General features: G+C 39.6%; 6 protein-coding genes across 7 annotated transcripts; 3 read left to right on the plus strand and 3 right to left on the minus strand.

Annotated features, from left to right (window-relative positions):
- The first annotated feature begins 19380 nt into the window (after positions 1–19380).
- LOC110697482 (ribonuclease H2 subunit A-like) lies at positions 19381–39180 on the plus strand. Its single transcript, XM_021874853.1, has 9 exons — positions 19381–19465; positions 19584–19655; positions 29845–29968; positions 30176–30263; positions 31567–31704; positions 31784–31871; positions 31941–32061; positions 37424–37615; positions 38373–39180. The coding sequence occupies exons 1-8, from the start codon at positions 19381–19383 to the stop codon at positions 37602–37604; spliced, it is 897 nt and encodes a 298-aa protein (XP_021730545.1). The 3' UTR covers positions 37605–37615; positions 38373–39180.
- Positions 39181–39283: 103 nt separating this feature from the next.
- On the minus strand, positions 39284–47737 carry LOC110697481. Of its 2 annotated transcripts, none has more exons than XM_021874852.1 (4): positions 46969–47737; positions 44483–44637; positions 44031–44281; positions 39284–40318 (listed from the first exon to the last, which is right to left on the minus strand). In XM_021874852.1, exons 1-4 carry the CDS (start codon positions 47573–47575, stop codon positions 40315–40317), a joined length of 1017 nt encoding a protein of 338 aa, XP_021730544.1. In that variant the 5' UTR covers positions 47576–47737; the 3' UTR covers positions 39284–40314. The 2 variants fall into 2 exon arrangements, with proteins under 2 accessions (XP_021730544.1, XP_021730542.1); XM_021874850.1 differs by lacking the exon at positions 39284–40318 and adding an exon at positions 42965–43387.
- Positions 47738–71125: 23388 nt separating this feature from the next.
- On the plus strand, positions 71126–71644 carry LOC110697460 (uncharacterized mitochondrial protein AtMg00860-like). The gene has a single exon (XM_021874827.1). It carries the CDS (start codon positions 71126–71128, stop codon positions 71642–71644), a length of 519 nt encoding a protein of 172 aa, XP_021730519.1.
- A 5582-nt stretch (positions 71645–77226) lies between these two features.
- LOC110697462 lies at positions 77227–77535 on the minus strand. The gene has a single exon (XM_021874828.1). The coding sequence runs from the start codon at positions 77533–77535 to the stop codon at positions 77227–77229; it is 309 nt and encodes a 102-aa protein (XP_021730520.1).
- Positions 77536–93647: 16112 nt separating this feature from the next.
- On the plus strand, positions 93648–94622 carry LOC110697463. Its single transcript, XM_021874829.1, has one exon. It carries the CDS (start codon positions 93648–93650, stop codon positions 94620–94622), a length of 975 nt encoding a protein of 324 aa, XP_021730521.1.
- Positions 94623–101812: 7190 nt separating this feature from the next.
- Positions 101813–106282, minus strand: LOC110697483 (vesicle-associated membrane protein 727-like). The gene is made up of 6 exons (XM_021874854.1): positions 106109–106282; positions 105453–105667; positions 105161–105362; positions 104928–105048; positions 102361–102423; positions 101813–102273 (listed from the first exon to the last, which is right to left on the minus strand). Exons 2-6 carry the CDS (start codon positions 105640–105642, stop codon positions 102130–102132), a joined length of 720 nt encoding a protein of 239 aa, XP_021730546.1. The 5' UTR covers positions 105643–105667; positions 106109–106282; the 3' UTR covers positions 101813–102129.
- Positions 106283–136565: the final 30283 nt, after the last annotated feature.

The raw sequence follows: 136565 nt of genomic DNA on the forward strand, positions 1-136565 counted from the left end.
AGCACCGCTATTTATCTCCTAATGTTAATCTAATTCGATCAAGAAGTGTGGTGGGTAAAGTAATGACTAAAGGGGATAGAACAACAATTAAAATAGGTACTAGGGGGAAGGATCAAACATGCTTTGATTTCAACGAAGTTAGGCATCGGAAAATAGGTTTACATGTAACCCAAGCGACTCATACAAGGCAATATCAAGAATAATCTCTAATCACCTATCGGGATTAAGAGCCTTCCTAGCTAACATACGCTCACACTATCGTCGTAAGGCATACAAGCTAAGGTCATGCAATAATCAATCACCTAATGACTATTCCTAAATCGCACTATCGTCACGATTTAGTTCACGTCATTCAACCACAACATGCATATGGCCATAAACATGGAGTGACTAATAAGTATAAGCACAAGGAAGATTTAATCACAAATATTCCAAATTAACCTAGCCTAACATACATCAAACTCAAAGTATATCTTCACCAAACCCCTAGCAACAAGAAACTACTCACTAGTCATAACTACAACTACAATCATGCTAAGCAACATTATAACCAATGAAATGGTAAGAAAGACAAAGTTTTTATCAACTAAATTAACAAGAGTAGAAGCTTTAATCATAAAAGCAAGAGACAATAGAGAAATATACCAAAACCTTCATTGAAATCCAAATAAAGAGCCACACATCATTCAATCTTCAATCTCCAAGCAAAACCTTCATTGAAATCCAAATAAAGAGCCACACATCATTCAATCTTCAATCTCCAAGCTTGACCATACATCAATGTTGCAAAATTACTTCTTCAAAAACTAAAAGTAAAACTAATGTTGATAGACAATGAGAATTACACTAAAAGCTATATGATTGTTCAATACAAAATTTTTCTAAAACAAAGACCTAGAAATTGATATTTTTGAGCTCTCTCCTTGGGTTTCTATGCTAGTTTTTTTTTTATCTTTTCCTACCCTCCTAGCCGTTTTTGCTTTTTTTTCTTTTAACTTGGGCTGAAATCGGGATTTGAATCAGCAGCAGAGAGGCGCGCCCGCGCCCAACAGTGGCGCGCCCGCGCGTTAAATGATGGCGCGGCCGCTCCTAGAAATGCGCGCCCGCTCCAAAGAGGGTATTTAATGGTTGATCCCGCTCATCAGCGCGCCCGCGCTCTATAGATGCGCGCCCGCTCCTTTGGTTGCGCGCCCGCGCCATTCGTCTGGTTTGGATTTCTTCCTGTTTTGCCCTTATCCCTTCCATCTCTGAATCAACAGCATACGCCTGCAATCATGGAACAGGAAGGCAAGGCGTGATACAACGAAAGGGGAGGGGAGTATAGACTACCTAAACCACATGAATACACATTACGCGCCACAAAGGTAGAATACTCGAAATAGGAGGATCATAGCAAAAACATACTAAAATGAACTGAATTATTACTAAAACTACTAGAAAAGACTATCCTAAGAGCGACATAAATGTCACTCATCAGCTGCTATGTGCTCCTGGTGCGCCTAGTGCTTGCGATAGGCTGCCAGGTGCTCCTGGTGCGCCTAGTGCTTGCGATAGGGCAGCGATGGTGCGCCTAGCACACCTAGTGTGCTTAGGCTTGCGCCTAGTCATGCTAGGTGCATGCTAGCTCGAACTAGCCTAGCATCCACATGGTTAGACCATTGTGGTGCTACGGCTACGCTCGTACTTGTCGCTTGTGATTTTGCGACGCTCGGCCTCGACGCCCTAGGCTCGATATCCAACGTTTGTATTCGTAAAACTCTTTCGACTCATTAAATCCTTTCGGATTAATTCGTCGTCTCAGATCGGTGATTCAATTGGGTTCGACCCGAAGGGTTCAGTTAAGATTAAGCTGTAATATCAATTGTACCTTGATATTACTGATCGGAAGCGGCCTCCACCTTAGCATTCCGATCACTTGATCTTACTGAAGAATTGATTCTGTAATAATTCTGAACCCTCTATCGGAAGAATACAATTGTTGGAAGGACACCATTCCTTTCAATCTCCCACTTGTCCTTCCGGACAAGTGTGCATACAGTGTATAGCCCATTTCCTATGTCTCTTAATGTTTCTTCGTGAACTATAAGGTAAGATTCATCGTCATCCTTATTACGTTCAGAAGTGTTTCTCGATCTCCGAGTTCGACTGTCAATAAGCAGATGTAATACTCCGTATTTTTATGTATTTTATAAATTATTTAATGAATTATAATATATATTTTTAAAGGTTAAAGTATTTTAAATTATTGAGTTTTATAAAATTATAATTTATTTTGGGCTAAACATTTATTAATTGTTGGGCTCGTTTAAAAAATAGTATGTAAACAATCCTTACATACTCCTTGTGGACCAACCCATTTCATTTAAGTAAGCCCAATTCTTTTATTTGAACCCTTGTGGGTCAAATACTTCATAACTAAAGCCTACCTATTTATTAAGCCCAAACCCAATACCTACTTTCTTCTCTATAAATATCCCCCAAAACCCCCAAATTTTCCCACACAAGAGATCAAAAATCAGATTTTGGGGGATAAGTAACTTTTCTTTTCCCCTTATTTTTCTTTTTCTTTTTTTTTCCTCTTTTTCTTTTTCCTTATTATTTTTTTCTTCCGTTTCTTTCATGCGTGCAACTCACCATCACCACACGCCACCTTGCTGCCGCCACGCCACCCAGCCGTCAGCGACCCGTCGGCCACCACCACGGTGGTTCTCTTTCTTCCTCCTCTTGTTTTAATTATTATTCCTATAATTATATACTATGGATTTTTTATTTTAATTATTCTTGAATATGATTAGTATATTTTATAATTGTGTTTTGACAACTAAAGAGTATAAATTTCTGATTTTGTATGGTTTTAAATTATGATTTTTATAAAGTATTAAAAATTAGGGTTTTAACTATTAAAGTGTTAATTTTTAGGGTTCTAATAATCAATTAAATTAGGGATTTCATTCCTATTGAATTTATAAAGATTAATTAAACATAAAAACTGATTTTCGGTAATCAAATTCCGATCTCCGTTCTTAATTATTTTTAATCACGTTTTAATCCCGCTGAGATTATAACTCGTCCGATTTTTACAAAAAAATAGTGTTTTTCGTGGTAAACAATGTTCTAATCATAACTCACTACCTTTGATAGTGAGCACCATCTTCTCGTGGCCAAATTCAGCCTCTAAATAGGGTTTTTGGACAGCTTTTGATTTTCGACGAAGGTTTAATGTTTTAAAAATAATTTTCAGATTTATTTGAGGGATTTAAATCTTAATAAGTGTGGTGGAATTTTTATATAAACACCATGAATGAGTTTTTATGTTGTGGTTTTAATTACCCACTTAAAGAAAGAGTTTTAAAGGGTTTTAACCAAAATTTCAGCTTATTAGAGAAGGTTTACAGTGTTTAAAAGTTGCTAGAAATTTGTGTGATCAAGGAAGTAATTGAGTTTATGTATTTGGTATTGTAGGAGAGTTTGAGTGGAGTAATTTCTAGCATTGTGGCTAGCTGGAAAGATGATTTAATTAAGGTACGTATAAGAATACGAGAAAAGTTGATTTTAGGAGCATGTTTAGGGACTTGGAAAAACCTAGATTCATGCTAGGGAACTTGTGGATTGGTTGACATTGTTTGGTAATGAGTTGATTGATGATAAATGTGATGATTGGTTTAATTTATGTATGAGAAAAATTTGCATTGATTTTCCTTATGAGCATTATTTATGCAATAATTTGCAAAGTGAGCTTAGAGGCAAAAATACAAGGATATATGGAATGAATTATTTTAATTACTTATTCATTTGTATTGAAATGGAATGAGTAAAGGTAGAGTTAAAGTCTTATAAGACAAGATTGTGGATACGAGGTGCCCTATGCATTTAAGGTGTTTATACACCAAGGAAGTTAAAGGATTCAATAATGAATGTTGTTTGTCACTAATAAATTAAGAATTGAATTGGAAACTTGAATGATTTGTATGATTGATGTATGATTGGTTGTGTTGATTGCATGCGAGTCATCACCTAATCTAAAATGGTAAATCGCGTAAAGTGCAAGAAGGATGAGCAATAAAACTTTGGATTTGTGCACATCTAGAGTAATGACAAACATGGGTTGGGGTTCACGGGGTATTAGCCGTGTACTTTTCAGAGGTCGTCTGATCTACGAGTCTCTTGTTTAAATTCTTTTAAAAATTATAATGAGTTAGATGAGATCTCATACTAGCTATGGCCACAGAGTCGCGCCCGTCTGCCATTGGATGTTTATTAATGTCTTCCGAAAGGAGGCATAGGGTTTTCTTATTTATTGTTCCGGAATGGAGCACAGGGGGTCAACCTGGTCTATTTCTTAATCCAATTAAAGTAATGAAGTGATCAATATTATTTAGAGAAACTTTGTAATAAGTAACAATTGAATCATGTGTTCGAGTCAATGATTATATTGTGAGTGTATGGAATGCTTGATAGTATCATGCTAAGACTCTTTATTATATTTTGTAGCTTGTATGTACTCAGCGTTGCTGATGACGTGCTTTTGTGTGTTTCTCTTGGTCATGGCCTTCGTCTTCAATGACCCTGTAATGATCCAATTCTTACACTTGTAAAATTGGGGAGCAGACTAATCACAGGTTTCTGCATAAAATGAACTTGCATCAGGGTGATGGGATTTGAGTGGAGCGTTGATTAATCATTTAGCTTATTTCATTTCATAAATTGATGTTATTTTGACTCTAATTCTGCTCGCTTCCTATTTAACTGGGGTTTGAATAAGGGCCATTATGGTTCCAACTTGTAAGACTAAATTGAGTCTTGACTTTTTGGTTTTGAAACTTATATTTTTTTTTTAAAACTAAGTTAGTTTTCTGCTGCTGATTTCTGAAACTAGCCTTAACGTTTTAACACGTGGCTGTAGCACACCAGTAATTCTCTCACAGGTTATTAAAAGTATTTACAAGTTAATACAGGTTTTAAAGAGAGAATTATTGGGGTGTTACAGCAGATGATTTCTAAAATCCATCTGAGCACGGCCATGCATTTTCATAGCTCGCTCTTCGAGCGGCCTTGTAAACAACAAAACATTTTCCCTATTGTTAATAGGGGGACAATCCCAGTCTTGCATTGTAAGTTCCTCTTACTAAGAGGAATTAGTCTCCCGAGTGTTCCCGTTATGATCCCCAGTTACGGCAGACGTTAGGAAACATCAAAGAGTCTAGTACTCAAACAAGAAAACTTCACAATACTCATGGTCGGAGGAAACAGGTTCCGATAGTCATAATGAGAAATGTACTTATGACAATTTTGAAATTTCTTAAAGTACTCTCATAGGTCTTATCCAATACAGTTCCAAACTGTACCTGTGTAAATTATTTATGACTGTCACGTCCTCGCAGCACAAGAAACGGTGCTGTAAATCATACTACACACTAATCTATGGCGGTCATCAATCGTCCATCTGTTAGTTGACCTTGATTAGGGACAATTTTTGATTTAAATATTCAATGTTCACTTAACAGGTGTTTCTTTATCCAAGACATGGTCTTGATACCCTGTTTTGAATATTTCCGTAAATCGAATGGACTCATTATTTAATTCTAAGCCACAATTAAATAGTAATGGAGTGAATGATAATTTTGCACAAAAATTAATTACTCCATAAATGAATGGTTTCATTACAGTGTCTTACATTAAACATCATATTTAATTAAAACACATGTACAGGAAATTTCAAAGCCAGTCTCCAACATGCTTGATTCCCATTGCCTCAATGTGCTTGTTGTGTTTCACCTGAGGCAGCAGTTTAGTCAAAGGATCGGCCACATTATCATTTGTGCCAATCTTACAAATTCTGATTTCACCTTCGGATTTCCATTCCCTTATCATGTGAAATCGCCTTTGCACGTGTTTGACCTTCTGGTGTTCTCTCGGCTCCCTTGCCTGAGCGATAGCTCCATTGTTATCACAATAGAGGTCTATCGGCCCCTTGATGGAGAGTATAACACCAAGTTCGCTGATGAACTTGCGAATCCAAACAGCTTCCTTGGCAGCTTCTGAAGCGGCCAAGTACTCAGCTTCAGTTGTAGAGTTTGTAGTTGTGCTCTGCTTGGCACTCTTCCAGCTAAATGCTCCTCCATTTAGGCAAAATATGTACCCTGACTGTGACTTGAAGTCGTCTCTGTCAGTCTGGAAGCTAGCGTCGGTGTAACCTTCAACAACCAGTTCTTTGTGGCCTCCATACACTAGGAATTTATCCTTGTTCCTTTTTAAGTACTTTAGGATATTCTTGGCCGCAGTCCAATGCGCCTCTCCTGGGTTCGATTGGTAGCGGCTCGTTGCACTCAGGGCATACGATACATCTGGCCTTGTACATATCATGGCAAACATGATCGATCCGATCAGCGAAGCATATGGGATCTGATTCATTCTTTCTCGCTCAACCGGTGCTGTGGACACTGTTTCTTGCTGAGAGTTATGCCATGGGACATGGGTAAATGCCCTCTCTTGGCATTCTCCATGTTGAATCGAGCTAGTACCTTATTAATGTAAGTACTCTGGCTTAATCCAATCATCCTTTTAGATCTAACTCTGTAGATCTTGATTCCCAATATCTACTGTGCCTCTCTTAAGTCCTTCATTGAAAAACACTTTCCCAACCAGCCCTTTACGGACTCCAGTAATTTTGTGTTGTTTCCAATGAGAAATATGTCATCGACAAACAAGACTAGGAATGCAATATCACTCCCACTGACCTTCTTGTATACACAAGATTCATCTGGATTCTTGATAAAACCAAACTTGCTAATGGCTTCATCATATCGCAGATTCCAAGTTCTGCTGGCTTGCTTCAGTCATAAATGGACTTCTTCAGCTTGCAAACCTTTCCAGCGTTGCCTGGATCAACAAAACCTTATGGTTGTGTCATGTACACAGTTTCTTCCAAAATTCCATTTAGGAAGGCGGTTTTGACATCCATCTGCCATATTTCATAATCGTAATATGCAGCAATCGCTAGGATGATCCGGACGGATTTTAGTGTAGGGTTTCGTAGTGACCCAACACTACGCGGAAGGAAACCCACCAAGACCCGCCCCTTAATTAAAGCAATTAAACAAGCATAATAAACTTAATCAAACAAGATTAAGGACAAGAATTATACATTTGACGTGTGCTTCGCTCCCAAAGAGCTCTTACTTCAAAATCCCGAAAAGACGAGATCTCCGACGGATCGTACCCTCGACCCGACCCGAGCGTCCTAAGTCTTGGAGGTTAGTCAAGACCCAGACAAAATAACTATGAGTTTTATGAATCAAAGGTTTACTCTTTTCAAGAGTTGCCTTTTTAATTCCACTCAAGGTTGTTTCAAATCCCAATACCAAGCTTGGTATTTATAGGGAAATGATCCCTTGATTTTTCATCCTCCACCAATGTGGGAGAATGTATTTTTTCTAATTAATTTATTTCTAAAATAAATTATTAAACAAAACTAATCACAATGCAACAAGTGTCAAATAGAGAGAGAAGGTTAGGTGTGGACCATGAATGGGTGGGGGGGACCATTTCCTTGCTCCTCAAGGCCTTGCCCAAGCTTGGTCCCCACCCTTCACCTAAACCGCCACTTCATGGAGTGCTGGGCTGCTGCCAGCTAGTATGGTGCTGGCCAGCCCAGCCAGCTAGCATGGTGCTTCCCAGCAGCCTCGCATGCTTGGTGCTAGGTCATGCTAGGCGCTGGTGCTGGCCAGTGCTAGGCGCTGCTGCTGCTGGCAGCCTAGCACTGCCTATCACACCACGCATCTCTCTCTTGCATCGCATCGCTAGCACAGCCAGTGTTAGCTAGGCATCGCTGGCGCTGGCCCTCGCATGCCACGCATTGGCTGGTCGCACATGCATCACGCACCAGCCATGCGCCACGCACCTACGCACACACATCTCTAGCCCACACGCATCATGCACACAGTCACACTACCCAGTGCCTAGCACTGCTTGTGCTTAGGTGCGAGGCATGCACACACGCACACGCACATGCATGCGTGGTGCTGCTGCCTAGCAACCCAGTCAGCCATTGCACGCACACACACCAGCCCACACGCATTAGTGCGGCTGCTGTGCGAGGCTAGTGTGCGAGGCTGCGAGGCACACACGCACACACACGCATGCCCCTGGCATTGCGACGGTGCCTGTGCGTGGTGCCAGGCCTTCTGATGGTGCCTAGCAAGGGCTGTGCACTGCAATAGGGCACCATATGCACCCAGGCACCACGCTAGCATGCTTGCTAGCTGCTATGGGCTGCCTGGTGCCTGTGTGGCTTGCGATAGCTGCCATGCGCACCTAGGCGCCCATGCTAGCATGCTGCTAGCTTGCGATGGGCTGTTAGGGTGCGCCTAGGCTGCGATGGTGCCTAGCACACCATGGTGCGCCTAGCACACACATGGTGCACCTAGGTATGCTATGAGCTAGCCTAGCCTAGCTACGGCTATGCTCATACTTGTTGCTTGTGATTTTGCGACGCTCGATATCGACGCCCTAGGCTCGATTTCCGACGTCTGTATTCGTGAAACTCTATCGACTCATTAAATCCTTTCGGATTAATTCGACGTCTTGGATCGGAGATTCGATTGGGTTCGACCCGAAGGGTTCAGTTAAGATTAAGCTGTAATATCAATTGTACCTCGATATTACTGATCGGAAGCGGCCTCCACCTAGGCATTCCGATCACTTGACCTTACTGAAGAATTAGCTCTGTAATAATTATGAACCCTCTACCGGAATAATACACTTGTTGGAAGGACACCATTCCTTTCATTTAGCATTGCAACTGGTGAAAAAGTTTCATCATAGTCAATCTCGTGGACTTGTCTATAACCTTTTGCCACCAGTCTAGCTTTGTAAATTGATACATTTCCATCCTTGTCTGTCTTCACTTTGAAGATCCATTTGCAACCAATGGGTGTATAACCCTCGGGAAAATTCACCAAGTCCCAGACTTGATTTTTTGACATGGAGTCCATCTCGAATTTCATGGCCTCTTGCCATTTTGCAGAGTCGGGGCTCGTCATAGCTTGCTTGTATGTCGCCGGCTCATCACCATCCATGACTAGGATGTCCTGATCATCGGTTAAGACGATACCGAGGTATCTGTCTGGTTGAGATCTTTGTCGTTGCGACCTACGTAGGGTAATCGGTTGAGCATTTGCATTGTCTGTTTGATTCTGTCCAATCTTCTTAGATGCTTCCAGAGTATCTAGATTGTCAGTTTTGTCAGGTTGACATTGTTGCTCGTCCTCTCGAACTTCATCGAGTTCGATTTTCCTCCCACTTGTCATTTTGGAAAGGTGATCCTTCTCCAAAAATACACCATCACGAGCAACAAAAACTTTGTTCTCGGATTTATTGTAGAAGTAATACCCTTTGGTTTCTTTTGGATATCCCACAAAGAAACACTTATCCAATTTGGGGGTGAAGTTTGTCCGAAATTAATCGCTTGACATATGCTTCACATCCCCAAATCTTGAGAAAAGACAACCTAGGAGGTTTCTTAGTCCATAATTCATATGGAGTCTTTTCAACAGCTTTTGACGGAGCTCTATTCTGTGTTAGTGCTGCAGTTTGTAGCGCATGTCCCCAGAAAGAGATAAGGAGTTCACTTAGACCCATCATTGATCGAACCATGTCTAACAAGGTTCGATTCCTCCGATCGGAAACTCCGTTCCATTGAGGAGTTCCGGGAGGTGTCAACTCTGAAAGAATGCCATTTTCTTTCAAGCGATCGTCGAATTCATGGCTCAAATATTCGCCACCTCGATCCAATCGAAGTGCTTTGATTTTCTTGCCAAGTTGATTTTCAACTTCTTTCTGAAATTCTTTGAATTTCTCAAAGGATTCAGATTTATTCGACATTAAGTAGACATAGAAATATCTACTATAATCGTCGGTGAAAGTGATGAAATATCGGTAACCTTGTATTGCGGGTGTGCTCATTGGTCCACATACATCCGCGTGTATTAGACCTAATAAGTCACTTGCCCTTTCTCCCAACTTGGAGAATGGCTGTTTTATCATCTTGCCTAATAAGCATCCTTTGCAATTTTCAAACGACTCTAAGTCGAATGAGTCAAGAACACCTTCTTGAAGAAGTTTCTTGATGCGTTTGATGTTAATATGGCCAAGACGACAATGCCACAAGTAGGTTTGATTCGACTCGACAATGGTGCACAAGCCTAAATTATCCAAAAAATTTTATTTTTGAACAAAATTAGGTCTTACTTTATGCTTAAAATAAAATGAGCTATGTCCATAATTAATCTTGCCAATATGCAAATTAATAATGGATTTGACAAAAGGGAGTGGGAAAAATAAATTAACCATCCAATGATAAAATTTTCCAACTTTCATACTTGTGTAAAATAACGAGATTACATCTCCCAATATGAAGATTAATCAAAATTTTACTCACAAGTATTTGAACTTCATGGATTTTAATCAACCAAAACGAAAAATCCAAACTTTGTTCAATATGGAATTTAGGGTTAGGGTTCCAATCATTTAAACCTTTAAAGATTAGAACTTTAACATTTTAGGAACTTAAAATTACAAGATCACAACAAGCTTTCACATTTTATTGCAATTTATTTGCAAAATTTGTGAAAAACAAGTTTATGTGAAAAATGGTATATCAACTTAAGCATTAATAAAAACTCCATTATTATGCTTAAGGATATTTTTAAAACCAGTAGGTTAGTGATGCAAATGTGCATTTAATCTAACCTTGTAATGCTTGCATTAATCAAGGCTTAAAAAGAATTAAAATTTTCGTTGAAAAACGAAAACCCCCAGAAAAAATGGGTTTCTGGTTCGAATTTGGCTTCTGGACAGTACTCAAAGAGGGTTGAATCTATTCCATAATGTAGATTCCACCCAAAAATCACTATTTTTTAGCCAAAATCTGGGTTCGACAGCCAAATCGAGAATAAAACCGAGTTTTAAAATTAATTAAAACGAGCATCTAATCTAATTAGAAGAACATGAACCAGAAAAATAAATTCTTTTAAAACACCTTAATTAATAAGTAATTGCAAAAATTAAAAGGAGCGTGGCTCCGATACCGCTGTAGGGTTTCGTAGTGACCCGACACTACGCAGAAGGAAACCCCCCAAGACCCGCCCCTTAATTAAAGCAATTAACAAGCATAGTAAACTTAATCAAGCAAGACTAAGAACAAGAATTATACCTTTGTCGCGTGCTTCGCTCCGAAGAGCTCTTACTTCAAAATCCCGAAACTACGAGATCTCCGACGGATCGTACCCTCGACCCGACCCAAGCGTCCCAAGTCTTGAAGGTTAGTCAAGACCCGAACAAAACAAAACTATGAGTTTTACGAATCAAAGGTTTACTCTAATTACAAGAGTTGCCTTTTTAATTCCACTCAAGGTTGTGTCTTCCCAATACCCATGCCTTTGGTATTTATAGGGAAAAGCACCCTTGATTTCCAATCTCCCATCAATGTGGGAGAGTAGGTAAAATCATCAATTTATTTAAGTCCAAATTAAATAAATAATCAACTTAATCATATTGCGACAAGTGGCACAATCACATGCTTGAGTGATGGCCAAGGCTAGGTGGGGGGGGGGGACCATTTGCCTTGCTCCCCAAGGCCCTTGATTTGGTCCCCACAAGCAAGCACAAAACCGGGTCAAGGAGGGCTGGCTAGCTGCCAGCTAGCACTGCCTTGCTGCCCAGCATCCCATCTAGCCAGTGCGTGCTGGTGCTAGGCTGTGCTGGTGCTGGCCCCAGCAGCCCACGCACTTGCTAGCAATGCACATCCCACGCACCACACGCATCTGCCTCGCTGCACCTCTCGCACACGCACATGCCTCGCACCATACGTACCTGCCTCGCACCACACACTAGCCTCGCACCACGCATCAGCCTCGCACACACTCACCAGCCTCACACCACACATCCCCTAGCAGGCTGAATGCGTAGCGATGCTGGGTTGTTGTGCGTGGCCTAGCAATATGCTGACGCCCAGGCCCTCGCACACACATGGTGTGCTGCTTGGTGCTGCCATGCGAAGGCTAGCACGCAATCCAGCACGCATGCTGCTCCGATGCTAGGTAAGCACCCATGCTAGGCACGCACGCACGCCAGCACCTAGTGCCAGCGATGGTGCGCCTGGTGCTTGCGATGGGCTTCCAGGTGTTCCTGGTGCGCCTAGTGCTTGCGATAGGCTGCTATGTTGTAACACCCCAATAATTCTCTTTAAAAGAAAACCTGTAAAAACCTGTGATAACCTGTAAAGCCTGTATAACCTGTAAGACCTGTATAACCTGTAAGAGAATTATTGGAGTGCTACCGCTACGTGTTCAAACGTTAAGGCTAGTTTCAGAAATCAGCAGTGGAAAACTAACTTAGTTTTAAAAAGAATATAAGTTTCAAAACTGGAAGTCAAAACTCAGTCTTACAAGTTGGAACCATAACGGCCCTTATTCAAAATCAAGTAAAATAGGAAGTAATGGAACCAACACCAAAATAAAATTCAATCTGTGTTATGAAATAAGCTAACTGGTTAACCAACTCTCTACTCAAATCCCATCACCCTGATGCAAGACAGTTTATGCAAAAACCTGTGACGAATCTGCTCCCCAATATTACAAGTGTAATAATTGGATCATTACAGGGTCATTGAAGGCGAAGGCCATGACCAAAGAAAACACACAAAAGCACGCAATCAGCAACGCTGAGTACATACAAGCTACGAAATATAGTAAAAAGTCCTAGCATGATTCTAACAAGCATTCCATACACTCACAATATTATCATTGACTCGAACACATGACTCAATAGTTACTCATTACTAAGTTTTAATTTAAATAGCATTGATCACTTCATTAATTGATTGGATTAAGAAATAGACCGGGTTGTCCCCCTGTGCTCCATTCCGGAACAATAAATAAGAAAACCTTATGCCTCCTTTCGGAAGACATTAATTAAACATCCACTGGCAGACGGGCGCGACTCCGTGGCCATAGCTAGTATGAGATCTCATCTAACTCATTATAATTTTAAAAGAATTTAAAACAAGAGACTCGTAGATCAGACGACCTCTGAAAAAAGTGCACGGCTAATACCCCGTGAACCCCAACCCATGTTTGTCATTACTCTAGATGTGCACAAATCCAGAGTTTTATTGCTCATCCTTCTTGCACTTTACGTGATTTACCAGTTTAAAAAATTTGGTGATAACTCATATGCAAACAACTCAACCAATCATACATCAATCAATCAAATCATTCAAGTTTCCAATTAAATTCTCAATTTATCAGTGACAAACAACATTTATTATTGCATCCTTTAACTACCTCGGTGTATAAACACCTTAACTGCATAAGGCACCACAAATTCCCAACTTTGTCTTATAAGACTTTAATTCTTCCTTTACTCATTCCATTTCAATATAAACGAACAAGTAATCAAAATAATTCATTATATCTTTGCCTCTAAGCTCACTTTGAACATTATTGCATAAATACTGCTCATAAGGAAAAATCAATGCACATTCTCAAGCATGAATTAAACTAACCATCACATTCATCATCAAACAACTCATTACCAAACAATTCCACCCAATCCACAAGTTCCCTAGCATGATTCTAGGTTTTTTCCAAGTCCCTAAACATGCTCCTAAAATCAAGGTTCCTCGTATTCTTGTACGTACCTTGAGTAAACAAATTGATTGGCCACCTTAAGGCTAGAAGTCACCTTCTACGAAGTCCTCTCCTAAACAAAACAATAGTAGTTCAATCAATCACCCAAGCAATATATTTTATAGCAATACCAACTACTTTAAAATCCTTTAAATCATTGAAATAATGCTCTTAAATTATTCCCAATAGCGAAAGTTAATAATTAGTACTTGAATTATGAGTTCATATGCTAAAATCATAAAAGTATAGCTTATAGCATAAAATTTCAGCACTTTAAAGTAACATTATAAATCTGAAAAATTAGTTTAAAATTATAAAACAACCGCATAAACGTTTTCATTTGAAATAATCGTTATATAGTACGTTAGTATGTTGAGAACTTGAAAACCCATCATAAAACCATGACTGAAAGCTATTTAAAGTTAAGATTAAAATCTGAAATTTTAGTTTAATAGTAGAATATAGGACTACAACAATCTAAACTTGAAATATATAATTATAATTTAATTAGTTTCATGAAAACTCAATTAAACCTTCGATAAAAATCAAAAACTGCACGAAAATCATACTTAGAAGCTGAATTTGGCCACGAGAGGGTGGTGCTCACTACAAAAGTAGTGAGTTATGATTAGAACGTCATTTACACACGAAAAACACTATTTTTTTGCGAAAATCAGACGAGTTATAGTCAAAATACGATTAAAACGTGATTAAGAAATTTTACGAACGGAAATTCAGAAATTAGTTACGAAAAATTAAGAACTTGCTGTTGAATTAAACATTATCATAGTCATAGCAAAATCACAATAAAATCATGCTCAAATTAAATAACTTTAGCAACACGTTACTAAGCCCTAAAACCATGGAAATCAGGTTTTAAACCTTAATCTCACAAATTATGAAATCTGAAAATTAATTATATGCTTAACATATCATAAACTCGATAAATTTGCAATCTTTCACAACTCAAAAACATAATCAAACTATAATAATTGTTAATCAATGAAAAATTCATGTAAAGATTAAAGCTTTGAAGAATTTAAACAAGAAAAGAGAGGAAGATAGAAGAGAAGGGAGATGAGAGGAACCGGCTATGGTGGTACGGGGCTGCAGCGAGGTCGCCGGTGGTGGTTTCCGGTTGAGGCAGCAGCGAAGGGGAAGAAGCAGCGATTTTTTTTTTTTTTTTTTTTTTTTTTTTTGTGTGTTTCGTTAATGAGGCAGCAAGGAAGAGGGAGTCATAAGGGGAAGCAGTAAAGGAGGGTTTTTGAAAAAAAAGTTTACTTAATTAGAAAATGAGGGTTTGAGAGGTTTGGGCTTCTTTTATTTTTTTGTAAAGTTAGAATGGTAATCATAGCCCAACGTGAGTAAAATGCTATTGAAGTATAAGTTTTTGTTGTTTTTTTTTTTTTTGAAATCTTCCCAAAGTATATTTGTATAATTATAAAATTAATAAAAAATATTCGTATACACAAAAATATATAACTGTTATTTACTAAGGAAAAATATGGGGGATTACATATGTGCTCCTGGTGCGCCTAGTGCTTGCGATAGGCTGCCAGGTGCTCCTGGTCCGCCTAGTGCTTGTGATAGGGCAGCGATGGTGCGCCTAGCACACCTAGTGTGCTTAGGCTTGCGCCTAGTCATGCTAGGTGCATGCTAGCTCGAACTAGCCTAGCATCCACATGGTTAGACCATTGTGGTGCTACGGCTACGCTCGTACTTGTCGCTTGTGATTTTGCGATGCTCGGCCTCGACGCCCTAGGCTCGATTTCCGACGTTTGTATTCGTAAAACTCTGTCGACTCATTAAATCCTTTCGGATTAATTCGTCGTCTCGGATCGGTGATTCGATTGGGTTCGACCCGAAGGGTTCAGTTAAGATTAAGCTGTAATATCAATTGTACCTTGATATTACTGATCGGAAGCGGCCTCTACCTAGGCATTCCGATCACTTGATCTTACTGAAGAATTGACTCTGTAATAATTCTGAACCCTCTATCGGAAGAATACACTTGTTGGAAGGACACCATTCCTTTCACTCTCCGGTATTTTGGGGAGGGCGCATTTCTTTCCCAATAGAGCCGGGTGCTTATTGTAACGGCACAGCCGGTAGTTCACAGCCGGAGAAGGGGAAGAGACCATGTAAAATTTGCTCTTCCAGCTGGTCCACTTGGACGGCTTCTCCAAAGTCATCATGTACTCCGGATGCGTGGTCAATGTGTACCACGCATTCCAGCCGCTTGGGGCACGGATAAGATAGTGCATATGTGCAAACGCCTCCCAGCTAGGCATCACATCCTGCATTTCACAGGCGGTTATGTACCCCAAAATGTTCACCCAAGAGTTAAGTGTGAGCTGCCCGACGCCAAGGTCGTAACCCCTTAGAATGGCTTTGATTGTGTTGTGGAGAGGGAACCGGAGACCGGCTTTGAATGCCGCTTCATAGCAGCCGAAGTAATTATCGCCGTGATCTAGGTTGTCATCCCAAACAACGGCTGCGTCCACAGGCGGAACGACGACCTCCCATCCGGCCCCTACCGGGCGCTTCTCCAAAAATGTCGGGAGGGTTGCATTTAAAGTGACAACATCCCGGGCGCTCATGTGTGCCTCTGTTGGGTTATTTATCGAAGGCCAATTGTATGACTCCTCATCCTCTTGAGGGGCATCCGGCTCCATCGTTGACTTAGTGGAGTCAGATTGCTGGACGGTCTCTTCACCGTCTGAGCTCCCGGATTCCTCAAGAATCTCATCTCCGGGCGTGCTAGGTACGCTCGGTTGGTCAAAAGGAGTATCATCAACCGGAGTTCCGGCTGAATCATCTGACTGGTATTCGGGGTCAACAACCGTTTTCCTTGTCCGAGCCATTCTGTCTTGCACATGAACAGAGACGGTCGGATTCTTAGAAGAGTAAGGGTGGTCCAAACACCCCCTGACGGCATCCCTAGTCTTAGATTTAGCCGTATCCGGTGAACGGTTAACAACTGCCCTAGGTTGTGCCATGTGTGTGTTGGGAGAGTCCATTATTCTCTAACAACCTATACAGCTGGGAAAAACTCAAAAAGTTGCAAGGGGTAGAGACGGTACCTTTAAGTTGTGAAAAAACTTGGGAGGAGATTGACTCCTTTAAGCTAGCAGGCGGATCTTTGGTTTGTTGCTTGAAGATACCCCAGAAGGTGCCCGGATGTACCCCTTTGAAGAGCAACTGAAACTTGAAGATGATCCAACCGTTTTCTTGAAATGTGGCATGAAGATACCACAGGCGGAAGAGACCGGCTGTGTGTGTTTTGAAATCTAGACAAAAAAAAAAAAAAAAAAAAGAGAAAAAAAACGAATGGTCAGACGTTTTTGAAGAAGATTGTTTAAAGATGCCCCAGGCGGTATAAAACTGGTTGTGGGTCTATTGAATGCAATTTATGAAGGAAATTGCTTAAAAATGCCCCAAGCGGTATAAAACCGGCTGTGGGTCTATTGAATGAAATTTATGAAGGAAATTGCTTAAAGATGCCCCCGGTGGTATAAGACCGGTTGTGGGTCTATTGAATGAAGTTTTTGAAGATTGCTTAAAGATTCCCTAGGCGGTATAAGACTGGCTGTGGTTCTATTGAAATCAAGAAGAGAAAATTGACTAAGTCAAACGGTACCTTAGTGAGTTGATCAAAGAAGCACTCAACCGGCATCCGGACGTGTCTGAATCGAAGAAGCTGGTTGAACGCAAGAGCAGCCGGTGTTAGAGCTTTTTTCTCTCAAGGAAGTTTTTTTTTTTTTTTTTTTTTTTTTTTTTGTGAAAATTTGCAAAGAATGGAATGAGAGAAGGAAGCCTCCCATTTATAGGAGGGGGGCAGAAGGTGAATCGTCACCTCCCCCTCCAATTCAAATTCGAAATTCGAATTAAAAAAAATGGAGGGAAGGAGACGAACCGTCACCTTCCCAGAATGTGACACGTGTCACAGGTGCCACGTGGCAAGCCACGTCACACCTGTGAGGGGCAAAGGTTTGGGGTAAAATTACCCTATGCTATGTGGCCCAATAGCAAGCTGACACGTGTCAACCCCGCAGAGAGGCCCAATGGGATCCAATCGGATGCTGACACGTGGCACTGTAACCTTAATAGGGGAAAACACTCATAGATACAAACACAAAAACCGAGCAATATTAATTGTAGAATTCTCTCAGAATCAGAGAGAAAATAAATCCATTTACTTTCCACACTTTTATATATCCGGAGACGTTCTAACTTGATCGTCGGAGGTGGAACTCCACCCAACCGGAGTTTTGTGGTTTTGTAGGTACAGACGGTCGGCACGCATTCCCAGAATTGTGTAGCTCTCCCGACAGACTCCAAAAACCCCCAAATAGTAACTTGTCAATGATGGCCACAACTTGCATTTGTTCATCCACAGTGATACGTTCGGATTGAATATTGTGGACATATTTTTGAAGCTCTTCTGCCACAGACTTGTTATCCTCCATTTTGAAATTGAAGAACTTGCTACAAGCAAAATTCTTGGCCCCGACTTCTTTGGTATCATATTTTTGTTGGAGAGCTTTTCATATCTTTCTTGCATTGGTGTAGAAATTAGAGTAGTAGTCATAAAGTTCATCGGACAAACAATTGAGTAGATAATTTCTACAATCTTTTTCATTGCTCTTCTACTTCTCAACTTCCTTATTGTGCTTCTCTAGCTCTTCGGGTTTCATTCCGGTGGTAGCTTATTTAGTAGGATTTTTGGTGTCCAAAATCCACACTACCTTCATGAGTTTCGAGTAAAACAACACCTTCTTGGACCAACGCTTGAAAAACTCACCGGAAAATTTAAAAGGATTGTTAAAATCATTAGGATTAGAAGTGGTTGGTGAAAGGTCCATAGTTCGTCTTAAGATTGTTGGAAATAATACATGAAACAAAAAAGTAAAATATAAAATGGAAAACTAATATGGAAATTTAGTTGGTTGAGTCGCGGATAACTTTCAGCTGTCCTCAAGACGATTCACGCCCTCCAATACAAATCGCAGGGAGTAAACGGCGCATCGTCCCCAGGATAAAACCCCAACTTATTCACTCCTTAATCTACTATTAAGGAGTAGAAGTTTATATAATAACCAAAATACCCGACTTTGTATATTATCTAAGTATGTAGGGGAATGTTTTTTTTTTTTTTTTTTTTTGTAAATTAGAAAAACGCAAGTATCAAACCAATACTACAAATACAATTTTATACACCGCCAATTCAAAATAGCCGTTGCAAAAAAAAATCAGTTAGCAAAATAACCTTTAAAAACCTTTAACAGCTACCGTTAAAGCTCAAATTTACAATTCTGATTGCTAAGTTAAGTTTGTATTCCACTAACTGTTGTAATGTAAATCCAAACGTCCAATTGCATGAAAGTTGAATATCCAAATATTCAATGAGTAATATAGTTGTTTATAGCTTTTGAAAAAGTAGCGGTTTCTCGCTGAATCGAAAAATTTTATTTTTCCTCACTTGGTGATTTGGACAGTACATTTGAGAATTTTTGAAAAAGTAGTTGTTTACTTAGAATTGCGACTCTTCGTAGCCTTATTTAGAGAAAGCGTCATTATATTTTTGCTTACGCTTGCTTATACTAGTACAACACTCTAGTTTAGCCTCCTCCCGAGTCGTGGTTTCTGGCGGGAAACACAACAACAGAGAGAGAAAGAGAAAAAGAAAAAGATGGAATCAGATGGAGCACTACCCAAATGGGCATTAGAGCCTTGTATGATGGGCATCGATGAAGCTGGTAGAGGCCCTGTACTAGGTTTGTTTTTCCCTTTTTTTCTTCTATTTTACAATAATTTTTCATATTTCATCCGATATCTAATTTCTTTTTTCGATAATTTTCAATTTGCTAATTAAAATGCTTTTTCTGGGTTCAGGTCCAATGGTGTATGGATGCTTGTACTGTGCTGTTTCTTTTCAGAAGACTCTTGCTTCATTGGAATTTGCAGGTTTTCTCCCTTTTTATTTTTTTGAAAATTTCAATTTAATTTTGCTCTAATATTTGGAGTTTTATTGATTTGTTAATTAATTGTTTTTTTAAGCTAATTTGCTCTAATATCTGGGGATTTATTGATTTGTTGATAGATTGGTTTTATAAATTGATTAAACAATTACTGCTAATGCTTGATTTTGCTGTTAATACAAAGCTGGTAAAGTTTTCCTTTCATTAATTGGAATGTAAAATAATTGGAATTGGCTCATATCGGTTGTGGAGGATGCCCCAGTTTTCCCACCGTTTGGTATGTGGGATGGGGATTTAAGGGTGGGTTCAGGTTAGGGAATTGATTAGCAGGACAAGGATAGAATAATGTCCATCAGTTATTTGGTATGTATTGAAATTAAGTTGGGAATGTAGATAAATTATGTATACTAAAATGGTGGAACTTTTTTTCCTATTTTGTTTGCAGTGAGCCAATGATAAACAAATCATTTATGGCCTAAGGAAATACTCTTCAAAATTTAAGAAATGGGTAAAGAAAGCTCTTTTGTTGAGGAGATAAATTTCTTTTATTTATTTTAAGAAGAGGAGATAAAGTTCTGTTTGGATTTATCCATTTAAAGGATCCTTAGTTTTAACAGTTTTGCATTCAAACCAAAATTGTTTCAAACCAATTGTGGTATGCGTGTCTCATCGTCATTTCATTGTTGTTAAATGTATTTTATAGGCTTTAAAGGCATGGATTTATATGTGTCTGGTATGTGTGCCTAAATAATTTGTGCGAGCCATGCTTGGTTCCAGTTTTTCATGCTTTACCTAGAATATACATGTAGATTGTAGAACCTCATTTTCTTGAGTTGCTAATCCATTCTTTGACAGATTTTATTCATTTTTTGTATGCTTTTGGTCCATTGATTCTCCCTCTATAAAGAGCCACTATTCTTAGTACAAATTTGACTGTAGCTCATTATATAAAGCTCTTGAACTTGGAGGATTATTACTACTCCATATATCTTAATTCAATATCCTTATATTAGAACCCAAACCTGTCTGAAATATATGATGGCTGCTAACATGCACACAGACATATGTTTGAGATAAGCTGCTCATCTAGAAACTATAGAGGTACAGTTGACAAAATTCCTACTAGTCTTCTACGTGCTTGAATAACAAGGTGTTGTTAGCCATGTTTCCAGTTTATGCTTTTGCAAGTTACTAAAAGTCCACCCAAGAACATAGTTTTTGCTTCTTTTTGATGAAGTAGTTTATGAACTTACCCTGTTTCATTTTGGATTTCAATGCTCTCTTTTTGTGCTTTTAGAATTGGACTTGTCTTAAGTATTAGTCAAATCTTGAAAATTAATAGCTCCCTAACTTCGGAAGTGACTGGGTTAAGTCTGATAACGGTATGCTTGTGGGTAGAGCTGGTAATTAAGCAATGCATAATTCCAGAAGCAAAATGAATACCCTCATCATCCACTTGGATGTACCTAATAATATATCTTCTAATAGTATATCTTATTTTGTAGAAATTTTCTACATTCAATTTCATTGAAATTTACTCAAAACCTATATCACATGAAATTGAGACATTTACTAGGGATAGAGTTCATTATTTTCCTAACTGTATCTGATGGTTTTGTTGCATCTATAAAATCCATTCTGCCTACTCTAGAAGTATAACCCAAAAAGCGTATGGTGAGATTGAGATCATCTAAGATTTTTTTATTTTTTATTTTATTTTATTTTATTTTTTTTTACCTTAGATTTCTAATAGATATAACCAAAATCGTTTGAAGGAGTTGTGTGACCCATCCGCTCACTTGTAGCTGTTTTTTTAAAGCACTAATTTGGCAAAGATGCATTATAAGATGATGCATGAATAAGATAAGATAAGATCGATCTGTAAAGAAGCATGTAGGATGCTCTTGAATTTTAACTAAGATCTGATCCATATAAAAAGATTTGCTGAAAAGAATTTAGTAGAGAAGATTGGCCTGGATGCCTGGTCGAACGGGACATGTTCCTAACATTGTATCTTTAAGGGGGTCTATTTATAGGAAGCTATCCTGATAAAATTATTTTGGAAGGGAGATTTAATTTATCTCCTTCTGTCTATAGATTTCTAAATTCCAATTGGGCAAAGAATCCGGAGTTACCATCCACCTTCTCGCATAGTCATCATACACAGGGTAAAGGCCACGACCTTAATTCCTCTTAAGGTAATCAAAACGACCCTCAATGTATAGTCTAAAATGCAAATTATAGTCTCTACGTTCGTTAGACAACTCTATACGATCAAAGAAATGCATGATTTGGTCCATATCAAATGAAACATAAATGGGTGGAACTGTCCTTAAATACAACAAATGGACATAGCGTGGTGGGCAGGTGGGGGAAGTGGATCCTCGGGATTCTCACTTCCCCCGGGTTGAGATATGAAACCCTCCTCGGTTAAAACCTAGTGTGAATCAAGGGAAGAGTAAATCGAGGGTTATCTCGCACCTTCCAATAAATTCTATTAGGTTGGAAATTTCTCGTAGGGCAACTAATCCATCCTAATTCACTTAAATACAACAAGTCAATTTGGGTATTACCTAATTTAGCCTTTTTTACATTATCATCTTATCATAACCAATATGTGGTGCACATGCAATGTGAGTGATCAAGGTAAATTGGTGTTCGATTTTGGGAATTTCTTGTTTAAGCTAAATGTGAGGGGGTTGCCCTAATATAATTTTTCACTTCTTTGATGATATAAGTAGGATGTGTAAGGATTTTGCTTTTTTCAAGTGTGTTTATGTTAGACGGGCGAGAAATACAGTAGCTCACTTAGCGGCTAGGTGGGATACGAGTAGTAGCAATGAACGTATTTGTATGAATTTTCCCCCAAAGTTTCATTTCTTTGGCGGACCTCGATTTAATGAATTAATTTCCTGCGTTTTGTCTTAAAAAAAAATTATCGGTATCCTCACTATTTTGGTACAAATAGCAATCGAGGATTTCAAGCTCGGTGCTCCTAACGTTATGGGGCTCATTTCTACCACAAATGGTTAAATTCATAAATTGTTGCCATAATTTGTTAATGAAGTGATAAATTGTAGTTTCATGCAAATACAAGAGGGACATAACTACCTCTTCGTTTAATTTCATCCACAAATCATTCACATTGTAAGGTCCGTTAACCGATGGTCGGGATTCAAACTATCATCTAGAGAAAACAAAAGTGCAAAATCCCTAAGATTCATACGATGGTCCTGATCAATCAATCTAAGGTAGTTTATAGTAATTACTTTACGTTTTTTCGAGACTTCAATGGAACTTAAAAATTCATATGTTAGATGTTTAAATGTAAAATGACACGTAGTAATGAATGAACCTATACCAACACCTGTAAAAACTCGTTTAAGTCACTCTTTAACTCCAACAACACTTAAAGAATTATCATGAATAACTCTAGTTGGAATTAAAGGTGTTGAAACTTATCTCGTTGTTGTTGGGTTGCAAAAACAACCTTCGAGTAGTCATCGTTTCTAGAATTCTTCTGTTCCATTGGAATTTGTTGTTGTTGCTCCTTTGCCCTCGAATTTTCTTCCCTTTGCCTCTTTGAAGCTACCTTAGGTGCCATTGATTGATTGTAGCTTTCTCTCTCTAACTCAAATAATGGGTACCTTGAAAAATGAAAAAAAATGAAAATTTCTAGTTAGAGGATGTAGAATGGAAAAGGATCACAATGATATAAGTAGAAAATCTAAAGAAAATTAGTATTTTAGTTGTTGTTTAGAGAGAGAAAGTGAGAGAATAAGAGAGTGTGAATGAAAATAAGAAAGGAGGAAGAAAGAAAAAGGAAAGAAATCAAAGCTATAAATTGAATCTGATTTAATTTATAAAGTTGAATTAGTCTCTTCATTCCTGCAAGCTTCTTATCCATATTGTGCTCTTTGATTTCCAAAAAAGCTTTGTGCTTCAACTCTACCTGAAGATGACAAAGGTTTCGTATGTTAGCCCAAAAGTGTCTTAAATGCAGTCTTGTAAGCCCAAAGTGTGTTGTAGAGCTTCATGCTCCAATTTTCCTAGACTTGCAACCACTTTCTCTAAAATAGATTTTATCTCTCGATTAAAGACCTCAACACCACCACCACAACACCAGTTGTTTGAGGGCAGTATGCAAGTCAAATTATGTGATAAACTCCATACATCTATAGAAAGGCGTTCAATTGTCGTTCTTGGAAGTACGAACCTCTAATAGCTTGGGAAACCTTGATATCATTATTTGGTGAATCAACGGCCTCCATCCATTTCGACTCACAATCAACAGCCACAAGTATGTAACAATTCTCATTTGAAGTGGGGAAAGGTCTCATATAGTCAATACCCCAAACATCAATAAAATTTACTTCAAGAATACTAGTTTAGGGCATGTTGTGCCGCCTCAAAATGTCACAAGTCCTTTGGCAAGAATCAAACGAAAAGACTGCATCTTTGAACATAGTAGGCCAAAAGAAACTTGACTTGTTGAGCTCCACGACAATCTTTGAAGGGCTATAATGTCCACGATATGATTAGTTGTGACAACGATGTAGGATTCTGTTCACTTCCCATCGGGTACACATGTGCGAAAAGTCCATCAAAACTCGGCCAATGCCGAGACAACCATTCGGGTACACTAGATTTATCCATTATATCTTAAAACAGATTTTTACAAGATGGGTTCATTCTTTACAATGCGTCATCTTACTTGTAAAACATATGAATTTCTAAGTTCCATTGAAGTCTTGAAAAAACGTAAAGTAATTACTTCAATTTACTTTAGATTGATTAATCGTGACCATCGTATGATCTTAGGATTTTGCACTTTTGTTTGGTTTAGATAGTAGTTTGAATCCTAACCCTACCTTATAATGTGAATGAATTGTGGATGAAATTTAATGTAGAGGTAGTTTTGCCCTTTAACATTTGCATGAAACTACAATTCATCACCTCATTCACAAATTATGGCAAATCACCTCATTCACAAATTATGGCAACGATCATGAGTTTAACAATTTTTGGTAGAAATGAGCCCGATAATGTTAGGAGTACCGAGCTTGAAACCATGTGCACCGAAGTAATGAGGATGTCGATAAAATTAATATTGCATATCATCTTGCATTACATATAGCTAAATGGGACACCAATTTACCTAGGAGGCTTGCTCACTCACATTGCATGTGCACCACATATTGGTTTTGATAATGATGACATGTTGCATTTAAGCAAATTACGATGGATTGGTTGCCCTACTAATAAGATTTATTTCCCTTGATTCACAGTAGGTTTCAACTGGGGAGAGTTTCATATCTCTACCCCGCGGTGAGTGAGATTCTCTAGGATCCACTTCCCCCACCCGACCCACCATGCTATGTCCAAAGGACAGTTCCATCCGTTTATGTTTGATTTGATATGGACCAAATCATGCATTTCTTTGCTCGTATAGAGTTGTCTAACGAATGCAGAGACTATAATTTGCATTCTACGCTATACGACATTGTGGGTCTTCTTGATTACCTTAAGAGGAATTAGGTCATGGCTTTTACCTTTTGTATGATGACTATGCTAGGAGGGGAATGGTACCAATACCCTTCTCAAGGATATCGAACTCGGGAGTCATCGGTGGGTATACTGATTATACCTTCTAAGGGATGGTCGGGGAAAGCGGTGTAGGGAACCCTTACTCTAATGTTGGTCTTGAATATTCAAATGTTGGTGCACATCTTAGCTTATGTATTTGATGATGTTGGTGTGGGCTGAGATGACGATGGTGGAGTGGATGTTGATGATGATGCGGTGTATTATGATGATAATGCTATGAATGATTATGATGATGATGATTAGGCGGGATGTCTACTAACTACTCTCTAAGCCGATGAGGGCATTGTCCGTTTTAGCTTTTCGGGAGAGTGATTTCTTGTATGGTTTTGGTATTGTTCTTACTTTCTCTTTTGTTTGTTTTGGTGTGCTTAGTTTAGATTTTATTTCGTATTTTTTTATTAGATTAGATTTTATTGCTTTATTAAAAAAAAAAAAATAGCATTAAAATGTTGAAAAATTCCAAATTGAGATTAATGGAATAAAAAGAGCAAAAAGATAAAAAAAAAAATTTCAATGTTTAAGCATTGCTATTTAATTTGTTCCAAAAAAAAGGGAAAAGAAAAGAAAAGAAGAAAAATCAAAGTTTGTTTGCATTCAAGTTCTTCGATGTTTATTATTATGAGTGATAATGTAAGTGTTGAAATATTGTGAAAATTGGATTGGTTTGTTTGGTGAATATTTGTAAAGTTTTGGGAGAGTATATGGCCATAATTTTAATATTTACCGGGATTTATTTGGATTTTTAGCTTCTCGATTAAGTTTTTCTCTCATTTTTTCCAAATATTTCCTACCCTTTTACCTAAGCCCTTACATTATTTTAGCTTTGAAAACCTTTTAACCTTTGTGCATAAAGTTCTATAAATGTGTTAGTTGTTCATCAATGCAAATAATGATTTGATATATTCCGAGTGTATGTATTTTTAAACACACGAGTGTGTGAGTTTTGGGAGGGCATTGTTCACATATAAAGGGTTGGGTGGAAAGCGATTGATTACATCTTTTATTCGCTACATAAATGAGTGAAAAGTACGTGAGCACTAGTCATCCATATGCTCTTGTGGTTTGCTTTATTTGATAACACCAAATTTTTACATGCTAAAGTCGTATCACTTTTTCAAAAATAACCTAAAATCCAGTTACAAACAAGGCAAGCAAAAAATGTTCTTTTAGTCCTAATTAATTATTATAGTATAAATTATCAAGATACGAGTAATCTGTTTGTGATTAAACTAAACTTATAATTTAACCTAAAAGAAAATATCAATAATAAAAGCGTAGAGCATAGGTTCATCAATGAATAATATTTCTAAATAAAACAAACAACTAACAATCAATGTTGTAATTGATCATATTAACATGCTCTCTCGAATCGATATTAAGATTAAAAAATAACAGGCTCTCGTAATTTATTAGATCTAATTTTACCTATGGAAACTAGCCTTAATATCAAAATTATATCTCTTAATCATAAAATCAATATTTTCACACTATGACAATTAAATCCAGCCTAGTCTAATTGCATAGAATGAAAATAGTCAATAGGATATTAACATGCAACATCAATAATTATTGAGAACAAATTATCCTTTCATATTAATTAATAGATCCCTAAAATGCTAGAATTAAACTACTCACACATATTTAGATCTAATCTTAACAAACCAATTAATTCGAACATATTGAAAACAATATTTAAGACTAAGCAATAAGAGAAAATACAAGTTCATCACCTTGTTGTCTATCACGGTGGCAAATTTGTAAATAAATACCAAAAATAAAACATTGTTCATGGAAGAGCCGCTAATTGTGTTAGCGGTTTTACGATGAACAGTGTTTTTTTTGCACTATTCATGGTAGAATCGTTAACACTGTTAGAGGTTCTATGATGAACAATGCCAAAAAAAACACTATTCATGGTAGAACCAGTGTTAGCGGTTTTACCATGAACAATGGTTTTTTTTTTTTTTTTTTTTTTTCATTTATTTACAAATATGCCATTTAATAACATGTTTATCAAGGTTACAAACCGGGCAAGCCAGAAACAATACTCAACTTCATGTACTAGTAAATATGAAAACTTTAATCCAACAATAATAGATGAAAAGTGCTTTTAATACTAAAATTCTCTCTAAAAACTAAAGCTGAAAGTAATTAATTAAAAATGTGCTTAAGAATTTTACAACAAAATTCAAATACTTCTTTTAAAAAAGATTACAAAAGAAAGCTAAGACTAGCCTAGAAAATACACGCGCCCAATTGGGCTAATGCTCGCCTAATCGCTTTGACAATTTTTGGCTTACGATTCGGACGTGAAGTCGATGCTTATCTCCATGCTTTAAATAAAATTTCATACATAATGCGGTCCAACTCTAGTATCTCGTAGCGGTCCATTTGCCTTAAAAATCACCGAAAATTCCTACAAAATTCATACTAAGGCCCTATTCAGTTCGCCTTAAAAAATTAATATTCAATAAAAATAATGTCAGTTCAGTAAAATTAATAAAAAAATCAGTAACCTTAAAGAAGAAAATAATAGAGAATCAGTAAAATTAATTTCAGTTCAGTAAAAACAATTTAAGTTCAATAAAAATAATTTCATTTCAATTAAAATAATTTTAATTTAGCAAAAATAATGTGAAGTGAATTGGGCCTAACTTTACAAACACTTGAAAACGCATATTAGTAATAAATATAGTTTCATAGAGCTCAAATAAGCATTAATATGACCTCGAGATTGGAAAAATTAACAAAAATAATCCAAACTATTGGCTCTTTTCTCATTTTAATCCCAACTATGCTTTAAATAAGAATAATCCCAACTATAGGGGGTCCTTTCTCAAATTAGTTTATCTTACCTATAACTTGTGATACCGGTTAATTTTTTTTTTTTTTTTTTTGAGGATTAAATTCTTGTTCATTTATTTAATTTATTATTGTCACCCCCACCATTCACCTACACCTCAGCCTCTTCCATAGCCACAACCACCACCCACAAAACTCAAGAACACTAACAACTAACCCCCTCCACCACCTCATTAGTCATCATCACACCTCTTGGAAATTTCAACATCTAAACTTAGTCGGAGCTTTCATACCATAATCATATCATACACTAGACCACCATCATTTCTTCATATCAAAGAGTTGTCCTTTTTGGTTCATTCCATCACACACTCCCTATCTGTCTTTTCCCTCAAACCACCTTGGACCCACCACCTCCTCACTGCCACACCACCACCACCACAACCCCCTCCACCACTTCATTATCACCCACCTGCGGCGTCCCTCCCCACCTATACCTCGTTTCGCTACCCGACCATCAACCGCATCTCGCGTCCACCTTCGACACCTCCCACTTCATCTCCTCCTTCTTCGACCCCCGTTCCTCTCTCCTCTCCCCTCTCCCCTCTCCCAAATCACCTCCATTCTCAGTCCTCTATGTTGTGATGTGATTATTGTCGGTGGTTGTGATTCACGGCTGGCATGGCCGAAAGGGTGGTTTAATTAGGTGGATGGGCTTGGTTGGCAAGATACTTTGGGTGGATGTAAAGGTGGTTTTAGTGGTTGGGTAGGTGGTGAGTCAGAAGGTGGTGGTACCGTGGGAGTTTAGGTTTAAAATCAGGTGGTTTTTTTAATTTTTAATTTTATTTATGTTATTTTTTTTTTTATAATAATGTTATTAATCAAACCAATAGTATGTTGACACGTTGCTCATTTTACCTGATTAACAAGTTAACAAAAGTTTGAGACTAATTTGAGAAGAGACCCCTTATAGTTGGGATTATTTTGAATTAAATCATAGTTGAGATTTAAAATAAGAAGGGAACTAATAGTTTGGATTTTTTTTTGTTAATTTTTCCCCTTGAGATGGGAAAAAAAAAACCATATATAAAATACATAAATCAAATGCCAATGAGAAGTATGTGGTGGTAGGTCTTTAAATTAACTGTAGAATTAAATTTATTTTTCCATATAAATAATAATTCTAGTTGAAATAAAAGGATCAATATTACTTGAGTCATGGTATCTTCAAGTACTGGGGATGCTGATAGGAACCTTTTTTTGCTAATTAGTGTTGTTAAACTAGTCCACAGGTTTCCCATTGCACCACATTAACGAAATATATATTCTAGAATGCAAATCATGTGGGTAGGAGGTGGAGAGGGGTGAAATGGTTTAGTTGTGGAGATGCTTTAACATTCACTACTTTATACTTTAAAAGGTGTACACTATTTTGATATGTAAGCAATTGCAACTCTTAATTTCTTGCTTGAATAGAGCAATGAGTTCTATTCCCTACCGGTTTTATTTGCTTGTAAGGATTACCCTAGAAGCTTTTTAAATCAGCTTCTGGCAATTTTAAGAAAATTTGTCATACTACCCGCTAATGTGATTCAGTTTTGTAAATAGTGTCAAATTATAAAATCTGTATGCTGTCATAGAGTAACACCACAACAACATTCTCACCTTATTTTATGCAAATGTGTAAGCTTGTTAGCTTGAATAAATGTTGTTTTCTACCACTGAGACGTGACTACCTTTTCTACCCCCCCCTAAATACATATCAGATTCAAAAACTCTCAAGGAAGAGAAAAGGGAGGAATTGTTCGAGTCATTGAAGGCTAATGAGTCTATTGGATGGAGTGTTGATGTAATAGATCCCCGAGAATTGTCGGCCAAAATGTTAAAGAAGTAAGCAAATATTCAATGTATATATATGTATATACTACATATTTTTTTTCCAATTGGGAGGTTTTATGAACCTTTAGTTTGACTTTCTCTCTCTATAGTTCCAACAGGAGTAAGATAAATCTTAATGAATATATTTTTTTTCTGTTTCTAATTAGGAGGTTTGATTAACCTTTAATTTGACTATCTCTCTCTCTATTGTTCTAACAGGAGTAAGATAAATCTTAATGAAATATCACATGAATCGGCAATGGGCCTTGTCACACGAGTGCTTAATATGGGGGTGCTTCTGACGCAGGTAAAGAATTTATGTTAAAAAACACAAGAAACATGTTTACAATTGACTATGATATTCTAGATGCTGATGCTGAAATTGTTTGTGTTAAATGAAAGTCCTATTACTAGATTGTTCAGCATGTAGAATCTGGTGCATTAGTCATATAGATATACCTATATAATGACAGCATACACCAAGTCACAAATTTGATTTGGTATAACCTTATACTCCCGCTGTTTCGTAATAATCTCAACACTTTCCTTTTATGTCCGCTTCATAATAATTGCATCACTTCCTTATTTGGTAAGGACCCACTATTATTTAATTAATAATCTCTCCTACTACCTTCACTTTTACAAATATTTTATTATTTCTCTCTCCTATCAACCCCACTTACACTACTTTTTTTATTATTTTTCTCTCATACTAACTATACTTTATATTATTAAATATTTCCCACTTGCATTATTTTATTTAAGCCTACAAGCCTACTCTATATTTCTCTTAAATTTTGTGCACTCTTTACTGTTATTATTACAAAACGGAGGGAGTAATGTATAAAGGGTAGACGAGTAGTACTCAGATGGGTGTTCAGATTAAAGGCTGAAGGTAATATTCCCCAATCAATGTACAAAGTTCATAGTAAAAGGGTTAGTTAGAAGAAAGGAATTCAGTTAAGTTGTGCAAGGAAAATATTGTCATTTGGAGTCTTGTTAACTATATAATTTTTTTTTTTTTTTCCCTTCATGTATATCTTTTTTTTTTTAACTTTTATTGTTACATAACTTTAGGTATTTAAGGCTTAAATTGTGCTTAGGGATGCATTATCCTCCCCCATACTGCAATATTGAATGAACAGATGAACTATTGCTTTTACTTTGATAGAGTATTAAAAACAATATTAGTAAACCCATCTGTGAGCATTTTCCTACACGCTCTTCTTGTCCTGCCTTATCTTTTCACATTTTCTTCTACAAATATGTGATTTAAGTGTGTGGGTGAGCATTGAAGTGCTGAGTAAGGTTTCCATACTCTTGTTGGTGTGCCTAGTGTCCTACAACTCTACAAGAACTTGGGGGTAGTTAAAAGAAAATGATAGTTAAGGCCTTAGCATTGGTCATACAGATAAAATATAGGGTCACTGGTTTTTTTTTTTTTTCAATTTATTTTATTTATTTTTATATTAATTCATCTTTACTCACAAGTTCACCTTTACTTTCAACATTGTAAATATCTAAAGGCTTAACAAGGCTGACACATATTTGCACTTATATGTTTTTTTTTTTCCTGAAGCAGCATAGCTAACAGTGATATCCTATTATAGGTCTTTGTGGATACAGTTGGAGACGCTGACAAGTACTGTACGAAGTTGTCTGAAAGATTTCCATCAATTAAATTTGTTGTTGCCAAGAAAGCTGACAGTCTTTACCCTGTTGTCAGTGGAGCCAGCATAGTTGCAAAGGTATCTGTGTTTTCTTTCAATTCTCTATTGCTGAAATGATATAAGATGATTCTCATACAATATTTGTTTGGACAATTAGGTTACTAGAGATCGGGCTTTGCGTAATTGGACCTTTGATGAATCAGCAGAAAACATGCACAGGAACTTTGGGTCTGGCTACCCTGGAGGTTTGCAGCTAGACTTTATTGTATAAGAAGTTTTATCTTTAGGCAATCTTATCATGCCCTATAATGCAGATCCTGAGACTAAGGCCTGGCTGGAACATCACAAACACTCTATTTTTGGATTCCCTACATTGGTACGCTTCAGCTGGGGCACTTGCACTACCTACTTCAAAGACGGCGCTGAAGTATTATGGTGAGACAGTCTACACTTTTATACTCTTGCTAATATTGCATGAGAATGGGTCCATATATATAAAACTGCTTAATACCTCTTTGATTTGCATACATGGTTGGACACTAGAATGAAATCTATGGATTACTGCAATGTGATATGGTGATGTAAACTTGTAAAGTGCTTAAAATATGTAGCAGTTTGTTCATTTGGTTGATAGTCTTTTGTTTTATCAACCCCCACCGACCCCCCCCCCCCCCAAAAAAAAAAAACAAAAAAAAAAAAAAAAACAAAAAACGGTCTTTTATAAATGGTTAACAAGAACTGCTTTTATCCCCAATGATGGAGTCAGCTACTTTAAGCAGGATGTCATCTCTAGTTATCTTCAACTATGATCCTCTCCTTTTATTTCATAACCACTTTCTTTCTCTACTAATGCCTTGAACTTCTTGAAATTTCAAAAGCTTCAGATTTATTTTTTAAGTAATAAGCCCATGTCTTCCTGCTATAATCGTCAATGAAAAGCATAAAGTATGAACTGTTATCGAGTGATGAGGGTTTGATAGATCCACATAAATCTGAATGCACTAACTCAGTGGCTTTTGAGCTCTTGAATTAGTTTGTTTTGGAAAGGGCTTCCTTGAATGTTGCAAACATTGCTTCACAAAGTTGATTCGGATGATCAACATGGGGTAATCCTTGTACCGTTTTCTTGTGACCTAGTTCCTTTAGTCCTTCAAAATTAAGGTGACCAAATCTCATGTGCCACTTCCAAGATAGATCTTCAATACACGTCTTCAAACACATAGGTCCAATTGTTTGTAAGTTTATAAGAACATTTTGTTCTTTGTCATAGAGACTATGGCTATAAGCTTAGAGTATCTATCATGTAGCCACAACTTTTGTCCCTCCATTATTATTTTACATCCATTGGTCTCCAAGAGTTGACCTACACTTAAGATATTACTTCTTAATTTACGAATATGTTAAACATCCGGAATTAATTTGTGACTAGAATCCTTTAATTAAATCATTATTGTACCTTTCCCTTAATCTTTACTTTGAGCCATCGCCAAAAGTAACATTCCCAATCACAATTCTATCAAGATCAACAAATTTGTTTTTTTCTCCTGTCATATGATTATTGGCTCCATTATCAAGATACCATGTGCAATTTTCATCTCTTTTGTCTTCTATTTTGAGTGTTAATAGCATGGTTGAATCTTCTACTTCTTTATTTTCAATATGGTTTATTTTTTCCTACACCTTTTTTGAATAACATTCGCATGCAAAATGGCCATATTTATCACAATTGTAACATTGAATATTAGCTTTGTTATTGTTTCTTTGAAACTGGTTTGTTCCTCTACCTCTTCCTCGGCCTCGACCTCTAGCAGAAGTTTCACCTCTATAAAAATTATTGGTGTTTTGGTCTCCTCTCCCGATTTCCTTGGCCACGTCCATGTCCTCGTGGACCGCCTCTACCACGTGATTGAAATCTTTGTTTATCACGTGTATCTCCTTTATTATTAAAAGAAATTTTTGCTTGTAACACTTGTTGCTCATCTTCCTTTTTACCTTTTTTTAACTATTCTTTGTTCAGAGGCTCTAAGAGACCCATTTAATTCATCAATCATCATGGAATCCAAGTCCTTATTGGCCTCTTCGATAGCAACCACTACATGGTTGAAATTAGAAGTAATAAAACGTAGTATTTTTTCAACTACACGAGAGTCTGGCATTGACTCACCAAGCGTCTTCATTTGATTCATAACGTATAAAACTCTTCCAAGGTGTTCAAACTCTCCTCTTAGAGTTTGAAGGCGAACCTTTTTTACTCTACTTACTCCTTCAAACGAATTTTGAAGAGTATCCCATGCTTGTTTGGAGTTGGTTGCATTAGCAACTTTCTCAAACATATCATCATCCAATCCTTGATGCATGACCGTAAGTGCATTTTGATCCTTTTTCCTCTCGGTTTCCAAAGCTTGTTTATCTGCCTCATTTAATTTTGAGTTATCATTTGGTTGTATAAAACCTTTCTCAACAATCTCCCAAACTCCTTTGCGCTAAGAATAGTTTTCATTCGTAGAGACCACTTATCATAATTTTCTTTTGTGAGTTTGGGGTATTGAAAAGCTACACATTATTTTTTGTTGCCATGTCTTTTATATAACGTGTCTCTGATACCACTTTGTTGGAATCATGGTGGACACACAAATATATTTCAAACAGTAATATAGAGAAGAAAACAAATGCACCAAACAATATCTCTTATATCTCTCATGAAATGTGTGTCTTACAAAAACTCAAATACACAATGCGTTTATATAGTAGTTGGGAGTTATAATTAATTGTTCACTCATATATTTCTCTTTTTCTCTAATAGAATAGCGTACCCCTTAATTTACTCATTGGCTTTCATTAAATTAAAGCTATGAAATCATTTGTCAAGTTTAGCTAATTTTAACAAGGTGATCCCGGCTTGTAAGGATTTAAATAATACTTGTACATAATTTACAGAAGCGCACTTGATTCTATGATGATTCAATTAAATCCCTCCCTTGGTTATGTATCTTGTAGCAGAAAAACACACTAAGGTTTTTTCTCTACTGATGGGATATATTTGAGGGTCTATTGTATGTACTAGTAGAGACCATAACTCTAATAGACTCCTTTCCTAATTCCCCCATCTTGTATTAGAAAAGGCTTGACGGTTTCTGCACATAAAAGACTAAACACACACTTTAAAAGATGTTTTCTAGCCCAATTATTATTTAATTGAATAACTTTTTCTTTTTTTTGTGGGGCCAAACCATATGATAGCAGTTATCTTGTATTATACACGCATATAATTGTATTTAGGTCCATATTTCTTGCAATTTCCCTCTTGGACCAAATACAATTAAATATGTGTGATACTGATATTTTCATTATACTTCATAGCCTTAGGAGCTCAAAGATACCATCACAAATTTTAAACGTCTTTAAGTAATTTGGTCCATCAATAATATTAACATAGAATCAAAGCGATCTACAATTAAAATAACTACATCCATCAATGGTCACAATGTTAACATGATTCACGACATGAATCACATATAGGTGTGTAGTATGGAAATATCATACAAATGTGATCCTGTGCTTACTTCTAACTGGTCTTCTTTAAACTTTAGTAAGATCAAGATTATGAACTAATAGAAGAGTAAACAAAACTGAAAGTTTTAATGCTGCAGAAAATACTTTTACCATCATAATTACAAACTCCAACTGAAACTAGATATCCTTAGGTGGTATGACACCCATACGAGCAGTAAGCTCATGAAATACTTTGGGAGGTGAACCTTTAGTAAGTAGATCTGCTACCATAGAGTTTGTGCTGACATGCTCTAAAGACAATTGTCTACTCCACTCTTTCCTTTAAAGCTCGAAACTTCACATCAATGTACTTTGACTTTGTTTGGCACTTGTTATTGTTTGGGAACCTGTTACCGTCCAAAGTTACTACATCCCTGCAAGAGGTAATTTTTATGAGTGATGAGATGACTATTACATATGTCTTTGTAGTGATAAATCACATTTAAATATGTGATGACGTATGTGATATGGCTATCTTATATTCACCCATTTAATATTAGTAAATGGCAAATTTTAGACATGGATTATCCATGTTTTCTTGGTGAGAAATGTTTCATTATCTCAATATTGAAATCAGATCAGATCAGATTTTGGCTAGAGGACTAAATGTTACGTTTTGATCCTGATGTTAGTGTGCATCAGCTGCAACTTTTTTGTGTTCTATCCTTATGAGCCATTTGGAAGTGAAACGAAAATTTTAAACTCCATATAAATAAGAAAAAATTGTTAGAAAAAACCTTTTAAAACAACTTTTTTGTCCAGAAAGACCTTTTAAAAATTTCTTGGCAATATGCAACTTGTTTGTAAAATTTTTTTGTTGAAGACAACCAAACCTCGTTTTCCGGCATTGACTGACCATTTTCCGGCGTTGACCCCCCTCATGTGCTCTTTTATTTACTATTCCCACCCCCTTTCTTTTATTTCCCCTCTAATTCCCTCCTTAACCCCTCTAATTAAAACCCTTCTCTCTCTCTCTCTCTTAACTTGGCCATTGTCAAAGTTCATTCAATTTGAAGAAGGTAGCTGCTTTTGTTGCAATTGAAGGTTTTCCCAATTAATTTTGACCAAGGTAATTGCTTTAGTTATACTTAATTTATCACTCTTTCATACTTTTTAAAAGTTGCACTAATTACAAAGACAACTATGGTTTGGGGCAATAAATACAATGACTTATATATTGAAGGGGATGATCCCTTCTCTTTGCTACTGATCAGTAAGAGCTCAATTCATCATCCCTTGACTAGTATCTTCATTGAGGGAGAAATGACATATAATCCAATATTGGGATTTAGCAGCAGATGAGCATATTGTTTACCGCCAGCTGCCAACAAATTTCATTATTTGGCTGACTAGTGTTATTGGTCGTTATAGTTTTTATGAGCTCTTCTCTCTCTCTCTCTCTCTCTCTCTCTCTTCTTGAGAGATCAATGCGTACATAGATTGAGATATTTCCCTTGCGTCAAATGCATCTGTAATAGACTAGCAATTTACAGTATTTAATTGAACAAGATAGAAGATATATGGGGAGAAGATTGGCTACTGTTTGATTGAATTGTTGTCAAAATGTTACAAGGGTTAGTATCTTGAGGCTACAAGTCTCCTAAGCAACTTGAGGCTGCTAATCTCTCAAGAGTTCAGTCACAATTTTCTGGATACCCTACAAAATGATCTCTCCTTTATATAGTACAAACATTCTACTCAAAAGCATGCTAATAATTAATGATTGTTGTCTTCTACTCCTAACAGAGAATCAGCTCTTCTTTCACTTGTTGCCCCATCACAAAGTGCTTCATTAATCATTTTTTTGTCTTCTTCTTCACAAGGGTATGCGAGTATTTTGTCTTGATGTGCTTGGTTACCTGCTTTAATTTGCATCCCATCATTGGACTTGGCTTGTTGCTTTTCACCGTTGACTTCCCTTCTAGCATATACCCGGATTGGTGGTTGTTGACCTGGATCCATCACAGCATCTCAGAGTTTTTAGATGTGTTTTAATTCTGAGCTTGGGAGAAGACCCTGTGGATGGTGCTCAAAAACATTTGTGATATTTATTTTCAAACATTTAACAATTATGACATTTCCAGATGTTTTGACATTTTGCTACCCTGAGACACCACACACACACACACACACACACACACACACATCTGCCTGATTTTTTGAGGTTGCTTTACGATAAATAAATTCATGGGATCTCTAATTGTGTGATAATCATTGTTTTTCTTTTGTCCATTATCTTCGGTAGGGAAGCAGATGGTGCCTTGGATGAGGAAGGTACAGCTAACAAGAATGGCAAGCGACAGCTCAAGCTAAGCAATCTAGGTTTCACAGGAGGCAAGAGAAACAGCGAGGAGATTGAGTCCAGTAGTAAAGGTCGTTGCAAGTTTTTCCAGAGTCGCAAACTCGAACAGCTTGTACAATTTTAAGTTATTTCAAGGTACAAAATTATTGCAAAATTTGGGATCTTTTTACAAGTGAGGTTAACTGTGGAGTCTACTCATACAGGTACATAATTTGTACAAGAGTAGATATCATATACAAAGTATCGAATTGCTAATCTTTCAAAGAATTCAGATTCAATAAGTTCTCTGACATTTAGTAGTTACGTTATGTGAACCTGGTATATACATTAGCAAACGATGCATATATTAAAATCTGCTAATTTCCCATTATTTAGTTTTATAGGTAGCTAGTTAGTTGGTTAGTTAAACTCATTTCGCTTTGTATTGTATGATGCGACATCTAATTTCTGATGAAAATGACGGCTTACATGCATTGCTTGAAAGATGATCCTTTTGCTGAACAAATAGGCATGCATTTATTTTAGGATGTTAGAAAAAATTGAACTTCCCAAAATTGTAAATGATTAAATCTATTAATATTCAATATATGCATTTACTCTAGAATACTTAATAATTTTGTTGTAGTCTTTAGTATGCGAGGTTAGGATAATGTGATTATTATTTTCAGACAGAAAGAGTGCGGAAAGTAGGATAATCTAGTCTTCATGTCCAATAATATACTTGTAGTTAAGTGTGGTTAAGGAATTTTTCAGAAGTTCTGTAAATTGGATCTATTCTCTGAGATTTTAGGCCAAGTCTTTGTCAAAAAACATTTGTGTTCCCTGATCCTTGTCACTTACTGCATTTCCATCCTTATGTTCATTTAATCAAGTGCTTTTACTTCTGAAACAGGCGTATCGAACACATTGCTGTACAAAGTATGTGGATGTGGCTAGGGGTGAAAGGCCAACCAAGATCGTGTGCAAAGCAACCTGCACTTCAATGCCTTATGATGTTATTTACTGTTTCCATGGAACCAGAATGGAAGCACTGAAGCATCTTGATATGTTTGTTCATATTCACATACTTTGTCTGCCTTGCTTACAAATGTAAGTGCTTGCTATGACCGACTGTAAAATGAGGAACTGAGATCTGAGACTCTGAGGGTTCTCTGTAACGTTGTGGTTTTAATACTGCGAATTTTCTTTTATCTTATTCATCATTGCATGTAAGATTAAGAAGTTTATACCAAAAATATTATTACAAAAGTTTAAGAATATGTCTTTTCAAAAAAGAAAAAAGTAGTTTATAGCATTGACATATTTAAAACGTAAATTTTCCAAGATAATAGGCTTGGTTAACCAGTTAACACTAGTAAGGTTGGAAGATTCCTTTGGATTTTTCTTTTTTTTTTTTTTTTTTTTATTTTATTTTATTTTATTTTATTTTATTTTTTTGTGTCACAATTATGTACTAAGTATATAACAAACCAAACCAAACCAAATTTAAAACTGATACAGATCAACTGTAATATCCAATAGTGTTAATTAAGCATGAAAGCATTCAGGATTCAGGAATGATCGCTTCGATATTCATATAATTCGAGTAGAAAAACTGATTACAGGCCTTGTATGTCAAAGCTCCTATTAATTATCAAGCTGATCGATTTCGTGACAAAAAACTGACATAATATAAACAGTAGTAGTTCTTAAACCCGTCATTCTATTAGCCAGGACTTGACTAAATTATATTAAACCCGTCATTCTATTAGCCAGTAATCTTTCCTTAGAGAGAAGGTTACAATATACCAGTAGTTGACTAAATTAATTTATTAAGTCGCAAATTTGTTTCAATATATCTGTAAACTAAACACTTCAATGAAATAATATATCTGGAGACAATGTTTAAGTCTACACGAGCAAAAACAATCAACACAGGGGTGCGAACTGGGATAACACAGAGTCTCTTTGATAGCTACAGGGCACCAATCGCATACTGAAGTAATGACCTCGATGTGTCAATGTCCCAAGCCAAAGTAAGCTCTAAGAATGACCTCAATGCGTAGACCACCATAGTTGCGAAACTATCAGGCCCTTGGTGCCTCTAAATTGCCTACAGCAACTACTAATTATTCTAGGCCATCTTTACCAATTGCAAGGACAGAAGCCGACAGATAATTTAATCTAATTATCTGATTGCCTGAGGACAGAGGCAAAATAACAATGGAAACTCGGGCATTCATACAATAAATCATGATCCAACAGGAAAGCTACTCTATTTCGTTATTTTTAACTAATGTAAGCTCAATTTAATTCATTTTTGCCAATTAGTCTTGTTATATTATACTTGGCTCTGTGATTTAAAAAGTCTGTTTAAACACGTATAGTTAGCTTAATTAGTATTATCCTCAGATTCTTGCTTATTGTTAATGTCTCGAATTGGATGGATTGAGCTTTAAGTTCGGTCCAAGGGGAGTTGGAAACCTATACATTCACTGCCTTGCCAAATGCTAAATTACAGAAGTCGAAGTTTTTAAGAATCAACCTGCCAATGGAACGCCTTTTCTTTGTTTACAGCCGAGCATTAATGTTTATTTCAAGCTCACAATAAACATAATAAAACCTGAGAAAGACTGATGAACACTATTAGCATGCTGAAGTTGCAGTTGGAAGTGTGGACACCTGCTCCATGGCGTTGGTGATTACGACTATTGACATTACCAGCTCCATTGAGCGGTCTTCCCTGTTGTACATCCCCTGCACTGCCTCCACGACCACTACCTCCTTCACCACTGCCATGGCCTGTTCTTATGTTCTGCACAAATCCATTCTCTGTATGGTTTTTTTCCTGCAGTTCAGCTACAAACACACAACAATCATCTGTTATCTAATGCGTTATGCATTATTTATGCATGTGCATAAGTGAAGATTGATTGGATTTTCCGCGGTTTTATAGGACTTTTCCTTCCCAATATTCTTAAATCAGGTTCATTGTTAGTTACTACGCCATATCTGCAAGCTCTGGAATACATAAACATAAGGTACAAGATTTTACTTCAGAGTTTCACTTCATAGTTCACTAAACCTGCCTTCTGCATCCCCATCCTTGTGTTTCGAGACATGTTTATTGACAAAATTTAATCTCCAAGGAGATGAATAATATACAAGCATAAATTAGATGTATTAATTGTAGGCTTACTGATTATTCTCATTTCTGACTATTCATGTAAGTTTTCATACCTACTGGTATATGGGATCAGCTATTTTAACACTGAACTTCACTTATTATACTGTATAAGGTAACGAATTGATCACAAAAAAGTTTAAGAAGCCATGAATGTGTTTGGTGGGAAACCAGTATTGCTGTCAATGTTCTAGTTTAAGAAGTATTACATTGAACATCCAAATAGAAAGAAAAGTGAAGTATGCTAGATATGTTTAATGCTTTTGTAGAGCAAAAACTTCATTACAACAAAATGACAAATAAAGATGAAATAGTTGGAAATACCAGAACTGAAGCTTGTATGAGAGGGAGACGATGCTGTCGAAAGCACAAGATATAAGTACAACATCAAGGAGAACAAAGCCACAGTCCTCATCCCAATTTTATTATTTTTTTTTTTTTTATATTTTCAAGTTATATTTTCGTTTCATCTGCTATATATGGAGTTATATAATGGATGACTTGATGACCTTTACAATGATGTTAGCCATAATTTTGTTACCATTAGTTCAAAGAGCAAAATAAAATAAGTAGAAAGGAACAATTGGTTATCCACTTATTCCATAAAGCAACGGAAACAGAAGTGGGTAGAGTATGAAACTAATCATAAAACAAAATTATACCTTATTATTCTTTTTGTCTATGTTTTCCCTTTTATGGGTGGAAAGCTAAACTCTCTTGGGATGCTATGGGCGGTCGGGCCACCAGTAAAAGGCGATTCTATCTGTTGGCTACTTTGGATGGATGATTATTTCGCCGTATCTTTGATGATAAAACAACTATTAGCTAATGTATTTGGAACAAGTGATTTTGAAAGTCCATGCATAAATTGTTGTAAACTACATTATTTTGGAACAACTGCTTGGCCATTCTGATATAGATAATTCCCACCATATTTTCAATAAATCTAATCGCGTAGTAGATTATGTTTCAGCTTTGAGTCACTATATGCAAACTCATTAAGATATAGACTCTTTTGTAAACTGTAAATTTTCTTATTTTATTTCTTCTAATGCTAAGTTAGGTTTCAATCTTAAGTTAACTTTTGTGTTTCTTCCTTTTAAAAAATGGTCTTGGACTCTTTAACTTAGAAAAATCTACATGACACCTTAATGTTTATAAAGTACTTCATCCATTTCCGTGTATATTCTTGTTTTTAGGAATGGTGGATAATCCTTTCTTACTTGCTTTCCGTTACTAGTTGACAGAGTGGCTCCAAGTGACAATGACTGAGGTCACACAACTAAGACGCGAGGGGACTTGTAATGGATGGTTACCACATTCACGTCTGTCTATTCTGTGCTTCATGTCCAAGTTTTCCAGTGGTTTGAATGGTATGGGTTTTGAGCCTAGGAAGGGGATCGAGTATTAATTGTAGAACCATTCCTATATCAGTAAGTAGGAGAAAAGCATGGTTTCGGTTTTCATCCTAGTTCTCATTCGAAGCTAAATCATCTAGTTTTTTCTGATGACTTAATGCAAGAAGGCAGGTGTGTGGGCTAAGCCAAGCCTGATTCGGTTACGACAGCAAGGGGGGCATACAACTATCAATAGATAGGGAAAACAGCACCGGTGCTGCACCAAGCACGCTAAGGTATAAGTTCAGGAACTTTAAGGCTTACTTCGGAAGAGGAGTTCACTACTAAAGAAGTGGTAATTAGGGAGGCATATAACTATCATTTGAAGCTAAAGTATTGACTTGGGTAGATGTAAGGTGATCAACTTTTAATTGATCACCTATATTTACTTACTAGTTGTATAATAAGGAAATGTTCATGGCAAGGATAACATTTGGACATTTTTTAGTACCAAAAGGACAAGTATAGATAGTGAAATGCGAGGATAAAAATTAAAAAATTTAAAAGCATACAAGTCCCAATAAACAAACCATAAAGAGCAATTTTATACTACTCCCTTCATTATCAAAAGCAGGTTATGTTCAATGATTTTTCACATTTAACTTTGAAAATAGGAATATTTGTTTTGAAAGTTTGGAAGTAGGTAAATATTTTGTAAACAGGAATAGTTGCATTAATAATTTGTAATTATTTTGATAAATGAGGATAGTTGCATGGAAAATATGTATGTATAAGAAAATTTTTTTTCTTAAAAAAAATAATTATTCTAATTTAAGAAATAATTGAATCATAACCATTTAAGGGAAACATCAAAAAGAACAAATGTAATCCTCTTTTAGAAACAGAGGGGTCTTTTTTTTTTTTTTTTGAGGAAAAGAAACAGAGGGGTATTATACATAAGAAATGCATGAAACTTTCTCCAAATATAAAAGTAGGAACCCTCGTATGGCTAACAAATTAACAATGTTTCGAACATAACAGTTCTGTATAACAACACACTGTAAAACTTTACAATCCAATTGAACTGGCAGAGATTAAAAATATTCTTCATAAACAGAAATACATCCTTTTCTTTTCCATATAAACTGAAAAGGGTCACTTAAGTTTCCTAGAAAATGTCGTTCTATATATTTACACTCAGAAAGCCATGTTAATGCTGAAAATAGCTAATCTGATCTTCAAGGTCTCCCATTCACTTTGTACTTCATTGACAAAGCCAATGCGAATCGTACATACCCCGGTAAAGATGTTCCCTAGCTTTGTATATGAAATGAAAGTGCACATTGGTGCTGTCCTATCTGTATTGAGAGTTGTCGGAAAGCCTTAATCTCTTCTTTTAAAATCTAGCTGAAGGGAATGAAAAAAAGCATATCAAGCAGTGGAGTAGCTTGATAAAGGCAACATTTAATTGCTATATTTCAAAGTAATATATTGAACAAGGAAATCTGGAACTAACTCTGGAAGTGCTTTTAGAAACATCAGCTTGTAACATCAAATTTCGAATCAGATTAAACGAATTAATGCCAACTAACAAGTATTTTTGTGTTTATATAGTTTCTTTCGAGGATGTGGTGGGACGGGAGGGGATAGTCAGGCTTATTTGCGGAAATAGGTCACAGGATATGGACAGAGAACCACTGCTACGAGTGCTAGCACTCGCGTCTTGTTTATTTTGCTTCAAATACCAACTATGCAAGTAACTCTGCACACAGGCTTATTTAGTTATTTATGAATAGATAGTGTTGATTTCCATTACCAAGGCCAAGGTCCTAATTTATAGTGGCTAAAAAGGTCCATGCTGATAAGCTCCTTAGTTTCTAAGAGCTAGAATGCTACGAAGGACACATGCTTATAAAAAAGAAGTTCAAAATGAAAAGACCCAAATCATTTGGAAGCATTTGGAGTAAGGAGTTCATCCATTCTAAAGAGTTTTTCTCATGAAATGAGTGATTAGTGACATTGTTTGAAATATTAGAATAGGTCAACTTACTCAACAAGTACACTTAGCATGGAGGCTGTTGTTTCCTCGTCAGTGCAGCTCATCACCAAATCCAAGTACTCCATCGCTTCATGAGGAAGTAATCCATCGATAAAAAAGCGGAATAAGTGAGAATGAGTCCCTTGCATCACACTAATACTCTGTTCAACAATTTTTCTTTGTCGATGCTTGGTCAAATCAGCTGCCTCCATCAGTGGTAACAGATTTTTCTCTTCTTCATTAAAATGTTGGCTACAGTTCTCCTGTTATGGCCAAAATGATTAATAACCCAAAACCAGAAAGCTAATTCCTCAAATAGTATGAAGCACATCATGAAAATTCATGCTGTGTCAAATTTATCAAGGACTCGTTCATAAAGCTCCAAAACAAATGAAATAGATTCGATAAAATAAAAAATCTGAGTTGATTCAAAACTCAATGATAGTGTTGCATACAAAAAATACCTGCAATGTTTGCAGTCGAGCAGTAAGGCTACACAAGGCCTCCCTATGGATAGAAGTACCAACATTCAGAACTCCCACGGATTTGATATCTTCTTTTATTCCATTCATTACAGGCAGGTCCCTTGCATGTTCCTCAGTCACACATCTACATACCCCTGCATTGTTTATCTATATACATTATTTTCATAATCTGGAACATATAGTTTACAGCCATAATGTTCAGCACTTAAATCAAAGTACCATAATCTATTAACTATTACTAAAACAAAATGTTGCTGACATCAGCACCGTCCACATGTCACTCACATAATAAATTTTTTCCTGCCTAAATGCAAGCTAGGATGATGTCATTTTTTTTTTTTTGAGCTACCATATTTAACAATTTTGAAATTTGAATATTAGAAACTTCTACATTACAACTACAACCTATCAATTTATCTTTCAAAAATAAAACAATTGTAAATAACACACTAATAAATGGACTCCTACATTAAAATATGTATTAAACGACGTTGAACAGGTATTATATCATAATTTTGATGAAAATCTAAAACTATAAAATTACAAATATTTTTGTACAAGGAACATAATTCTTATTTATATTTATCCATTTTTTAAAAAATGTACAAATTATAAAAATAGATTTTATATACCGTGCATCGCATGGGTTCTAACCTAGTTTTCAACTAACCCCCTGGATCATCAAATGATAGCAACACAAAAGGATTGGGCATAAAAAATCATTTTGCATAGAAAATCTTAGTACACTATCATAGTTGCAGGCTGCTTGCAGACTCAGATCAAAGAACTAATACGCAATAGTTTTAGCACTTGCATAAACCCCACATTAAGAGTAATAATTGTAGAGACAACGGCTACAAAAGCAGCTGGAATTCATATGTCATGGAAAATGAATAAAAAACCACTCAGGAGGCAAACCATCAAAAGGTAAACTAGCACTGGTGGTAGCATATTAGCCCACAATTCAATATTACACCAGATGAAAGACTAAATTGTGTTTCCGGTTTAATACCTAGTTTTCTATGGTTCTGGTGTCACTTGGTACAATGTTAACAGGTTCAGTATTGGAGCTATTTGAGTTGTGGTTCAAAAGAGGCAGGTAAGCCTATAAAGGTAAGATTAGTAAGACTCATGTTTGATCCTAAGATCTTACCCATAATCAAGCTAAAAGCCAAGGTCACAAAATATCCAATGGAGTACAGAACCATCAACGCCACACCAAACCAATACTCGAAGCACTAATTAGATATTCTAACTTCATTCAAACCCAAAGAAATTGAAATAAAAACTAGGAAATTTATTGGAAATTTGGAAGCACCGTACAATGTATAGTGGTTATAGTTAAATGTATTGGCTGAGAACCAATCTCCACCCCCAGTCTTTCTCAGTTATTCCTTACATAAACTGAAATCCTCCATATACTTGATTATATCTATGCAATTCCAAGATGCGAGTACCCTTAAAATACAACTCTAGCTTTGAATCTTGGTAATGCGAAAGGTTCATGATTAGAACAGCAATGAGCATAGTAGGTTATAGCTTCAACTCAATGCGCTGCCTCCTATTGAATAGCTCAAAGTTTAAGTTATTAGGCTTTCAAAGGCTCACATAACAAACACGTATGTCTCCTATATCATTCTTAATCTCCCCCTCCTAATACAATTCTTCCTTGTACCTGTTATTCTAATGGGAATTTTTCCCTGTACTAATACTCTGAACTTTACACTTACCGTACCATAAGTCCCACAATTCATTTTACTGATCCCGCTTAGCTCGATAGCAATAAAGCCCATCCTAAAACTAAGAATCTAAACCATCTCATTGCAGGATCACACGGTTGAATCCAACTTACAAATTCTTAGTAATTCTTAATAAAATTGTTTCACATTAATTAAATGAGTAAAAATAAGTTAAGTGTGGATGTATCATGTGCATGATTCAATATAGTTGTGTATTAGTGTATAGCACTACCTTAAAATTGTGCAACGATAACTTTCTCAATTTACATACAAGTATCACATTTTCACACTACATTTTTGTGAGTTATACTAGAAATATTGTTTTCCCATGAGTAAGTTACTCTTAAGAGTGCACCAAGAAACATTTCAACTACATTAAAATTTACTACAGTAAAACATCATTTTTTCATAAATATAAATTTGTGGTGATCACTCTTTCCTCTCCCCCCCCCCCCCCCCAATATTTTTGAAATATCCAGATATTCAATTATTTCAATGTCTAAAGGCTTTTTTGTAACAGGACATCCCTATCACACTAAGACATTTGTACCAGGCACACGAATACACGATACACCCACGCTCATTTTTAACTAATTTGACTTTCTCCTCAATCGGCCAAGGAGATATGAATGTACCATAAACCAGGGTGTATTAAAAATAAATAAATAAATATTACGGAGTAAAAAACAACTTAATTTCAAATAAGTTTTAAAATTAAAAATTGACCTGGATCAGAAGCTTGTAAAATAGGAAAAAGAATGCGCTCCTCCATCTGAGCATGCTCAAGCAATACCTCAAGCAACTTTCCATAACTCTTCCCTAACTTACTCACCTCCATTTTCGGAGTCCCAACACTCGGATCAACGGCTCCTACTCCACCACGTGTCGAAAGATCCAACCCCCACCTCACCACCCTCTCCAAATGCCACTTCATACTCTTATGCTGAAGCACAACCATTCTCACCACCACCCAAAACGCCGCCGTTTTATCCTCCTCTTCCCAACCACCCTCCACCAACCCATTTCTCACTCGTTTAAACAGAGCAGGACGAGGAAGCTTCGATTCAATATACTCTAATATCATCTCAGACGGTCCCGAAACCGGCTCATCGGTAACGAAACGGACTGTAAACTCCGGGGTTTCAGCCCGAGGGACGAAACGAAGCGAGAGTGGTTTGAAGAGAAGAGCGAAACGTAGGTATTGAGTAGCAGAGTTACTTGGATCACCATATAGAAATACAATTGGTGGGATTGGTTTCCCACCAGCTAAATCCTCTGCTGGTGCAATTTCTACTAGACATTTGTTATTATGCTTTGTAAAACAATTTCCCATGATCAAAAATCAGAGTTTATGGACTGATTAAATTGGGATTCTTTCTGGGTATTAAAGGGTATCGAAATTGGGGGTGATTAGCGTAGGAAGAAAGATGAAATGATGAGTAAAGAAAGGGAAAAGGGAATGATGGGGAAATGAAAGAGGAGAGAGAAAGAGAAGAGAAGGGAAGATGAAGAGAAGAAAAGGGGGAAGATGGAAAGCTTGAATGGGAAGTGAAGTGAAAAGGAACGTGGCATTTTCGCTCGCTTTTTTTAGAGGAGAGAGAAAGCCAGATACAGAGAGAGGCGCCTTGGAGCGTGCCATGTTAGCTGTTTATTACCTTTTTGAGTAGATGTTGTTAGCGATTAATCTGTTTATAATCATGATTTAGACCAGCATTATTGGTAACAATATATACTCTATTTTACTCTCTGTCTCAATTCCTTTTTTGACACATTACCTTATTTTTTTTTATCTACGTCACTTTTTACTAATTCTTTTATCCAAAAAAAAAAAAAAAAAAAAAACCTCATCTTATCAACTAAAATTTGGCCTCTATAATTTTTGGTTTGTTAGGAATTTTCCATTTGGTATCATTGTGGTTTTAGTTTTTCTATTTGGTATCCAATTGTTATATTAATTTCACATGATACTATTGTAATTTTGAGTTATTCTTTACTATAACATCTCGTTTAATAAGACATTAGTTTGGGGCGATTGTAGTCTTTTTTTTTAAAAAAAATTTAACTGCAAATTTTGATCATCTAAGGTCATAATGACCTCCTAAACTTTAACTAAACATTTTTTTAGGCGAAACGAATTGAAATATACAATCAAGACAATTTTCTTGCACTTAAACCGAGACATTTTAAGCCCTTTTTTTCTTCTAATTTGGACCTCAAACTTAAACCTTAAGGCCGCTAAGAGCTAAAACATCCTCTTAAAACCTTAACCGATCAACTTTTATGGCACCCAAATCGAAGAATACATAATATGTTTGATGGAATGCTACAACACAGAATAAATCGAAAGTATAGTGTTACCATTTGGAATAAAATTAAAAATTGGATACCAAATAGAAAAACCCAAATTATAATGATACCAAATGGAAAATCCCTTTAAGGAAATTTCACCCTCAAATAACCTATTTATTAATATTACCACCCAATTTTTTTTTTTTTAAATATCACCCAAAAAGACACAAAATTTAGATTTCACCACAATTTAACACTTTCCGTTAAAAAACCATTAGATCTAACGTTTAATAAAAAAAAATTCTTCGATTTTCATGCCAAAAACATGCTCTTTATAGAGGTTTTGGGGTCATTGTTAATCTTTGGGTCCGATTTGAGGTCAATATTTAAAAACAATGATAAATCCAATTGTTTTTAGTTATTGACTTTTAGTTGTACTAGTTAGTGAAGGAGCTATCTTGTGTCTTATACACACACACACTAAAAAAGGTTCAAATTAATTAAAGTTTAGTTAAATATACCTAGAATACAAAGCACATTATTGTGTTCAAGTGTAGCCTAGTGGTAGTGGTTGGAATATTACTTTTTATATCAAAGGTCATTGGTTTAATTCCCTTGTGAAAGTCTGATCACATTGAGCAAAATTACTTTTCTTGTTAAAATTCAAATTATTAATGTAATAGACCACTTTTAAAATTTGAAGACTCGTCTAATTTAATATTTCTTTTAACATGTGTATATTTAAATTATTACTTATCAATCCTTATAATTGGTATTTTGGATCTGCTATTGGATACAAAAAATTTATTTAGTGATTCTGAAGTGTAGCTATTTAGGTACTCTAAGCGGAATTTCATGAATTATATTCATAAGCACCTAAAACAAGATCGCATGCATAACACACAAGAATCACATAATTATACCTTTGAAACATGATTTTCACGTAGCAAGTTGATTGACAATAAGGGAGAGAATAGAGCCCCAAGCGTTGCTCCTCTACTTCGTCCACGAGATTCGAACGAGCCGCCCACCAATACTAGATTGGTCGAGTGAAAGGGAAAACCACGATCACCACCTTTATGGACAACCAACCACCACCACGAACACCACCACCACCGCACACACACACTGGCGTAAAGGAGGGGAGAGAGCCGTGAGAGAGAGGAGAAGGAGTTTGAGAGGGTTGGGTCTCGTGTTTGCTAACTCGGGTTTGATTAACAGTAAAATCTACCCAAAACCCTAGGCACCTAATCTATTTATAATCTTATTATAACTAAACTAAGTTAGAAAGCCCAAAATCCTCCAAACCAATCCCCATGGTCGGGTACCTAGAGATATGAGGCCCATCATGGGCCTCTTCTTCTTATTATGCTCAATCTAGGCCCTTTATGTGACCTTATAGGATCCGTTTAATTAGGCTTTGGCCTATTTTACTAGCCTTAAGATTGTTAGTACCTCTAGCTTCTGACGACCCAAAATAATAAACTTAATTAACTCCATAATTTGATCCATTATATATCTAGTAATTGCACTTGACGAAGCCATAAATCCTTCAATCTCCCACTTGTTTGAGACAAGTGTGCAATATTCAAATTCCTTAAGTCAATATGCATCTATTTGATAATATATATGATTCATTTCATGTCGAGATCATATTAATCTACAAATCATGTCTTGAAATTTGAGTTAAAATTACAAAAACAAATGATTATTGAGTAATACATTCGAGCGCGACCACACATTCTTTCAATTCTCCCTCTACTAGAGGCCATGTCACATTCCCTATTTAAATAGTTAGACTCAATTCAATCTTATGGCAACAAAAACTCCCACACAACTTTTGAAGTAACCGGGAAACATCTTTTATAGTCCCATTTTACGAAATAACGTTTGGATGTATCACAGTTAAATCAATCATTGAATGAAATCAGTGTTCTACTCATGTCAGAAGAATCCACTAATATATCCGAAAGCTCTATAATTGAACTTTAAAGTAGGTCAATAGTTTGATCATGCATCATTCATGCATATCCATGTGATTGAACCAAGCATCTCTATGCCCCTATAGCCCATGAAATTGTGTTATCCAATCAATCTTACATGCCAGTCCATTTATTGAAATCATCTATGTCCAATTTAATGATTTCGAACTAGGAACTTAAATAATTTATGTATTTAGTTCACCTGTGGGGTTTCATTCACCAAATCACGTATTTGATGATCCTATTAATTCATAATTATTTCGGACATTTTATTTAATATCAAAACCATATTTAAATAAGAGAAATAATAAATTTCCGATTACACATAATTTTGCAAGTTAATGTATTACTTATGTGATAAGTTTTCTCAAAACAAATACAACTTAAATTACATAACTTGCTTCAATCCAAGAGCCCTAGTATGACTCTCATACTTGAGCTGTGGAAGGGGTTTAGTAAGTAAGTAAGTGATATTCTTACTCATATGAAACTTTACAGATCTCGACATCCCGCCAGCCAATGATCTCTCAAATGAGGTGATTCTTCCTCTCACTATGTTGGGATTTGTAATGTGACCTTGGCTTCATTGACTGGGCAATGGTGCCATTTTATCACAAAACAACTTGATCCAAACTTCCTCCTTAGCTACTTTTACTGCAGCAAAATACTCATATTCTGTCATGGTGTCTGCGACAGTGTTGTACTTTGAACTCTTTAAGCTCACTATTCCTCCATTTAGACAGAAAATGTACCCAGATTGAAATCTAAAGTCACCTTTGTCTGTTTGGAAACTTGCATTCGTATAACCCTTGACAACTAGTTCACTTTTGCCACCATAAACTAGAAACATTCCTTTAGTCCTTTTCAAGTACTTAAGTATTTATTCTTAGTAGTTTTCTAGTGCACTTCTCCTGAATTTGCTTGAAACCTGCTACACATGCTCAAGGCATATGTAACACCCGGCTTTGTACATATCATGGCACACATAATTTACCTTTTTACCAATGCATAAGGTACATTATCCATATGTCTCAACTCTTCTAGCTTTTAAGGGCACTAAGTTTTACTGAGTTTAATACCATGAGACATGGGATAAAATCCTCTCTTAGAGTCTTGCATCTCGAACTTGTCAAGAATCTTATCAACATAAGTCTCTTGATTTAGTAAAATCATCCTTCAAGTCCTATCTTGATGGATCTTAATTCCCAATATGTACTCGACATCTCCTAAGTCTTTCATATATAGAGAAATAGCACTTAACCATTACTTTGGCTAACTCAAGCATTGGTATGTCGTTCTCCATGAGCAGTATGTCATCTACACACAAGACAAAGAAAACTAGATTGCTCCTACTAAACTACTTGTATACACAAGATTCTTTTCGCTCTTGAGGAACCAAACTGTTTGATTGCCTCATCGAAACGAATGTTCCAACTCCATGATACTTGCTTCAATCCATAAATGGATTTATGAAGCTTGCATACCTTTCTAGGATTTTTAGGATCCTCAAAACCCTCTGGTTGTGTCATATACAGATCCTCCTTCGAGAACCCTTTCAAGTAGGTGGTTTTGACATCCAACTCCCAAATTTCGTAATAAAAAAATTTCAGCAATGGTTAGAAGAATCCGAATAGACTTAAGCAACCAATGGGCTTGACCCATTTGCAAGTCTATCAGGGCCCACACATCCTTTTCAGACATGGATTCCATTATGGATTTTATGGCCTCAAGCCATTTCCTGAGTTGGGGTTTGTCAAAGCTTGCTTGTAGGCTATGGTTTCCGCACATTTTAATAGGAAACTTTTGGAATCCTCAGCTATCAGAACTTCAACAAACTGTTTGTTTTATTTTATTCTGAGCGACCTACGTGGGGTAGGAGCAAAAATAGAAATATTCTCTTCAACTCTTTGAAGTTTTTCATTCAAGTGGGACGATAGGAGTCTCGCTTAGTCGAATTAGCTTGCTCCGACACATGATTTGTCAAATTAGCTGACTCATGCACCCTCGCCTCTGATGTGGTGTTATCCACATCCATTTGTTGCTCGTCTCGAATTTCTTCGAGAACCACTTCACTCCCACTTAGCTTTGTAGAAAGAGATTCCTTTCTAAAAAGACATCATCGCGAGCAACAAACACTTTGTTATCAGCGCGATTGTAGATGTAATACCCTTTTGTTTCTATGGGATAACCCACGAAGAAACATTTATTTGATTTAGGTCTTATTTTGTCACCTTGTAAACGTTTTACATAGGTTTCATAACCCCAAATCTTGAGAAAAGACAACTTTGGAACATTTCTAGTCCATAACTCATATGGCGTATTCTCAACTGCTTTGAACGGATTTCTGTTTAGTATATTCGCAACTGTTTTCTAATGCATATCCTCATAACGATATGTGAAGATCAGTTAAGCTCATTATGGATCAAACCATGTCAAGAAAACCTCAATTCCCTTTCTGACATACCTTTTAATTGTGGTGTTCCTTTGATTGTGAAATAATTCCACAATTCCTCGGATGATCATCAAATTCTTGAGTTAAATATTCACCACAGCGATCAGATCGTAGTGCTTTTATTGTTTTTCTCAAGCTGATTTTGTACTTCATTTTGGAATTCCTTGAACTTTTCAATGATTCCAACTTTTGCTTCATTAAGTAGATATAGCCATATTTATTTAAATCATTAGTAAAAGCAATGGAGTAGTTAAATCCATTTCTAGATTTTGAACTCATTGGTTCACACACATCCATATGTACAAGTCCTAAAAGGTCATTAGCTCTTTCACCTTTTCAACTAAAAGGTGATTTGGTCATCTTACCTAACAAGCATCACAATACCCCATATTTTTATATGTATTTTAATTTAAATAAGTATTTCTTAAAGTATTTAAATAATTCAAATGAATTATTTATGGTGTTTTCATTAATTTAAAAAGAATTATTTTAATTAAAAGTTTATTTTCAATTATCTAATAATCTTGAAAATATTTTATTTCATGATTTGGAAATATTGGGGCATATTATTTTATAAAAAGATAACTTTTAAAGTCAATGAATTTTAAAGAAAGTCAAAATACTAGTTTGACTAGGAAAGGGATCATTAAGGGTAGGAAAGGAATTTTAAGTAGGAGGGATATTGAGAGAGGGTATAAATACTCATCATATGCCTAAGGTGGAGTGCACCCAAAGGTAAACTCTCTCTCTCTCTCCTCTTATTTTCTTTTCCCCTTAATTTTTCCCCTTCGCCTTATTTTTATTTAATTTTGTTTCAATCACCACCCACACACACCACCAAACACCGGCCGACCACCACCACACGCCACCACCGGCCGGCCACCACAACCAGCGTACGCCAGCAGCGGCGACCACCAGGCGGGCGCGCGGCAGTCGCCCAGCCATGGTGGTTCGTGCGCACAATTCAAAAAAATATTATTTTTCTTTTTGATTTTAATTCAATCTACCCTAAATCTAATTATTGTTTTTGGGTTTTGTGATGATTTTAGGATGTTTAATGATAAGTATTTTCTATATAAATTTCAGATTTGGTTTTGAATTAAAAAGCCCCTAATTGAAAACCCTAGGTTTCTAAATTAATGTATATTGATTGGTTTTGATTGTAGGTGATTTAAATTATTAAAATAAGTGTTCTTAAACATAATTACAGCAATTTTTCATGGTTTAATAAAGCTGAAATTTTTATATAAAGGCTATAATTAGGTTTCTTGAAATGATTTTTGATTAATTAATTGGGAATAAAAGTTGTTTTGGGTAAAACTATCCTGTCCACATGGACCAATCGTGTGCTTACACGTGTTAACATTAGAGAGGTTATGAGAGAACCAATCCTCTGGTGACACGTGGCATTCCAACCCATGAAAGGGGAATTGATCCCCTTACACTATAAATAGAGGAAAATCCTCATTTATTACATATTGATAAATACACACACACAACCCGAGCAATATTAATTGCAGAATTCTCTCGGAATCCGAGAGAAATACCTTTATATTCAACACTTTTATACATCCGGATTCGTTCTAACTTGATCGTCGGAGGCGGAACTCCACCCAATCGGAGTTTTTCGTGGTTTTGCAGGTACATACGGTCGACGCACATTCTTGGAATTGTAATTCTCCCGAGGGACTCCAAAAACACCGAAACATTTGGCGCCGTCTATGGTGAGAGTAATTCTAAGATGGCTTCACATTAATCTGTACCGCCTGCTGATGAGAACCGGACTTTGGCCGGAGTAGAGGTCTATATAGACCAAGAGAGTGGTGACGACTTTGAAGTCGACACCTATGTGGCCCCAGATGGGTCACTCAAAACAAGACGTGCCCGTTCCAAGGAAACAAGGGAACGGGGCGAAGACTAAGCTGGTCCAAGCAACTCAGCCGTCAAATCGGTTGGGCTACCCCAGGCGGTGGAGGGTGCTGCTTCCGTTACTAGAGACGAACTCATGAAATTCATGACGAGTTTCAAAGGGGAAACTAAGGACCTGATAAACAAGTCAACTGACACCAACAAGGGTCCGTCGGCTAAGAAGCCTTCTCCCTCAGGGAAGAAGAACGTGAAATATCGTGTGCCTACTCCTCACCCTAAACCAAAAGGGACGGATGGGCCCATGATCAACCTATCAAAGCTCCATTTCCCTGAATCAGGGGAAAGGAAAGCCATCCGGCAAGTTCAGTTGGATGGATTAAAAAGGACTTACTCAAATGCCCGGATGTTAATCCAGCAGAAGAGAAGTTAGGAATTGTCTGAGTCGGCCTCAACGTCGACTTACCTAGACAGTTTCCAGAATACTTCAATGAAGTATTCGGAAACAAACTGAGAGAGTTAGTCACGCGGCTTATCCGCACGTACTGGCCCTCAGATCATCCAACCAGCTCCGTATGTGCCCCAACATCCATACATGCAGTATGGATCACCCTACATGCAGCCGACCCTCTTTGGGGGTCAGGCGGTACAACATGTCCTGCCAATGGACTGGCAGCTCTAGCTGCTAAATCTTGGGGAACAGTCGTCGGCTTTCTCCAGGGAGATAACCGAGGTGGCACAGCCAGCCAAGCTTAAGAACGTGTTAGTTGGTACCTATGACGGTACCACCAACTCGGAAGACCACCTAATGGCTTACACCAACCTCATGTACTTATAGGGGTTGGATGACGCTGCCTGGTGTCGACGCTTCCTGGCGACGTTGAAGGGCATAGCCGAGCGATGGTTTGGCAATCTGCCAGCCGATTGCATCAATAATTTCAAGAAGCTTGCATACTTGTTCGCGTCCAACTTCTTTATGAACATCCTTGCCAAAAAGACAAGTTTGACTTGGTAGTTATTCAGCAGGGAGATAGAGAAGGGCTAAGGTCCTATGTCAGGCGGTTCAATCTGATGAGAATTCAGGTTCAAGGGCTGTGTGACGAAGTCTCCTACACAGACTTCTTCAAGGGTCTGAAAGACTTTGACCTTTAAGTTTGACCTCGTCAGAAAGAGGGTGGCTACCCTCCAAGAAGCTTTGATGGAAGCCGAAGCCTATATATAGGCGACGGAGCTCTGTTTCATCAAGCAGCCATTGGACCCTAAGAATTCTGACAAAAAAGCAAGCAGGTTAGCTCAGCCGGCCAAAAAAGAAGAGAGCAAGAAAAGAAAAGAAGTTTGGGTGGCGGACAATTCTGGTCAGCCGTCCCAAAAGAAAAAGAAAGAGTTGAAGTCGTACGTCCCCAAGTACGAGTTCAATAAGGACTGCTCCTCCATCCTCATGGAGATTAAAGACTGGTTAACCTTTGAGAAACCGGCTGCAATGAAAAATCCCATCAAAAGCCAGGACAAGAGCAAGTACTATGAGGATATAGGCCACGACACCAATGGTTGCTATATCCTTAGGCAGTTACTGGATCGTCTGGCTGGAGAGAGGGCTTTGAAGTCCTACATTCTGAAGTCCAAGGGTAACCCCAGAACAAACAGTGGTTAGCCGCCCAAGGAGCCTGACAACCTTGCTATAAGCTCTGACACTCATGAAGAGAAAAGCTTTACTATAGCAGGCGGTTTCGCGGGAGGGGGTCCTACCATCTGGGGCACCAAGGACAACATCAGAAAGCTGGAGGTCAACTCAGTGGATGAGGGCCAGGCGTCGAAAGGCACCTTCCCTAAGGTCATCATCTCTAAGAAGGACTGGAGCAAGGTCAGGCGGCCTCATGATGACCTCATAGTCATCGAATGCAAGGTTGCCAACCAAAGATTGGGTCGGATCCTCATTGATACCAAGAGATCGTCTGACTTTATCAGCTATCGGTGCTTGGCGAAGCTCAAGTACAAGCCTAGAAGCATGCACAAAGTCTCTTACCCCTTAGTTGGTTTTGGGGGAGGGGTAGTGCATCCGGTGGGGAGGATTGACCTACCCATCCGATTAGGAGAAAAGGGGGAGGGACGACACATGGTTGTCAAGTTCTTAGTGGTCAGGGAATTGACCGCCTACAATCTGATTTTGGGCCATCCAACCCTCAACGAGTCCAAGGCAGTCATCATCCCATCCCTCATGCTGCAGAAATTTGAGAGGGATGATGGGACAATGGTTCCTTGAATGGGGATCAGAAGACGGCAAGGGAGTGCTATCTCTCAGACGTCAAGCCTACTGTGGCCGCAGCCAGCCAAGGTGAGGAACCCATTGACCTTGATGACTTCAAGGAAGTCGCGCCTGCTCCCAAAGCAGCCGGTAAAAAGAGAAAGGCGGACCACTTGATGACCTTCAAAAAAGAGAAGCAATAGCAATCAGTGATTGGGGAACGGTCAGATGATCTCCGTTCCTAGCCGCCTGGTGAAAATATCGACATTGTTCTTGACGACAATCGTCCAGAACGAAGCGTTAAGGTGGGGACGGTTGCTTTTGCCAAGTTGGGTGTCGATTTGCACCAACTGCTGAAAGAATTCGAAGACATCTTTGCCTTTGAAGTGGAAGAGATTCTAGGTGTTAGCCCGGATCTTGCTGTCCACAAGCTCGCCGTGGATCCAAAAAAGAAGCCGGTAAGACCAGAGAAGAGAAATCACGGCGAGGAAAGATCTCAGGCGGCTACTGCCGAGGTCAAGAAGTTGATGGATGCCGGGTTCATTCGGCAATGTTACTACCCGGATTGGGTAGCAAACGTTGTCCTCGTTAAGAAGCCGAATGGTACTTGGAAGATGTGTTTTATTACACAAATGTGAACAAGGCATATCCAAAGGATAGCTATTCACTTCCAAAGATTGACAGTCTGGTCGACTGTACAGCCGGTCATGCCTCGATGAGCTTCATGGACGCCTACTCAGGCTTCCATCAGATACCCTTGTGGAAAAAAGATTAAGAGAAGACGGCATTCATCACTGATCAAGGGTTATTCTGTTATACGGTGATGTTGTTTGGGTCCAACGAATGATTAATACAGTCTTCATTAATCAAATTAGGAGGAATGTAGAGGCGTACATTGATGACATGATAGTCAAATCTAAGATACAGACAGATCACCTTGTTGACCTCCGAGAAACCTTTACCACCCTCAAGCGGCATAAGGTCATGCTGAATCCCAAGAAGTGTGTCTTTAGTGTTGAGTCTGGGAAATTCTTAGGATTTTTTATTGATCAAAGGGGGATAGAGGCCAACCTGGAAAAGGTACAGGCGGTAATTGACATGAAGTCACCCCGCACTATCAAGGAAGCTCAAAAACTTACCGGTTGTTTGGTGGCATTGGGGAGATTCCTCAGCCAGTCAGGTGACAAGTGCCTCTACTTCTTCCAGGAAATAAAAAAGAAGACTAGATTCGAATGGGGGAAAATGCTGAGGCGGAATGCCAGAAATTGAAAGAGCACCTCCAATCATTGCCACGACTTGTTAGCCCTCTAGAAGGAGAGGTTCTCTATATGTACTTGGCCGTCTCAGATCATGCCCTCAGTGTCGTTCTCCTAGCTGAGAGAGACGACATTCAGCTCCCGGTCTATTTCATTAGCCATGTACTTTGGAATACTGAGCTACGGTATCCCTTGGTTGAAAAATTGGGCCTTGCTCTTTTCATGGAAATCAAGAAGTTGAAACCATACTTCTTGGCACAGCCGGTGGTGGTCTACACAGACCAACCCCTCAAGCAGCCAATGAAAACCTTGGAGTCATCCGACAGAATGCTCAAATGGGCCAATAAAATGCAAAGTCTGGAAATAACTTTTGAACCAAGAAAGGAAGTGAAAGGTCAGACGTTCGCCGACTTCATTATCGAAATGAAAAGGCCGGCTCAGCCGAAAAATGTTAATCAGGTTTGGAAGTTATATGTAGACGGGAGCTCTACTATGAACGGTTGTGGTGCAGGCGTAATTTGCAAATCTCCAGAAGGGGACAAATATGAATATGCACTACGGTTCAAGTTCCAAGCCTCAAATAATGAGGCGGAATATGAGGCCCTGCTAGCCGGTATCCGCATGTGTAAAGCGGCAGGGGCAAGAAAGGTTGACGCCTGTTCTGACTCACAGTTGATCGTTAGCCAATACCAAGGTGACTACGAGACCACCCATTCGGCTATGATCAAATATCTGTAGGCGGTCAAAGATGAGGCCAGGACACTTGACGAATTTCATCTAAGTCAGGTGCCCAGGTCAGAAAACAATCAGGCGGATGCACTATCTAAGTTGGCATCATCCGCCTCTTATGATACGCCTAGGTCAGTCTTTTGGGAATTCATGGAAAGAAGAAGCATTGAATATGATCCCATTGGAGTTCTTGACCGAAGCTCGACCTGGATGGATGCCATCCGGGCTTATTTGGCAGACGACACTTTATCGGATGCCCCTCCAGAAGCGGTTGTATTGAAGAAGTGAGCCGCAAGTTTTAAGATCCATAATGGAGAATTATTCAGGAAGGGTTACCTCCAGCCGCTGCTAAAATGTGTCACCACTGAAAGGGGGATAGAAGTTCTAGAGGATCTGCACTCAAGCTTTTGTGCATCACATATAGGCGGCAGAACTCTAGCAAAAAGGGCCAGGCGGCAAGGCTACTTTTTTCCCACTCTTGAGGCAGATGCCATGGAAATGGTGAAGAAGTGTGATAAGTGTCAAAGATTAGGCAAACTCATACACCGTCCTGCCACTGATCTGACGGCTATTTACAGCCCGATTCCATTTGCAAAATGGGGCTGGACATCTTAGGTCCATACCGCTTGCTACAGGCGGACGGAGGTACATCTTGGTTGCTGTAGATTACTTCACCAAATGGGTTGAGGTAGAGGCGGTCAAGGGAATTAAGACAAAGGATGTTATCTCCTTCATTTGGAGAAACATCATCACCCGGTTTGGGGTACCTATGTCTTTGGTCTTTGACAATGGCCCTCAGTTTGAAACGCCTACCCTCAAGAGCTAGTTGGGAGATCAAGGGATCTCACATTGTTTTGCATCAGACGACCGTCCCCAAGCAAACGGCCAAGTTGAAGCCTTCAACAAGCTCATATCAGACGACATTAAAAAGAAAATTGAAAGAGCTGGCGATCTATAGGCAGATGAGTTGCCTCATGTCCTATGGGCCATTAGAACAACTGAAAAAGAGGTAACCGGTGAAACCCCGTTTCTCATGACATACGACACTAAAGTCGTTCTACCTATTGAACATTACGAGCCAACACTTCGAATCATGCTCTATGACGAAGAAGCCAATTGGGAGGCCATGCGTCTAGCATTGGATTCACTCCCGGAGCGTAGGGGCAATGGCGCCTTGCGTGAGATATACCGTCTGAGAATGACTAGAGCCTACAACAGAAGAGTGCACAAAGGGCCCTTGAAAGTGGGGGACTTTGTGTTACGGAAAATGGAGGCCACCGGTAAGGCCAATGAGCAAGGAAAGCTAACCCCCAATTGGGAAGGCCCCTACTAGATTTTTAAAGAGTTTAGAGACGGCACCTACCGCTTGGAAACTCCAGACGGCAGGCAGCTAGCCAGAACTTGGAATGTAGATAACTTGAAAAAGTACTACTTCTAAATATTTGTAAATCTTTGTAAATAGAGTATATTAATGAAAAGATGTTTTATTTATGTTTTCTTGTACAAAGTCCCATTTGTGCAATGCATAACCGGGCATACGTCTGCTCTAAATTGAGTAGATATAGGCTAAGTCTCAAACTTAGCAGCTATTTATAAGGCCAATGGCCGGATAAACTTTAAACCGCCTGCTCCAACATGAGCTGGCAACCGACGACGCCCATTTGGAGGAATTCGTCGAAGAGAGCATCTCCTATTTGGGTGGTACATTGTTCTATAAATCATAACTCAAGCGGCTTTAACCGATTGTCTAGGTTAAAGATAACTCACGAACATTTGAATAATCAGTTGAAACCTAGATACAACCGGTCGTTGCTTCAAAGCAACACAAACGGTAACTGATATCTTGGTCAAATATAACCGGTCTTTGCCCAAAGCACTACAGCCGGTTAAAAATCCAAATTAAGCAAGGTCAAAACATTAGCAGTTAATTCATAACCTGGTTATGATGCTTACGCCTAGCCAATGGCCGCCTGCATCCTAACAAACGGCGATGACAGATACCCAAAGGGTAACTCGTAGTGGTTAATCGAATATTCTAGGTTGGCCCTAGCCGGCACCGTCTGCTAATCCAACTTGGAGAATAATTCTACTCCTTTAAGTATGGTCAATGACCGTCTGTCTATCCGACAAGATGCTTGATTGGACGGCTGTCTGCTTAGGGTTGGGAAATATCAAGCAAACAACCATCCAGGGGCAGGTAAAGCCAATGCATCCGGCATACAACATGTGCTGGCAAAAAGAATTTTTTTTTACGAGCATACTAGAAAAATTTCTATAATTGAAGCAAATTATATCAAAAGGCAAATATGGGAAAAACCGACTTAGTCGGCAAATTCTATTTATAAAAAATAATTGTCAACCGGAACTACGTCCGAGGAAAGAAGAATACATGATACTCTGCTCGCAGGCCGAAGATAGAAAAACAAAAAAAAGGTTCACTGCTGCTGGGGAGGCTGAGACGTCTGGCCTTGACCGGATGAAGGAGCATCTTGAGTTTGCTGAGGTTGGGCTTCATTAGCCTTACTTGGCGCTAGTTTTTCCGCCTGCTCCTCCTCATCTTCCTCGACAATGCCAGCCCATTCCTCGAAGGGAGTCGGCTTCTCAAGCCCAAGAGTTAGAGCGTCGTACACCTCGGTGGCGTACTTGTACCTCAGCTCGAAAAACTCCCATTCGGTGTCCGGGTGGATGAGGGTCTGGGCCATTTTCATGCGAGCCTCGCAGTCCCGCTCATTTTCAGCAACCACCCGGTCCTGATCGGCTTCCAGCTTGGCCTTGTGACCAGTCTGCGTCTGGGCCAACTCATTCTTCAGCCGGGAGACGTCTGCCCTCAGTTGGGTGTTTTCCTTGTCGGCATCCCCTAGCGCTTTGACGTCGGCCTGGAGGTTTTTCACCTGCAGCTCAAAGTCAGCCGCCTTCTTGTTGGTCGCGTTAGCAGCTGCAGTGAGCTCCTTGATTGTCTCCTCCTATTTCATCTCCCGACTTTTAGTTTGTATTTCATACATTAAAGTGTTGTATTGAGTAACGTCAATAAGGTCATCCACCCGCCTATTGGCGTCTCTTACCTCCTCTTGCTTCTTCCTTAAGGGAACCTTGAGGTCGTCTACTCTTAACATAACCTACAAAATCAGCCGGAAAAGGGTTAGCCTCTCAATAATGGTACAACCGGCAAAAGCGTAAATTGTACAAAAGCACCCCAACCGGCCAATTACCTCAGCAAGCAGAGATTTAATGCGATCAATGTTGATCTGGTGCACACCCGGCACCGTCTCCTTTTCGGACCGGATAAGGGTCCTCAACATCCTCTTGGCATATTGTTGGAGGTTAAGCCAACGGGAAGAGGCATATGCACCAACAGATTCATTCGTTAAGTATTGAGCATAGGCGACACCGATATTCTGCCGGCTGCCTGAAGAATCCCCTGATTGGGTAGCTTGGGACTTGACTCGCATAGGCCCAAGCGGCCAGGGGGGATCAAAGGTGAGAGCCATACCTTCATTTCCAGGCTGAGGGGTCTTCCCACCCCTAGCCGCATTGGAACTAGTCGCTATAGCAAGCTGCCGGCTTGAGGGAGTTTTAGGCTCCCTCATCTCAACCTCAGCCGACCCTGTGTTTAGGCCAAGGTCTTTCAGGCTCTTGCTTGCTGAGGTGGGCCTGTCAGGCACAGACGACCTTCCGGAAGAGGGAGGGGCAGCCGGAACCCTCCTGTACTTAGAAGGAGGCTGGGAGGGCTCCTTGCTTGGTCTTTTTAGCATCTTGGTTAGGGAGCGAGGAACATTCTTGCTCCCCGTCTGAAAAATAAACAAAGCTACCGGTTAATATTAGAATTGACATCAAACTATGCAGACGGTAAAAGAGCTCAGGCGGCGCTTACCCCATCATCCTTGGCCGCCAGCTGGGCCCTCTTCTTCTCCAACTGATCCTTCCGGATCTGAGCAGTCGATTTAGCGGGTGTCTTCTCTGGAGGCACTATCTCTAATCATTTCTCTGCAAAGAGGAAAATTAAAAAGTCAAATGCCATTCAAGAATGATACAGGTGGCATAAAGTGCTGGTTATCAGTCAACATTCGTCTACTAAACATTGTGCTAAGTCCACAGGAGGAAAGGAACGCCTCGTCCTTTAGCCAGTTCGGATGAGGGACTCAGTTCTTGGGGACAATGACTTTAGTCCCATCATCCAAAGGCATGGAGGTCTTCTTAAAGAGGCCCATCTCCATTATTTGCATCCAAGCCTCTTTCGGTACTTTAGGAAGGGCACATTTCTTTCCAAGGAGAGCTGGGTGCTTATTGTAGTAATGCAACCGGTAGTTTAAACAGAACGATGGGGAAGAAACCAAGTAAAACTTGCTCTTCCAGCTGCTCCACTTTAACGGCTTGTCAAGCGTCATCATGTATTTCGGATGCGTGGTCAATGTATACCACACATTCCAGTCGCCTAGGGCATGGCTGAGGTAGTGCATATGTGCAAACGCCTCCCAGCTAGGCGTTATGTCCTGCATCTCGCAGGCGGCAATGTATCCTAATATATTTACCTAAGAATTGGGTGTTAACTGCCAAACGCCAAGGTCATAGCCTCTTAGAATGGATTTTATTATATTATGGAAGGGGAACCAGAGGCCGGCTTTTAATGCCGCCTCATAAAAGCCAAAATAGTCGTCGACATGATCAAGGTCGTCATCCCAGACGACGGTTTCCTCTACACCACAATTTCCCATCCTTCCCCGACCGGGCATTTCTTTAAAAATCCGGGTAAGGTAGCGTTCAGAGTGACCACATCCCTGGTGATCATGTGCGCCTCTGTTGGATTATTGATGGAGGGCCATTTACACGCCTCCTCATCCCTTGGGGGGGCATCCGGTTCCAAAGTAGTCTCTGAAGAGTCTGATTATTGGACGGTCTCTTCACCGCCTATATCCTCGGACTCTTCTAAAATATCATCACTAGGCGTGCTAGGTACACCTAGATGGTCATAATGTACAAGGTCAGCCGGAGCCACGGCTGAACCGTCTGATTGGTAGTCGGGGTCTACAGTCGTCCGTCTCGTCCGAGCCATTCTGTCCTGCACATGAACAGAGACGGTCGGATTTGCAGAAGAGTAAGGGTGGTCCAAACACCCCTAGAAGGCATCCCCAGTCCTTGACTCAGCCGTATTCGGTGACCGGCTGACAACTTTTCTAGGCCGTGCCGTGTGTGTGTTGGGTGAGTCCATTATTCTTTACAAGCTATACAACCAGAAAAACTCAAAAAAGTTGCAAGGAGTAGAGACAATACCTCGAAGAAGTTTTGAGTTTGAAGGAGGTTGATTATCTGGATTAGTAGCCGGAACTCTCTTTGTTGCTTGCTAGATACCTAGACGGTTGCTCGGATGTACCCACTTGAAGAGCAACTGAATTATAGAAAAACCCCAGACGTTCCTCTGAAGTTTTGCTTGAAGATACCTCAGACAGTTGACCGGTTGTGGGTGCATTGAAAGCTAGGAGGATGTCAAAAGACCCTCAGGCGGTTTTAATATGTTTTTAATGAACACTCAGACGGTAGCCGGTTGAGTGAAGAAAAGAAAGACGGTTGGGCTAGCACTAGTAGCCGGTATCAAAGCGCTTTTTCTCTCAGAAAAATTTCTCAAAAAAATGGCAAAGTGTTGAAATTGAGGGGGGAAATCTCTACTTATAGAGGACCCCATAAGGCGAACCATCACCTTCCAAATTCAAATTCAAATTCAAAAAAAAAAAAGAAGAGAGAGTGAGACGAAACGTCACCTCCTCAGACAATGTCACCTGTCACAGGTGCCACGTGGCAAGCCACGTGCCGCCTGTGAGGGGAAATTGTTTAGGGTAATACTACCCTGTCCATGTGGACCAATCGTGTGCTGACACGTGTTAACATCAGAGAGGTTCTGAGAGAACCAATCTTCTGGTGACACGTGGCATTCAAACCTATGAAAGGGGAACTATCCCCTTACACTATAAATAGAGGAAAATCCTCATTTATTACATATTGATAAATATACACACACAACTCGAGCAATATTAATTGAAGAATTCTCTCAGAATACGAGAGAAAAACCTTTAAATTCCACACTTTTATTCATCCGGATTCGTTCTAACTTGATCATCGGAGGAGGAACTCCACCCAACCGAATTTTTCCATGGTTTTGCAGGTACAGACGATCGACGCAAATTCTTGGAATTGTAACTCTCCCGAGGAACTCAAAAAACCCTGAAACAAAATTAAGGGTTTTAAATAAAATTTCAACTTATTTTAGAGGGTTTATGAGTGATTTAAAGAGTGTATATATTGCTGAAAATTTATGTGGAAGAAGTATTAATACTTCTTTGTAATTTTGGTTTGTAGGAGACTTTCAAGTGAGTGATTTATTTAGTCGTGGCGATTTTGAGATCATATTCAATGTACATTCATGTACTTGGTGATTACTTGAATATGTAGAAGCATGCTAGTAGGCTTTGTTTAATTAATTCCAAATTAAATAGTATCATGATAGGTGATGATTGGAATTTGTTGATTGGATTGATGTTGGTGAACGATTTGTGATGTATGAATTATTTATGATGAATTGGTGTTTGGAATCAATTGTATTGGCATGTTGTCTATGAACCACACTTTTATTATTGGCATGCAAGAGAGCATGTTTAATTAAACTAAATATTTAGTTTGGTTTGGAGTATGAAAAGGAAATTTTATTATGGTTCATGTAATTTTTATTGATGCTATAAGCATGAGGAAGGAGCTATCTAAGTGTCTATGTACACGAGAATTAAATTACATTTTTGGTGTCTAAGTGCACTTAAGGTGTTTCTAACACCGAGGGATAGGATTTGAGGTGCTTTATGTGCTTAAGGTGTTATTCAACACCGAGGTAGTTTAAAAAGATTCAACAATTAATTTATGTGGTCACTAATTATATACAAGAATTAAATTGGTACGTTTGATTGCTTGAATGAATTATAATGTTTGATTGTGTTATGGTTTGGTAGTCATCACCAAGTCTAATAATATGTAAATAACGTAAACTGAAAGAGATTACACACCAAAACTCTCGAAACGTATATACCTTGAGTATGAACATATGGGGGGAGTTATGCGACTTAATATTTGACCATAACTTCTACGGGGAGTACAGGACGCTGTATTTTCCTTTTTATTATGCGTAGGAATTCCGCCACTTACGAGTGGTTTATATTATGCTTGCACGATTAGCTCCTGTGTTAGTACCCCTTTATTGGGGCAGGTAGGGGGAAACTTGTTTGATGCGTAATCAGAATTAATTGAACATTGGTATTTGTCTAGTTAGGTGTTGAGTGTCTTGTATGCTTGTAAACAGGTGCAACATGGTAAGTTGTGTGTTGATAAGATGAAAGCATGTTAGTGTGTTTTTATTAAGCTTATGTACTCAACATTGCTGATTGTGTGTTTGTATGTTTGTTTGGTCTTGTCTTTACCTTGGCCCTACGATGACCCATTTCTAATAGCGAGTAGTGGAGACAAGTAGAGAGAAACTTTCCAGGTGATGAAGCATTTTCGTGATGGGCATGAGTGAAGAGCGAATTATGCTTAGTTTTCATAGGGATATGATGTGTTTTATTTGCTTTGAATATTATTTATTTTATTTTTCTCATGAGACTAACGTAAAGGTTTTCAGTATTATTTGGTTTTAAGGGCCTACAATGGTTCTAAGTTGTAGGTTGACTTCGTTTGACTATACTTTTGTTTGGTTTGACTTTTTAAAACCGACTTGTTTTGAATGGTTTTAAAGATACTCTTCCGCTGTGTGTCTTTGATATTTGTCTTAGCCGTGTTCACGGTGGCGGTAATGTCTTAGATATTCCTATTTCGTATTTTAAAAAGGGCAAAACAGGTATTTTAAACGAAAGGGATTTTTACGGTGCTACAAAGTGGTATCAGAGCCAGGTTGAGATTTTTATTACCACTAAAGCCAAAAACGTGTTTTAAAGTATTTTGTTTTAAACTTGGCCTAGTGCTTATTTATTTAAGTTATTTTAAAAGAGGGTTATTTTCACTTATTTTAAATTTTGGAAACCGGAAAATTTTATTTATTTAATTTTTTTAGAAAATCCAAAATTTTCTTTATTTTAAAAAAAATCCGAATTTTTTTTTTAAATGGACATCTGATTTTTTTTTTTTTATTACTTTGGGTGTCTGAATTTTTTTTTTAATGGCCGAATATTTTGGTCTTTTTTGGGCTTATTTTTGAAAATTAATTTTTTTTATAAAAAAAGGTCAAAAATATTTTTAGTTTGTTCATTTTGTAGGAAAGCAAGGATTGAGGTAAGTATTATGTGTTAAAAGCTTTTAAAAGCATGTTGGTGAGCTTGGGTAGGAAAGAATTTGGGCATATAAGTTAGAAATAATTATGTTCTTGTATGCATTAAAATTTTAGGTTGTGATGTTTGATCATGTGAATTGATTGAAAGCATATGATTATATGATTAGAATAAGAGAAATTGTTTGATTGAACATTGAACTTAATTCATGCAAGAACTGTATTGTTTTTATTTTCTTTGGGAAGGGGATTCTTTTCTAAACCTTTTCCTTTTCAGGATGCCAATTCTTCCTAGCAAACTTTTCCAAATTGGTACTCTAATTAAGAAGACTATGAACATCCGTTTGACTATGTCAACAAAATTCAATTATATTGTTCCCACATGAGCAATGTCTTAGGAGACAAGCACTATGATCTTCCTTATCGTGTTTCTTCTATGATTATTCACTTTCTTCTAGATGAACCCCCATATCTTGCTGTCAAAAGCAAAATTCTCTGATTTCTATTTACCAGGGGACATCCCAAACTACTCTAAATATAAAAATTTCTATGGACAATGGTACCCTGACTACAAATTCTTGATTTCTTATCTTGTTAAAGTTGAGAAAGATTATTGCCAGCACTTACATATTCCATATCCCAGTTATTACTATGAAAATCCGGTAGGGAATAATTCCCTTTCCACGAGTCATTCAGGAAGTTCTTCTCCCACTCAGGGTAATCAAACGGGGATAGGTGGAGAGCAAGGAGAAGGAGAGATGATGGATGAGAGTAACCATGCTGTTGATAGTTCCATTATAGAAATTCCAAATCCAAATCCACCTCCTACTCCAATTATAATTGATATTTCATCTGATGATGAGGAAGATGAAGAGTTTGTCCAAGTAGAGCAAGAACCAGAGTCACCTGAACCAATGGAGGAAGAGGATGATTTTAAATTCGATCCTTGAAGCTACAAACAATCTACTAACAAGGAGGATAATGTTCGAACGGGCTATATTTTTGTAGTTTCATTTCTTTTAGGATTCTTATATTCGTTTCCGCATTTTAATTATCTTAGTTTTAGTAAAGCAATAAGTGCCATGTTCATAGTGAGTTAGTAAACTTATGTAGTTGCATAAGTTATTTAAACTCATTTTATTTCAGTATTCTATTCATTTTCTTACTCAGCAATATATTTCATTCATTTCCTTGTCAATTAACTCATTTTATTGACAAATCATTCATTTTGTTCCCAAACCATTTATTTCGTATCACTACTTCAATAAGCCATTTCTTACTCAAAAATATTCCAATGATTTATTTCTAAACTCTAGGAATCAATGGGAATTATTTTTATTTATGAATGTAATGCTTTATTAAATGTGTGCTTGGTTTGCAATCAATATTTGGTTGACAAAGCTGCAAATTTTGGGAATTTTAACCCCAATTTGTTAGCTTAAAATTTAATGTGTTTATGTCAAGGGTGTGAGTAGTTGGATGAGAGTCTAACTTGAGAGCTAACCAAGACCATATTTAATAAAGACCCCTTTGTTTTAATTCAGACGAAGAAAGATGGCAGGAGGGAGTGGTAACAACAATGATGGAGGAGAACTAAGTGAAGTTGTGAGGCAGTTGGCAGTTGTTGCCCAACAGTTGGCAAGGAACTCAACTAATAATGTAGATGCTTAGGGAGAGCTGTTTAAGAAGGTGGCGCAGAGCAAGCCACCGACCTATAAAGGAGAGCCTGATCCAACTATGCTGGAAAACTGGTTAAGGGAGTTTGATAAACTGTTGGGGGCAGTAGAGTGTCCAAGAACTCGAAATTAGGTTGTGATGCCTATTACCTTAGGGGTGAAGCTGACCTTTGGTGGCAGCAAAATGAAACTACCATTAAGGCATTACCTGGATTTGAATGGACTATGTTTCAGGAGAAGGTTAAGGACAAGTTTTACCCTAGCTTCTTACAGAAATAAAAAGCTGAGGAATTTTCTAACCTTGCGATGGGGAATATGTCAGTCACTGAATACTACACCAAGTTTATTGAGCTGTCACGATTTGCTAAGGAGTTAGTTTTTATAGCAAAGTCTAAGGCTAGGAAGTTTGAGAGTGGTCTGACTACTGATTAGCAGTTAAAGCTGTGTGGTCAAGTATTTGAAACCTTGGATGAAGTGTATGGGAGAGCTACACATCTTTATGCATTGCAGCTGAAGAGAAGGAAAGAGCTAGCTGAGATAGAAGGGAAAGAAAAGAGAAAAGAGGTGGGACAAAATTCTGGAAACCCGCAAGGTAACCAGAACAACTTTAAGAAGCAAAAGTACCACCATAACAACAACAACTTTAGCAACAATAATAATTTCCAAAGTAACAATCGTCATGGAAGATAAAACTTTAATGGAGCTAAGAACTCTAACCAGGGATTTAATAAGGATGGAAGGCATTTTTTTGCAAAAGATGCAAGAATAACCACCCTGGTAGGGATTGTGATGGAAATTCGGTTACTTGTCGTGCTTGCAACAAGTTTAGACACAGGGAGTATGAATGTTTCTCTAAGGATCCCAATCGAAAAAAAACAGGGCAATAATCAAGGAGGGGCTCAGAGAAACTTTCAGGGAAGGAACAACTATTCTGGGAACAAGGGGGCACAACAGAATGCGGCAAAAACCAACAATAATAATAAAAACAACCAACAAATTGGTGGAGCTGTAGGAAAGTTGAATGTTATGAGTAAGCATGAGGCTGATTCCACGAAAGATGTCATCACTGGTACCTTTTCTATAAAATCTATTCTTGTTAAAGTCTTGTTTGATTCTGGTACAACTTTTTCTTTTATTTCAAAGGCCACTGTTTTAAAATTATCAAACTGTTTGAAAACTGTAGATGAGGTAGATTTTCCTATAGTTATTCCTACGGATGGGTAGTAAAGTATAACAAGATCTTTAAAGATGTACCTTTAGAAATCGAAGGAAAAGTGTTTTTGTCGGATCTCATTGAGTTTGGGTTGAGTGACTTTGATGTCATTCTGGGAATGGATTGGTTGAGCAAGTACAGCGCAGAGATTAGTTGTCAATCGCCGAAAGTAAAAATGAGTACAGCCGATAATGAGTCGGTGACATATTGGATACATGGTGAAACCAAGTGCCCAAAGATCATATATGTGTTAAAATTGGCAAAGTATATTAAGAAGGGGCATCCATTGTATTTTTGTAGTGTAAGGAATATGGAGCATGAGGAGACAACTAAGCCTGAGGGTATAGAAGTAGTGAATGAGTTTCTAGATGTGTTTCCAGAAGAGATTCCTGGAATGCCACCCAAAAGGGAAATTGATTTCATAATAGAGCTAGTTCCAGGAACAACACCAATTTCCAAGGCACCATATCGAATGGCACCTGCAGAGATGAGTGAGTTAAAGGAGCAATTGCATGATTTGTTAGAAAAGGGGTATATAAGACCAAGTGCATCGCCTTGGGGAGCGCCAATGTTATTTATGAAGAAGAAAGATGAAAGTATGAGGTTATGTATTGACTATAGGGAGTTAAATAAGGTCACCATAAAGAACAAGTACCCATTACCAAGGATTGATGACCTATTTGACCAGTTGAGAGGCGTAACTTTGTTTTTTATGATTGATCTAAGGTCTGGATACCATCAACTTAGGATTGCAGATGAAGATATTCCCAAGACTACATTTAGAACAAGGTATGGACATTATGAGTTCACAGTAATGCCTTTTGGATTGACGAATGCTCCAGCAATTATATGGACTTGATGAATAGGATATTTCATCCATTTATGGACAAGTTTGTGGTAGTGTTTATAGATGATATACTGGTGTATTCGAAGAGTAAAGAAGAACATGTAGAACATCTGAGGGCAATTCTGCAAACACTAAGGGAAAACAAGCTTTACGCAGCATTTCTGGGCCATTTTGTGTCCAAAAATGGGGTAGAAGTAGATCCAGCAAAGATAGAAGCAGTGAAAGGTTGGCCTAAGCCAAAAACAGTGTCTGACGTTAGGAGTTTCTTAGGTTTAGCAGGGTATTATAGGCGTTTTATGAAAGATTTTTTGAATATTGCTAAACCTATGACCTCTCTAATGAAGAAGGACAAGAATTTTGAGTGGGATGACAGATGTGCGGAAGCATTCCAACTCTTGAAACAAAAGCTAATCATAGCGCCAGTGCTTACACTGCCAGATGATAGTGGTATTTATGGTAATGTATACAGTGACGCATTTAAGAATGGTCTAGGGTGTACTTATGCAAAATGGGAAAGTGATTGCATATGCATCAAGACAATTGAAGAATCATGAAGTAAATTACCCTACTCATGACTTAGAATTAGCTGCAATCATTTTTGCGCTAAAGATTTGGAGGCACTACTTGTATGGAGTGAAATGTAGGATTTATACAGACCATAAAAGCTTAAAATACATTTTCACTCAGAGGGATTTAAACTCACGCCAAAGGAGATGGTTAGAATATACGACTGATTATGACTTAGACATACAATATCATAAAGGGAAAACAAATGTTGTTGCAGACGCTTTAAGTCGTAAAACCAGTCATGGACTGAATACTTTGATAGTGGCTGATGAGTTATGTAGAGAAATGAGGAAAATGAATCTAGAAGTGGTATAATGGGGAGTGCCAGCAGGCATACTTGCGAATCTAAGTATTCAACCAACAATATTTGATGAGATAAGGGAAAATCAAGCAGGAGATGTAAAGTTGGATAGGATTCGTGAGAAAATAAAGCAAGGAAAATCCATGGATTTTAAAATTCATGAAGATGGGAGTTTAAGGTACAAAGGTCGTTGGTGTGTACCACAAAAATGTGAGGAGGTAAATAGAAATTTGATGGAAGAGGGTCACAATACACCATACTCAATACACCCAGGAGGGGACAAGCTATATAAAGACTTGAAAAAGATGTATTGATGGCCCAGAATGAAGAATGAATTTGTAGAATTTGTGGCAAAGTGTCTACCTTGTCAAAAAGTGAATATAGAACACAAAAGATCGCAAGGAACTGTGAAATCATTGGAAATTCCTGGATGGAAATGGGATTGTATTTCAATGGACTTTGTGACTTGCCTCCCAAACTCAAAGAATGGAAATGACACCATTTGGGTAGTGGTGGATAGACTTACAAAATCTGCAGTGTTTATACCAATGAAGGAGACCTGGAAGATGGAACAACTTGCAAAAGCTTACATAAAAAATGTTGTGAGGTTACATGGAGTTCCAAAGGATATTGTGTCTGACAGAGATTCTAGGTTTCTTTCAAAATTTTGGAATAGTGTGCAGGAAAACTTTGGTACAACACTTAAGATGAGTACATCATTTCACCCTGCCACAGATGGGCAAACTGAGAGAACCATTCATGAAGACATGTTGAGGGCTTGTGTTATAGATTTCCAAGTGGGATGGAAAGATAGTTTGGACTTAATTGAATTTTCTTATAATAATAGCTACCATGCAAGCATTGGCATGGCTCCATTTGAGGCATCATATGGAAGAAAATGTCATAGTTCAATTTGTTGGAACGACATAAGTGAAACAATGATTTTAGGGCCTCAAATGAGCGAGGATACAGTTAAACAAGTAAAGGAGGTTCAAGCTAAGATTCAAGAGGCGCAAGATCGCCAAAAGAGCTACGTGGATTTGAAGCGTAGAGAGGAGTAATTTGAGGTCAGTGACAAAGTATTGTTAAAGGTGTCACCAATGAAAGGTGTAATGATATTTGCAAAGGATAGGCAAAGTAGCTTATAGGCTAGCCTTACCTATGGAGCTAAGTAAAGTGCATGATGTATTTCATGTATTACAGTTAAGAAGGTATATCCCTGATAAGTCACATGTACTACAACCTGAAACCATTCAGTTAGACCAAAGCTTAACATATGAGGAAAAACCTGTCAAGATCCTTGATAATAAAGTGCGTAGTACACACAATAAGGAAGTTAAGATTGTTAAAGTGTTATGGTCTAACCAAGAGTATGAGGAAGCGACTTGGAAAGCCGAGGATGATCTGAAAAAGAAGTATCCCGAGTTGTTTGAGATATTTTGAGTTACGGGGACGAAACTCGTGCTCTTTAAGGGGGGTAGAATGCGGTAGAATTTCGCGCTCTTTCCCTATATTTTTAGTTATTTTTGTGCTTTTTGTACATTTTTAACGGTTATTTTGAGTAACTTTGATTTCAAAGAGATGTTAAAGGCAAACGTATGAAAAAAGAGTATAGCAATATTACACAAAGTGAGGAAAAAAAGTTTGAATTTCGTTGCCCAAGTTTCGGGACGAAACTTCTTTTAAGGGGGGTAGACTATAATACCCCATATTTTTATACGTATTTTAATTTAAATAAGTATTTCTTAAAGTATTTAAATAATTCAAATGAATTATTTATGGTGTTTTCATTAATTTAAAAAGAATTATTTTAATTAAAAGTTTATTTTCAATCATTAATAATCTTGAAAATATTTTATTTCATGATTTGGAAATATTGGGGCATATTATTTTATAAAAAGATAATTTTTAAAGTAAATGAATATTAAAGAAAGTCAAAATACTAGTTTGACTAAGAAATGGATCATTAAGGGCAGTAAAGGAATTTTAAGTAGGAGGGATATTGAGAGAGGGTATAAATACCCATCATATGCCTAAGGTGGAGTGCACCCATAGGTAAACTCTCTCTCTCTCCTCTTATTTTCTTTTCCCCTTAATTTTTCCCCTTCCCCTTATTTTTATGTAATTTTGTTTCAATCACCACCCACACACACCACCACACACCGGCCGGCCACCACCACACGCCATCACCACCAGCACATGCCAGCAGCGGCGGCCACTAGGCTGTCGCGCAACAGCCGCCTAGCCATGGTGGTTCGTGCGCACAATTCAAAAAAAAATTATTTTTCTTTTTGATTTTAATTCAATCTACCCTAAATCTAATTATAGTTTTTGGGTTTCGTGATGATTTTAGGATGTTTAATGATAAGTATTTTGTATATAAATTTTCAGATTTGGTTTTGAATTAAAAAGCCCCAAATTAAAAACCCTAGGTTTCTAAATTAATGTATATTGATAGCATTTGATTGTAGGTGATTTAAATTATTGAAATAAGTGTTTTTAAACATAATTACAGCAATTTTTCATGGTTTAATAAAGCTGGAATTTTTATATAAAGGCTATAATTAGGTTTCTTGAAATGATTTTTAATTACCCATTAATTGGGAATAAAAGTAAGGGTTTTAAATAAAATTTCAGCTTATTTTAGAGAGTTTATGAGTGATTTAAAGAGTGTATATATTGCTTGAAATTTGTGTGGAAGAGGTATTAATACTTCTTTGTAATTTAGGTTTGTAGGAGACTTTCAAGTGAGTGATTTATTTAGTCGTGGCGATTTTGAGATCATATTCAAGGTACGTTCACGTACTTGGTGATTACTTGAATATGTAGAAGCATGCTAGTAGGCTTTGTTTAATTAATTCCAAATTAAATAGTATCATGATAGGTGATGATTGGAATTTGTTGATTGGATTGATGTTGGTGAGCGATTTGTGATGTATGAATTATTTATGATGAGTTGGTGTTTGGAATTAATTGTAATGGCATGTTGTCTATGAACCACACTTTTATTATTGGCATGTTAGAGAGCATGTTTAATTAAACTAAATGTTTAATTTGGTTTGGAGTATGAAAAGGACATTTTATTATGGTACATGTAACTTTTATTGATGCTATAAGCATGAGGAAGGAGCTATTTAAGTGTCTATGTACACCAGGATTAAATTATATTTTTGGTGCCTAAGTGCACTTAAGGTGTTTCTAACACCGAAGGATAGGATTTAAGGTGCTTTATGCACTTAAGGTGTTATTTAACACCGAGGTAGTTTAAAAAGGATTCAACATTTAATTTATGTGGTCACTAATTATACAAGAATTAAATTGGTACGTTTGATTGCTTGAATGAATTATAATGTTCGATTCTGTTATGGTTTGAGAGTCATCACCAAGTCTAATCATATGTAAATAACGTAAACTGAAAGAGATTACACACCAAAACTCTCGGAACGTATATACCCTGAGTTTGAACATATGGGGGGAGTTATGCGACTTAATATTTGACCATAACTTCTACGGGGAGTATAGGACGCTGTATTTTCCTTTTTATTATGCGTAGGAATTCCGCCACTTATGAGTGGTTTATTTTATACAGGCACGGTTAGCTCCCGTGTTAGTACCCCTTTATTGGGGTAGGTTAGGGGGAAACTCGTTCGATGCGTAATCAGAAATAATTGAACATTGGTATTTGTCTAGTTAGTTTTTGAGTGTCTTGTATGCTTGTAAACAGGTGCAACATGGTAAGTTGTGTGTTGATAAGATGAAAGCATGTTAGTGTGATTTTATTACGCTTATGTACTCAACATTGCTGATTGTGTGTTTGTATGTTTGTTTGGCCTTGTCTTTACTTTGGCCCTACGACGACCCATTTCTAATGGCGAGTAGTGGGGACAAGTAGAGAGAAGCTTTTCAGGTGATGAAGCATTTTCGTGATGGGCATGAGTGAAGAGCAAATCATGCTTAGTTTCCCTAGGGATATGATGTATTTTATTTGCTTTGAATATTATTTATTTTATTTTGCTCATGAGACTAACGTAAAGGTTTTCAGTATTATTTGGTTTTAAGAGCCTACAATGTAGGGTGAAACAAATTTGGTTTAAAACCAAACCGAACCGAATTAGGAATATGATTCGGTTTTTTTCTTAAGTGGTTCGGTTTCGGTTTGTAAAACCAAGAAAGCGAAATTATGTGGTTCGGTTTCGGTTTTTGGAAATGAAAAACCGAAAAACCCAAATCGAACCGAATTCTTGGCCATACTATATAAAGCAAAAAAAAAAAAACCCTAATCCATTACCACTGTCTCTCCTCTTCTCAACCTCTTACTCTTTCTCTCTCCTCTAATCCTCTTCTTCGGTCTTTCCCTCTCCTCTAATCCTCTTCTTCTGATCTTCTCTACTCCATTCTTTCTCTATCTCCTCTTTGATTTCTTCTCCACTTTCACTCTCCTCTTCGACAAATCGACCAACAAGGCAACAATACTTAGGCAAATCGCAAACGACCAAGGACCACCACCAGTATTTACATTCTAATGGTTTTTCTTGTCAAATTCAACCATGAAAACACTAGATCTAGAGTTTTCATGGTCGAATTTGACCTTTAAAACCCAAATTTGAGGTTTTAAGGTAATTTCTTCATCTGGGTTCATGGTGGTGGGATGGGTGTTGGAGGCGTGTATGCGGTGGTGATGTTGGGTGTAGGCGATGGGTTTAGGGGGGTGTAGGTGATGGTGGGTGGGATGCAGATGGTCAGATGATTGTAAATCATACTAAATTCTCTATATTTTACTTTTTAGAAATTCGAATTGATAATCTTTGTAATTTAGAAATATTTCCATCCATTTGTAATATTTGGATGCGCAATTGGTTTATGTGACCTAACCTTACTATGTTATAAGTACGTTAGTTTTGAATAATCTGTTTTTCGCTTTTGTGATCTATGCATATCAATGTTATAAGAAAAATTAACTCATAGCTAGCAAATGAAAACAATTTATTACCTTGTCATGGATCAACACTTGTCCATGGCAAGTAAACCAAATCAGTATTTCAACAAAAAACCTGAAAATTGTCTCAACAAAACTCGGAAATAAGTCATAAATCATCATAAAATAATCAGAAATTAAAACTATGAAGCTTTCTCTAGCCATTAGAACACTTCTCATGCGCCTTCGAGTTCCATTTCTATGCTAGCATCACTTCTTTGAAGTTTCTGCACAACATAAATAGTGCTAGCACTGCAACTTGGTATCACATACCTAAGTGAAAGTTAAAATGTTTATAACAAGTTACTTGAGGTTGATGCTCCATTATTCTTAAGGTAGTCAAGGCATTTCCGGCAATTGCGCTTCCAATGCTCTTTTTTCTTGCAGTAAAAGCATTCACTTTCACCAGCAGGCTTGGGCTTCTCAAGAGTCTTGGCAACTTTCTTGCCCTTACCCTTGACATTTTCCCCTTTCTTCTTGAACCCCTTCCCTTTCTGTACCATAAGACAGAAAGGGATTTGCTTAACGTCCTTAGAGATTTGCTTCTCTGCACTAACCAGCATAGCATGCAACTCATTCAATGTCTTCTCAGCATCAGACATGTTAAAAAGTTCATGATAAACGAATTGAAGGAATTTGGAAGTGAGTGGAGAATGATATCAATAGTCTCTTAGCTATATGGGTGCCCCAATTTTTCCATATTATGAATAAGGCCAATCATTTTGAAAACATGATCATGAACTGTTGCACCCTTCTCCATCTTACAATCCAGAATCTCTCAATGGAGCTCGTACCTCTTAACCCGTGCATGTTTCTTAAACAAGGCTTTGAGTTCTTTCATGATGGTGTATGCATCATGGTCTTCAAAAAGCTTTTGAAGGCTAGGCTCCATAGTTGCCAACATCAATCAAGTGATTGGTACATCTTTCTCAAGAGCATCCTTATGCCTACGCTTTTGAGCCTCAGTAGCGTTTTATGGCAATGGAGGCAATGGGGTTTCAATAACATCCTCTCTACCTTCAGTTTTTAGAACAAGTCTCAACATTCTTTCCCAGTTGGAAAATTTTTCTCCTGTCAACCTATCCTTCTCAAGGAATGGTCAAAGATTGAAAATAGAACTATTGTCATTGTTACGGCTACCCATGTATGACACAATAAGGCAAAGTTCAATAATTATGTTTAATAAAATTAAAGTACCATAAACGAATTAAATTGGTTACTTTAAAACACTTTATTCAATATTAAATGACCCCATTTGAGTTAAGTGATTCCAAGATCCTTTATTTATGTAATAATTAACTGGACTTTGGCCCTACTATGCATCAACCATTACATTTTCAAGGTGAGTAAACACTTTACTGATTACAACTCTTGTAATTCTTGGTTGAATAATTAACCATCACATATTTAATTATTACTCTTTGCTTCAAGGTTCTAAACGCTTTAGGTAACCTTGTTGAGCATAACCAATTAAAATTGTAAAACTTGATTTACCCCAAGTTACCTAAGATATAAAAATGACACCCAACTTTGGCATGACCTATCATTAATTATCGAAGCGTTGTTGGGGTTTTAATTGGAAAAGCAATCTCAATATTTTCCGGAGCCTAGATTTATTATGTTATGATTAATATAGTGAACTCTAGCGCATCATCAACAACATAAATAAAGCCTAGCATGCATAATTGTAATCCCCCATATTTTAGAGTAAGTTATAGTATATTTCTTTATTATTTAAATAAATATTTTATTTCGTTTTCATTAAATAAATTATTTTATGTAAAACTTAATTAAACTCTATTAAAATTAATAGGCACTACTTTAATTTAAATTTCCCTCCCTATGGACCAACTTACTTTGTCTATAACGTGGGTACCCCAATTTTGAATAAAGAAATCTTAAACTCCCATTTAAGCCCAATCTACAAATTGCTACTCCCACTTAAGTTTGGAAACCAAGCCAACATGCACATTTAAAAACCCCCAGAAACCCTTAAATTCTTCCCCCTCTTTCACGTCAATTTCATCTCACTGCTTCCCCCGCTTTCTTGCTTTTCACGATCAAGCAAAAAAAACGCTGCCATACCTGCTGCCGCTGCTCAACCACCACCGCCCGCTGCTGCCTGTCCAGACCACCACCAGCCATGCCCGCTGCCGGTTTTGCCTCTCTTCTCCCTTCCTCCTTCCTCCCCTGTTTCTCCTTCTTCCTTATTATTATTAAAGATTGTTATCTTAATTTATATTGTTAGTTTTAATTACTTTAATCATGTTTAAATTCTTTAAAAGCATGAGAAATTATCAAGTTTATAAATTATGATATGTAGTTTAAATTTTCAGATTACATAATTTGTGAAATTAGGGCTTTAAACTTAATTATTTGGGGATTTTAGGGCTAAATTCATATTAGGGGATTGGACTAACCCTATGTTGATTACATTAGCATATAATTTTTATTGTTAGTATTAAAATTAATTTTCAGATTTGAATTATGTTTATTTTAGGGTTTAAGTTGTGAAATTTGAAGGTTTGATTGAGTTTTTATGAAACTAATTGAGTTCTAATTATATATTTCAAGTTTAGATTGTTGTATTCATACATTCTATTACTAATTAAATTTCAAGATTTTTAGTCATAGTTTTAAATCATGGTTTTACGATGGGTTTTTAGGCTTTTAACATACTAACCTTCTACATAATGATTATTTCAAATAGATATGAGGTTGTTTTATAATCTTAAACTAAGATTTCAAATTATATTCCTTACTTTGGAGTTGCTGGAATTTCATGTTATAAGCTATATTTTCATGATTTTAAAATATAAACTTATAGTTGAACTATTAAATTATTAACTTTGACTGTTGTGAATAATTTAAAGGCATTATTTCAATGGTTTAAGGGGTTTTAAAGTAGTTTGGTATTGCTATAAATTATATTGCTTGGGTATTGATTGAATTATTGTTGTTTGGTTTAGGAGAAGACTTTGTAGAGGGCGATTTCTAGTTCCTAAAGTGGCCAACCAACTCGTTTACTCAAGGTACATACAAGGATACGAAAAACCTTGATTATAGGAGCATGTTTAAGGACTTGGAAAATTTAGAATCATGTTAGGAAACTTGTGGATTGGTTGAAATTGTATGGTAATGAGTTTGATTGATAATTAATGTGATGATTGATTTTGATTCATGTATGAGAAATGCGTATTGATTTATCTTGTAAGTATTATTTATGCATTAACTTGCAAGATGAGCTAAGAGGCAAAGGTACATAAATATCTGGAATGATTTATCTTATTACTCGTTCGTGTTTATGAAATGGAATGAGTAAAGGGAGAATTAAAGTATTATAAGACGAGTTAGAGGATTTGAGGTGCCTTATGCACTTAAGGTGTTTATACACCGAGGTAGTTAAAGGATTCAATAATAAAATTTCTTATCACTAATAAATCAAGAATTGAATTGGAAATTTGAATTGCTTGAATGATTAGTGTTTGATTGGTCGCATTTTTTTGCATTTGAGTCATCACCAAGTTTAAGCTTGTAAATCATGTAAAGTGCAAGATGGATGAGCAATAAAACTCTAGATCTGTGCACATCTAGAGTAATGACAAACAGGGGTTGGTGTACACGGGGTATTAGCCGTGCACATTTCTAGAGGTCGTCTGATCTACAAGTCTCTTGTTTTCAAATACTTTTTAAAACTATAAGGAGCTAGATGAGATCTCATACTAGCTATGGCAACGGAGTCGCGCCCGTCTACCTTTGGATGTTTATTGATGTTTCCGAAAGGAGGCATGGGGTATTTCTTTTATTGATGTTTCGAGTTGGAGCATGGGGAGACAACCTTGTCTATTTCTTAATCCAATGAAGAAAAAAAAATGACATGAAATAATCAAAGCTAATTAGAGAAGTCTTAATAATATTAACAGTTGAGTCATGTGCTTAAGTCAATTATTAAATTGTTGTGTGTTGATTTTAATTAGTAGGGTGTTAGGAATTCTTTGTTATCCTTCGTAGCTTGTATGTACTCAGTGTTGCTGATTGCGTGCTTTTGTATGTCTTTTCTTGATCATGGTCTTTGCCTTTCAATGACCCTGTAATGATCCAATTTTTACACTTGCAATATTGGGGAGCAGATTAATCACAGGTGTTTACATAGTCTGGACTTGCATCAAGGCGGTGGGATTTTCAATGGAGTGTTGGTTATTGTTCATAGTTTATTTCATTTCATAAGATTGAATTTATTTCAACTCAGTTTATTTACTAATTTTGTTGGGTTTTGAATAAGGGCCTTAATGGTTCTAGCTTGTAAGACTTAATTTGGTTTTATTCATTGGTTTGAAACTTATTTATAACTAAGTTGACTTTTCCGTTGTTAAAATTTGAATTAGCCTTAACGTTTGAACATGTGGCGGTAGCATGTCAGTAATTCTCTTGGATTTTATTAAAGGTATTTACAGGTTTAAAGAGAGAATTATTGGGGTGTTACAATAATCTACTAATGCATAAAATAAAACATGACATAGTATGACCCCTTAGTCTTAAGAAAACTAAACTTGAAATGCTCCCCCTTGAACTTTCATGGATCTCCATCTAGCTTGCTCCTTTGGGCCTTCACTTCATGAGCTTCTTTGGACTAAACTATTAAAATAACTAATCTATTCGTTGTAAATAAAAAGTTACAAAAATACTTAACGGTACGCAGACCGTATTTAGATTACAAAAATACATCACGATGCGCAGATCGTATTTAGAATCTATGGGTCATACTAGTCTATATATAGAAACATAATATCATATATATTATATAAAAGTGTCATATAATAAACCTCTCAACATGTTTTCCTAAACTAAAATATCGAATATTCTTAATTAAGGCAACGCAATTCCTAAAATATTTTTAAATTCGTAATTAGATAATATAATATATTGTTCATTGTCATCTATAAAATATCATATATTTTAAATTTGATATGAGATAGAATCAAATATTATTTTAATATGGAAAGATAAATCATATTCATTTTACATGATTATCCTAACAAATTTAGGAGATTTTATCCTAATTACTACCCAATCAAATAATTTTAAAATCGATTATTTTCAAACTAATAATGATGATCACATTATTTAAATCAATTATTATCCTTTTGGAATATGCTCAAAATATCCTAACAAATTGTTTGGGGGTTTTCTATGTGTCCTTCGGGAGAGTTACAATTTCCTAGCAGACTTCCTTCTTACGCCTGTACCTGCACCTAGCAGACTTCCTTCTTACGCCTGTACCTGCACAAGTAACGGAGACTCCGGATGGGGGGTGGGAGTTTCGCCTCCGAAGATTAAGTTAGTATCTTTTCGAAGTGGAATAAGAACAGTAAAAGCTTCTCGGTTCGAGAGCGTTTCAGTAGGTTTGGGCTTTGTTTGGTTTTTTTTTGTGGTTGCAATTAATGTATGTGTGTCATAAATGAGGTCTACCCTTACTATTTATAGTAAGGGAGAACTGTACCTCAATTAGGGTATAAGGGACACGTGTCTGCAAAGGAATTGGGCCTTTGCAGACCGCTGAAAGATTGACACGTGTCAAGCCTTTATTGGGCCACGTGTCTTAGGGTATTTTCACCCTAAACATCTGCCCCTCACAGGTGAGATGTGGCAAACTCACGTGTCATCTGTGATAGACGTAGGGTGCATGGGGTAAGTGACGGTTCGTCTGCTTCCCCCCTCTTTTTCTTCTTTTTTTTTTTTTTTTTTTTTTTTTTTTGAATTTCAAATTTTCGTGCAGAAGGTGACTGTTCGCCTTCTTCCTCTTTCTATAAGTAGGGTGGCTACCTCTTTCCTCCGCACTTTTTATTTTCAAAAATTTCCTGAGAAGCTCTGATACCGGCTGCTTCTTTCAAGACTTTCGAGCATCCGGTTTTCGCAAGAACTTGACATCTGCCTTCCGGCTGAGTGCGGATTTAGTAAGGTACCGTCTGCTTTCTCCCTCTTTGCCCCTAGATTAAGGACCTCACTCAGCATTTTGCCGCCTGGGTATATTTTGTCCAAAATTTCTGAATTACCCCTACCTCATCCGTCATTTTGCCGCATGGGGCTGGCTTGGGACAAGTCCAAAAATCCCCCTCATCCGGCGTTTTGCCGTCTGGAATGTTTAATACACTCCCATCCGGCATTGTGCCGCATGGGACCCCTTTGGGCCAACTTTGTTTTTATTCAGACTAGTCACAAGTAACCCCATCCGGTATTCTGACGCCTGATTATGCGTACACGCTCTAACTCGAATTTCCTTTTTTTGCAGGTAAAGCTAAAAGAATGGTGCCTCCTGAAAAGACACTTGCCTTCTCAGCTATTGAGCTGAGAAAGAAGCAAATCGAAGAGAAGAAGGCGGCACTGGCCGCCAAGAATGGAGTAAAACCTCTTCCATTTCTTACCGGATGACATATGATCTGCCTTTGTTTCTAACTGATTGCTTTGTTTTGACTATTTTCAGGGTGGAACCCAAGGCATGCCAAAATCACTAGCAAGCATGCACAAAAGACCGGCTGGTGTGATACCCCAGCCGGCTTCAAAAGCTCCAAGGCTGCCGGGTCCACCTTTGGCAGCTAGTCCCGCAAAGAGGACGTCTGACCCTGCCAGGCCAACCACTGCAGGGAAGAGCCTGCAGCTAACGCCGAGTGCTTCGGCGGGCCAGACCCGGATGGGATCTGGCTCAGATGCGGCTGGGGGGATGGCACCCCACAGCCTGTACAAGGTAAAACCTCTGCCTTTGACCCCCCCTGGCCGCTTGGGCATATGAGAGTCAAAACTCAAGTAAGCCAGTCTGGGGGCTCCTCTGGCAGCCGCATGAATATAGGCGGCGCCTATGCCCAGTATCTGACAGATAACCCTTCCTTTGCAGATGACTCTACCAGCCGGCCCGACTACAACCAATACGCCAAGAGAATGGTCAAGACTCTGACCCGTTCTGAAAAGGAGGCGGTGCCGGCTGTACACCAGGTTAACCTGGATCGCATCAACTCTCTTCTTGCTGAGGTAAATAACCCGAATGCCCTATGCTTGTCTCAAGCTCTGCTTTTGCCAGATGAGTAGTAATTATCATCATTAGTTCTAACTCCTTTTCCGGTTGGTACCATAGGTGATGCTGAGAGTGGACGGGCTCCGAGTCCCCTTGCGTAAAAAGCAAGAGGAGGTAAGAGACGCTCAGAAGCGTGCCCTTGACCTAATTGACGTTAGTCAATTTCACACTATTAAATATGATTTGGCAACTAAAGAGAGAGAGTTGCAACAGGAGGAATTACTGAAAGAGGCTGTGCTGGCTGGGGATGAGGCCAAAAAGAAAGTTGATGAACTTGAGCTTAAGGTCAAGGACCTCCAGGCTGATCTCAGAGCTCTGGAAGGAGCTGACAAGGAAAATGCCAACCTCCGCCAGAAGAACAGCGAGCTGACTGTCCAACTCACTAATATTCAGGCGGCCCACAAAAAGGAGCTGAACGAGGAACTCAGCCGCCTGATTACAGAGAATGAAGCCGACTGCGAGGAGCGCATGAAGCTGGCTTGGGGCCTCATCCATCCGGACTCTGACTTTGACTATTTCAACCTCCGTTACTTGTATGCTTCTGAAGTTTATGAAGCTCGAGTACTCGGCACTCCTGCCCCTCCTCCTTTCGACGAGTGGGCTGAGAAGGGGTTAGGGTCAGAGCCGGATGGGGTGCCAATGGGAAACCAGCCGGAGCAGCTGCAGGAGCAGACGGCTGAGACTCAGGTTGGGCAAGCTCAAGGGTTGGAGCAGCCTCAGCAACAAGAGCAACAGCAAGATTGATATTTTCTTTCTTTTTTTACCGGCCTGCGTGCCGTGTATTTTCGATGTATCTTTCCCGGACAGGGGTCCGGCTAACATTTCAATTAATCTATTAACCGACACAGTCGGGTTTTCTATCTATTATTTGCAATTTTTTTTTATATGCATTTTTACAAGTATTTCAGCCGTTCTATATATGCCGGATGAAGAAGAGATACCACAATATGCCCCTGAAATGGCTACCTGTTTACCCCAACAGTAGACAGGCAGTCGTTTCATGGGAGCCGGATGGGGAGTCAGTGACTGACCTAACCTTGCCCCGTCTGGTAGAATTATATATAGGAAGGGATGTAAAACCGTTTAGGTGGTTACGGTGGCTCATTAGGAATTTCATTTTTCCGGATGGACCTCTTTTGGGTCCTTGCCGGATGAATGCTAGATGCAAAGGATCATTTCTAACGGCTGCAAAATTGTTTGACAAATGCCGTTGAGTTATTAGATCGCTAGAACAATGTTCCACCCAGAAGGGAGCTGTTCTCTTCAGTGATTCACCCGGATGGACCTCTTTTGGGTCCTTGCCGGATGAATCCCAGATGCAAAGGATCATTTCTAACGGCTGCAAATCGTTTTAGACAAACGCCGTTTGAGTTATGGGATCGCTAGAACAATGTTCCACCCAGAAGGGAGCTGTTCTCTTCAGTGATTCACCCGGATGGGTGTCACCGGATGACTGCTCTTTTTGGAGCAGTGGTTTTAACAAGTGTTCTTCCGTCTGTGTTCTTGCACTAGACAGGTGCAAATACAATTGTATGAATGGAAATTATATGCTTTCACATTTCAATCCTTAGAAGTAGTACTTTTTCAAGTTATCTACATTCCAGGTACGAGGCAGCCGCATTCCGTCTGGGGTTTCCAGGCGGTATGTGCCGTTTCTAACTTCTTCAAAAATCCGGTAGGGTCCCTCCCAGTTTGGGGGGGTTAGTTTCCCTTGTTCGTATGCCCTACCGGTTGCTTCAAGCTTCCGTAATACAAATCTCCAACTTTGAGGGGGCGTTTAAGCACCTTTTTGTTGTAGGCCCTCGTCATTCGAAGGCGGTAGATTTCATGACGCAAGGCGGCGTTGCCCCTTCTTTCTGGAAGAGTATCCAGAGACAGGCGCATGGCTTCCCAATTTGCCTCTTCATCATACAACATGATTCGAAGTGTTGGCTCATATAATTCAATGGGAAGCACCGCCTCTGTGCCATATGCCATAAGGAATGGAGTTTCACCGGTTGACCCCTTCTCAGTAGTTCTGATGGACCAAAGAACGTGAGTTAACTCTTCTGCCCAAAGCCCGCCTGCCTTCTCGATCTTTTTCTTTATGCCGCCTGAGATGAGCTTGTTGAAAGCTTCAACTTGACCGTTTGCTTGCGGACGGCCAACGAATGCAAAGTAGTGGGAAATCCCTTGATCTTGCAACCAAGTCTTCAGGACAGGCGTGTCGAACTGGGGGCCATTGTCAAAGACCATTGACATTGGTACACCGAACCGGGTGATGACATTTCTCCAAATGAAGGAGATGACATCCTTAGTTTTGATGCCCTTTACCGCCTCGGCCTCAACCCACTTGGTGAAGTAATCAACAGCCACTAAAATGTATCTTCTGCCGCCTGGGGCAGGAGTGTATGGCCCCAAAATATCCATGCCCCATTTTGCAAATGGAATTGGGCTGTGAATAGCTGTCATATCAGTTGCCGGCTGCCTTATCAGCCGGCCGAACCTCTGGCACTTGTCGCATCTTTTCACCAGATCTAATGCATCCGCCTCTAGTGTAGGCCAAAAGTATCCTTGCCGCCGGGTTCTTTTGGCGAGGGTCCTCCCGCCAATGTGAGATCCACAGAAGTCGGCGTGGAGATCTTCCAGTATTTCCTTGCCCCGTTCTGGGGTAACACACTTGAATAGCGGCTGCAAGTAACCCTTCCAAAACAGTTCACCCTTGTGCATTGCGAAGCTTAATGCTCGTCTTTTAAGAGCAGCTGCTTCGGATGAGGTTTCCGGTAGAGTGCCGTCTTCCAAGTAATTCCGGATGGGGTCCATCCATGTGGAGCTTCGATCTAGAAATCCAATGGGGTCATGTTCAATGCTTTTCTTTTCCATGACTTCCCAGAAGACTGATCTAGGCGTATCACATGTGGCGGAGGATGCAAGTTTGGATAGTGCATCCGCCTGATTATTCTCGGATCTGGGTACTTGACTTAGGTTGAATTCATCAAATGCCCCAGCCTCCTCTTTGACCGCTTGCAGATACATAATCATCACCGGATGGGTGGCCTCGTAGTCACCGTTGTACTGGCTAACGATGAGTTGGGAATCTGAGCAGGCATCAACTTTCCTTGCCCCGACCGCCTTACACATGCGGATACCGGCTAGCAGAGCCTCGTATTCAGCTTCATTATTCGAAGCTTGAAACTTGAATCGTAGAGCGTACTCGTATTTGTCCCCCTCCGGAGAGTGAATAATTACACCCGCTCCGCAACCATTCAGCGTAGAGCTCCCGTCTACATAAACCCTCCAAACTTCATCAGTTTTATCCGGCTGTATTGGCCTTGTCATTTCAACAATGAAGTCGGCAAACGCCTGACCCTTCACTGCTCGCCTGGGTTCGAAAGTGATTTCTAAGCTTTGGATTTCCACAGCCCATTTAATCATTCTTCCGGATGACTCTAAAGTGGTCATAGGCCTTTTGAGCGGCTGATCAGTGTAAACGGTCACCGGATGTGCTAAAAAATACGGTTTCAGCCGCTTGACTGCTTTGAACAAAGCCAGACCGAATTTTTCGATCATGGGATAACGAAGTTCAGCATTCCGGAGGACATGGCTTATAAAGTATACCGGGAGCTGATTACCGTCTCTCTCAGCAAGGAGGACGGCGCTCAAGGAGTGATCCGAGACGGCCAAGTACATGTAGAGAGCCTCCTGGGTAGGGGACTCACCAATCTTGGCAAAGAATGCAGGTGTTGCTTCAGCCGTTGAAATGCCGCCTCAGCCTCTTCACCCCATTCAAACCTTGACCTCTTTTTGATTGCTTGAAAGAAATACAGGCACTTGTCACCTGACCGGCTGAGGAATCTCCCTAGTGCCGCCAGGCAACCGGTAAGCTTTTGAGCCTCCCTGACGGTACGTGGCGACTGCATGTCAATCATCGCCTGTACTTTGTCCGGATTGGCTTCTATGCCCCTCTGATCAATCAAAAATCCAAGAAACTTCCCGGACTCAACTCCAAAGACGCATTTTTTAGGATTTAACATGACTTTATGCCGTCTGAGGGTGGTGAGAGTTTCTCGGAGGTCGGCTAGATGATTCGCCTGCAGCTTTGATTTGACAATCATGTCATCAATGTACACCTCCACGTTCCTTCCAATCTGATCATAAAAGACCGAGTTCATCATTCGCTGGAAAGTAGCAGGCGCATTCTTCAACCCAAACGGCATCACCTTGTAGCAATATAGCCCTTGATCTGTGACGAAAGCCGTCTTCTCTTGGTCTTTCTTCCACAAGGGTATCTGATGGAATCCGGAATAGGCGTCCATGAAACTTATCAGGGCATGGCCGGCTGTAGAGTCTACCAAATGATCTATCTTTGGAAGCGGGTAGCTATCCTTTGGACAAGCCCTGTTGAGGTCCGTGTAATCTACACACATCCGCCGGGTTCCATTCGGCTTTTTCACAAGGACGACATTGGCTACCCAATCCGGGTAGTAACATTGCCGGATGAATCCAGCATCCAAGAGTTTCTTGACCTCGGTTGCTGCCGCCTGGGACCTTTCCTCGCCATGGTTCCGTTTCTTTTGCCTGACCGGCTTCTTCTTAGGATCCACAGCGAGTCTATGTACAGCAAGATCCGGACTTACACCCGGCATCTCTTCTACTTCAAAGGCAAACACATCTTTGAACTCCTTCAGCAAAAGGAGCAAACCTGATCCCAAACTTTCAAACGCAGCCGTTCCAACCTTGACGGTTCTGTCTGGCCGGCTGTCTTCAAGGACCATCAATTATTTCTCCAGCCGGCTGAGGGCGAAGGACGTTTGTCCTCTCCCCGGACAGTGATTGCTATTGTTTCTCCTTCACAGGCGCCAGTTGGTCCGCCTTCCTCTTTTTACCGGCTGGCTTTGTAGCCGGTAAGCTTTGATCACAGTCGTCAAGTTCAACAATTTCTTTCTCTTGACCGCCTGTGTCAAGCGTTGGTTTGATGTCCGAGAGGTAACACTCTCTCGCCATCTTTTGGTCCCCACTCAAGGAACCGACTGTGCCATCATCCCTTTCAAACTTTATCAACATTAGAGATGGGATGATGACTGCCTTTGAGAGGTTAAGGGTTGGACGGCCAATAATCAGATTGTAGGCAGTCAGCTCTTCTACAACAAGAAACTTGACAACCATATGTCGGCCCTTACCCTTCTCTCCGAACCGGATGGGTAGATCAATCATGCCCACCGGATGTACTACTCCTCCCCCAAAACCTACAAGAGGGTATGAGGCCGGAAGCATGCTACTGGGCTTATACTTGAGTTTCTCCAAGCACCGGTAGCTGATGAGGTCGGATGAGCTCCCGGTATCAATCAAGATCCGGCCAACTCTTTGATTGGCGATTTTGCACTCGATGATTATGGGGTCATCATGAGGCCGCCTGACCTCGCCCCTATCTCTCTCGGAGATGTTAACTTCCGGAAATGAATATCCAGACGACTGGCCCTCATCCACCGAGTTGACCAGTTTCCGAATGTTGTCTTTTGTACCCCGGATGGTAGGCCCACCTCCCGCAAAGCCACCGGCTATGGTCAGGATGGTTTCCTCATCCGTATCCGATTGAGTAGCCGTCTTCTTTGGGGGCGGTCCTCTTGCTTGTTTAGGTGTACCCCTTGACTTGGAAAGATAAGATTTGAGAGCCCCCTCATCAGCGAGCCGGTCGAAGAGCCGCCTGAGGCTAAAGCAACCCTCAGTGTCGTGGCCAATTTCCTCGTGAAAAAGACAATATTTGCTCTTATCCCGGGCGCTTAGAGGACTCTTCATAGGAGACGGTTTTTCAAGATTCAACCGGTCCTTTACTTCATTGAGAATGGAGGCACAGTCCTTGTTGAACTCGTACTTTGGCACATACGGATCCGACCTCTTCCTTTTCTGGAAAGGTTGTCCGGATGAGTCTGCCGCCCATACCCCCTTTCTCTTGTCTTCCTTTTTGGCCGACTGGGTAGGCCGATTCTCTTTTTTATCGGATCTTTTGTAATCCGTTGGAAGTTTAACAGCACACAATTCCACTGCCTGAATGTAGGCCTCCGCCTTCATGAGTGCCTCGTGAAGAGTGGAGACCCTCTTCCTAACCAAGTCAAACTTAAAAGTTGATCCATCTTTTAAGCCTTTGAAGAAATCAGTATAGGCAACGTCATCAGACAATCCATGGATTTGGATCCTCATCAGGTTAAACCGCCTGACATATGACCGGAGCCCCTCTTTGTCTCCCTGTTGTATTGCCCCTAGATCAAGGCTTGTTTTCTTGGCAGGGATGTTCATAGAAAAGTTGGACGTAAACCAGTAGGCCAAGGTCCTGAAATTATTGATGCATCCGGCTGGGAGGTTACCAAACCAACGTTGAGCAATCCCTTTCAACGTAGCCGGGAAGCACCGGCACCATGCGGCATCATCCAAACCCTGCAAATACATCAGGTTGGTGTATGCCATAAGGTGATCTTCCGGGTTGGTGGTACCGTCGTAGGCGCCTACCAACACGTTTTTGATTTTAGACGGCTGGGTCATCTCGGTGATTTCTCTGGAGAACGCCGTTGGCTGTTCCCCAAGGTTGAGCAGTCGGAGCTGCCAGTCCATAGGCTGGACGGGCGACTGATGCTGCCCCCCGAAAATACCTGCCTGTGCATAGGGGGATCCAAAGGGCGTATACGGTGTTCCATGCACTGCCGGTTGGATCATATGGGGGCCGGATCGAGCGGAAACCTCGCTCGTCCGGCTGTCATTGTTTTTCGAGTGCCTTCCTGAGGTGGCATTGAAGCTGTCTCGAAAGGTCGATGTTGATGCCGACTCGGATCGCTGAGTCTTTTTATCTTGGATGAGCGTCCGGGCATCAGAATAGACTTTCTTGGTTCCATCCGGCTGAATGTGCCGGACGGGCTTTCTGACTCCATCTATAGGAGTGTGCATCTTTGAGAAATCAAAGAGCCTAGCTGGCATGTCTGACTTCGGATGTGGGGTAGATGCTCTACCCTTTACTGTTTTGGCTGTCTTTTTACCGTGACGCCTTTCTTCCGCCTGACCCTTACGGGGGCCGGCTGTGTAGTCCAGAAGGCCTTTGATCTCTCCTTTGAAGCTCATCATCATATTCATGAGCTCATCTCTGGAGACTGGGGAGTCTCCAGCGGTAGAGGTTAACCCAAGCGGCCCCCTAGTTGGCTTGCTAGGAGCCGCCTGGTTCCCTTCCCGTTCTCTCTTATCTTTGGAACGGGTGTTCTTGGTCCTCAAAGAGCCATCCGCAGCAGTGTAGGCTTCCAAGTCATAGTTATCGGCTGTATCTTGGTCCGAATGGACCTCAACCTCCCCAGTAGGCAGATTGCCTTTACCAGGTAGTATAGGCTCAGATGTCATCTAGAAAGTACTCTCCCCACAGACGGCGCCAGATGTTTGGGGGTTTTCTATGTGTCCTTCGGGAGAGTTACAATTTCCTAGCAGACTTCCTTCTTACGCCTGTACCTGCACCTAGCAGACTTCCTTCTTACGCCTGTACCTGCACAAGTAACGGAGACTCCGGATGGGGGGTGGGAGTTCCGCCTCCGAAGATTAAGTTAGTATCTTTTCGAAGTGGAAAAAGAACATTAAAAGCTTCTCGGTTCGAGAGCGTTTCAGTAGGTTTGGGCTTTGTTTGGTTTTTTTTTTGTGGTTGCAATTGATGTATGTGTGTCATAAATGAGGTCTACCCTTACTATTTATAGTAAGGGAGAACTGTACCTCAATTAGGGTATAAGGGACACGTGTCTGCAAAGGAATTGGGCCTTTGCAGACCGCTGAAAGATTGACACGTGTCAAGCCTTTATTGGGCCACGTGTCTTAGGGTATTTTCACCCTAAACACAAATCCTATCCAAAATTAACAAATTTGAAATTTCATTTTATCCCAAAATAAAATCTGATTTTAGTTTGAAAATATTTAAAAAATATATTATTTTTTTTATCCCAAAAAAAATCTGATTTTATTTACTACTTTTGTTGGGTTTTGTGTATATTTGTTAGCTTATTTTTAGTTGGTTTTATTATCTTAGTCGAGTGTTTTAGTCTATTTTGGTGTAATTTGGTTTAGTTTCGATGATTCGATGCTTTTATGGGTAGTTTCGTTCTTTTTTATGTATTTCAGGATTAACGGAGCTAATTTGGATATTTTACGAAGTCACGAAGCTAAACCGAGTCCCACAAATCTTCACGAGGCTTGTTGATTGAAAAACGAGCTATTTAGGGACTTTTGAAGTGAGGCACGCCCATGCCTAGAAGAGGCACGTCCGTGCCTCAAAGTCAGTTTACACAGCTATGAGTTTCGACATTAGGCACGTCCGTGCCTAGCAGGGGCACGTCCGTGCCCAAGACTGCAGATCTACACTCGGAAAGAGGCACGTCCATGCCCAGCACAGGCACGTCCGTGCCTGGAAGTCAGAAGACAAGGTTTTGAGCACTCGATCAGAGGCACGTCCGTGCCTCCTGGAAGGATTATGCGCCAAAATATTTATATGTTTTCTTATCTTTCTAGGGTTATAAATACACTAAGTATTGTATTATTTCATCATTAAGTTTTAGTCTCTAGTTTTACATTGTTAAAAACCTAGTTCTCTCCATTAATTTGTTGCTTTTGTAATTCAAGATTCAAGATTTCTACTTTCCGTTTTCCATTCAATTCAAGATTCGGTATTTTCTTTTCATATTTAATTTTCTTAATTATGTTTTCCTTAATTATTTTTGTTATTGTTTATTTCATTATGAGTGAGTAGTTTCTTTATTCCAAGATCTAGGGTAGCCCAATTATGACTGATGCATGAATTAATTCTTTAAGTTCTCTAATGACTTTTGCAATTTCTTATGCTAAATTGATTGTGATTATGCAAATACTAGATTAGAGATAATTAGTATTGTTATTATTCCATTGTTTCTATCACAACGAGAGTTGGGTTTAAACGGAATTGCGTAGATCAATTTAGGGTTTGAGATTCAACATGAGAATAGTTGGGTTGATAATTGGGAAGTTAGAGTAATGTGTTTAATGTCTCTAATTTGCATGATACCATGAGAATAGGCTTGAGTGTATGTTAGGGAAGCCATTGATACTCGAGAGAGGTCTTTGGTATTGATTAGGGTTTACTTTTCCCCATTCGATTGGAATCGTATGTTAGGGGTAGAAATATAATTGCATCGATCGTAATTGTGGTGATACTTAATCTTTGATGTTTTAATTATTTGATTTATCATACTCGTTCAATTTGTTCTAGTTTTCCATATTTTAGTTTATAGTTTATTCCACCATTGTGGATTCTTGCTTAGTAATAACTTGAGTCTAGATAATTTTAGGTGAACCATAGTCTCTGTGGGATCGACCCTGACTTACCCTACTACATAGTTAGGAGGATTAGTTAGGTTATTTTTGTTAGGTGTGCGATCTCCTATCAAATTTTAGCGCCGTTGCCGGGGACTAACGGTTTCATTAGATTATTTGTGATTCATTTTTGCTATGCTTATTTCGTTGCTTCGGCTATTCTCTCTTGTGTTTTTGATACTCTTTCTCTAGTTTTCTTGTTGCATGCCCACACGACGCTCAAGTTCAGAAGATCTTGAACCATTTGACTCTGAGATCAAGGCAACTATAAGAAGAAGGAGAACAAGAAATCGACGTAGGATAAACATGGTAGACCAAGGAACGAAATCCCTTTTGGAGTACGGTATCCCTGATACGACAACCGGACTCCTTTCTAGCATTGTCAGGCCACCTGTCACTGCTCAGCACTTCGAATTGAAACCACATTTCATTCAATTCATCTCTAATGATTCATTTGCAGGCACACCACATGATTGCCCAGTAAGTCATATTAATAGTTTTCTGGAGAAATGTGACACAATGAAAATGAATGGTGTAACAGATGATGCTATAAGACTTCGCCTTTTCCCCTTCTCATTGCGGGATAGGGCAAGGGAGTGGTTGAGAGATGAAGGCATTAGCTCGTTCGATACATGGGACAAGCTAGTGAAGGCCTTCTTAGTGAAGTTTTTGGGACAAGAGAAGACTGCTAGGTTGAGGAATGAGTTATCCACCTTTAGACAGTCAGATGACAAGTCTCTCTATGAGGCTTGGAGAAGGTTTAAGAGGCTACAGAGACAATGCCCTCATCATGGCATTCCAAAGTGGATATTAATGCAAACCTTCTATAATGGCATGACTCATGAGTTCCGAATCTATATTGATGTTGCGTCAAGAGGCTCTCTCTTGACAAAGAACCCAACTGAAGCAAAGGAGCTTGTAGAGAAGATGGCGGCCAATGACAATTATCATCCAGGAGGCCGACATACTGTGAAAAAAGGAGGTAAACTTGATGTAGATGCCTTGACTATGCTAACCAGTTCTGTGCAGGCACTAACAAGCAGGTTTGATAAGTTCCAAGCTGGAACTTCTACTAGCCCACTGGAGGTTTGTCAATTGTGCAATGTGCAGGGCCACATCGCACCTGATTACCCGCAGAACATGAGTGAGATGTCTATTGAACAAGCCAATGCTTTATACTCCTCAAATCCCAAAAATCCTTTTGATCCCTACTCTAATTCTTACAACAAAGGTTGGAAACAACATCCCAACTTCTCTTATAAGAACACCCAAGCACAATAGAATCCACCATCACAACCATCCCTACCCAACAACTACAACTCACCACCCGGTTTCCAACAAAGACCACCTATGAACCAACAACCAACGCAACTACTTCCCAAAAATCTAGCCTTGAGTTAATGATGGAGAGCTTTATTGCCGCAACCAATAGTGCCATCCAACAACAAAGTAGCTCTATCCAACAACAAGGTAACTCCATCCAACAGTTGCAAGCCCAGAGTAAGCTCATGGAAACCCAAATAAGTCAACTTTCACGACAAGTGAGTCGCCTATCAACTCTTCATGATCAAGCAAAGGTCCAGAAAGAACAATGCAATGCAGTTTTCTTGAGAAGAGATGAACCATCTCTGAGGCAAATAGGTGAGAAGGTGTGCAGTGTGGAGTCTAGGAAGAATGAAAGGGGAAAAGATGTCCAAGGCCCCAAATATGTTGCTCCACCGACTTATGAGGAACCAATGCCTTTCCCGCAAAGTTTGTCAAAAGCCGTACTCGATAGACATTTTGGGAAATATTGCGAAGCCCTTGAGAAGGTACACGCTTCTACTCCCTTTCCCGATCTTTTAATTCAAATGCCTCAATTTGCAAATTTTGTGAAGAATATTAAAGATCAACATGAGGATAAGGAAGTAGTAAATAAGAAAGGCCCTACTCTCTTATATGATAACCTACCACCTAAGCTGCATGATCCGGGTAGTTTCACTACTCCCTGCACGATAAACGAAAAAAATTTCGACAGGGTTTTGTGCGATTTAGGTGCTAGTGTTAACTTAATGCCCTATTCATTATATGGGAGTTTAGGCTTGCAAGGACTTAAACCTTCCCCTATTTCTCTTCAATTGGCTGATAGGACCTCTAGACTCCCTAAGGGTGTGGTTGAAGATGTATTAGTTAAGGTTGGTGAACTTGTTTTTCCTGTTGATTTTGTTGTTATGGACAAAAAAGAAGACCATAAGATCCTGATTATATTTGGTCGTCCATTCCTTGCCACAAGTCAAGCTTTAATAGATGTTCCTAAAGGACAAGTGACCATTAGGGCCCAGGATAAACAAGTCATGTTCAAGCTCTTTGATGAACATAATTCTATATTTAATGGTGGTACTTGCTTAAGAATCGATGCTACTAACCCCTTGGTTGATAAGTATGTATTTGATAGAATGTTCGTGAGAAGCAAGGACAAAATTCCACCCGATGATGTATTTGGCCACATGAAGGTAAGTTCGGATAAAAGGCATGTAAATTATAAAATGAAGGAGTCACTTGGAAGCAGATATTTTCATGGGCAACATCGCGGAGTTCCTTCTTCGTGTGGTGACCCAGGCTGAGTATTACTACGGTCAAGCTAAAGACCTTATAAACAAGCACTAAATGGGAGGCAACCCATTTCTCGATCCTCTACTTTTCTTTTATTCCTATTTTTATTTTTATTTTTGATTCTAGATGTGGTTATTAGTGTTCTAATTTTTATTATTTTCTCTATCTAAATAGGTGAAAAGAGCAAATTGTACGAAGAAGGAGTCCACGAAATAAGGCACGCCCGTGCTTCCAACCTAGCTCCGACCCGAGGTGTGGTTTTCCCCCTCCCGATCAGTAGATCTGTTTCCCTCTCCCCTTGTCCATTTACACTGTTTTATACATACATTGAGGACAATGTATGGTTTAGCTTGGGGGAGGAATCACTTTTCACCATGTATATATTAGTTTTTCTTTAGTTTTTGGTTAGTTTCTTTCCTTTTAGTGTTGTTGATATTCCATTACATACCTATGCTTCTATGATAATGATCATATATGTGTGCTTTGCGAAAAGAGTTTTCGAAAACCCATTTACCAATTTGCTTGGAATTGAGTTGGTTTTGTGGCCAGGATGGTCTCCCCGCTCTACTTATGTGAATAGTTTGTGTACCCGGTGAGATTTTTGAGCCATATTTGACTTATTTCACTCTATCTCAGTCGTGTTTCTTCATGTGTGATTAGTTGTCCTTCATATATTTGAATTCTTGGTCTTGTTCTTTAACTGTTTGAGACTTGAATGATGCATGTTGCGAAAAAATGATTGAAATTTTCTTTGTAGAAAATAGAGCCTCCACATTCTAGGCCTACATATTTTTTTTTCGTTCACCCGTAGGTTGAGCCAATTTGAGCCGTGTTTTCCCCCCTTCTTGATACCCTACGTCTAAAGCCATAGAGCTATTTTCCTAGGTTTATTTTGAAGGAGCATTACACTTGTTAAAGCCCTATGAGTTATAAATGAAAAAAAAAATGATTGAAAAAAAAGAGAAAAGAGAAAGAAGGGAATTGATTTTTTAGAAAGAAGGAAGGAAGAAGAGAAAAGAAAAGAGAAACAAAAGGGGGGGGGTGTTGAACTTGCATACACCCTTACCTCGAATTAAAGAGTTTAAAGTCTTCCTAAATCCTAATTTTCTATGAATCTCTTTCTTTTTGCAAAAGAAAAAAAAATGAATGAAAAAAAAGAGAGAAAAAGAAAAGAAAAAAAGAGAAGGAAAAATAAAGAAATAAGGGGCTATGCTTATTTTGTATGAAGTTGGAGGAAATAAGGTTGGTTTGAACCCGACATTTGAATGTGTAGTGGGATTAGGATTTGTTATATATTGAGCACCACATTCCCAAATAACGTCGTCCAATCCTTGTTTACCAAGCTTACCCTTTATGGATTTCATGATTTTCGTAATTGCATCAATCATTAGAAGTGGAGAAAGTCACATTGCAAGCCTAAAGAGGACAATTCATGTGAAGTTGACATGCATTCTATGCTTAGGTTGAGTGATATCGTATTTCACCCCGTAAACACATGAGCGTTATTTGTTTTTTATTTTTCACAACTAAAGTGAGAGCTATTCATGTTTGTGTGAGTTGGTATGGGGAGATGTGTGGTAAGATATTTGTCGATTCCAAGTTTAAGAGGTTTATGGTGGTTTTATGCATATTAACTCTAATTTTTGTTTTCCTCGTGATTTCAAATTGATGGCACATTATGATGGTTTGAGAAGTTGTCTTTTTCCTCCCTTGTGATTCATGGTTAAATGCTTGAGGACAAGCATTAGTTTAGCTTGGGGGAGTTTGATAAGTCGTGTTTTGTGTATATTTGTTAGCTTATTTTTAGTTGGTTTTATTAGCTTAGTCGAGTGTTTTAGTCTATTTTGGTGTAATTTGGTTTAGTTTCGATGATTCGATACTTTTATGGGTAGTTTCGTTATTTTTGATGTATTTCAGGATTAACGGAGCAAATTTGGATATTTTACGAAGTCACGAAGCTAAACCGAGTCCCACAAACCTTCATGAGGCTTGTTGATTGAAGAACGAGCTATTTAGGGACTTTTGAAGTGAGGCACGCCCATGCCTAGAAGAGGCACGTCCGTGCCTCAAAGTCAGTTTACACAGCTATGAGTTTCGACATTAGGCACGTCCGTGCCTAGCAGGGGCACGTCCGTGCCCAAGACTGCAGATATACACTCGGCAAGAGGCACGTCCATGCCCAGCACAGGCACGTCCGTGCCTGGAAGTCAGAAGACAAGGTTTTGAGCACTCGATCAGAGGCACGTCCGTGCCTCTTGTAGGCATGTCCGTGCCTCCTGGAAGGATTATGCGCCAAAATATTTATATGTTTTCTTATCTTTCTAGGGTTATAAATACACTAAGTATTGTATTATTTCATCATTAAGTTTTAGTCTCTAGTTTTACATTGTTAAAAACCTAGTTCTCTCCATTAATTTGCTTTGCTTTTGTAATTCAAGATTCAAGATTTCTACTTTCCGTTTTCCATTCAATTCAAGATTCGGTATTTTCTTTTCATCTTTAATTTTCTTAATTATGTTTTCCTTAATTATTTTTGTTATTGTTTATTTCATTATGAGTGAGTAGTTTCTTTATTCCAAGATCTAGGGTAGCCCAATTATGACTGATGCATGAATTAATTCTTTAAATTCTCTAATGACTTTTGCAATTTCTTATGCTAAATTGATTGTGATTATGCAAATACTAGATTAGAGATAATTAGTATTGTTATTATTCCATTGTTTCTATCACAACGAGAGTTGGGTTTAAACGGAATTGCGTAGATCAATTTAGGGTTTGAGATTCAACATGAGAATAGTTGGGTTGATAATTGGGAAGTTAGAGTAATGTGTTTAATGTCTCTAATTTGCATGATACCATGAGAATAGGCTTGATTGTATGTTAGGGAAGCCATTGATACTCGAGAGAGGTCTTTGGTATTGATTAGGGTTTACTTTTCCCCATTCGATTGGAATCGTATGTTAGGGGTAGAAATATAATTGCATCGATCGTAATTGTGGTGATACTTGATCTTGGATGTTTTATTTATTTGATTTATCATACTCGTTCAATTTGTTCTAGTTTTCCATATTTTAGTTTATAGTTTATTCCACCATTGTTGATTCTTGCTTAGTAATAACTTGATTCTAGATAATTTTAGGTGAACCATAGTCTCTGTGGGATCGACCCTGACTTACCCTACTACATAGTTAGGAGGATTAGTTAGGTTATTTTTGTTAGGTGTGCGACCGCCTATCGCCGCACCATCGCCAACCACCTTGGTTGGCTAGCCGGTGGCTGGGCGCTTCCCAACACCCACTAACGTAAGGTAGTAGCGGTAGCAGCATCAGTTGTAGTTGCCAGCCACGGTGGCTCGCTACTTCTCAACAGCCACTGCCGCAAGGACAACAACGAATAGCAGCAACGTGCAACGCTAGCACGACTGCTGCCCAACCATCTCGGACCACCTGCCCTCCCTTCCCTCCCTCTTGGACTTACGCCGGTCGGCAGCCACGGCTAGCCACCCAGCCGTGGCTGCCGACCACTTAATAATTTTTTTTGTTTTTAATTTAATTAAAACAACTTTTGTAAAATTAAATTAAATTAGTCCTAAATTAAAATTAAATCACTTTTCAATTTTAAAATTAGGGTTCCTTATGAAATTTAATCCCAATTAATTTAACACGTAAATAATTCATTGATCATGTAAAATTCATAATTTATACATAAAACCAATGCTATTAAATTCATAAAACATAGTTAAATCAAAATCGAACAAAACAAGCCCATAACATCATATTTTTAGACTTATTAGGTTTGAATTTTTTGAATAAATCAGGATTAGGGTTTGAAATTTTCGAACAATCTAGGGCAAATTCGGTCCTCTTTATGGCTATTTTGAGCAAATTAAATCACTTTAATCAATTCTAAGAGTTAAATCATATTTAATATAATAATTGAACCACAATTAAATTAATTCTCCCTCTTGATTGATTATAAAATTATGAACATGGACTTTAAATAATCGTATTATTATAATCAAGCGTGTTCATGCAAGAACCTGGCTTTGATACCACTTTAGAGATTTAGGTACTTTAAGCGGAATTTCATGAATCATATTCATACGCACCTAAAACAAGATCGCATGCATAGCACACAAAAATCACGTAATTATACCTTTGAAGCGTGATTTCCACGTAGCAAGTTGATTGACAATTAGGAAGAGAATAGAGCCCCAAGCGCTGCTCCTCTACTTAATCCATGGGATTTGAACGAGCCGTCCACCAATACTTAGATTGGTCAAGTGAAGGGGAAAACCACGATCACCACCTTTATGGGCAACCGACCACCACCACGAACCCCACCACCACCGCACACACACACCGGCGCAAAGGAGGGGAGAGAGCTGTGAGAGAGAGGGAAGGAGTTTAAGAGGGTTGGGTCTCGTGTTTTCTTACTCGGGTTTGATCAACGATAAAACTGTTCTACCCAAAACCCTAGGCACCTAATCTATTTATAATCTTATTATGACTAGACTAGGTTAGAAAGCCCAAAACCCTCCAAACCAATCCCCATGGCCAACCACATAGAGAGATGAGGCCCATCATGGGCCTCTTCCTCTTATGCTCAATCTAGGCCCTTTGTGTGATCTTATAGGATCCGTTTAATTGGGCTTTGGCCTATTTTACTAGCCCAAAGATTGTTAGTACCTCTAGTTTTGATATAACAATGACCCAAAGAACGAACTATATTATTTCCATAATTTGATCAATTATATATCTACTAATTGCACTTAACGAAGACATAAATCTTTCATGAACACATAAGAAAATTTTTCTAAAAAGTTTGTAAATAGGTCATTACTTAAAGTCTTGAATTGGGATAATATTTGATGGATTTTGGAATAACATATACGATTTCATCCACTTCTTATACAAAATGAATAGTGAAATTCTATTAAACGTGGCTATAGTAAAAGGTGTATGCACTAATTTATGTTGTGGGGCTTAGTCTTCCACCATTTCATCTATCATTATTTCCTGTAAGCCACCTCTTCTTCTTCTGGTTTTTCATTGACTTGTTCTTTCATCTCCATTATGCAATTTTGTCAACTTAGACTTCATGATCTAAGACTTAGACTCCTTTGCATCCTAGGGTTCTTAGTTATTTGGTTGACTGTATTTACAAAAGAGAAAAATACTTAAAATCCTTTTTCCCCTTACTCATTGTTTGGTTCCCTCTTTTTTCAGACCCTTCGTCCTTTATCCCTGAGTTAAACCCAAAATGACTCCGCTTTCATCTACAATACAACCACACTCCATCACTTGCAATTCATTTTACAATCACCAGCAACCACTTCATCACTACCACTTGTCTAATCACTTCCCACTCCGTCATAACAATTGATCAGCCACCACCATTACCGTTACTTACCGAAATAAGGTTTGACATGTTGGAGGTATTGCCGATAAACATGAAAATTGCTATACAATTGTGCATATTGTTACACATTCTTGGTCTTCTTAATTGGTACTCAATACTCATCGAGTGGTGGTGCATCAGCACTTTCTTAAACTCAATGATCGAACATTAAAAATCCATAGTAACGAATGTGAGATGAGGACATTGGTAATGTTGTTGATCTAAAATGTGTGGATGTTGAGAAGTGCACCTTGGTGTAGCTGCATAGTCATGGTAGCAGGTTGTCTTATGCATATTGTTACGCATGCATAGTCATGGAAGGGAGGAAAAAGAGGTTGTTTCCCTAACATTTTATTCCCTGTTCAAACTAACGTAACAAGTTCCCCTTCTTCATTTCTTTCCCTCTTTACCATTTCTTATCCATTCCTTTTCCTAGAATGAAAACCAAACAGCTCCTCAGAATTATGACACATAAAAGATAATATGAGTAAATTGCTCATCCTTCTCTTTTGTAAATTTATTCAAGTTTTGCTACCAAGGAGATTACAAATAAAAATACCCAACACTTCAGATAGTAACGTCTTCAAAAAACTTACGGTAAACATCAGAACAATACATTTCAGCAGTCAACACATTACTTCATTTACAGAATACACAAGTTCATGACCCCTTTCTTTAATAGATTTTTCTTTAAGTTTTGTACAAGGAGAGAAAAAAGGTCAAATAAGGTAACTACAAGTCTGCAGCTGTGGAGTTTAGGATCCAGTCTTGATTTGCTCCCCCAAATAGTCAAGTATCAACATTTGAACCCTCGGCAGGCTACTATCCACACTATGAGGATGAAGGCAATGATGGAACCTCCAACTATTAATTTCAGTTGAACATTCTGAAACCACATCTTCCGCCGCAACTGCCTGCCCTGCCTCTGGAAGCTATCAGCCTGTTTTGCAGACAAGCACATGGTCAGAGAGAGTTTTACATCAACAAAAATTAAGATCAAGACAATCATTAGAATTTTTAAACATACTTGAAACTGAAGATTTTCGGTCTTATCCACAAGGAGTTCAATCTTCTCCCCACGATCCAGAACCTACAGGATCAAAAAGAAATAAAATGATGAAATATCAAGGAGACGATGATAATCCATGCCACTCCACTAGTCCACTCCCTCTGAGAGAAAGAAAGATGTGTAATGGGAGTCCTGGGATGGGGGAAATCAGCAAAGTAGGCTAGGTAGAGCAGAAAGTATGCAGAGTGTGCATATAGTACAGTAGTACTCAATACATTGTCTAAACAGAGGGAAGTCATAGTATCATAGCATGAATTTTAAAAAATCAAGAAATAGTTCATAAACTCAAAATTATAAAATGGAAGACATCTTTATGCAATCATCAACCATAAGTCAGTCATAGCATTTTTGTGATCAGTACAATTTAATAACTTGTATTTCGTTACCTTGTTTTATTTTTTTCCTAAATTCACAGAGATCAACTTCCAGATTTTTGCATAATTTTATGTTGCCCAATGACAGCATAAGATAACAAAACTCCAGCTTCACCTAATCGTGATTCTCTGTCATCGTGTAAAAGCAGTTACAACAGAGTGCAGGTAGGCTACTGCAATTTTGCAAATGTAGGTAGGCTACTGCTTATCTTCCAGAAGCTTGATAAAAAATCTAATGGGAGAATCACTACATGGGGCAAATTGCAAATGTAGGTAGGATACTGCTTAGCTTCAATTGTTGATGCGAATCACCTTAATATTTATATCACCTAGAACACTAACACTATTTTTGCAGAATAGAGGTCACATCAACACATTGAAAAAAGTCAGAGAACCAATAAGTCAAGAAACTTGGAAATTCCTGACGTGCATGAAGTCCCAGTTTACCATATGGATTGAGCAAATAGATACTACAACCCATATTGTCAATGATTGCCCACCTTCTAGATTTGATTTGTCCCATTTTATTTCCACTTTGGTCAATTCATATTGTTTTTCCTAGACCAAATATGTACAGGCTCGACTAGAGCTTGATCATAGTGAGTTCAAGAAGCTTAACTTGGGGTTTGCAACTTACATAATCAATAACCCCACTCAGCCCAAGTTTGATAGACTAGTCCAAGATTATTTGATCAACGCCTAAAACAACATAGCTTAAATCAGGCATAAAGTAGTAAAAATTAATGCCCAAATGAAGTCACATAGACATTGTTTGAAAAACTAATCCTAACTTCCTCCACATTCTGCCTAGTCAATGTTGGACTCTAAGGGGGCGTTTGGTATAGATATTGGAAATGGAGAGGAAAGGAAACAAATAAGAGTGAGGAAAGGAATTATTTAACATTTATCTTTCCATTTGTTTGGTTTAACCATGGAAAGGAATCACTTAACCATAGCTTCTTTTCTTTTTGTTTGAGGAAGGTAAGGGTAATTGTTACTTAAGGTTTTAGAGAGGTTACAAATAGTGGAAACCATTACCCTTAGGTAATGGTAATTGTTATCTAAACCTTCTAACCAAACACTTAGTAATGGTAATGGTTTAATTGAATCCATTCCCACCCCAAAAAATACTCTAACCAAACATGCTCTAAGTCTCTAACACAAGTAACTTATTTTTAGTATCTTGCTATTCTGTCAAAGAAATTTTTGCTGGTGAGACATTTAGCTGGTGTAATTGGAGAAAACCTGAAGACGGTGACTAGCTTGTTGGAAAAAGAGCAAAGACGCAGAGAACTAGGATCACCATTGTTAAGAAACTAGTGCCGCAAAGTTGAAGCTTTAAAAATAATGTTGAAGGGGTTCAAAGACTATTTGGCAAGTCGGTGAGGAATAAAAGAGAATTTTTGGGGTTTACAATTATCTGGTTTAAGAACATAGAAAAATAATGGAGGGTTAGTATGCCCATTTATCACTAAAGTAATATTTGGTTGAGAATAAGATTCAATTTCTCTGTTAATGGGTAATCTTCTACCATTGATATAGTATATGAGTTCTTTCAAGCATTTTTTATGGGAAGATATTTAAGTTTTGGGATTTAGGGAAGGATAGAGCGAGAAAAGATAACGTGTAAAATGGAAGAACCAATTTTGGGAATGGATTGGGAATATTATATAATGTAATTGGAGCACTTTTTTATGGATCAATGGTTATTTAAAATCACTCAAAAATGTTAGATTTTATAAGCCCCCTTAACCTATGTTATTCAACATGTGGGACTCTAACTCTCTGAGTCACACAACAACTTTAAATGTTTGTTGAAAAACTTTATAGAAAATACTTAAAACTTAGAAATCTCTAGCTTGCTTACAAGCTCTCTAATCAAGCCAAGGATAACTTCAGTTTGGCTCGTTAAGATCTCAAGCCGAACTTGAACTACGCCAAGCTCAAGTAGTTCACAAGTCATAGCAACCAGAGTAATAGGCTTATTCATATATCAACTGAAAAACTAACAATCCTAAGTTAGAGACCATGAAAACTAATTATTCGAAGAAGGGTAGTACCATGTATTTCGACTTCAAATGCATTCAATTAAATATTTTAAAAAGGAAGAGGAAAAAAAACCATGATGTAACCAAAGTGTAAAGTATCTACCTTCTCAATATTATCCATCATTATTCCTTTGACCTCTGAAATTTGAGCCTTCACCTTGGAAAGCCTACTCATTTCCTCAGGATGGTTCATGCAATATTGCATGTGCTCCTTAAGCCTAGGCCTGCATACAAAGAAAATAATGGTTACAAAGAGCCACTACCAACTACCATGCATTAAAATGAACCAGATGAAGCCAAGAAACAATAACACAAAAATGATAAGTCTATGCACACCCGAATTCCCTGTCAAGGTTGTAAGCAATACTGAAGCGATCTTCAAACAAATCATCATCAGAATCATTTTCATCAGCGAGAGGGTGAGCATCACCAGTTTTAATACTTCCAGCATACTTCTGTTTGAAATCATCCTTCACCCGCTCCAGGAAAACAAAAGGAAGACTCCTTCCAGCACCCTCATCGGCAACCACAAGAAACACTAAAACACATTCAACACATTCCAATTAACTTTCTCCAAGAATATATCAAACAAAAAGAACACGAATACACTTCTCAGGCAATATATTACCAAATTCATTGTCAATGAGAAAGTTGAATGTATGGCCATCACACGTGTAAGTGTACTTGTTGCCGGTTGAAGGCAATTTCTGCAAACATTGGACAGCTATGGTGCTAAAGTTCCCAGAATACGAAGTGTGTTCAGCTAGAACCACCGTTCCCTTCGCTACAAAGCTGTAAATCAATCCTTTCTGATTCATCTTCAAAATACAATCTCAACTGATTCTACACATACACAAAAAGTATCTAGATTCAGGATATCTGGGCAACCTATCATATAGATAAAAAATGATCATTTTTTTTTAAACAATCATTTAATTCAACACATCAAACAGAAAGATGCAAAAATTCTGCCATAGAATACTACAAAATCAATGATCAACATGAACAATTTCAATCAGCAACAAAAATTGACAGAATTATCAAAGTTGGCTCGAAAAATAACGATAACTTCTTCCGGCAAAAAAAAAAAAAAAAAAAAAAAAAATTGAATAGAAAAATTCTAGCAACAAAAATCGCCGGTTTCAATTGTTCATAACTTTAACAATTTACCAATAGTTTAATAATTCAACTTAGGAAAACCCTAAATTGACTACACGGTTAAATTTATGATAAACCCTAAAATGCGAAATTGATGTTCCATGATTTAAACAAAAAACATCTTACCTCAGAAGCTGCTTCAATGGAGCAGAGAAAGCTCACAAGCCGCTTCAATGGAGACCTCAGAGTATGCTTTAATGGCGATCTCAGAGTACGCTTCAATGGAGGAGAAAGAGGAGGAGGAATGAAGCGACTAAGCGTAAACGTGGAAAAGATCCAAAGAGGAAGAAACGAGGAACACGCAGTTTATGAATTTGTAATTTATGGGTAGATTTGTCATTTTATTTTTATAAGGGGTAGCTTTGTCATTTCATCTATTTTTTAAAAAAAACCAAAAAATCTAATATTATATAAATAAAGTAGGCATTTTAATGAAAATAATAAAGTAAAAATATAGAAAAAGATACATTTATTAATTCAATACTACGAGTATAAGAACTCCCAAAAAAATATACTAAAAATATGTAAATGATAAACGATTATAATAAAGTTTGATACCTACCATTATAAGATAAATTTTGATAGTATTTATGATAAGAAATACAAATTATTTGTTAATTATAATTAAATTAAAATTTATGATACCTACTGTTTCGGGGTTTTTTTATGTGTCCTGCGGGAGAGTTACAATTCCAAGAATGCCCTTCGACGCCTGTGCCTGCAAAATCACGAAGACTCCTGGGGGTAGGAGCTCCGCCTCCGACGATCAAGTTAGTAAAGATACGGGAGGTAGAATGCACGTAATGTAGAAGTTACTTCTCGCGTAATGGGATAATTCTGCAATTAATATTGCTCGGGGTAAGTGTTTTTCTTTTTGAGGAGTATTCAATGTGAACAACAAATGTTCCAGCCCTCCCATTAATGAGGGTCCTTCCACTATTTATAGTGGGGAAGGGATGGTTTCCCTTTTAGGGTTTAGAGGACACGTGTCAGCAGAGGATTGGAGCCCTGCTGACCAACGGCTGGATGCCACGTGTCACTAGGCCATTGGGCCACGTGTTTAGGGTATTTTTACCCCAAACATTTGCCCCTCACTGGTGCTGACGTGGCAGGGTGCCACGTGGCGCCGGTGAAAGGTTTTTTTTTTTTTTTTTTTTTTTTTTTTTTTTTTTACAACTCTTCAGATTCTTTTTGAAGGATGGAAAAGCAGAAGGCGAAGAGTCACGACTTTTCACCTTTTGGGACAAATTCTATAAATAGGAGAAGATGTCCCCCGAGCTCTCATTTACAAACTTTGCCAAATTTCTGAAAATTTGAGAGCAGCCGGCAATTTGAGAGTTGAGAGCATTCGGAGTTGAGATTCGTTGAGAGCAACCGGTCTACAGACCGTCTGGGTCGTTGCAAGCTAGCCAAAGGTTTTCGAGAGGGTAATCAGAGAAACCCAGCCGGATTTTGAACCGCCTGCGTCTTCGCAAGCATCCCAAAGAATTTCCAGATTTTCTTCTAGGTACCGTCTCTATTCTTTCTAGCTTTTTCATGTATTTCCGTTTGAGTCTTTTACTCGCATTTTTGTTCATTGGTCCCATAAGTAGATGGACCCCTTATACCCATACCCGGAACCTAGCTGTGAACTCAGCCGGTTTATTAGTACGGCTGAGTCTAGAACTGGGTCTGTCGCCTCTATTCTTTGGGACAACCCTTTTTCAACACCCATATCGACCGACTCTGTGTCTGTGCAGGACACAATGGCCAGAATCCGGTCTACTGCCAGAGATCCCAACTACAGAGGTGGGAGCTCAGATGAGCAGCCGCCTGAGGTCCCAGCTTCAGGCGGTGAAGTAGAGCAAGGAGAGGTAGAGCAGAGAGGCTCACCCGGGGGCGCTCCTAGCACCCCGGGTGATAGCATTTTAAACGAAGAGACTGCTCCCCTCCAGGAGACCAGAGAGCAGGTAGGCTCTGATAAGGAGGTCTCCAACTCCCCAGCCGGCTCTGATGCCGGTCACGTTCAAAGTAGCAGTAGCAGCTACTTAACCGAATCTGAGGATAGCGAGGAGGCGGAGAGGCCTTCTTGGGATAATAGGAACGATCCTCTCATGATCGCCGTCTCCTCTAAGGACCGCGAGCTCATGCGGGCTGCGCTGCCAGATTTTATCAAACGGCGGCCGCTGGGGGGTGACTATACAATAAAAATCCCGGCTGCTCTGGGAACAATATGGTGGGAGGATGGACAACCGAACGCGAACGCTTGGTTCGGGTGCTACGAGGCGGCCTTCGTGGCCGGAGTCCGCTTCCCTCTCCACGACACAATAAAAGCCATACTTAGGGGGTATGGCCTAGGTCTCTGGCAATTAACCCCCAACTCATGGGTAAATATTTTAGGGTATATCGCCGCCTGCGAGATGCAGGGCCTCAACCCCGGTTGGGAGGCGTTTGCCCACATGCATTACTTGAGTAGGAGCCCAGGCGGCTAGAGAGCCTGGTATACCTTGACCACCCAGCCCAAATACCTTATGACCTTGGACAAGCCATCCAAATGGTCGGACTGGAAGCACCGGTTCTACTTGGTTAAGGCCCCAACTACGGCAGAGAACAGAGAATTCCGGATCTACAACCGGAAACCAGAACTCTTGGGGACCAAGTGCTGCCTGCCCCCTGTCCCGGAGGATGATAGAGAGACCATCCTTGACTCCGGGTTTTTTGAGTTAGTTCCTGACACCCTCTCATCCGGAGAGATAGTAAGGGTACCTAGAAAGTGGGTGCCCAAACATGAATTTTTTAGGGACGAATGCTTCTTGTCCGCTTGTGGTCTAAGCAGCATGTTTAAAAAACGTATGTATTCGGAACTCAGCCGGTTTCTTTCGAACCGGATGCTTTTATTTCCTTGCTTATTTATTATTCTAACCGTGTGCCTTCCTCTGCAGAAGAAGCCAAGAAAATGCTGCCCACCGAGAAGACACCGGCTAGGTCGGCTGCCGACATTCGGAAAGCCAATCTCGAGAAAAAACTTGCTGCCCAGGCGGCGAGGAAGGTATAACCGTCTGATCCTTCTCGTTTATTTCAATCCTTTTATCCCATAACTTATATTTTTCTCGTTTACAGGACGGGAAGCAGATGCCCCGGTCCCTTCAAAAACAGGTCAGGCCTCCGCCGACCCAACAAGAGTCTGCATCCAAGGTGCAGAAGACAGCCGACCGGCAAACTACCGGCGGCAAATCAATAAAGGTCCCAGGCGGGCCAGGATCTGCGGATGTGCTTTCTGCCATCCCATTGAGGACCGCAACCGGTCACTCTGAAGGCCGTTCGGGCCGCCAAGGTAACTTCGACCTTACACTGCTTGACCTGCCCATGCGGGTCAAGTCTTATTCACAGTCTCGATCGCAGCCGGGGGATTCTCCAATCAGCCGGCAATCTATAGGCAGAGCATATGCGAGTTTCTCACCGTCTGTTTCTGGTGCAGATAATTCTCCCCGCTGGCCGGACGGGGCACAATATGCCCGGGCCATGCTGAAAGCCGTCCCCAGGGACGAGAAGGAGGCGATCCCTGGGATCAACTCCTTTAATGCCGACCGGGTGCTGGTCGACCTGGCCGACAAATGCTCCAACAACCATGCGGTAATTTTCTTGACGTGCATTTTTAAATATGCAGTATTAACCGGCTGTATTTTTGCAGGCTATGCTGCGCGTAGAGGGGCTCAAACGAGCTTATACCAGCAAGTCTGAAGAGGTAAGGAGAAGCAAACGGGCTGTTGATGACGCCCATAATGTTGCTGACTACTCTTTGTACATGCATGGCTTAGAATCTAAATCTATACGCATGGAGCAGGAGGAGAAGACCAAGGCCCTCCAACAGCAGATTGATCAGCTGAAAAACCAAGTTGACCAACTAAAGGCGTCCCTGGATGATGCCAATAAAAAGTTGGAGGAACAGAAAGAGCCCCTCCAACGGCTGAGCAAGGCGGAGACTGAAAATGGCCGCCTTGCCAAAGAGAATGAGCGCCTGCGCAAAGAGGCGGCTGCTGCCAATGAGAACTTCAAGGCCACCTTGGAGTCGGAGCAGGAGAGGCTCATTGAAGAGAATGAGCATGACTGTGCAAACCGGATGCAACGGGCGTTTTCCCTCATCCACCCGGAGGCGGACTTCACCGTCTGGGAACTCGCCTTCAAATATTCTGATCTTGCCATTCTGGCCGAGGAGGCGAATGAGCCGGGGCCCGGACCCTATGACGCTTGGGTTAGGGAGGAGATTGCGCGACGGCAGGCGGAGGCTGCTGAAGAGGAAGAAGTTGTTCCTGAAGCCGACGCAGCCGCTCACCCTGATCCAACCCAGAACCAACCGGAAGAGGACCGGTTCACTGTTCGCCTGGAGTAGCAACTACTTCCCGGCCTGCGCGCCTTGCATTATCTTGTAATAGCACCGGATGAGATGGGCTAAGCTGTAATAATTTTTATTTTGAATATTAACATTTTCACCGGTTGAGCCGGCTTTTGAATGCTTTTTATGTTTCTGCACTTCAATACTAGAATTCTTGTTATTTTTTTTATACATATTTCTGCGAGGATAACCAAAAGAACCCCGCCGGTAACACTACCGCTTGGGTCTTCGCAAACAGCAAAGAAATTTGCAAAGGTTGCCAAGAAGACCCCACCGGTAACACTGCCGTCTGGGTCTTCGCAAACTAGGCGAAGAAATTTGCAAGGGTTGCCAAGAAGACCCCACCGGTAACACTGCCGTCTGGGTCTTCGCAAACTAGGCGAAGAAATTTACTAGGGTTGCCAAGAAGACCCCACCGGTAACACTGCCGTCTGGGTCTTCGCAAACTAGGCGAAGAAATTTACTAGGGTTGCCAAGAGGACCCCACCGGTAACACTGCCGTCTGGGTCTTCGCAAACTAGGCGAAGAAATTTACTAGGGTTGCCAAGAAGACCCCACCGGTAACACTGCCGTCTGGGTCTTCGCAAACTAGGCGAAGAAATTTACTAGGGTTGCCAAGAAGACCCCACCGGTAACACTGCCGTCTGGGTCTTCGCAAACTAGGCGAAGAAATTTCGACCCAAAACCAAACCGGATGGCGTCTAGGTAATTGCCCCTGGATAGCGGTTTGGGTCTTTGCAAGCCAGGCGACTATCCATATGATATAGCTCGAATATACACTAAGTGCCAACATTAGATTCGGGAGCCAGTCGGTTTATACTGAATTACCGGTCAGGACTTCGCAAAAGAATCACGCCAGATTAGGATGTCCATTCACCGGTTGGGCTTTTGCAAGCATACCCCTGAATGAATTATGGCCTAGACCAAATGTTTTTAGGCCTGCTCTTAGAGAGTCAGGCGGCGGTATTGAGTACCGGCTGTCCTTCCAAAAAGTGAGCCGGCTGCAAGTTTGGGGTTGCTAGCCTGCCCCCTTTTTTTTGGTGCGAAGGATCGTCAGGTGGATTTGTCCGCCTGTGTGATCGCTTAGAACAATTTACCACCCAAATGGGAGATGTTCTCTTCGATGAATTCACCCGTATAGGTGTCACCGGATGAAAAAATTTTTAGGCCTGCTCTTAGAGAGTCAGGCGGCGGTATTGAGTACCGGTTGTCCTTCCAAAAAGTGAGCCGGCTGCAAGTTTGGGGTTGCTAGCCTGCCCTTTTTTTTGGTGCGAAGGATCGTCAGGCGGATTTGTCCGCCTGTGTGATCGCTTAGAACAATTTACCACCCAAATGGGAGATGTTCTCTTCGATGAATTCACCCGTATGGGTGTCACCGGATGAAAATTTTTTTAGGCCTGCTCTTAGAGAGTCAGGCGGCTGTCCTTCCAAAAAGTGAGTCGGCTGCAAGTTTGGGGTTGCTAGCCTGCCCTTTTTTTGGTGCGAAGGATCGTCAGGCGGATTTGTCCGCCTGTGTGATCGCTTAGAACAATTTACCACCCAAATGGGAGATGTTCTCTTAGATGAATTCACCCGTATGGGTGTCACCGGATGAAAAAATTAGTTACTGGTGCCGCCAACCGGTCAAATTCTGGACCTCTTTTACAATGCGGGGAGACTTTATGTCAATTACCGCCTGTATTTTTTCCGGATTAGCTTCGATGCCTCTTTGGTCAATCAAGAATCCGAGAAACTTCCCAGACTCAACACCAAATACGCATCTCTTTGGGTTAAGCATGACCCGGTGCCGCCTGAGTGTGGTGAAGGTTTCTCGCAGGTCTGCTAGGTGATCCGTCTGTAGCTTGGATTTGACTATCATGTCATCGATATACGCCTCTACATTCCTGCCAATCTGGTTGATAAAAACGGTGTTTATCATGCGCTGGAATGTAGCCGGTGCATTCTTCAACCCAAACGGCATCACCGTATAGCAGAATAACCCCTGATCAGTGACAAAAGCCGTCTTCTCCTGATCTTTCTTCCAGAGAGGTATTTGATGGAAGCCAGAATAAGCATCCATAAAGCTCATTAACGCATGGCCGGCTGTTGAGTCGACTAGGCTGTCAATCTTTGGAAGCGGGTAGCTATCTTTTGGGCATGCTTTGTTCAGATCTGTGTAATCCACACACATCCGCCAAGCACCGTTCGGCTTCTTTACTAGAACGACATTTGCCACCCAATCCGGGTAGTAGCATTGCCTAATGAACTCAGCATCCAACAGCTTTTTGACCTCAGCCGCTGCCGCTTGAGATCTTTCTCCACCATGATCCCTCTTTTTCTGCCTAACCGGCTGCTTTTTGGGATCTACGGCTAGCTTGTGGACAGCAAGATCCGGGCTGACGCCTGGCATCTCTTCCACTTCAAAGGCAAAGATGTCTTTGAATTCCTTCAGCAGCTGGAGCAAGCCTTCTCCCAACCGTTCGAAGGCTACCGTCCCGACCTTGACTGTTCTTTCAGGACGGCTGTCATCTAGGATGACATCAAGGCAGTCACCAGCCGGCTGAGGTCGTTGGTCATCTGACCTTTCCCCGGCTAGTGATTGCTATTTCTCCTTTTTGACGGGTGCCAGTTGGTCCGCCTTTCTTTTCATATCGGCTGCCCTTGGAGCCGGGACTGCTGGGTCGCAGTTATCAATATCTATGGGCTCGCCCTGGCCGGCTGCACCCATAGTTGTCTTGACGTCAGAGAGATAGCACTCTCTTGCCGTCTTCTGGTCCCCGCTTAGGGCACCGACTGTACCATCATCCTTTTGAAATTTGACCAACATGAGGGACGGGATGATGACAGCCTTAGATGCGTTGAGGGTAGGACGGCCAAATATCATGTTGTAGGCGGACAGCTCCTCCACAACTAAAAACTTGACTATCATGTGGCGTCCTTGCCCCTTTTCACCCAGCCGGATCGGAAGATCTATGCTTCCGACCGGATGCACTACTCCACCCCCAAAACCGACTAGTGGGTGAGGAGCCTGGTGCATGTTACAGGATGTGTACTTGAGCTTGGTCAAGCACTGATAACTGATTAGGTCAGACGAGCTCCCGGTGTCTATTAGGATTCGGCCAACCTTCTGGTTGGCAACCTTGCATTCGATGACGATGGGGTCATCATGAGGCCGCCTGACCTTGCCCCGGTCCTTTTCAGAAATAAGGACCTCAGGAAAGATGTCTTTCGACGCCTGGCCCTCATCCACTGAGTTGACCAGCTTCCTGATGTTGTCTTTGATGCCCCGGATGGTAGGACCCCCTCCGGCAAAACCGCCTGCTATTGTGAAGATGGTCTCTTCATCCGTCTCGGAGTTTGTTGGGCCGGTTTTTGCCGCCTGCCCTTTCTTGGCCTGGGTATTACCCTTAGCCTTGGGTAGGTAGGATTTTAGGGCCCCCTCATCTGCCAGACGGTCCAATAGCCGCCTGAGGCTATAGCAGCCATCGGTGTCGTGGCCGACATCCTCGTGGTATTGGCAATACTTGCTCTTGTCCCGTTTATTCACGGGGCTTTTCATTTCAGCCGGTTTGTCGAGAGACATTCGGTCTTTGATTTCCAGGAGGATGGTGGAGCAATCTTTTGCGAACTCGTATTTGGGAGCATACGATTCTGACTTCCGCCTGATCTTCTGGGTCGGCTGTCCTGATCGGTCAGCTGCCCAGACCCCTTTTCTCTTTTCTTCCTTTCTTGCCGGCTGATGCTGTTGCCGGCTCTCTTTTTTGTCAGACTTTTTATAATCTGACGGCTGCTTGACAACACAAAGCTCCGTCGCCTGTATATAGGCTTTAGCTTCAATTAACGCCTCTTGGAGGGTAGCAACCCTCTTTCGGACGAGGTCAAACTTAAAGGTCGACCCATCCTTCAGACCCCGAAAGAAGTCTGTATAGGCCACTTCGTCTGATAGTCCTGGAGTCTGAATTCTCATCAGATTGAACCGTCTGGCGTATGACCGGAGGCCCTCCCGGTCGCCCTGCTGTATTGCCCCTAGGTCGAGGCTAGTCTTTTTGGCAGGAATATTCATTGAGAAATTTGACGTAAACAAGTACCGCTGTATTGCCCCTAAGTTGTTGATGCAACCGGCTGGTAGGTTACCAAACCACCGCTGGGCTATGCCCTTGAGGGTAGCCGGGAAGCATCGACACCAGACGGCATCATCTAACCCCTGGAGGTACATGAGGTTAGAGTAGGCCATTAGATGGTCTTCTGGGTTGGTGGTGCCGTCATAGGCCCCCACCAAAACATTCTTGATCTTAGGCGGCTGTGCCGCCTGGGTTATCTCTGGTGAGAACGCCGTTGGCTGTTCCCCCAAATTTAGCAGGCGCAGCTGCCAGTCCGTGGGTTGGAACGGCTGCTGCGCTTGCCCACCGAAAAGACCCGGTGACATAAAAGGGGATCCACCCAACCCATTCGGTGTGCCGAATAGGCCAGGCTGGATCACTTTGGGTCCAGACCGGGCAGAAGCTTTGCCCGTCTGGCTCCCAAGGTTCGTTCCCGTACGCCTGTGTGAGACGTCATGGAAACTGTCCGGGAAGGTCAACGTTGAGGCCGACGCAGACGCCTGACCTCGCTTCTCTTGGAGAAATGTGCGGGCGTCTGAGAATGTTTTCTTGGAGCCATCCGGCTGTACGTGCCGGATGGCCTTTCGCAGCTCCCCTTGAGGAAAACGGAGTCTGCTTGGATCAAACCTTAAGCCCTCCCCCTCCTTTGGCTTGGGATGAGGGGTAGGAACTCGTTCTTTGACCGCCTTCTTTCCAGAAGGCTTCTTGGCCGGCTGACCCTTCTTTGGAGTAGCTGACCGGATGAGGCTCTTGATCTCACCCTTGAAACTATTCATGAAAGACATGAGTTCGTTTCTTGTAACAGGGGCTGAGCACTCCACCGTTTGGGCAATTCCAGCCGGTTGCCCGGCTGGGTTGCTGGGAGCAGCTTGGCTGATTTCCCGTTCTCTTCTATCTTTAGCACGAGGGTGCTTCGTTCTGAAAGACCCATCCGGGGCCACATATGTTTCAATTTCGTCTCCACTTTCATGGTCCGTCTGGACCTCAGGCTCGACCACAGGCCGTTTGCCCTGATTCGGTGACACAGTATCAGAAGTCATCTTAGAAGTACTCTCCCCACAGACGGCGCCAAATGTTTCGGGGTTTTTTGATGTGTCCTGCGGGAGAGTTACAATTCCAAGAATGCCCTTCGACGCCTGTGCCTGCAAAATCACGAAGACTCCTGGGGGTAGGAGCTCCGCCTCCGACGATCAAGTTAGTAAAGATACGGGAGGTAGAATGCACGTAATGTAGAAGTTACTTCTCGCGTAATGGGATAATTCTGCAATTAATATTGCTCGGGGTAAGTGTTTTTCTTTTTGAGGAGTATTCAATGTGAACAACAAATGTTCCAGCCCTCCCATTAATGAGGGTCCTTCCACTATTTATAGTGGGGAAGGGATGGTTTCCCTTTTAGGGTTTAGAGGACACGTGTCAGCAGAGGATTGGAGCCCTGCTGACCAACGGCTGGATGCCACGTGTCACTAGGCCATTGGGCCACGTGTTTAGGGTATTTTTACCCCAAACACCTACCCTTATAAATTGACACATCATACGACACAAACAAAATTTCGTATCAATAAAAAAAAACCCCAACAAGCGAATTTTGTGTTAATTTTTGGTCATGGCCGGGTAATTTTAGCTTAATTATTAAAATCCTATGTTTAAATTAGTATTTCTAATTATTACTTACATTGTATTAATTTGGGATACTCAACGATTATATGTTTATGTTTTATTTACTAAATGTTTTTTTACATGCAGATCTAACACATCATACAACACAAATAAAATTTCGTATCTATACAAAACCCCATCAAGAGAATTTTGTGTTAGTAATTTTGTGTTAGTTTTAGGTCATCAATGTCCGGGTAATTTTTAAAATCTTATGTTTAAATTTATATTTGTAATTATTAGTTACATTGTATTTATTTAGTATACTTAACGATTATTTGTTTTTGTAATGGCATACAATTAGATGTTGTATACTTAATATATGGATGGCTTTGGTTATTTTTGGAGATGATGACAAAATTCCAATGCATAGATTTGATTTTATATCGCAACAATTTTTCATTTATTGGTAAATATATTGATTAATTTTTTATAAATGTAAAGATTTAATATGTATCAATTTCAGTTTGGCTAACATTTCACGGTTCAATTTATCCATTGATGTATTAGGTTGGTTGTGGACGAGTTTGGTGATTCTATCGAAATAAAAGATATGGTAAAACAATGAATAATGATTTAGGATTTAAATTATTAAAAATTTATCATTTCACATTAAATATTTTATATAACGGAAAAAATATCATATTTACAATTTATTTATATTTAATAAATTCATTATAAATTATAGTAAAAAAAATATATTAAATTTTTGTAATTTTGTCTGAAATTATTAAATACAATAAATCAAATAATTAAAAATCTTAGATGAAATAACTATGCATCGCACGGGCTTCCATCTAGTAATTTTGTAATACAGACTGATACACTTGGGGCGATGCCTAGTATCTCATAGTGAGAAACATAAGTTGTTTGTCAAGGGTCAAAGAGGTAACTTTCACTTGTTACTGAAGGGTACATATGTAATTTGTGGGATGCTTGAGCTAACTGTAGTTATTTGGTGTTAACTCAACAAGTAAACAGATCCTACCTTCCTCCTTTCTCCAACCCACCTTCATCCTCATCCTCCAACCCATCTTCAAGCTGCTTCAACATGCATTACCATCGCCACCGGTTTCGGCGGCTTCGCCGCTGAAATTAAACGAAAACCCTAATAACACGGGGAGAAATTAAGGGTATAGTTAACCCAAGAGGGTAATTGATTTTTCCATCCTCCATTAATTTCTCCATCAAAGCTAAGCATGTCCTTCATATCCATTGAAGCTTAAATCGATTTGGATTGATTAAACTTTTTTGCATATTCATTAGATAATTTGGTAACCATAATTCAAGCCCTGTAAAATCTACAACTCGTCATCATCATCTGGCGAATCGACTTTCGTTTCTCCTAGCTCAACCTACACAATCCCCCCTTTGTCTCACACTCTAGTTATTTGATTAAATTTTTCATTGCATAGTTTGTAAGCCGTTAACGCCGTTACCGCTTCAATACTAGTTGGGTTAAGCTTTTCAACCCAAGGTTAGATGTTAGGTATAGCTGGAGCAATTTTTTATTATTTGTCACGGATCCTAGAACTATTTATTGACAAAAGTTGCCACTTGAGAAACATAACATGTTTCTCACATGAGAAACATGTATTTTCTCATAAACTTGATTTATATCGGGAGGAAACAAAGCAAACTACGAGTGATAATTTAGTACGAAGCAGTTTTGACAGACGTATAAACTGTCAATAAAGAAAACTATGTTCGATGGATCAGAGTAAGGTTTTGGAACCGAAAACAGCTAAAAAATAAGGTGTGGATTTAGCGCACACATTAAAGAAAAAAAATGAGATTCCTAGGTTGGATATTCGGGATGGGGAAAAAACCTCCAAATTTAGCTAAATTGATTCATCTTAAACAAATAACCTACGTATGCGATGCGTGCTGAGATTTTCATATATTTCAATCAATCACGAAAAATTTGAAGAACTTACCAATCAACTATAAAAGTTCACAATTTCTAGTTTTAAGTCTATAATTTGATTTTTTTATATTCAAACAAGATAAAATCATTTGAAATTGACTCTTGAAAGCTTAATAAGTTGTGTTTATAAGCTTAGTTAAGCTCCATTGAAAATAATAAATTAAATCGTGTTTAGGTAAATATAAATCAATACAATGTGTATGTACGTAATATATCTATAATAATATATAAAGAGAGAAGGGGTTTTGGGTGATAAATTTTACTTTCCTAAAATACCCCTCTTATTTTCCTACTTTTTTTTATTTAAAAAAACCTACCATTCTTTTTAATTACAAATAAAAAAATTAAAAGACTACCATCATTTTTTTTAAGAGAAGTGATATCCTATTTTTTTTTTTTTGTAAGAAGTCATATCCTATTATTTAGCCTCCATGAGTCCACAACTTCATCAACATATTTTTTTAAATAACATATATAATTTTTGTTTTTTATCAACAATTTTTAAACCCACTAATTTTTTTTTCTTTTTTTTAGAATAAGGAGGATAACATTTCGGGAAAAAAACGAGAATCGGGCATGATAAATTTTTATTTTGCACACGCACGCATTGCGTGTTTTTCTTAGCTTGTATATGTAATACTTGAAAATTCATTTTACGAGGATGGATGAAGATATTTTCTTGCATTATATAGTATATGTACGAAAATTAGAAATAGAGTAAATTTCCCAAAACAAATAATATTTTTAATTACTTTGTAAATTGTGCCTTTAATTTATTTTTAAGAAATCAAATAAGAGTTTAATATTAGGAAAAATAGAAATAAATAATCCCACCTTTCCCTGGTTTTCCCTAAATAATCCTACCTTTCATTGGTCTTCCCTAAAAAAATCATACATTTATCCTCAATCTTCTTTTAAAGATCTATTTAACCTACAACCTGTTAAACAAGTTCAAAAAGTTTTTTTTTAAAAAAAAAAATTAAAAAAAGTTCATCTCCTCCCACCTAGCCACCTCCCAACCTCCACGGCCACCACCTGAACTGCCACCCTACCAAGTAAAACCTAACCACCACCACCTTACCTTCACCCCACGCTGAAACCACCAAACCAAGTCGAAACCACCACCTCTAACCATTTCCCCTGACTACAACAACCCCCTCACTTCCCTATTGTTCGCAGCTAAGCAGCCCGCAACAACCACCATCGCATTAGCATGCGCCCCTCCTGCTGCCACCGTATCTAACTCTGCAACCAGCATTAACAACAACAACCATAAATTCAACAAGTTGTTGCCCGTAAAACCTATCCCCCATCACGAAAATCCCCACCTATCCCCAAAAACCCCACCACTAGCCTCAAAAACCCCTAGCCATATCGGTAAACCACCCAAATACCCCAAAACCAAACCCCGCCCTGTAAACAAGTAAAGCATCTTAGAGGGGACTGAAATTTGCCAAAAATCAAAATGAGGGGACTCAACTTTCAAATGTCAAAAGGAGGGGACTCAATCCACTTTTCTGACCAAGCATACCTCCAGCAACCGGTTACCCAAAATTAATTTTTCTTTTCTTTGAATGACTAATGTTTCGGGTAAAAAATACCTTAACACGTGGTCCAATCCCATAGTGACACGTGGCCCAATAAAAGGGCGACACGTGTCCCTATAGAAAGATGACACGTGGCAACTCTAGGAGCACCCGAATGAGAGAAAAAGGCCCGAGAATGCCGCAAAACGGTGCCCCCAAAGGACACATGTCCTCTTCTGTTGCGCCGCCAATCAAAGTCCACCATTTAAGGGCACTAACCCTAAAGTGGCACGGATTCCCGCCCCTATAAATACATCAATCATTTATGATGGGAGGGGTGGATTAAGACATATTGTTCAAGAGAACTAAATATAGCTCCAACTTCTCTTTACTTTCTCTCTCTACACTACTTCGTTTTCCGGTCACTAACTTGATCATCGAAGGCGAATATTCCGTTAACCGGATATTCGTTATTTTGCAGGTTTCCGAGACCGTCCGGCTGATTTCACAACTTGTATCCCAAGAGATTCCAAAAAACCTCGAAACATTTGGTGCCATCTGTGGGGATACACGTCTAAAATGGCTAAAGATGGTCAGACACCTGGCCCCGGTGAGGACGGGCACAGTGAGAATGTCGTCGCAACAATCAACACTATTGATCCTCTAATCGCTTCATTTCATGAGGCCGAGGATCCCCCTGTCACGGCTACTTCCTTGAAGGCCGCCTTGCAAAAGCTTCATTAGGAGCTTGAGGGTAAGATCCTCTCTTCTTCTAGACAGCCGTCTAGAAAAGAAGGAGAGGGTGTCCGAAAGAAACTCCAAGGCAAGATGGCCAACACTGAGGATGCTGGGAATACCCCATTCAGACAACATGCAAGGTCACCAAGAGTGCCCCAGATAAACTGGTCCAGGCTACTTGAGAAAACACACTCGACTGGGGGCAAACCAAGCAGCCTTAGAGGCAGCCGAATGAGCTGTCCCAGCGTTGGAAAGATTCAAGTGACTATTTCCAGCACAAATGGCGGGAGCAGGCACACTACTCGGACACTGCCTCCACTCCCACCATGCCGGATGATTTCTCCAACCACACCCTCTCCAAGCATACCAGCTCGGCCAAGACCAGCAAAAGTCAAGCTCACCGTACTCCAACTCCAGTTCCATTAACTCAACCAATTCAATTTCAAATGCCCTAGAATTATGGTGCAATTCTGCCGCCTACTCCCCCTATCTACAGGAAGTACGGGCAATATGGCCAGCCATACGACCAGGCAGCATACCTGGGCGGACCGGCCGCACAACCTCAACCCATTAATTGGAAGATGCGCTTGTTGAATCTTGGTGACAAGCCGCCTTCATTTTCTCAAGAAATTCTCAACTCTCCTCATCCAACTAAGGTGAATAGCGTACTCGTGGGTGCCTATGATGGTTCGGGCAACCCAAAAGAGCATGTTACCTCATATAGAAAATTTGATGTACTTGCAAAGTGTGGATGATGCCACCTCGTGTAAATGCTTTTCGGCCACCCTCAAGGGTGTGGCACAAGACTGTTTCAATAGTCTGTCGGCTGGATGCATCAATTGCTTCACAACCCTCGGCTTATTGTTTGTTAGAAACTTCTCCTACAATATTCCACCCCGGAAGACTAGTCTAAACTTGGCGATCATCGTCCAAGGAATGAAAGAGAGGTTACGCTTGTACGTCTAGAGGTTCAACTTGGAGAAAGCTCAAATTCAGAATCTGCCGGATGAAATGGCCTACTTGGAGTTCCTTTGAGGTTTAAAGCACAATGGTTTCAAGTTTGATTTAATCAGGAAAAAGATTCGAACATACGCAAGTGTTCTGCGGGACGCCGAATCATATGTTGAGGCAGCTGATTTTTGTTCGCTGACAAAGTCAGAGGAGCCAGCCAAGGGCGCCGAGAAGAAACCATCTTCTCAGCAAGACTCGACCGACAAAAAGAAGGAAGGAAACAACAAAAGAAAAGAAGTTTGGGTGGCCGACTGCCAGCAGACTAAGTCAAAGAAAGCCAAGATGTACGAGCCGCGGTACGAGTACAACAAGGATTGTTATTCCATTTTGTTGGAAATCAAAGACAAGTTCGAGTTTGAGAAGCCCCAGCCTTTGAGTGGGCCAGTCCAGTACAAAACAAGAGCAAATACTGTCATTACCACAAGGATGTGGGGCATAACATGAACGAATGCAACAACTTAAAGAGGTTGCTGGATAAGCTTGCCGAGAAGGGCATGCTCAACTCATATGTTCTAAAGTCTAAGTTCACCTATTGTCGGATAGACAACAAATCCAAGAAGAAGAAAGAAAAAGAAAAGATGATGATGGAAACAGCACAAACTTAGGGTTTGTTGCCGTCACATCAGGCGGCTTTGCTGCAGGCGGCCCGAACATGAAGGGAATCAAGCAAGATGCTTGGAATTTTGAAAATGTGATGCACACCGAAGGGGTAAAGGCCAAGCCTTTTCCAGAAGTGACGGTCTGCAAGGCAGTTCGAGGCAAAATTAAGGCCCCTTACAATGACCCCATGGTGTTCATCTTGAAAGTTGCCAATTTGAAGGTTGGACGAGTGCTAATAGACACAGGCAGCTCGTCCGACATAATCAGACTAGCATGTTTAAAGAATCTAAAGTTCCAAGAGGATGCCCTCAAGGATATCTCTCACCCGTTGGTTGGGTTCGGTGGGAGTATTATCCACCCGGTTAGACGGATAGACTTGCCCGTCCGATTTGGGCAGAAGGGAGAAGGAAGGGACATGGTTGTCCGCTTCCTAGTGGTAAAGGAGCTCACTGGCTACAATGGTTTCATCGGCCACCCAACTTTGACATCAGCAAAGGCAGTAATCGTCCCTCATTTGATGCTAATGAAGTTTGAGCAGTCAGATGGGAAGATAGGTTCAATCCAAGGAAATCAGAAGATGGCAAAAGAATGCAATCATTTGGTTGTGAAGCCAACAGCACGCGGACATAGGAAAGCGTTCGAGAAAAACTCTGAAGAAGGGTCACTCCAAGCATACCAGGTCGGCCAAAAGCGCAAATCGATCAAGAAGGAGCAAGCATAATAGCTAATGACCGTCGGTCGGCCAGAAGAGTTGACGCTACAATCGGCCGGCGACCATACGAACATAGTGCTTGACCAAGACCAACTTGATCGGACGGTCAAAGTGGGCACTATGGCCATAGGCTTGCTTGGAGATGACTTGGTAAATCTGTTAAGAGAATTCAAAGGTGTGTTTGCTTTTGAAGTCCATGAGAGGTCGGGTATCAGCCCAAACTTAGCAGTTCATAAGTTGGCTGTGAATTCGGCTATGAGACCTGTTCGTCAGAAGAAAAAAAAAAGGAATCATGGTGAAAAAAGGAATCAGGCCTCCGTGGCTGAAGTTAAAAAGCTGCTTAACACTAGTTTCATTCGGCAATGTTACTACCCTGACTGGGTAGCCAATGTAGTTCTTGTGAAGAAGCCGAATGGAACTTGGAGGATCTGCGTGGATTAAAAAGACCTGAACAAGGCATGCCCTAAGGATAGCTTTCCCTTGCCTAAAATTAATCGTCTGGTTGATTCAACGGTCGGGCATGGCCTGATGAGCTTTATAGACGCATACTCCGGATTCCATCAAATCCCTTTGTGGGAGGAAGATCAAGAAAAAACAGCATTTGTGACCGAGCAGGGGTTATACTGCTACAAGTCATGTCGTTCGGCCTGAAGAACGCCGCTGCCACATTTCAGAGACTAGTGAATATGGTCTTCAGAGATCAGATCGGCCGGAACATGAGGCATATTTTGATGATATGATTGTTAAATATAATCAAAGAGGACGCCGATCATCTGAAGGACCTCCAAGAAACATTTACCGAGCTCAAGTGGCATAAGATGATGTTAAATCCAAAGAAGTGTGTCTTTGGTGTAGAGTCTGGAAAATTTCTCGGATTTTTAATTGATCAGCGGCGGCATTGAGGCCAACCCTGAAAAGATCCAGGCGGTCTTAGACATGAAATTGCCCAGGACCATAAAATAAGTCCAAAGATTGACCAGGTGCTTAGCCGCACTCGGACGATTTTTGTCACGATCAGAGGATAAGTGCCGCTATTTTTTCCAGATTATCAAGAAGAAAGCAATGTTCAAGTGGACAGAGGAGGCCGAGAAAGCCTTCGTACAATTGAAAAATCATTTGCATACCCTTCCTCGGCTCGTCAGTCCCCTTAAAAATGAGAAGCTATACATGTATTTGCCTATTTCAGAGAATTCCTTAAGTGCCGTCCTACTTGCTGAAAGTGACGGCCATCATATCCCTGTGTATTTCATTAGCCACGTTCTGAACAACACTGAGCTTAGGTATCCACCCATTGAAAAGTTCGGCTTGGCATTGTTCATGGCATCGAAAAAAGTTAAGACCATATTTTCTTGCTCATTTGATTATGGTCTACACGGACCAACAATTGAAGAAGTCGTTCACAACATTGGAGGCCAGCAACCGAATGCTCAAATGGGCCTCAGAGTTGAAAGGATTTGATATCACATTCGAACCCAGGAAAGCAATAAAGGGCCAAAGCCTTCGCAGATTTTTTGGCTGAAAGGACACATCCGGATCTGCAGCCGGCAGGGGATCAGATCTAGAAAGTTTTTGTTGATGGAAGTGCAACAGCAACCGGATGTGGCACTGGTATCATATATCTATCTCCAGAAGGAGACAAGTTTGAGTATGCTTTGAGATTTCAGTTCCAAGCCTCCAACAACGAGGCCGAGTATGAAGCCCTTCTGGGCGGCCTTAGAATGTGTAAGGCGGTCGGGGCAAAAAAAAATTGATGCTTGTTCGGATTCTCAACTGATAGTCAGCTAAGTGAATGGTGACTACGAGGCTAGGGAGGCAACAATGATGAAGTATTTACAAATGGTGAAAGATGGGGCTGAGAGCCTAGAGCATTTCACACTGCAACAAGTCCCTCGGTTCGAAAATCATCAGGCGGACGCCCTCTCCAAACTAGCCTCCTCGACATCATGTGATACTCCGAGATCTGTGTTTTGGGAAGTTAAAGAAAAGAGGAGTATATATTGATGTCGAGCCTGTGCTAATCATTGACAGATGCTTCACATGGATGGACGGAATAATCTCCTATCTCAAGGATGGAGTTCTTTTGTATAACCCAAAGGAGAATTGGCTGATGAAGAAAAAGGGGACATGGTTTGAGATGAAGGAAGAGGACTTGTTCAAAAGATCATTTTTAAAGGCCTACTTGAAATGTGTTACGCCCGAGAGGGGGTATGCGGTGCTGGACGACCTCCACTAGGGGCATTGAGAAAGTCACCCATCTAGGATACTACTAGCCGAGCATGAATTTAGACGCCATGGAAATGGTGAAAAATGTGACAAGTGCCAAATATTTGCAACCCTTATTCACCGCCCAAAAAACAGCTTGTCGGCCATAAGTAGTCCCTTTTCAAAATTGTAACACCCCAATAATTCTCTCTTCCAAACCTGTATTAACCTGTAATAACTTGTGGTAACCTGTAAATACTTTTAATAACCTGTGAGAGAATTATTGGTGTGCTACAGCCACGTGTTAAAACGTTAAGGCTAGTTTCAGAAATCAGCAGCAGAAAACTAATTTAGTTTTAAAAGAAAATGTAAGTTTCAAAACTAATAATCAAAACCAAATTTACGACTTACAAGTTGGAACCATAACATCCCTTATTCAAACCCAGTGTAATAGAAAGTAAAAGGAATTAGAACCAAAATAAAATTCGATTTATGATATAAAATAAGCTAAGTGAATAACCAACGCTCCACTCAAATCCCATCACCCTGATGCAAATCAGTTTATGCAAAAACCTGTGGTTAATCTGCTCCCCAATTTTACAAGTGTAAGAATTGGATCATTACAGGGTCATTGAAGGCGAAGGCCATGACCAAGAGAAACACACAAAAGCACGTCATCAGCAACGCTGAGTACATACAAGCTACGAAACACAGTAAAGAGCCTTAGCGTGATACTAACAAGCATTCCATACACTCAATATAACCATTGACTCGAACACATGATTCAATTGTTACTTATTACAAGGTTTTTATTTAATTAGCATTGACCACTTCATTAATTGATTGGATTAAGCAATAGACCGGGTTGTCCCCCTGTGCTCCATTCCGGAACATTAAATAAGAAAACCCTATGCCTCCTTTCGGAAGACATTAATAAACATCCAATGGCAGACGGGCGTGACTCCGTAGCCATAGCTAGTATGAGATCTCATCTAACTCATTATAATTTTAAGAGAATTTAAAACAAGAGACTCGTAGATCAGACGACCTCTGAAAAGTACACGGCTAATACCCCATGAACCCCAACCCCTATTTGTCATTACTCTAGATGTGCACAAATCCAGAGTTTTATTGCTCATCCTTCTTGCACTTTACGTGATTTACCAGTTTAGATTAGGTGATGACTCGCATGCAATCAACACAACCAATCATACAAATCATTCAAGTTTCCAATTCAATTCTTAATTTATTACTGACAAACAACATGTATTATTGCATCCTTGAACTACCTCGGTGTATAAACACCTTAAATGCATAAGGCACCTCATATCCACAATCTTGTCTTATAAGACTTTAACTCTTCCTTTACTCATTCCATTTCAATACAAATGAATAAGTAATTAAAATGATTCATTCCATATATCCTTGTATTTTTGCCTCTAAGCTCACTTTGCAAATTATTGCATAAATAATGCTCATAAGGAAAATCAATGCAAATTTTCTCATACATAAATTAAACCAATCATCACATTTATCATCAATCAACTCATTACCAAACAATGTCAACCAATCCACAAGTTCCCTAGCATGATTCTAGGTTTTTTTTTCCAAGTCCCTAAACATGCTCCTAGAATCAAGTTTCTCGTATTCTTATACGTACCTTAATTAAATCACCTTTCCAACTAGCCACGATGCTAGAAATTACTCAACTTAAAGTCTCCTACAATACCAAATACATAAACTCAATTACTTCCTTGATTACACAAATTTCTAGCAACTTTTAAACACTTTAAACCTTCTCTAATAAGCCGAAATTTTGGTTTAAAACCTTTAAAACTCTTTCTTTAAGTGGGTAATTAAAACCACAAAGTAAAAACTCATTCATGGTGTTTATATAAAAATTCCAGCACACTTTTTAAAATTTAAACCCCCCAAATAAATCTGAAAATTATTTTTAAAACATTAAACCTTCGTCAAAAATCAAAAACTGTCTGAAATTCCTATTTAAAGGCTGATTTTGGCCACGTGAGGGTAGTGCTCACTACCAAAGGTAGTGAGTTATGATTAGAACGTTGTTTACACACGGAAAATACTATTGTTTTGTAAAAATCGGACGAGTTACAATATCAGTGTGATTAAAACGGGATTAAAAATAATTAAGAACGGAGATCGGAATTTGATTACCTAAAATTCTTTTTTATGTTTAATAAATCTTTATAAATTCAATAGGAATGAAATACTTAATTTAATTGATTATTAGAACCCTAAAAATCAACACTTTAATAGTTAAAACCCTAACTTTTAATACTTTATAAAAATCATAATTTAAAACACTTTACAATATGAAATTTATAATCTTTAATCATTAAAACACAATTATAAAACATACTAATCATGTTTCAATAATTAAAATCTAAAATCCATAGTATATAATTATAGGAATAATAATTAAAACAAGAGGGGAGATAAGGGTGGCTCACGGTGGGGTGGTTGCCGGCGATTTTTGGGCGGCCGGAGGTGGCTCGCCGGCGGGATGTTGGAGGCGGCAGAAAGGTGGTGCAAGGTGGCGTGAGGTGGGGGTTTGTTTCTCCCAAAACCCTCACGTACAGCATCATAAAAAAAAAGAATAAGAAAAGAAGGAAAAGAAAAGAAAAGAAAATTAAGGGAAAAGAAAAAAAAGATTACTTACCCCAAAATCTGATTTTTGATCTCTTGTGTGGGAAAATTTTGGGGTATTGAGAGGTATTTATAGAGTAGGGAATAAAGACTAGGGTTGGGCTTAAAAAAAAATAGGCTTTAGTTATGAAATATTTGACCCACATTCAAATAAAAGAATTGGGCTTACTTAAATGAAATGGGTTGGTCCACAAGGAGTATGTAAGGATTGTTTACATACTATTATTTAAACGAGCTCAAACGATTAATAAACGTTTAGCCAAAAATAAATTATACTTTTATAAAACTCAATAACTTAAATACTTTAGCCCTTTAAATATTTGATTAAAATACTTGAGTACTTTAAAAATATATTTTATAATTAATTAAATAATTTATAAAATACATAAAAAATACGGGCTACTACAAAAATAGGGCATGGACATCTTGGGGCCGTATACTCCTACATTCGGACAAATTCGGTATGTGTTAGTAGTAGTTTACTACTTCACAAAGTGGGTGGAAGCCGAGGCTGTCCAGGGATTAAATGGAGAGATGTATCTGCCTGCATCTGGAAGAACATAATCACATGTTTCAGTGTGCCGCAATTAATGGTGTTTGATAATGTACTGCAATTTGAGACCGGCCATCTCAAGGATTGGCTGAATGACCAGGGCATAACACACTGCTTTGCCTCGATCGGACGCCCGAAAGCCAATGGACAAGTTAAAGCATACAACAAATTGATCTCCAATGGTATCAAGAGGAAGCTTGAGAAAGCGGGAGGCCTATGGACTGATGAGTTGGTCAATGTGTTATGGTCCATTCGAACAACAACAAAGAGTTCAACAGGAGAGACCCCATTCTTTCTGGTTTATGGTGCTGAGGCCGTGCTCCCAATTGAAATGTATGAGTCCACTCTACGAGTGATGCTATAGGATGAATCGGCCAATAAGAAGGCCATAAAGACCGCCCTAGACTTCCTACCAGAAGCTAGGGGCAATGCGACGCTTAGACATGAAATCTTTCGTGTAAGGATGACAAGGGCATATAATCGCAAAGTGTCAAAGCGGCCGCTTAAGATTGGAGGCTTGGTTCTGAGAAAAATGGAAGCAGTAAGTCGAGCAAAAAAGGATGGAAAGCTAACCCCAAACTGGGAAGGGCCCTACCGAATTAAGGAAGAAGTACGAGATGGTACCTACCGTCTTGAAGCCTTAGATGGCCGTCCTATTCCTCATACGTGGAATACGAACAATTTGAAAAAATATTAGGTATAATTTTTTTGTACTAAGCCAAAAGTTGTATATACAACTAGGTCTAAATGGCCAAGCAATGTAATTAAAGCCGTACGGCCAAAAACAATGTAATTTTGACAATATTAATGAAAAAGTCAAACATTGTTATTAAATTTTTGTCGTTTATCTTGAACGTTTACTTATTGATGAGCTGGAATGCCGAATTAAAACAGAAACAAGGGTGGCTTGCAACATAGAAGCTTGACCCCTAACCAGGGCAGGGATGAATAAGCAATGCCGCCTAAAAAGAGAAACAAGGCTGCTTGCAACATAGCAGCTCGACTCTTAAAGGGGAATGTTTAAGCGGCCGAGTAAAATGCCTAGAAAGGGCATTCCCCAGCAAGGAAACTCGACCACAATTGCTAACATGTTCACCCCATCCGGCCATATAACAGGCCGGACGGATGAAACATAAGGTAGTCCAAAACTGCCCAAGGTATTTTTACCCTAAGGGAAAGGGCATACCTAGGCTTTCAATCCCTATAAACACTTAGAAATAATTAGGTTGAGATAATACCTAAAATTTCACGAGTGCGTCTGAGAGATAGTATCAAAGGATGACTCGGCATAAGCTAGTAAAGCGGTCGTCTAGCTAAAATTCATTCGGCATTCACCTAGTCCAAGGGCAATAATTATTATGATTTGATTAACGTACTAGTCATCATACCATAGAGGTATAAAATCTACTAAGTTAACCAAACCTCTTTTAATATGGACTAAGCAAAATGACGAATAAAGGGGCATACCCCTGTAAGTGAAAAATCATTCATACGCAAGAGCAAATAAAGGCATGAAAAGTTGCTCAAAAATGCTAGGTACGGATAAAAAAAAAGCACAACTTCATAAATCAAAGTCGTTCAAAATAGACGACAAAATAAAAAGAGAGTATATTACAACACCGCTCAAAACAGGCGGCAAAAGTTGAAATTGTTCAAAACGGAGAAATAAAAATGAGGTACCGAAAGCTTAAACAGCTGCAGAAGAAGAGGAGAGCTCCTCATTTGGCCGCCTCATCGCCACCATTACCCGTGGCCGACTCGCCTTCTTTGGACGCATCATCCGTCTTGGCCAACTCGTCATCCTTGGCCGGCTCTTCTTCTTACTCCTCCCCATCTTCATCGTCATCACTTTCGGCGGGGAAGGGGGTGGCGACAAATGGAGGGACAGGCTCCCCTACAGCTAGCCACTCCTCCTTGAGGTTGATATAGTCCAACCTCCTGGTGAAGCGCTTCAGGTAGTAGCCAATTTCACTAACGTCAACCATCATAGAGAAGGCCTCCTCAAATCGATTTTTGAGCCGGGTGACGGCCGACTCCACAATACGAACCATCTCATGAGGAGTTATCTGCTCAGGGGCCTCTACCTGCTTCTTTAGGCGTTCGACCTCCTGATTAAGGTCCTCCGCTCTTTTTAAAGCGGCCTCTAGGTCCTGGCGGCTGGTCTCTAGCTCGGTCTGGAGCTTTTCGGAGACCTCAGCTCCCTCTTCCATTGAGCGGCGTAGGAGACCGCCTCGTCCCTCTGTTTCTCCAAGGCCTCGCGAGCTAGTCGCTCCTTTTTTAGAGCATCGCCTAACTTGACGATGTCTTAAGTCTGCTTGGCCGATTTCTCACTCAGTGCATTGAGGGTGGCTTGGTGCTGGACGTTTTGAAGGGCGAGTAACCCAGTGTTCTCGTCCTGGATTCTTTTTATATCTTCCTAGGCCGACTGGAACTCTCGTCTCTCCCGCGGACGCCAGTCTTGGAAGGCAGAGAGCCTAAGAAAGAGCAGTGGACGAATGAAAACAAGTTAGTAAAAGAAAAACAAGGAGATAAACTAATTACCAAAGTTCAAAAGATTCTTAGGTACCTCAACACAGCTGTGTATCATTGAGCCAAGGAATCCTTCGTGGATCCCCCAGAATTTTTCCAATACTTCGGCCGGAACGGCCTTCAGCATGGCCTCCCAGACCACCTTGCGTTCGGACCCTATCAGCGATGTGTCAGGAGCACGAACATCCATCTCCTCGGTAATGTCTATGAAAAACACAAGTTAGAAAATTAAAACACAGCACAGCCGGAAAATTTAAAATAAAGGTTAGGCTAAGTACCTTCCGAGAAGGAGGGTGGTGCCTGCGGACGCCCTTCCGGAGTTGGAGTAGGCGTAGGTTATCCTCGGTCTCTCGAGGCGGTGATTACAACCCTGCGTCTGCCTGGGAACCCTTCGGTCGAGTCCCCAGATACTCAACATCTGGAGTTGAGTCATTGCCGGTCGTTTAGTTCAAGGACGACTTTCCCTCTTCGTCCCCACGAGCGGTCTTCTCTTGGGCCACATTAGTCGATTGTGGCTCCAAGGGCTTGGAGGCCTCACTTGGTGTCAGCTGGGTTGATCCTCCTTTAGGTTGCTCTTGAGCAACCCGCAACCTTGCCTTCACCGCTTGCGCCCCTGAGGGGGTTTTGGACGCAGAACTCTTGCGAGCATTGGATGACCCCTCGTCCTTTGAAGCAGACGTCGACCGCTTCCTCGCTGGTTTTGGGGTATCTGTCTGAAAAATAAGGACAAAGAAAGTGAGTGAAATTGGAAAGTATAACCTTCCAAACATACTAGCTCGACAAATACATCAGCTTATCCACCCTGACCGAGTGAGATTGGAAAGCATCACTTTCCTAACATACAAACTCGGCCAAGATGAAAAAGGCGAGTGCGTCCGAGTAGAAATGAGAAAGATACCCTTCCTTGCATAGCAGATCGGACACGCTAAAAAAAAAAAGGAAAGAAAGAAAGAAAGAAGAATTGAAGAAAATTCGTACCCCTTTGGTCGCTTCGTAGCTTTGCCTAAGGCGCATGTAGTGCTCTAATTTGAAGTCGGCCATATCGATCTCCCCCTTTTGCTCTAGGTCCAACTTAGACATGGCTTCCTATGTTAAGAAAAAGAGCGAAAAGTTAGATTACATTCAAAATGAAAACTCATTCGGACGGTCATGACAAAAATCCACCTGGGGTATAATTGCGGAGCAAGTTGAATGATGACATAAAGATTGGATCCCTAAGCTAGTTGGTCAAGGGGATCCAGTTGGAGACAATAGGCACTTGCTTCCCATCCCAGTACACCTTCTTGACTTTAAAGTAGTTAAGTTGATGAGCGTGGTCTGGATGGACAGGAGGCTTAGACGGCCGATGATCCCCCCGTTCGAGCTGAACTGGCTCGGCATTGAATCTGTTCATTTGGTGGTTGAAGCGCCTGTCCTTGATCTTGATGCGATAGAAGCGGTGCTTCTAGTCGCGCCATTTGGACGGCTTGTGCAAGACTACTAAGTAGTCACGGCGGGTATTCAGAGTAAACTAGTCGTCCGCCTGTGCATTCAGCCGCACCATGTTGTGCATCTCGTAGAAGACCGGGAAATTGAGGGTGAAGCCATTCCTAAGGCAATTCACCAAGTACCCAAAGATATTGGCCCAGCTGTTTGGCGGCAGCTGGAATAGAGCAATTTGGTATTCGTCTAGTAGCTCCTGGATGAATGGATGGAGGGGAAAGCGGAGGCTCACCTCTAAGGCGGCCCTATAAACATTGAAGCCTCGGTGTTGGGCTCCCTCATCATCCGAAGCGACCACCAAATTAAAACTTCTGGGTGGCCGAATCGGGTACTCTTCCCCAAGCATGAAGAACTTCTCAAATTTCTCAAACTTGTCGTTGAGAAAAACGAGGGTTATATCACCAATGGGGCAGGCGTACGAGTCATTAAGGTCAACCGCATTGTCGCCATCATCCGCCTCCCCGGCATCAAGGTTTTCAGCTCCCTGCTCGGCCGGCTGTGGTTCGGGAATCCTGGCCGAACCAAAATTAGAGGATAGCACTCTGTCCAATTCAGCCTCCTCGGCCGAGTTTCCACCGACCGAGCCCTGACCTGGCTCGGCCACCACCAGGACTTCAAGCCTTTGTCTTTCTTTCCTCCCTCAACGTCCGACTAAATTCCAGAAGGAGGAGCGCTGCGAGGAGGCAAGTCGAACGGCTTAGAAATGTGAATTCCGTATTTTGGCCGGACGCTCGAGCATTAATTTCTCTCGTCTCCTTGGAAGAAGACTGGAGAAGAATTGGTTGTATGTTTTGTCCGGACGAAAACTTCCACCACCAAACACGCACTGCCACTGGGAGGAGGAAAAGGATTAATTCTGCAGCCGTCTCTCAGTCAGACGTACCGCGTGTACGTGCCATATTCGACTGCAGCGACAGAAAAGAATAGGAGGGGGTGAGTTGGTACGCACTAGAAATGGACCCACTCTAAAGAGAAGAGGAGAAGGCTCCGTCCACTCTAGACTCCTGAGTCCCAAGCGTACGGATGACCTCATGAGGAGAGGCAGACGAATCCGAGTATTGTGCCAGTTCGTGTTTAAAAAATAAAACAAGTATGGAAAGAGAAGAAAGGGAAAAATACAAAGGAGAAGAAACGGGCGGTTACCTCTGTACGAGTAGAAAGTTTGAGGAGCTTAGAAGATCTTAAACAAAGTTGACCAGAGAATTCAAAAACGCGGACGGAAACCTCAAACTCACGGTGGAGCTCTCGAAGATTTGGGAAGAAAAACACTCTCTCTCTAAAAGCTCTGACTTCTCTCCAGAAAGCACAAAAATCCAAAGTGTTTATGAAGTCAAACCGATCCTATTTATAGGAAAATTTTATGGGGGCAAAATGGTAAAACCACAGAAGCTCAAATGGTTACTTTTGAAAAGTTTGACCTAGGAGCTCAAACGATTAAAAATCGCTCCGTCATTTAAGACAGGAAGATGTACGGTCACTTTAACGGCACATCAAAGTAGACGACCAAGTCAGAAGAATTCGAACCGTCATTCTGGAAAATACAGAAGACAAGGGTTCACTTATAGCCAGTCGGCATACCCCATCCACCTGATTTTAAAACTTAACTCCACTAATGAAGTTAGGCGGACCGATTAAGGCAGATAGCCCTAAGGATCTTCCCAAGAGCCGGACGGACATTATGATCCATCATTACTTCCAACCAAAATGCTCAGATAGCCTAAGTACTCGAATGCATTCGAACGAGTGATTATCAGAGGAGGAAGCTTGTATGGTACGAGCCACCCCCTCTAAGGGGCAAATGTTTAGGGTACAAAACACCTTAACACGTGGTCCAATCCTATAGTGACACGTGGCCTAATAAAAAGGCGACACGTGCCTCTATAGGAAGATAACACGTGGCAACCCAAAGAGCACCCGAATGAGAGAAAAAGGACTCCTTACATCAAGGAGGCCCAAATCCCGAGAATGCCGCAAAACGGCGCCCCCAAAGGACACATGTCCTCTCCTGATTACATCGCCAATCGGAGTCCACCTTTTTAGGGAACTAACCCTAAAGTGGCATGGATTCCTACCCCTATAAATACCCGAATCATTTAGGATGGGAGGGATGGATTAAGACATATCATTCAAGAGAACTAAATAGCTCCAACTTCTCTCTACTTCTCTCCGTCAACCAGAATATTCGTTATTTTGTAGGTGTCCGAGATCGTCCGGCTGAGTTCATGACTTGTATCCCGAGGGATTCATTAAAACCCCCGAAACAACTAACATGAGTTGATGGCATTGGAAAAGTAAAAAAAAAAATTGATAAAGAAAAGTAGTCGTTAGAATTCATTTGCTATTTATTTAAATCAAACTTTGCAATAAAAACACAAGTTCAAGAACACTAACATACAACTTAGAATTTTTCTTACAAAATTGCATATTCCAGGGGTGTTAAAAAATCATTCCAGCCTTTGATTCCCTCCAAATTTGATCCTGCATCAAAGGTAGGGTTTCAGTTGTTCAAGTAATATGTTTGTATTCATTTTTTGGAACAGTTATGTAATGTATGGCTTTGTTTTTTTAGTACAATGTCAAGGGTGAGTGCAAGTCCTAGGAGGTGTCACTATGGGTTACTTGTGTCAAGTACTAGGACATGGACAAAAGACAACCATGGAAGAAGGTTTCTTGCCTGTCTAGACTGTGATGTAGACATTGATAGAAGGGGTTGCAAATTTTTTAAGTGGGTTGATACATAACCTCCTACAACATGGCAAACAAAAGTAAATTTAGACATGAATTGATTACTATGAGGAAGGAGTTTTATGAAGCAAACAAGTACTCAACGAAGGTTGTTAATGCTGACTACACTCTACAGAAGGTTAGAAGGGCTGCTAAGTTAGGGTGTAGATTTTAAGTTTGGTTCAATATTATTAATTGTTGTTTTTTGCCTATGTTTATATGTAAGGTAATGAAGTGATTCAATCACTCAATCAAGAACTGATTCATTCAATCACTCATTCATCCAAACAAGAAGTGATTCATTCAACTTTTCATTCATATAATAAACATTCAATTATGAGTGTAAAATTTAAAGATATCAAACCAACACCACTATATACCAAAGTGGAGCTACTTCCATTAATCCATTGATCATTCATCATAGAAAATATTTAATAATTACATCACCATCATCATCATTTGTCCAAAAGATTAACAGAGTTACAGAGACAAACTTGAACTACTTAAACTTTGTCATGGAAGTGACAAGGACAAAAAGAAATACCCTACTTGTCACACCAACCTACTTCCTTCCATGACAAAGATAAAACTAGGACTACCTAAATTTTTACATAAACAACTATAAAATCTTAAAACTAGCAGTTACCCAACCCAATAACCAACAGCTGCACAGAGAAGACTCATTCCCCTAGGCTTCCTCCTTGAGCAGCAATGAGAAGCCATCGAAGCACGGTCATGTCCTTCTCAAGCCATGCACGCAGGTCCTGCTTGGGGGTTTTTTATGTGTCCTACGGGAGAGTTACAATTTCCTAGTATGCTCCTTCCTTGGCCTATACCTGCACAAATAACGGAACACTCCGGCTGGGGCTGAGGTGTCCCGCCTCCGAATATTAAGTTAGTCTCTTTCTTAATGAGGAAATAAGACAATAAATGCTTCTCGATTTGAGAGCGTTTGCAAGGGGATTTGTGTTTTGTTGGTTGGTGGAAAATGATTCGATCCCCATTAATGAGGTCTGCCCTTACTATTTATAGTAGGGGAGAGCTGTACTTCAAATAGGGTACAATGACACGTGTCGCAAAGGGATTGGGCCTTTGCTGACCGCTACAAGCTCAACACGTGGAAAGCCTTTATAGGGCCACGTGTCTTAGGGTATTTTTACCCTAAACATCTGCCCTTCACAGGTGTGACGTGGCATGTCCACGTGTCACCTGTGACAAGTGTCAGACGCATGGGAGGAGACAGTTCGTCTTCTTCCCTCCTTTTTTCAAATTTCAAGTTTTTAGGGCAGAAGGCATCGTTTCGCCTTCTGCTCCTTCTCTATAAATGAGAGACACTCCCTCTCTCCTCCACACTTTGCATAATTTTTCAAAAATTTTCTGAGAGAGAGCTCTGATACCAGCTGCATAATTTCCTAAGTTTCCTTGCACCCGGCATTTTCAAATCAAGCACATCCGGCGACCGGTTGGGTGTTCTTTCTCCAATCTCTAAGGTACCGGCTGTTCTTTCCTTTCTACTTTTTATCTTTCGTTTTTGAGGACTTTGAACGTTTCACCCCATCCGGGTTGCATGCCGCCTGAGGGGTCTTTAACCCATATCTCAGTGCTAAATTCTCTCCCTCAGCCGGCAAAGCTCTGTCTGAGGGGTCTTCAACCTTTAAGATTAATGCATTCTAAACACCCCCATCCGGTTTAACACCGTCTGGGGGTCTCTGATCCATTCCCAAATAGATTTACCTTTAAATAACCAGGCATTCAAAGTACCCATCCGGTCAAACTCCGCCTGGAATACTTCTGAGGTT

This window comes from Chenopodium quinoa, unplaced genomic scaffold, assembly GCF_001683475.1.
Source record: "Chenopodium quinoa cultivar QQ74 unplaced genomic scaffold, ASM168347v1, whole genome shotgun sequence".
Classification (NCBI taxonomy): Eukaryota; Viridiplantae; Streptophyta; class Magnoliopsida; order Caryophyllales; family Amaranthaceae; genus Chenopodium; species Chenopodium quinoa.

Excerpts from the sequence above, each read along its gene's own strand:
- LOC110697483 (XM_021874854.1), bottom strand. The coding sequence starts at position 105,642 with ATGAATCAGAAAGGATTGATTTACAGCTTTGTAGCGAAGGGAACGGTG. Across the intron at positions 105,049-105,160 it reads AACCTTGACAGGGAATTCGG|GCCTAGGCTTAAGGAGCACA; the intron begins GTGTGCATAGAC and ends CTTTGTATGCAG. Across the intron at positions 102,274-102,360 it reads CCGAAAATCTTCAGTTTCAA|GCTGATAGCTTCCAGAGGCA; the intron begins GTATGTTTAAAA and ends TCTGCAAAACAG.
- LOC110697481 (XM_021874852.1), bottom strand. The coding sequence starts at position 47,575 with ATGGGAAATTGTTTTACAAAGCATAATAACAAATGTCTAGTAGAAATT. Across the intron at positions 44,638-46,968 it reads TTTACAAGCTTCTGATCCAG|GGGTATGTAGATGTGTGACT; the intron begins GTCAATTTTTAA and ends TAAACAATGCAG. Across the intron at positions 44,282-44,482 it reads CTCGACTGCAAACATTGCAG|GAGAACTGTAGCCAACATTT; the intron begins GTATTTTTTGTA and ends TGGCCATAACAG.
- LOC110697460 (XM_021874827.1), top strand. The coding sequence starts at position 71,126 with ATGGACAAGTTTGTGGTAGTGTTTATAGATGATATACTGGTGTATTCG.
- LOC110697463 (XM_021874829.1), top strand. The coding sequence starts at position 93,648 with ATGGTAGACCAAGGAACGAAATCCCTTTTGGAGTACGGTATCCCTGAT.
- LOC110697482 (XM_021874853.1), top strand. The coding sequence starts at position 19,381 with ATGGAATCAGATGGAGCACTACCCAAATGGGCATTAGAGCCTTGTATG. Across the intron at positions 29,969-30,175 it reads TCGGCCAAAATGTTAAAGAA|GAGTAAGATAAATCTTAATG; the intron begins GTAAGCAAATAT and ends TTGTTCTAACAG. Across the intron at positions 31,872-31,940 it reads TGGGTCTGGCTACCCTGGAG|ATCCTGAGACTAAGGCCTGG; the intron begins GTTTGCAGCTAG and ends CCTATAATGCAG.
- LOC110697462 (XM_021874828.1), bottom strand. The coding sequence starts at position 77,535 with ATGTCTGATGCTGAGAAGACATTGAATGAGTTGCATGCTATGCTGGTT.